Below are 121,896 nucleotides of genomic sequence, written 5' to 3'. Positions count from 1 at the left end.
ACTCCTCCCCTTCTTTCAGCAAATATCGTCTGAGCGGCCTCCTCCATGCCAGGCTCTTCTAGGCAGTGGGGATTCCGGGATAAACAGAACTGGCCAAACCCCTGCCCTTACGGGGCTGACACTCCAGTGCAGCCAAGCTGTTTGAAGGAGCAGGGAACGCCCCCCGCCTTCCACCGGCTCACAGAAAAGCAGCACGTCTTGGTGAAAAGTGATCATATTTGTTTTATTGAGTATACAAAGGCAATTCTATTGTCCTCTAATAATATAATTTGGGAACAATAATCTCTGACTTGGTTAAAGTCTCCATAGGGACCTGCTTCCCAGATTCCTAGACTTCATGACTCACGACATCATACTTTTCAAAACGAGTGTTTCTGGAGATGGATCTGACAAGAGGATGGATTCCACCCTGAACACGGGCCCGTGGCCCCCGGAAGACTACGGGATTGGAGAAGAACTAGTTTCTTTGGCCACGTTTGATTCCTTCCATCTCAACACCATGGTAATGGCTTTCATTGTAAGAGCCGGTGTTGCCAGGAGCCACACAATGGCTGACCCAGCATGGCTGAGGGACAGCTGCCCGGCATGCCTTGGGGTTGGTGATGGGTCAACCTGGAAAGAGACAGCCTGGCTTTAAGAACTGCACAGAAGCCCTTACGACAGTCTCATCAGGGCCTGCCTTCCACACCGGACTTGTCCTAGTTCTGGATTCATAGCCCAGGAGGGAAGCTCCACGCAGACCTGATTCACAGGCTCCTCCTCTCGAGTTACTGCCCCGCAGTAGAGGGCGGAAAGTCCTTTAGCTCCTCCTTTTCTGGGTGCACCTCTGACATTTTGTTCATCTTGGTGAAGATCTCATTGATTTCTATGAAGGTCTTGGACTTGGTCTCGGGGACAACCAGGAAGGTGTAGATGGTGGTGAGAACACATATCATGGCAAAAATGATAAAGCTGTAAGCTCCGAGGCCCACCTGTGGGAGGGGAGAGGGTTCGCGCTCTTGAAAAGGTTCTCGATTTACTGCTTGAGCATTTTGGGCCTCTGGGGCCCCTGGGTGGCACTTACTTGAATGAATGGGAAGATCAAGCCCACAGTGAAGTTGGAGAGCCAGTGGACACTGCCCCCCACTATGTAGGCGGCCGGCCGGGAGGACTGCAGGAAGATCTCGGTGATGAGCAGTGCGGGGATAGGACCTGGGGAAGAAGAGGAAGAGCTGTCTTCCCTGCCGGCCGAGCAAGCCCACAGAGGGTCCTGGAGCCCCTGCCCGTGCAAGGTTCCAGAGGCATCCGGCCCAAGGCGGAGCAGTGTGTCCCCGGGACTCCTGGTCTTGTGGAGAAGCAGTGTGAGAAGGCACCTAGCAAGAGTCGGGCACAACAGGCGACATCCTGTGATGTCCCTAAAGGGGGCCCATGACCACCTGTAAGGCTCTCTGTGCCGGCCACACGGGCACCGTGCTCCAGCCTACACGGGCTGCTTTCCTGTCCTCGCTCAAAGCCCTCTGCCACAAGAACACAGGCAGAGAAGCCATTTGGGCCGAATTCGCCCCTCCCTGGAGCCTCTCTAAGGAGCTCAGGCCAGCAGTTTCTAGGGCTGGTGGTACAGGAGGGGGCAGTGAAACCACAGAACCAGCTCTGGGGTACATACTGGGCCCAAGGGCATGTCCTATGACATAGGAGATGACGCAGGCGATGCTGACGTAGGGCATCCAGGATATTGTGTCCTGTGGGGAGAAAACAGAGTTGGATCACACCTGGCAAAGCGGAGACAACCTGGGACGGGAGCGTCAGGACTCTCGGTTCCCGGAGGGCCAGTAGCTCTGCCTGGGTTGGGAAGGCGGGCGCCAGGCACCTCCTTCTACAAGCAGCGCCACCTGGATGCCCCTGGAATACCGGCTGGAAGTGGGAAGTGCGCTGCTGGGGCGGGGATCAGGGCTGCACGGGATCCCCAAGCAGCGGACTCGCGCATGCGCACGAGGGCGCAAGCCCCCACGCCCCAAGGCGCCCCCTTCCTCACCTGCAGAGCCAGGGCGGCCGTCAGCACGCAGCAGGCGGTGAAGCAGATGGAGAAGCCTAGGAGGAGCAGGAATCTCCTCCCCAGGAGCTCCACCACGAAAACCTGGAGGGAAAGGGCGAGGAAACGTGGGAGGCTCAGCAGGCCCACTTCCCCTGTGCGCCCACCCGCCCGTGTGTGTGTGTGTGTGTGTGTGTGTGTGTGTGTGTGTGTGTGTGTGTGTGTGTCCTTGAATGGCCAGCGGGCCTCCGCACTGCGCAGTCCAGGGGCCCCATTTGTCACGCGGTGGCCCTGGCACAGGTAGTGGTCCCCAGTGTGAGACGTTGGAGAAGAGCCACCTCTCACGGCGGTAGCTTCCGGAGTGGACGGTGGGGACGGGCCTCCATCTTTGGGGCCACAGGCTACCGCCCCCCCCCAAGAGACAGGCTGGCATCTGAGGACAGCCCAGAGGCTAGAGAGGAGGGACCGAGGGGCACGTCGCCACTGAGCTCCGGGCTCCTTCCTGGGCCAAGACTCCCCACTCTCAAGGTGCCCTCCATCCTTGGTGGCAGACAGGGACTCGGCTCCCGGGGGCACTCACGGCGCAGATGGTCATCAGCACGTTGACCGCACCTGTGCCCGCCGTCACGTACTGGACATCCTGTGCCCTCACCCCGGCGCTCAGGTAGATCTGGTCTGCGTAGTAGTATATCTGGAAGGCCACCCCCGAGGCTGGTGAGGCTGGCCGGGCAGCCTGGACCCCTCGGCGGATCCCTCCCCGACCCCGACCCCGTGCCTGCCCGCTGCCCCGGCCCCGGCTGCCCTGGTACCGCGTTCACTCCCGACAGCTGCTGGCCGCCCATGAGGACGACGATGGAGATGACCTGCCACCGCAGGGACCTCATTCTCAGCAGCTTCAGCACGGAGATGAAGCCCGCGGCCTTCTCGGCCCTGTCCTCCTCCCAGATCTCCTGTGTCTCGGCGTCCACGTCGTCCCAGCCTCGCAGTTCCCTCAGCGCTGGGGGAGGGTGTAGGGAGGGCGCTGGGGGCTGAATCACGCAACCCCCTGCCCCCCAGCAAAGATGCCACAACCTGCGTCGTTTGTTCCGGTCTCCTGGGTCTCCTGGGAAAGCCTTACCGTTTTTGGCAGCCACGTCATCTTTCTTCTGAATGAGCAGGTACCTGGGGCTCTCGGGGAAGAAGGGCAACAGAAGGAGCTGCAGTGCCGCGGGGATCCCGGTCACGCCGAGGAGGATGGGCCAGCCTGCAAGGAAACCAGTCCTACGTGAGAACTGGCGCCCAGCCTCCTCTCCTGCTTCTCTCCGCCTCCAGCCCCACGGAGCCGCTCTGGCCCATTATCCTGATTGGTTTTCTTTGGAGCTGGAGTTTCTTTCTTCTCTTCCGTCCCCAGCACCTAGGATGGTGCCTAACCAAGAGCGGACACTCTAAATACTTAGAGCATGGATGCTGACGAATAGCCGCTACCCGCCTATCAGATGGACAAAGTGAAAACTTCTGACAACACCAAGCACTGATGAGAATGTGGGCAGGTGGGAAGTGTCCACACTGCTGTGTGGACACGTGGCATCTTTAGGGGACAGTCTGGCAGGAGCTAGTGATGCTGGACACCCACGTGCTCTAACCCAGCAGTCCCGCTCAGGAACGCATGCCTGGGCCACCAGGACACCGGAAGGACAAGGGCAGAGCAGCACTGATTATAGAAACAAAACCCAGAAACAAGGCGAATGTCCACACAGTAGAATGGACGCATACATCTTGGTTCATTCGTAAGATGGAATTTTATACTGTGGTGAAAATGAAGCAAGTCAGGACAGGAGCCAATCCCACCAATGTGATGTTGGGTGCAATGTGGTTCCACACGATGTGGTTCCACAGTATTAAGTCCGGAAACAGGGAAAATTAACTCTGTCTTCTAGAAAAGTGGTGAAACTCTTCTAGGGAAGAGTAAGGATGCGATGATCATAAATGTTGGCACAGTGGCTCCCTTTGGGGGCGGGAAGGCTGTGATTGAGGGGCGCACAGGAGGCCGGCGTGGTTCTAGTTCTGGGCCCTTATGTATGTTACATCACTCAATAAAAACGGTTAAATAAATGAATGAGTGGTTCAGGCTCCTTCTAGGAGCTGTGAATGCCCGACTCACCCCCTTTTCTCCTATGCAGGAGGTGATAACTACAGACATCTGTATGCCAGGCACTAGAGTCTAACGGCTTTTCACATGTAGCCCACTTCCCCATCATAGCAATGTCTGGAGGCAGGTACCAGGACCAACCCCATGTTACACCTGCAAACACTGAGGCATGGAGGGCACGTAGCTCCCTTGCCCGAGATCAGTTATTTAGGAGCAAAGCCGAGATTCGAACTCAGGCACATTGAACCCTGAATCCCCATCCTCCCAACCTTCTCCCACCTCTTGGCTCTGAATCCAGCGCCTAGCTGATCCGGGTCCCGCTTCTATCACCCTTGCACAGACTACAGCGAGTATGGACGTGCCAGCCATTCGGGCCGTTGCCATCTGCCCTCTGGCCCCCACCCCGCCCCCGACACTGAAACTCTTCTCATGAGATCTCAGTGACCGCTCACTGCCAAACCCAGACACCCTGTTCCAATCTTGACCCCCGTGACTTCTATGCAGCCTTTGTGCTGTGACTGCCCACTCGCTTCCAAGAACTCTGACTATTCTCTCTGGCCTTCCTTCCTTCTTCACTGAGTACCTAGAATGTGCCATGAATTGCGCCGGAGATTCAAAGATGAGGAAGGCTAAGCCCTGCCCTCCACACTCTTGTCTAGAGGAGGGTACCAAGGGCTGATTAGTCACCATAAAGGATGGAGGGACAAAGTGAGAGTCCACCACCACACCTGCAGCTCCCTGCATGCACAAAGAACTTTATGCTTCCATCCCCTCTGCCCACATCTGGAATGCTGGTCCTACCCGCCCCCCCAAGCCCAGGTCCTCTCTGAGACCCCCTCCCTGGGTGGAACCATGGCTGCCTCCCACACACCACAGAGCACTTCGCAGGTGCCAGGGATCCGTGGCTGTTTCTGGGTGCAGCTGGTTGGTTACGTGCCATCAGCGGGGGACAGGAACCTAGCTCCTCCACTCCTGGGCCCAGCTCTTTACAAGGGCGATTGAAAGGTGGGAGAGCTGGTAGTTAAACTCGGACTCAGGCCTGCACTGCCTGCATTTGTGTCCTAAGGAGACATTGGACATGTGATCCAACTTCTCTATGCCTCAGGTTCTGCACCTGTAAAATGGGTACAGTAATAGTACATGCTTCATAGGTTGTTTGGAAGATTAAATGGATTATATAAAAGACTTCATGTCTGGCCCATACGTTTTGACTGGTGCTTTGTTAGTGGTGATTTCCCTTTCAGAGGTTCGAGACCCAAGAGGAAAGAAAGGGAGGTCATGCAAGAACAACGCAGTTATGAGTTGCTGTGCACCTACTGTGTGCCAGGCCCCAGGCTCTTGGGGTGCGGGGATGTGCGGCTCTGAAGTCTGGGTCTGGTGTGGATACCAGCCCTGAGGCTCACCACCTCACCCACGGAGGCTGGGTCTTGTGACCCTCTTTCCTAGTCTGTGATGGGATGATCACGGGCCCCTGGGCAGCTGCATTGCTGGGAGGCTCCAGTGCAATGGTGCCGGAGGCCTTAAGCACAGAGCCTGGCACCCTGGTGGCCGTCATTACCACGCCCCGGGTCCCTGTGTGACAGCCACCAAGCAACAAGAGAAAGATAGCAGCACCTCCTGCGCCCTCACAACTCCCTCATCCGTGTCCCAAGAGGGACTAGAGAACGTCAGTCTGTCCCCACCAACTTGTTCAGGCCCCCTCTGGGCAACCTCCAGCTCAGCACTGTGGGGTCAGGGCTGTGCAGGGGCCCCGTCGTTTAGAGAGAAAAGATCAGCTCATAGGAACGGGCTGGGGGTCTGAGGTGTCCTGAGCTCACCTTCTTCGTTTGCGAGGAGACTCCGAAGACCCAAGATCTGGGCCGCAAGGATGCCGACGGTGATGAAGAGCTGGGGCACCACCCCCAGGGCCCCCCGCAGGTTCTTAGGGGCCAGCTCCCCTAAGTACATAGGGACGACATTGGAAGACAGACCTGGGAGGGAGGGTGAAATAAAGACACCATCAGGAAACATTAATCTGGCAGGGATGAGCTCTGTCTTCAAACACATTTATTCTTCCTCAGCAATCGCATTAGTTGGGCTGAAACTGTCTCAAAACTGCAGGACTAAGCAAACCACCCCTCTTGCAATCCTTAGGCCTTCTAACTTTAAGAGAAAATAGTCTGACCAAAGAAGTTCATGGACAGTGCGTTTGCTTCCAGACTGGTGTCACCTGGGGACACAGGCCACCCGGACCTCAGGTCTTCCCTCCTGATTGGCTTGGTCTCGGAGAGGAAGAGCCCCGGTGTGGTTAGACTCTCTCTCCTCTCTTGCTCCTTCGGGGGAAAACCTGTTACTAAAAGGCCAAGGACCCCTGCCCACCAGCTTTACCTTCTGAGACTGTATATTACATAATAAGCTGATGCACAGACATCGAAGCACAAGCTTTATTTGTCAGTAAGCACTGAAAACTTAAATATATATTGTAGACTAACTGCATTCTGGGATTTGTGTAATGACTGAACTACTTCTGACTCCTCAGTGTTTGAACTTGTTGGTTTTCCCATCTTACTGATACCTGACCCCCTTATGAATAGGTGAAACAATTTAATAGGCTCTAAAGTATTTTCACAGATATTATCCCATTTAGTTCTCCTCAAAGTCCAATGAAAGGTTGGGGGTCTGGGAGGAAGGTCAGATGGGTTGTTACTGGTCCAAGTGTCGCACGTGGAGCCAGAGGCTAGCTGGTGCTCAGAGAGACGTGGGGTCTGAGAGGGAGGCTGTGGCCAAGGGCAGACCAAGGGAGACAGTGTGGGGTGAGGGGAGGCTGGAGCCGCTGGTGATGGGAGGGTATTTTATAGCACTGAGATAAGAGGAAACTGACGGCCAAGTTTTCAGCTCTGCAATTCTGCTCAAGGGCATCTCTGCTTAGTATTTTATTATTATTATTTTTGGCTTTTTTTTTTTAACATCTTTATTGGAGTCTGATTGCTTTACAATGTTGTGTTAGTTTCTGCTGTATAACAAAGTGAATCAGCTATACATATACATATATCCCTATATCTCCTCCCTCTTGCGTCTCCCTCCCACCCTCCCTATCCCACCCCACTAGGTGGTTGAAAAGCACTGAGCTGATCTCCCTGTGCTATGTGACTGCTTCCCACTAGCTATTTTACATTTGGTAGTGTATATATGTCCATGCCACTTTCTCACTTCGTCCCAGCTTACCCTTCCCCCTCCCCGTGTCCTCAAGTCCATTCTCTACATCTGTGTCTTTATTCCTGTTCTGCCCCTAGGTTCTTCAGAACCTTTTTTTTTTTTTTTAAGATTCCATATATATGTGTTAGCATACGGTATTTGTCTTTCTCTTTCTGACTTATTTGACTCTGTATGACAGACTCTATCTAGGTCAATCCACCTCACTACAAATAACTCAATTTCGTTTCTTTTTATGGCTGAGTAATATTCCATTGTATACATGTGCCACATCTTCTTTATCCATTCATCTGTCGATGGACACTTAGGTTGCTTCCGTGTCCTGGCTATTGTAAATAGAGCTGCAATGAACATTGTGGTACCTGACTCTTTCTGAATTATGGTTTTCTCAGGATATATGCTCAGTAGTGGGATTCTGCTTAATATTTTAAAAGGGGCATCACAGTTCATTAATTAATACCAATTCTTTCTGATTTTCAGACAAAGACAGACAGTCTTTAGAGCAGCTCTTAGGTGTCTTGTGTGGTGGACGGGGGGGCACTGCAGGCCCAGTGCCCAAAGGGCTATGGAGAAAGCGAGGCCCTCATGTTACCCGGTCACCATTCAGGCCCTGGTGGCCGTTTCTCAAGTCCAAGTGCTTCTGAACTTAGTTAATAGCAACACTGGAGAGACAAACACCAGGAGGTTTGTGAAGAGATGGGATTCCCTTCATGTCGGTGGAGAACAGTCTCATTCTGTCTTAAAAACAACTCCACGGGGCAACCCCCGGCCAGCCTGTTCTGACACCAAAGCCAGAGAAGCAGCTTTTAAAGTTTAAATTCCGTTAGTGAAAGTCTGAAGCGTTCTTACCAAAGATGTTGACTAACAGCAAACCAGCAAACTGAGCATCTGGGGGTCCAAGCTGCATTGACCCTGAGCCCCCTTGGTCAGAGTGGCCGTTTACTTCGTTTTTAGGGTGTCTAAGTACCACGGGGCTTGATGACATCCTTTCCTCACTTTTCAGGAAATACGTGAAGGAATGAACAGCAAATAGATTAGGCTTCTGCTGGAGTTCTTCAAGTATGACCTGAAGACACAGGGGGTTCCTGACACCTTTCAGGGGGTCTGTGAGATCAAAACTGTTTTCAGAACCGTCCTGAGATGTTACTTGTCCTTTTCATTCTCGTTCCCTGACCAGTTTTCCAGAGATCACACGCCCTCTGACGTCACACCAACAGAACACAGGAGCAGGTTTGAGAATCTGGCTGTCTTCTGTTAAGTCAGACACTCAAGAGATTTGCAAAAACGTAAAGCAATACCACTAAATTTTTTTGTTTTAGAAACTAGAATTATTTTCATAAAGACATGTAATGGGCTTCTTATTGCTATCTTAAAATGAATTAATACCTTTCTTGGTTGCAATTTCTAACATGGTAAATATTGATCAGTATAACACATACGAGCTCCTTAGAACCCTCAATAATTTTAAGAGTGTAAAGGGGTCCTGAGGCCAAGAAGTTTGAGAACTGTTGACCAGAAGTCATGCTTATTTAAAAGCAAAGGTTGGTTGGGAATTCCCTGGCGGTCCAGTGGTTAGGACTCCGTGCTTTCACTGCCAAGGGCCTGGGTTCAATCCCTGGCTGGGGAATTAAGATCCGGAAAGCTGTGTGGCATGGCCAAAAAAAAAAAAAAAAAAGCAAAGGTTGGGATGTTAAACTGTGATTTTTCTATTGGAGCCTAACATTTCTTTTTTGGAACCAGCTCTGAATTGTTGGCTGTCAATAGAAACGTCACAGCACCTATCCGCTGCTGACAACTTCCAGGAATCGTCCATTTTTCATAACGCTGAGCCCGGCTGCAGGGAAAAAGTGCAGGAGCAGGGCCAGGCACCTCGGGACTCCTGGCCAGATGGTAGATGAATGTCCAGGTGCTCTCAGGGAAAGCTAGAATGAATGAAGTTTGCCAGGGGGCCCATCAGTCCCTCCTTGAGGTGACCTCTTCTGTCTTCGGGAATCTTGTTTTCCTCTTCATCTCCCCAGCCCTGCAATCCCTCGCCACTTCCCCCAATACCAGGCTCCTTGCTGTCTCCTCTATTGTCAGTAAACTCCAGGGAAGGGGTTTGCTGACATCCAGCCAAATTATCCCTTCTTCATCCCCATCCCTGTGTTTGGAAGGAGAACGAGTCACTTGAAAATGCCACAGCCTGGTGGGGGGCGAGTGAAGTGCCCAGGGTGCAGCATTTCCAGGGGCGCTTACCCTTGGGGGCCCACCCTGCAGTGCATGGCCCCAAGAGTGGGCACCTCGCTTGCCTCGACGGCCCTGGCCCTTCTGCCTACAGAGGAAGCCAACCTGAAGGAAGGCCACGGCATGGCTGAACCATGTCTCTTCAGTCTGAAGCCATCATGGGGGAATTTTCTGTAACCAGGGAAACCCGGCCTGGGCAGAATGGCTTTGGAGAGGTTACTACCATTAACTCTTTTCTGGTAGAGGGATTCATGCATCTGATAATTTCTCAAGCTTTTTGGACCACAACTCACGGTGCAAAATACAGAAATACATTTACATCCAACTTGGTTCTCACATATGTATAAAGATAAAGAACTGAAACAACGTTTCAAAAGACAATCCTTGGGCTTCCCTGGTGGCGCAGTGGTTGGGAGTCCGCCTGCCAATGCAGGGGGCGCGGGTTCATGCCCCGGTCCGGGAAGATCCCACATGCTGTGGAGCGGCTGGGCCGAGAGGCCCACGTACCACACACAAAAAAAGACAATCCTTATCTTTACTACATGTGACACAGTCTACCCTAGTTAAAAGCAAAAAAAAAGAAAATACTGTTTGCTGATCCACGAACTGATCCTGAGACAGGCTGGGATCTGGGACCCTTTGCTGCAGTGTTTGCACCTGGACAAACATCTCCTTGAGCAACAAGCTGCAGAGAAACTATAAGGGACTAAAAATAACAGTGTGCATGTGTAGTTGGGGCAAATTATGGACAAAAAGACCAAAGAAAACCCAACTGTAACCTCTGAAGAGCCAGGAGAAAACACTGGATGTCTTGAGCAAAAGCAGTGTACTGCGCATGCCCCCTGCACTCAACAGCACAAAGGGGTGGGCAAAACACCCAAGCCACCCCTCTGGCCTGATGCCTGGACACACCTCTTCCCTCACCCCATATAAGGAACGAGCTCGCCCCCCACCTCGGGAGTGAGCAAGGGAACCTGTTACTTGTTTTTGCTCCCTCCTGCGGCTGCAGGGGCCCCAACAAAGCCTTGCCTGTATTTCTTGTCTGGCCTCTAGCCAATTTCTGTCGATTGGGGAAGGCCAAGAACCCTGGTCAGTATCAGTCCCAGCCTGCAGTTTAGAAAACATTGAGATAAAGGACTGGTTGGAAGGACCAGTCCTGTCCTAAGATTCTGTATCTCAGTCTTTCAAAGAACAGCTTTCTTCACAGGAAACTCCACAGTGAAGATCTGCCCGCGGTCCACACACATCCCTATAACGCAGGGGCTTAAGCGTCTACCCACAGCAGAGGTGTAGGAACAGCGTGACCCTATATGCTTCAGAGATCCCAGACTGGTTCAGACACCAGGTGCCTGTTCTCCCTCCCTCTGACCATCCCGAATCACAGAATGGTTTACCTGCACATATTCCCACCAAAAGTCTGGCCACAATTATCATCTCAAATGACTTGGCAACTTCACTGCATCCCATTAAGATCGCAGGCACGATGGAAAAGATGTTGTTGAACAGCAAGGTTCCTTTTCTGCAGAGGACAAAATACCAGTCGGTTTGGTTTAAGGATCTGCCACTCCTTTAACAAATGTTTGCCGAGCACCTACTCGGTTACAGCAGTTGCTGTTGTGTTGTTCGATTTGCTGTTGACCTAAGATGGATACAGGTCCAGTGCATGGCCTGGTGTGGGAATATTCTCTGTGGGAGCAGATGTAAATGACCCAATGCAGAGGGCATCAGCAGTGAGGAACAGAGGGAAAGGCTCGCATATTACAATACAGTAAAGGGTTCTGCAACCATAAACTAACATGATTTTAGTGTAATCTTGAAACCCAGACTGGATGAGGGCATTAAAGGAAAGGTTTAGGCCAATCTCACCTATCAACATAGATGGGAAAATCCTAAATGAAATATTAACCAATTGAATTCAACAGCATATATAAGACTCTTTCAAGGTTAAAAACACCATATTAAAGATTGTACTGGGGAAAAATATAGGATTATCAATTGAAGTAGCAAAACAAGTCAATAAAATTTGATATCTATCATGATTTAAAAGAAAACCTTAACAAACTATAAAAATGAGGGAACTTATGTAAGCTGATAAAGGGTATCTCCTGAAAACCTGTAAAAAAATCAAACTTAATAAAACTTACAAAACAGTCCAATTTAAGTCAAGACTGGAGTAGGACTTGGGCCCTGGAGAGCCAGACAAAGGCAAAGGGAAAGCTTCTCTGGAGAAGCCCCTCCCATTGGGCTCCCCAGGAGTCCCCCAGCCAGGGACCCCCACCCCCTGAGATGAAGCGTCACCATTACAGGACACACAAGACAATCCACCCCCTGCAAGAGGCCGCACATACAAACAGCACAGCTTCAGACAACAGGATTAGATAGAAGCCATCAAATATGTTTTAAATGAGTAGTGTCATAAAATAAGGAATCAAAAGCGTACTACAGAAAGAACAAGAACATGCATAAAACAGAACTACCCAAAACAATAGCAAAAAAGATAGATTTTAAAAGCAAATGAATAAAACTTAAAAATGAAAAATATAGTCATTGAAATAAAAACGTAGTAGGTGAATTGCAGCTGAGGAAAGAATTAATGAATAGGAAGGCAGATCTGAGGAAGTTACATAGAAAGCAACAGAGAGAGAGAGAGAGAAGATGGGAAGTATGACCTATTAAGATAGGGAGGATTATAATATCACTAGTCACAGTAGCCAGAAGGTGGAAGCAACCCAGATGTCCACCGACAGATGAATGGATAAACTAAATGTAGTATATTCATACAACAGAGTATTATTCAGCCCTAAAAAGGAAAGAGATTCTGACACGTGCTACAATATGAATGCACCTTGAGGGCATTAGGCTAAGTGAGATAACCCAGTCACAAAAGGACAAATCTTGTAGGATTCATTCATATAAGGTCCTTAGAGTAGTCAAATGCACAGAGACAGAAAGTTGATTGGTGACTTATGGGAAGATAAGAAAGGGGAGTTATTGTTTAATGGGTACATGGTGTCCGTTTTTGTAAGATGAAAAGTTATAGAGATGGGTGGTGGTGATGGTTGCAGAACAGTGTGAATGTACTTAACGCCAAAAACCTGTACACTGGACTTCCCTGGTGGCGCAGTGGTTAAGAAGCCACCTGCCAATGCAGGGGACACGGGTTCGAGCCCTGGTCCGGGAAGATCCCACATGCTGCGGAGCAACTAAGCCCCTGCATCACAACTTCTGAGCCTGCACTCTAGAGCCCGCGAGCCACAACTACTGAGCCCGTATGCCACAACTACTGAAGCACATGTGCCTAGAGCCTGCGCTCCGCAGCAAGAGAAGCCACTGCAATGAGAAGCCCGCGCACCACAGCCAAGAATAGCCCCCGCTCACCACAACTAGAGAAAAGCCTGCACGCAGCAATGAAGACCCAATACAGCCAAATTAATTAATTAAAATTAGGGGAAAAAACCAACCTGTACACTTAAAAGTTGGTTAAAATGGTAAATTTTATGTTATGTATATTTACCACACTTTTTTTTTTTTTGCCGCACCGTGCCACTTGTGGGATCTTAGTTCCCTGACTAGGGATCAAACCCGGGCCCTGGCAGTGAAAGCGTGGAGTCCTAACCACTGGACTGCCATGGAATTCCCACCACAATTTTTGAAAAATAGTTTTTTAAAGAAGTCTCTTTACAGACAACAACAACAACGACAAAGGCACGGAGGAACTTCCAGAAGAATATGGAAAATGGAGGAGAGAAAAGATCTGTAGAAATGATGGCTGAAAACTTTCCAGAACTGATGACAAAGACATGAAACCTCAGACAAGGAACTGCCATGAGTTCTGGGATAAATAAATCAGCCATAGCTTACTCATGAAAGGGAAGATTCAACAGTGTAAGGATGTTTAGTTTTCCTCCAATTAAATGATAAATCCAAATCGATTCCAAGCAGAATTCTTTTTCAGGGATTTCGATAAGCTGATTTTTTTTTTTTTTTTTTTTTTTTTTGCGGTACGCGGGCCTCTCACTGTTGTGGCCTCTCCTGTTGCGGAGCGCAGGCTCCGGACGCGCAGGCTCAGCGGCCATGGCTCACGGGCCCAGCCGCTCCGCAGTATGTGGGATCCTCCCGGACCGGGGCATGAACCCGTGTCCTTTGCATCGGCAGGTGGACTCTCAACCACTGCGCCACCAGGGAAGCCCTCGATAAGCTGATTTTAAAATTAACACAGAAGACTAAAGGAACATGAATAACTAAGATAAATTTGAGAGTGATTTTTTACCTGGAAAAAAATTAAAATAAAATTGGCCTTCCCTCTCCATTCACCTACTACATACAAAATAAAATTATCCCAGATCTATCTGGGAAAGACAAAATTGTAAAATCATTTTTTTAATTATAGAAGATTATCCTTATGACGCCTGGTAGGGAAGACTGTCTTAAGACACAAAAAGCAAAAATCATAGATGAGTTAAATGTGACCACCTGAACATTTAAAGATTTTGTATCAAAAAGATACTACATGTACAATTAAAAATAAAGCAACAGGGCTTCCCTGGTGGCGCAGTGGTTAAGAATCCGCCTGCCAATGCAGGGGACACGGGTTCGATCCCTAGTCCGGGAAGATCCCACATGCCGCGGAGCAACTAAGCCCATGCGCCACAACTACTGAGCCTGCATTCTAGAGCCTGCAGGCCACAACTACCGAGCCCACGTGCCACAACTACTGAGCTCATGTGCCTAGAGCCCATGCTCCACAACAAGAGAAGTCACAGCAATGAGAAGCCCGCGCACCGCAACAAGAGTAGCCCCCACTCGCCGCAACTAGAGAAAGCCCGCGTGCAGCAATGAAGACCCAAAAAGCCAAGGAAATAAATAAAATAAATAATAATAAATAAATAAGGCAACGGATTGAGAAGACATGTGCCGGATACAACAGAGTACAGTGTGGACGTTACTTGTACAATGTGCTCAGAAGTGAAATTTCCTCCCAGCACCCTCTGTGCCTCCTTTTCCCATGTGTGAAGAGGTGATGGGGCTTTTGTAAGGATTAGTGCAATTAGTATCCCCTAAAAGCACTTAGGATAGAGGCTGGCAAGTAGGAACCCATCAATTAATTGTTAGCTGCTACTGATATTTAAAGAACACTGATAAATCTTTAAGAAAACCACAAACAACTGAATAGCATTTATCACATTTTCAATTGGACTAGCAACTGTCAGCTCCATCTTCAGACCAGACGGCTAGTCCTTCACTCAGGAGAAGCATCCTGCAGATCTGTGACTTGACTGACGCTCTGCCCACCGGTGGTCCACAGGGAGAACCGTGCGTTCAACACCAACTTCCCAGCAAGACTTCAGGACCTTAGATCCTGAATCACAGCTTGTATGTTTCTATTCTCAGATTCTTTTTGAAAAAGACTGGAGGAGGAACCAAGGTCTGGGGTCTGGCCTTGAGCTCACTAGATCTGTGGCTGAGAACGGGCACTTTACCTCAACCCGCCTCCGCGTGCCCATCCTCGAAGGGAGGGGCCTGGAGGGGAAGAACTCTTAAATACTGTTCATAACAAGGCTGCTTGCTCTCTCACGCCCATGGAATTTACCAGGGGGGTGGGAGGGCTTAAGGACCTTTCTTGGAATCAAATACAGAATCTCTGATGCTTCTAGAATTAGGGGCAAAGATTTAAGCTCTGCTCTTGCCACTGATGACACTCACAGTGAGGGTCGCCCCGGGACCACACGGTCTCACACTGAAGGGCTTGACATTAATCTCAGCCATTTCAGAGTTTCACAGGAATTTAATTTGGGCTACATTTTGCATGTAACTGGATTCCAAGGTAAAAGAACAGAGCAGTTAGCTTGTGTTCATTTAGGAAGCAGAGCTCAGGAGCACCAGTCTATGGTCTGCATTGGGCCTGATGTCTTGGCCATGCCGTCTGGCATTTGACTCTTCTAAAGGCCAAAAGGAAGTTTTGGAAAGGACGATTTCAAGGCAAGAGAGGGTAAGAGCGGGAGTGAGTCCTGATCTCTGAAGCACTCTCTGCTCTTTCCATGCCCACCCCAGACCCTGAGACCCATCACCCCCACCCAACTCCAGCCCTGAGACCTTCATTGCCTAAGTCCCCAAACACTTGGTCAATGTCTGGTCTTCTTAACCACATTAGGAAACAACCACCAGGGAAGCCCAGGAAACAAAAAGCATCGCAGCAATCATTACCTGGTTTTATGATAATGATTTCTGCTTTAGGCCCAGGTTTTAAACTCTGATGGGGTCTATGAGTTTCAGGGAGTTGAACATTCACCTTGCCTTACCTGCCTAATGTATTCACCAAGGGGCCGACCATGAGGGAGCCGAGGAAGCCTCCAAAGGGAAACATGGACACAGAAATCGACCACAGCAAGGTCAAGGAGAATTCGTTTATGTATTCACCGATTCTGTCATAGTAGGTCTCGTTATAAAATGCTTTCATGAGCTGGAGAGCAAAGCAAAAGAGAACACCAAAATAATTTGAGCTGGTTTTGCAGAAAGAACAGTGTAAGTTGTTGGGCCACCCGATGGGATGAGCTGGGCAAGTTGGAACATCAACACGATTAAGTGGAGGAGAGGAATGAAGATTAACAGCAATTAGCAGGGGGCACCCACGCCGGGGCGGGCGGCTGGGAGGCCTCTGATGGGCATGCTGCCGGGGATGTTTCTTTTTTTTTTCTTTAAAGAATTTGGTTGGTTCTCTTTATTATTTATTTATTTATTTGGCCACGCCCCGCAGCGTGTGGGATCTTAGTTTCCTGACAAGGGATCAAACCCGCACCCCCTGCAATGGACGCTTGGAGTCTTAACCACTGGACCGCCAGGGAAGTCCCTGCCCAGGATGTTTCTAACCCCAGAAAGGAATGACTCCAGGCTTCCAATCACGGAATCAATGCTGGATGAGCCTGGCCCCTCCAGACTCTGCTGTGGATTACGAGGCTGCGGAAGATCAGAGTGCCCCCAAACCTACCCCCGACCCCTGGAGGCCAGCCCACCATGTGTCCAGCCAGGCCTGGCTCTCCACGAGAACCTGGTGTGTCCCCATGACCCTGTGCCTGTGCAAGTCCCTTGGGCTTGCGCTGTTTATTTCATGGGTTTCCCCCACCCTTCACTTGAGGTCCCACTGTGTGCCCTCAGCGTCTGTACAGTCCCACCCTAGTGGCCCCCCGGGGAACTGGCTGCTCCAAACGCACCTCCCCGTTCCCGGGGGGCTGCGTCTCGCCCACCATAGCGACCTACCTCGGCAGGGGAGTTAATAGCGGCCACGTTGTACCCATACTGGAAGGATGACCCAAAGGCAGCTATCAGCGTCGCCAGGGCAAGCACTGGCGTCAGCCTCTGCAGGAGGAGAGATCACGGCTTTAGGTAAGGAAGCAACCCGGGCTTCCAGGGAGCTCCTGATTTACTCAGAGTCTTGCAGAAAGATGGATGTAATGGGATCTGAAGACCCGTGGTCTTTCAACCACTCCGTGTCTGGAAACCTACCCTCCACGCACCTTGGGTGGAGCAGGTTTCTTTGACTGTAGCACTTAAGCCTGGATAATCCTTTGTTGTGGGAGGCTGTCCTGTGTGCACTGTAGAGACACACCTCACCCCATCTGGGACAACCTAAATGTCTCCAGACATGGCTAAATGTCCCTGGGGGCAGGTGGGGAATCACCCCTGGTTGAGAATCACTGGGTCTCAACAAAACCAAAGGGTCACCCCCTCCAACACACCACCTAATGACTGAGCTGCTCCTGCGACATTCCTGCGCGGGACTGCCTCTGCTGATTGTAGCAATGCACTCAGGCACTGCTGCAAACACAAACCCCCCAAAAAGTCAGAGAGAAAATGTGAAAATTTTAATTTTTTAGGGCCACTGATTAACTTCCTTTAGCCTCTGGACTGTTGCTCTAAGAGGCAGAAGGCACGGTGAAAGAAATATTTAAATATAGACTTCTGGGGACTCTTAAACACACACATCCTGTGACGATACCCCCTTTGACACCTGGGTAACTGAACACTCATTTAAGACAATCTTTAATGACACATGGCAATTCATTAGTAAAAGAATGAAAATTGGGAGAAAAATAAAAGTGGAAAGAGCTTTGCTCTTAGAATCTATGGATCTCAGTTTGAATTTGCTCACTGCCACTTTCTGGCTTAATTTCTGTGATCTTCAGTTTCCTCATCTTTAGCGTTAGGATAGTAACACCTTTCGGAGTTATTGCAAGGATTCATTATGGAAGCGTCTAGCTGTGGAGGTGAATCCACTGACTGGGGTGGGCCTGGGCTCTCTGAACACACCATTGACGCCCTTCGTCCTGTACTACAACCGAGGTCCCCATCACATGAGACTCAGCCCCTCTGGTGGCGAGCTGAGGTCCTCATGTCTCCCCTGGGCAGCATCCCCCCGAATCTAAGGGGGAACCTCTTGAGAGAGGCAAGTAGGAGCAGGACAGGCAGAGAAACAGTGGGCACCTGGGCCTCGCCTCATGCCCGGGGGGGACTGCTGAGCTAGTGACCCCCTCCCCGACCCCACAGAGCAGGTGCAGGACCCGCAGGAGCCCTGGTCAAGAGCAGAACCGCAAGTGAAACTTTGCCCGTCTCCCCTCTTCCACCAAATAATTAACAAGTGCTTAATTCACAGGAAGTTTCTGGTAAAGATGATAAGAGCCACAGACAAGGCAGCCTATCAAAGAGCAGCGGGCTCTGGTTTCCAGTCTCTCCTCAGGCCCCACCACCCCCTCGGGCCAGGGGGGCAGCAGGTGACAGAAGTGGGGGGAGCAGGGGATGGTGCCCAGGAGGGGAGGCGGGTTCCAGGGCTGTTGCTACACCGTGTTTCCTAAAGGCAGGGGGTACACAAGTAGGCATACCCACCCCACCCCCAAAACCCCACCCCCAAAACCCCACCCAGGAGGTAGCATAGGGCCAACCATGTTACACTTCACCTCCTGAAGTGCTCTAGGTATTCATTCATTCATTCATTCACACATTGAGCACCCACTGTGAGCCAGCCATGGTTCTAGGTTCTAGCTACTAGGGATATAGTGGAGAAGAAAACAAAGATCCCTGCCCTATAGCTGTCCTATTGCTTGATTTGGTGGAAGGGAGGAAGGAAGGAGGGGAGGGAAGGAGGCGAGGAAGGAAAAAAAATGTTGATTAAAATTTCTCCTCTTCTAATTCCCTTCCCAGTAAATGATAAACTATAAATGCACCAGGCTTCATTCATACTGCAGGTGCAACTCCAACATTCTGCTTTGATGGGTCCTAAGGTTTGAAGTCCTTAGCAAAGCTCAGTGGGGGAGCTGGCTGGTGTCCCAGGCCTCATGCCCCAGACTGGGGGGATCCTGCCAGGTACGTGGATAGCCAGCTCTCTGACTGCTTTTATGGAATTCTAGCAAAAATTATCAGAGACCTCACGCTGTAGAGTGTCTAAGCCTAGAGCACATAATTCAACTTCTATTCCTTGGCTTCCTCCTTGAATTCAAGCCATAGGCACATTCTAAGGACCCGTAGGAATCAGGGCTCACCCTTTGTGGAAATAGCAAAGACATTCTGGGTAAGTTCTCAAGTTCTTACCGACCTTGCTGGTCCAAATGCCTTCATTCTTATGAAACAAAATTATTTTTAAGGCAGGAAAAGAAAAATTTAACATAAAATTTTCTCTGCCATTAGAGCTACTATCCCCTCCCCTTTAGTGTGCATTAAGCATATGCATTACACATTAACTAGATCCCCTTAGAAGACACAGGAATGCCTACTCACACAAAAAAAGAAAAGAAAAACAACAACAACAAACAATACCCTTCTGGCACCAGCAAGCTAAATCCTTAGGAGATAACATTCCTTTCCCAATCCTGTAAGGGGTCACAATAACTCACTACTCACCTTGTTAGACTATGTAAACTGTCATATGTTACTTTGATGTATAACACTTCGTCTCAAAAATTATATAACTGTGCTCTGACTTCTAACAGGAAGAACAGTCCTCAGAGCTTTCTTTTTTTTTGTTTTTTTTTGCGGTACATGGGCCTCTCACTGCTGTGGCCTCTCCCGTTGCGGAGCACAGGCTCCGGAAGCGCAGGCTCAGCGGCCATGGCTCACGGGCCCAGCCGCTCCGCGGCATGTGGGATCCTCCCGGACCGGGGCACGAACCCACGTCCCCTGCATCGGCAGGCGGACTCTCAACCACTGCGCCACCAGGGAAGCCCCTTCAGAGCTTTCTGAAAGACTGGCTGCCAGGTTATAATCCTCAGGTTGGGTCGAATAAAAATTTCCTTTCTTTCTTAGGTTGACCGTTGATTAATTTTTTTTCATGGACGATGCAATAAACATTGCATTGCATATTTATTGACAGCTGTCCATGATCTGTGTACCATGCTGTAGTCCAGTGAGCAAAACAACTGCCCTCAAGAAGACTGTGGTCCAATGGGAAAGACAGACATGTTTTTAAAACTTCATAATAATTTAATAATGAAACTAGAACTGGAGTAAGTTTTATGAAGAAAATCCACAGAAGTGGTTAAAGAGGGGAGTCAGGAAAGTGACTGAGAGAGGATGGGGGCCCGGGTAGGGGAGTGGCTGAGGCAGGGGAGCAAGAGGTACCAGCTTTGAGGACTATTTAGGAAGTAAAATCAAGGGATTCGGTACCCCTTGAGAAAAATGGAAATCAAAACCGCAACGTGATACCACTTCTCACTCATTAGGATGGTTAAAACCAACAAGACAGGTAAATGTGTTTACGAGGATGTTGAGAAAATTGGGACCCTCTCACGTGGCTTATGGGATTGTAGAATGGTGCAGCCACTTCGGAAAAGAGGCCGGCAGTTCCTCAAAAAGTTAAACACAGCGTAAACATATGACCCAGCAATTCCACTCCTAGGTATATACCCAAGAGAATGAAAACACATATTCATGCAAACTTGATCACAAATGTTCATAGCAGCATTTTCATCATAACCAAAAAGTGGAAACAACCCAAATGTCTATGAGCTGATGAACTGATAAGCAAAATGTGGGCTATTCATGCAATGGAGTATTATTTGGCCATGAAAAGGAATGAAGCACTGATACTCGCTACAAAGTGGATGAACCTTGAACACAAGCTACGTGAAAGAAGCCAGTCACAGAAGACCACCTGGTTCCATCGATGTGAAATGTCCACAATAGGCAGATCCACAGAGACAGAGATAAATCAGTGATTGCCCAGGGCTGGGGGAGAAGAGGAGGAGATGGGGGGAAATGCGGAGTGACTGTCAGTGGGTAGGGGGTTTCTTTTAGGGGTGATGAAAATGTTCTAAAATCGATTGTGGTGATGGATACACAACTCTGTGAATAGATATTGAATTATATACTTTAAATGGGTGAATTGTATGGTCTGGGAGTTATAGTCTCAATAAAGTTACTATATAAAAAAGGCATGTAAGAAATTCAGGGCTTAAGCTTTCTTATTCTTTCTCCTCTTTTCCTTTTCTTTCCTTTCCAAGAGGGGAAAAAAAAGAATTTGGTACCGGGCAGGATTAGGGCATGAGGGAGGATGTCCAGGTCTCCGACCATCTTATTGAAAATGACAAATGGCTCAGTGGCCTCAAGACATGAGAGGGGACCCTCCTCAGAGGCCAAGGGAAGCCGGGACTATGAACTGTGCTTTTGAGAAAAACTAGGAACCAAATCCCTCATGCCCAAGGTAAACTGGCTTCCTGTTTTTCAAAATGCTGAGAACATTCTGAGACTTCAGTGAAGCAGCCACCTTCAGGGCTAGCCCTCTGACAGGGTGTGATTCAAGCTCTCTGGGAAGAAACCCCACCCAAACCATTTCTCTCTTAGGAATTTGTCTCCAATTTCTCTTTCTACCACCAGAGAGACACTCTCAGTCTCAGACTTTTCTTTGTCAGGCGTCTCCAGTCAGAATGCAAATATGCCTGGAAAAGTGAGTCCCTATGAATTATTAACACTGTAATTCACTCTATCACACTATGGAATGGACCCAAAGTTTCACAAACATTCCTTGAGGTCCGAGGGACGAGGGGAGAGAGGAGAGACAAACGTCATAACATTTTAGAGCTGGAGGGGTCAGGTGTTGTCGCTGCAGGGGGTTTACAGCGTGGCCACTGCAGCCCAAGAGCAAGGGGTTGCATCCTGCCTCTCCTGCTGCTGGCTGTGTGGCCTAGGGCCGGCTACTAAACCTCTCTGTGTCTTGGCTCCTTCATCTGTACAATGGGGACAATGATACTGCCTTCCTCACAGGACTGATATGGGGAATAAGTGAGTTCATATATGTGAAACAGGCCCGCAGCTGGCTTGCGGTGGTACACACTCCAAGCATTACACACTATATCACGGTTTGCTATCAGTATTAATGATTAACAATGAGGACCCAGAGGGGAAGTTAGTAGCTCAACGACACTCAACTAGTTGGTGGTGGAGACACTCCACGAAAAATTCTGTTTTCACTTTCCAAAGCATTTTGGCATGTTTTTCTAATCATCTTATTTGTTTCTTTCAGGCCAAGAGTCCTTTTTCCCGGCGGAAAGTCCCTGATGCCCACCAGATTCATGTCTTTTCTCTTTACATATGAGGAACCCAAAGTCCAGTGAGGCCGTGGTCACACAGCCACCAGGGGACAGCCAGCCAGGCCCTCCCCACCAGCCCTGCGCGGCCCCCGGCAGCCCAGCCTCTGTGGCCTGAGCTGCGCCCCCGCTTCCACTCAGCTCCCAAATCCCTCCTTGGCTTCCCTTTGTGGTTTGAAGGTTCTTCTACAGTCACCACTGGAATAGTTCTGTTTTCACGTCTCCTGGGACACCCGGCGTATATTCACCCAAAGGGCCAGGTCTGCCCTCAGGCACCTGGGAAGGGGCAGCCGCAGCCTGCATCCCCCTGGATGGATCCCTGGAGGAGGCCCCCTTCCTTGGGGGACTGCAGGAGCAGGTGGCTGTGATCAGCCCATATCTTTTGCATGTGTCCGTTGAATCATCTCCTTTCAAAATGTATCGTGCGTTTTCAGGGGCCGCCACGCAGGGTGTTTCTGTTCTTTCGCAGCCCCACCTGGGGGCACAGCTGGGCGGTGCGCTTCTTTTGAAGAGACGGCACAGACCAGACCAGGGTCCCCCTGACCCCCAAATCCCTGAGTTCTTATTACCTCACAGCTCGTTTTCTATAACATAGAGGCGATAACATTTGACCTAACACGTTCTTGTTGTCATGAAGTCCACAAGACAATCCCTGTGGAGTGACGCAGTAATCTCTAAAGCAGGCAATCTCGTGGGCGAGAGTGCTACTGGCATCTAGTGAGTAGACACCAGGGGTGCTGTTCAACATCCTACAACACCCAGGCCAGCCCCCCATGGCCAAGAACTATCCGGCCCCCAGAGTCAGTAGTGCTCTGCTCTAAAGGATGGTCACAAAATAATAACACTTACGGGGGATCCACTCTGTGCCAGGTAATTTACACACATGATCTCATTTACTTGTTCCAGCATCCCTCTGAGGTGGTATGGTTATTACTCCCATTTTATAGGTGAGAAAACCAAGGCACAGAGCAGTTAAATAACTTGCCCAAGTTCCCACAGCTAGAATAGGATGGAGCAGGAATGAATCCCAGGTACTTCTACCTCTCAGACCTGTCCTTAATCTGTGAGCTACAGAGCATGGACCCAACCTGCCTATGGCAAGGCTCTCCTGTCCACGACTGAATAAATAATAATTTGCACAAATAAGTACCTCCCCCATCAATATAAGCAGATGCTGTTGTGATGAATAAAATGCAAATTCCTTAAAAGTGTTAATAAATTTATGTTACCTTTCTGTCCTTATGCATTTTCCTCAATCAAAAGACTCTAGGACTTCCCTGGTGGCGCAGTGGTTAAGAATCCGCCTGCCAATGCAGGGGACACGGGTTCGAGCCCTGGTCCGGGAAGATCCCACATACCGCGGAGCAACTAAGCCCGTGTGCCACAACTACTGAGCCTGCATGCTGCAACTACTGAAGCCCGTGCGCCTAGAGCCCGTGCTCTGCAACAAGAGAAGCCACCGCAATGAGAAGCCCACGCAGCGCAACGAAGAGTAGCCCCCGCTTGCCGCAACTAGAGAAAGCCCGTGCGCAGCAACGCAGACCCAACGCAGCAAAAAAATAAATAAATAAAAAATTTAAAATTTTATTTAAAAAAAGACTCTAAAAGTACAACAGCAATTATATGGAGGGCAAGGGTGGGTGGGAAGAGGTGCAGAAAAATCTTTCGTCTCTAAAAGAAAAGGATTCTGATTATCTAAAAGGGAGGGAACCTCTGCTACAGGTCTGAGTTCAATTCAAATCCTGCAACATCTTTTCTATCTTCTTTTCGTACTGGCTTAGTTCTTCACCTGCTGAAAAGGTTAGTGAAAATGCCCTGAAGCGAAAATCAAAACAAATCAAAAAACTCTCACAGGCCCTATTGTAAGGATTTTGTTGCTGGTTTCCGAAGCCCTTCACCTCAAGTTCTTACGGTGAGGGAAGTTGTGACAAACTCTTCCTTTGAGTCTCATCATTTCGGTTCCAGCCCCAAGAACCTCTAAATCTCAATGTGTCTAAATGTCTCCTCTCTCTAGCCCCTGTAAAAGTCCAGCTGCTGGGTGAGCTCTGAGGGGCAGGTGCCCCAGTGGTCCTCACCGTGCACAGGGCTCCAAAGAGCATCCCCAGCAACGCCGAACAGGCCCTGCCGTGGGGCTGCTGCTTGCTGTCTGGACAGCAAACTTACCCCTTCCCTTCTGACTGCGTCCTCTTGCTCCATCTTTGCTCTGGAAGCGCAGGGTCCTGCTTATTTCCTTTCAGCCCAAATAACAAATGCACTGAATGGCGAGAGAAGACATTCTGACTGTACTTTGGCCAAGCCAGGTAACAGCCAATAGCATTTTTATAGGCGGGCTAAGGCAGAATAACCCTTTCGGGAACCCAGAGGTTTGTCTCGTTTTCGCTTCTTCTTTTAAGGGAGATGTCTGGGGTCTAACTCAGCAAGTGGGCACCCCCCAGGGACTGCAGGCGCAGTGCCTTCCCGATTGGGACAGTCTGCGGTATTTCCTTACTGCGAAAGTCAGGCTCGTGGTGAGTGACTGGAAGGGTTATTTCCGTCACAAACACATGGAAAGCAGCAGGTTCCAGTGACCCTACAACACAGCAGGTAACATGGGGGCAGGAGATGGGGTCATTAGAGGCTTCTCAGGAGTGGTCCCTGGCAGGAAGCCTGCAGCCAAATCTCTCCACTAGGAAGTCGGCTTTTGCCCAAACTACCACGCAACACTTTTCTCAGAAAGTTTATTTTCCTTTTTAAGGAACTCAGAGTCGCCTAGAGATGAGATTTTCCGTGTAATCATCACTATTGCAAAAGCAGTAAATATTTCAAATCCCTTTATCTGCAGGGCAGGGAAAGTGAGTCACAGCTGCTCGTCTGGGTCCTCCATGCGTGGCCAGGCCCCTGTCGGCCCCCTGTGCTCAGCACGTGTGCGGCTCCCATGCGGCCACCACACCAGGTCAAGTGGCCAAAATCCAGGGCAGGCTCGCAAAGCCGATGGGCTTTCATCTTTCCGGGGCACGTTCCCTGTTTTATTTGCTGTGGCGCAAATCCAGTTAATGTAGTCACATCTTCCCCTGTTCACCTTCAATTGACAGTTAACTGGGGGTCCACTGTGTGTCGGGCACTGGTCTTGGCATCAGTGGCAAACTCGGGAATTGTCATCAGGTGTCTCTGTGTGGGAGGCTGAAAGGAAGGTGACAGCGTGTGTGTGTGTGTGTGTGTGTGTGTGTGTGTGTGTGTGTGTGTGTTGGTCCCTGCTTCCCCATTCACGTGGGGGGGGTTTGGGGGGATAGGGAGGTGTTGGGAGCAGTGGGGGGCGGGACTGACCATTTCCTTTCTCTAACTTCATTTCCTGTCCTTTTTCTCCTGGGTCACAGCCCTAATACCATGATTTCCCACTGAGGTTTGGCAAGACCAGAGGTTCCCAATTATTTCAAAGAGTTTTGAAAAATTATCCAAAGAAAATGCACTTTAGTTGCGGGGCGGCGGGTGGGAGAGGGGTGGGGGGGTGAAGGGAAGGGGACAGGTTGGGAAAGCAAAAAGAGCTGTCAGAAGTTTGCCACCATGGGTCATTGCCAGGTCCAGAGGAAATCAAGAGAACCACTTCTAGGCCCAGAGCTGCCACTTCGCTCCCTGGGGAGCTGAAAGCTGAGAGATGGGGTTGGTGTCGGCCGATGCAGACCTCCCCTCCCCCGGCCTCGACCTCCCACCTGGAGTGGAGGTGGTGGGAGGAGCCGGTGGCCCGGCCTGGGCCGGAGGGGGCTCTCCTGTCCCGGGGAGGGGAAGGGAGGGGAGGGGAGGGGAGGGGAGGGGGAGGGAGAGGGGAGGGGGAGCCGCAATACCTGGCTCGGCGGCCCCGGGGCAGCGCAGGTACAGCCTCGGCGTCACCAACGCCTCAGCGGCGGGAGCGCAGCGCGAGCGGAGAGAACGCGGCGGGGAGGCCGCCGGGATGCTGGGCCGTGGGGCGCTGTCCCCTCGCCCCTGCCCCGGGTTCCCCTCAGCCCTGCCCGCGGCCTCCTCAGCCCGGGACCCTCGAGCCCCGCGGCGGCCAGTAGACACCGAAGGAGGGCACCTGGGGGCCAGGGAGGGCACCTGGGGGCCCCGGAGGGCCGGGAACGGTCGGGAGTGGGCCCAGAGCTCGGGGACTGTCCCCACCCAAGTCCTCTGTGTCCCCTGCCCGGTCCTTCCAGGCCCCGGGACCCGGGCACAGCAGCCTCGGGGTCTCAGGCCGCCTTTAGGCCCTTGGGGGAAGGGGGTCCTTTGGGCGCCCAGGGATCTGGGGGCTCAGAATAGGGAGTGGCCCACTGGTCCGAGGCAGGGACTGTCCCTGCTGGGGTCTTGCAGGACCCTAGCGTCAGGCCGACCTGAGGTGTGTGGGCCGGGCTCGCCCACCGCAAGTGTCTTTTTGGTTTTGTGAACTTTCCACGTTTACTTCTTACCCGCGGGAGCTGAAAACGGCGGCGGGGAGGAAGAGAGTGTCCCATCTCTGGCCCTCGCCCTCCCCACCCTGCCCTTGTCTCTGTCCTGCCTGCACTAGGAAGGGGACCTGCCAGTTGAAACCTATTTTTGCCTTGGGGTTTAAAATGACAATAATAAACAACACTGATTAACCCAAGGATATTTTGGTTAATTGCACATAGCAGGCCAAGGTGTGTCACAGGAACACGTACTAATGTTTCCAAGAAACGGACCTGTGCTTGAAACTACCTCTGTTGAGAGCCAAAGAATCACTTTTAAAGTCAAAGGAAAGTGACCAGACCCGCGTTCTGCCAGGGCCTTCCTCACTTTCTCTTTCCCATCTTCCATACAGTTTGATTCATTACAGGGAAATTATATTAGGATTTTATCGTTGAGGGAGAAAAGGACCCAAAGCTAGTTTTCCTCTTTCTTCGAGGGCTGTGTGTTAGGTCCACCCTAACCTGTCACAGTGGGGAAAGTGCTTGCTAAGATCCTTGCTTGTCAAGGATTCTGACGTGAAGATTTGGGTCCCAGATCTCAATTCCCAAATCATTATTATTAACATATATTATTACTATTAAACGTTATTATGAACATAAAATGTAAATATGTTAGCACAGGATTTTAGAAGACTTATCAGAATCTGAAAACAGTGGTTATTCTGGGATGTGAGATTAGGAATGGTTTCAATCCTAGCATATGTTTACATTTATATGTACTGAGTCTACTACTGTCCTAGAGGGGGGATACAACAGGGTGCAAAAAAGAAAACAAAGCCTTGTCCTCAAGCAGCTTAGACTCCAGTTAAGAAAGCAGAATTCAGTCAGATAAATACACTGATGAATTTATAACTATAAAAGAACTCTAAAGAAGGGGGTTGAGGGGCTGGTCAGGGAAGGCTTTACAAAAAAAGTGAGCTTGGGGCTTCCCTGGTGGCGCAGTAGTTGAGAGTCCGCCTGCCGATGCAGGGGACACGGGTTCGTGCCCCGGTCCGGGAAGATCCCACATGCCGCGGAGCGGCTGGGCCCATGAGCCATGGCCACTGAGCCTGCGCATCCGGAGCCTGTGCTCTGCAACGGGAGAGGCCACAACAGTGAGAGGCCCGCGTACCGCAAAAAAAACAAAACAAAAAACAAAACAAAAAAAAAGTGAGCTTGAGCTGAGATGGGAAGGAAGGATGAATAGAGCTTACCTAAGCAAAGGGGGGTGGGGGTGGGGACAGCCTTCCAGATAGGGAATAGTATGTGCCAAGGTCCTGTGGTACAAGAGAAATTGCAATCAGTGTAGCTGAAGAGCACAAAGCAGAAAGGAAGGCTGGATGGAGAAGGAGGCTGGGGAGGTAGGCAGGGCCAGACTGTATTTAGCACTTGTAGACCATGTGAAGGAGCTTCATTTTTGTTCTAGGAGCAGAAAGAAGGCCTTAGAGGGTGGAGGGTGACCAGATTTGTGTTTTGAAAAGTTTACTGTGGCTGCCTAGAGGAGAACTGATGAGGGGACAAGAGACCAGTGGATTTGGGGAAGAGGAGAGGGAGGTGTTCTTTGCTGCAGAGCAAGTGAAATATGCCAGTGACTTGGACCTGCGTGGTGGCAGAGATTAGAGAAGCAAATGCATCTGAGAGACATTTAGGTTGTAAAACTGACAAAACTAGGTGACTGACACCAAGGGCAATTAAGAGGATTTTTGTATTACTTTTAAAATAAAACAAACAATAAAAATGGTCTATCTGAAAATGAAGCTTTTCAGAATTAAAAAAAAAAAGTTTGTATAGGAAAATTTAACCAGGATGTAAGCTGTTGAATTAGCATCACAAAGCAGGTCGGCAAATCCCTGGGCTCTTCTTGAAACCGAGCAGGACCCTGTGGTGCTCTTGGGCACAGAAGCCTTTCTGTCCCCCCCCTTTCTTGTTTGTAGGGAACAGACTCCAGCCTCCATGACCGTCCCTCAGTTCCAAAGGGCAGATTTGAACAGTTGCCAATCAGGGAAGGGAGGGGATGCAGAGACAAGGGAGGAACACCCAAGAAACAATAGTGCAGCCTTGGGGCAGGTCCTGGTTCTGCCTCCAGGGATGCACATGACAATATCTTTAAGCTCTTTATGGAACTAAAACCCCCAACAAATGGAAGATGTCAGCATTCTTCATTCCAGAGAAGCTTTTCAAGAAGACCACATGAGGCCAGATTAAAGGAACCACAGAAGCTCATCAGATTACCTGAGACCAGATTAAAGGAGTACAGGCTCTGCACACACCCTAATCTTATCAGCAACCCCATCCTTGAACTATAGCTATAAAACTCCTCACCAAATCCTCCCGGGTTGGGACATATAGTTTGTGAGGGGCACGAGCCTACTGTGTCCCCCTTTGCCTGGCAAAGCAATAAAGCCATTCTTTTCTACTTCATCCAAAACTCTCCGAGATTTGGCACTAGCACACAGATACCGAGTTTCCGGCATCATTCTGAGACCAGATGATACCAGGACTTTAAGTCACTCTTGGTCTCATCTCTCCTAGGAATGTTCTGGAATTTTAAAGTTTTGTCGTGGGCCTCTATTGTACAGACTGCTGCGGCTCCCCCAACCCATCCTCAAATCCATTTGCCCAGTCCTTCTAGTAATAGAATTTGGGGCAGGACCTGAGGCTGCCCAAAGGAAAGACTAGGTTTCCCATCACCCTTGCGGTTGGCAGGGACATACGACAAGTTCTATCTAAAGCGACGTATGTGAAGGTGTTGCGTACTGGCTTGTAAGAACCTTTCTCTCTTCTTTGTTCCTTTTGCCATCCTGCTGCCTGGAATACGGGTGCCACCAGCTTGGGCCACAAGGTTGAGGCCACACAGGACAGAGCAAGGAGATGGAAGGAGCTTGGGTCCCTTCCCCTTCGAAGTGCTGCTCCTACCCAGACCACTGCTTGGACTTTCCATGAAAGAAAAACACCCCTCTTTTTCATTTTCTGTCACTTGCGGCCAAACCCATTTCTTACTGATATAACCATCAAACATTTGCCTGAAAGTCTGTTAGGACAGAAAATGGGAAAGGACTCTTACCCTTGAAGAAGCTGTGAAGACATCTCTCTCTCTCTCTCTCTCTCTCTCTCTCTCCCTCCTCTCTCTCTCTCTCTCTCTCTCTCTCTCTCTCTCTCTATATATATATATATATATGTATGTATGTATTTGTTTGTTTTGACTACAGCCTAAATCGGGTTTTAAAATGTGATGACATGGCTCTCAACTGGAAGCGAATGGCCTAAGAACACTCAAAGAAGAAAGTGAGAACCCCCTAGCTGCTGGGTGCAAATGTCAGTGGAGATTTACCCAGGCTGCTGTTTTCATTAGGACTGTATTTGTTTTTGTTTGTGTTCAGATTTTAAAATTGCGTGGGGGTCTGCCCCAACCCTATTTTCCCCTTAAATTCTGTTATTTACTTCTGTGGCATATGATAGAAAGTGGAGTTCTTTGGGAACATGTGCATCGCATTATAGCAGAAGCGCCTGCACGTGCCTCGGAGGGCACAAAACGAGGCTGCTACCAAGGTGCAGAGTGTGTGTGGATTGCTTGATTGGAGGGAGGGCTGGGAAGGCAGGAAACAGCTCTGGGTCATCCCCATTCCAGGTGTAGATAAGGAAGAAGTAATTAGCAGGTCCCGGCATGCATCCAGCTATCTACACAGGCAGCGCTCCTGCTGCAGGGGACCTGGTAGGATGACACAAGACTTCCCAAGCCCAGTGCCCAGTGGGGCCAGCTACACCTCACCCAGGCCTGCCTGGATTCTGGCCATCGGAACCCTACTCTGCAACGTGGGTGGAAGGAAGAGGGAGAAAACAAGCCTGGTCCAAACCTTCTTGCTCTACAGGCCAAGATTTTATCAGATGCCCCCAAGGCAGAAAGGCTGTGGCTCATGCTGACACACCCAGTGAGTAAACTTCAGAGATGATACAAGGTTCCTAAGTTTTCTTTCCAAGAATAGAATTTGACCTCACCTATCAGAGTGCCCATGCACTAAAGAGTGACCTTTGGGAATCATGGAGAGAATGCATGAAAGCCAGGGGCTCAGGAAGCTTCTCAGGGACCCAAGTGGCTTCGTTGGTTACACATTACCTTGGGTAGACAACTCTTTTTTTTCAAACTGTGGTAAAAAACTTATAACAAAAATTGGCTTTTTTAGGTGTACATTTCAGTAGTGCTAAGCATACTCACTGTTGTACAACCAGTCTCCAGAACTTTCTCATCGTGCTAAACTAAGGCTCTATATCCGTGAAACAATAATTCCCCCCAGCTCTGGCAACCTCTGTTTTACTTTTCGTTTCTATGAACCTGACTACTTTACTTGTTTCCTATAAGTGGGATCGTAGAGTATTTGTCCTTTTGACTGTCTTATTTCACTTAGCATAATGTCATCAAGCTTCATCCATGTCGTGAGCAAGGATGTGGAGAAGCTGGAACCATTGTATGTTGCCAGTGGGAACGTAAAATGGTGCAACTGCTGTGGAAAGCAGTTTGGTGATTCCTTAAGAAGTTAAACAGAATTACCATGTGACTCAGCAATTCTACTCCTAGATATATTTTAATTCCAAAAAAGTAAAAACAGAAACTGGCACTCAAGCAAATATATGTATATGCATATTCACAACAACGCTATTCACAATAGCCAAAAAGGGGAAACAGCCCACACGGCCACCAATGGATGACTGGATAAACAAATTGTGACATATACACACAACAGATTATGCAGCTATAAAAAGAAATGAAGTCCTGACACAAGCTACATGAACCTCGAAAATATTATGCTAGGTGAAAGAAGCCAGGCACAAAAAGGTCACATATTGTATGATTCTATTTATATGAGAAATCCAGAAAAGGTAAATCCAAAGAGACAGAAAGCAAATTGGTGGTTGCCAGGGGCTGCGGGGAGAGGGGAATGGGGAGTGACTACTTAATGGGTGTGGGGTTTCCTTTGCAGGTGATGCAGATATTTTGGAACTAGATAGAGTGGTGGTTATATAACACTGTGAAGGTACTAAATGCCACCGAACTGTACACTTCAAAAAGGTTAATTTTCTGTGAATTTCTCCTCAGTAAAAGCGAGGGAACAAATGCTGGAATACTCTAGAATAGAGTGGCTACTTTGCCCGTGTCTTTCTGACTCTGGGGTTAGTGACCTTACATTAATAGTGTTAGAGGATAATTTTCAGGAAAAAAGGTAAAAATTATGACATTTTTCCTTCCAGTTTTATTGAGATGTGATTGACAGCACGGTTTGAATGTAAGGTGTACAGCATAATGGTTTGACTCTCGTGCATCACGAAATGATTTAGTGAGCATTCGTCATCTCCTATAGATACAAAATACAAGAAAAAGAAAAAAAATATTTTCCTTGTGATAAGAATGCTTAGGATTTACTCTCTTAACTTTCATCTATAACAGGGTTCCCCGACCCCCAGTACCGGTACCTGCCCAGGCCTGTTAGGAACCGGGCCGCACAGCAGGAGGTGAGCGGCGGGCGAGAGAGTGAACCTTCGCCTGCTGCTCCCCGTCGCTGGCATTACCACCTGAACCATCCCCACCTGCCCCCCGCCCCGTCCGTGGAAAAACTGTCTTCCACCAGACCGGTCCCTCGTGCCACAAAGGTTGGGGACCACTGATATATAACATACAGCGATATTAATTATATTTATCATGTGGTACTTTACATCCCTAACATTTATCTTATAACTGGAAGTTTGTACCTTTGGACCACCTTCCTCCAATTCCCTTCCCCCTGCCTCTGGCAGCCACTAATCTGACCTCTTTTTCTATGAGTCTGTTTGTTGTTTTTGGAATATAATTGACCTACAGCGCTATGTTAGTTCCTGGTGCACAACACAGTTATTCTATATTTCTATCCTTTTCAAAGTGATCACCACGATAAGTCCAGTTACATGAAATAGGTCACCATACAAAGATACTACATAGTTATTGACTATATTCCCCACACTGTACATTTCATGCCTGTGACTCATTTATTTTGTAACTAGAAGTTTGTACTCTTACTCTCCCTCATCTATTTCTCTCCTCCTCCCACCTCCCTCCCCTCTGGCAACTGCCTGTTTGTTCTCTGTAAGTATGACTCTGAATCTCTTTTGTTATGTTTGTTCATTTGTTTTGTCTTTTAGATTCCACATATAAGTGAAATCCTAGAGTATTTGTTTTTCTCTGTCTGACCTGTTTCACTTAGCATAATACCCTCTAGTTCCACTGGCAAGATTTCATTCTTTTTTATGGCTGAGTAGTATTCCACTGTGTGTGTGTGTGTGTGTGTGTGTGTGTGTGTGTGTGTACCACCTCTTCTTCTTGGCTGTGTCTCCCAGCTTGTAGAATCATAGTTCTCTGACCAGGAATTGAACTCCTGCCCTTGGCAGTGAAAGTGCAGAATCTTAACCACTGGACCGCCAGGGAATTCCCACCATCTCTTCTTTATTCATATTTCAATGGACACGGGTTGCTTCCATATCTTGGCTATTGTAAATAATGCTGCAGTGAACATAGGGGTTCATATATCTTTTCAAATTAGTATTTTCTTTGGATAAATACCCAGGAGTGGAATTGCTGGGTCATATGGTAGTGCTATTTTTAATTTTTTAAGGAACCTCCATACCGTTTTCCATAGTGGCTGGGCCAGTTTACAGCTGGGCCAGTTTACATTTCCACCAGCAGTGCGAGGGTCCCCTTTTCCCCACATCCTCATCAATACTTACTTTTTGTCTTTTTGATAACAGCTGCTCTGAAAGATGTGAGGTGATATCTCATCGCATTTCCCTGATGATTAGTAATACTGAGTATCTTTTCATGTGCCTGTTGGCCATCTGTATGTCTTTGGAAAAATGTCTATTCGGATCCTCTGCCCATTTTAAAATTGGGTTGTTTGGGGCTTTTTGATGTTGAGTTGTGTGAGTTCCAGCATCAGTTACCTACAACTTGCAGAATTGTAAGCTCAAAGGTAGTACAAGGGCAGAGGGCTGTACCAGCGGGAAGGATGCTGTAAACCATGCCCGACTTTCCCCTGAAGCTCACACTCTTCCCTACAGTCCGTTGAAAAGAACTTCGGTGGGAGCATCGCAGATATCAGCACAGGCTGTAAATCAACGCCACCCCCGCCTCCAGCTGGTCCGTTGTTGAACAGTTACAGCGTCCCACAGAATCCAGTGCTACGTGACGCCCCAGGACCAGAGAATACATTTTACGTGTCCAGCCTGAGGCCTTAAGGAGCATATTACGGAATCTAGAAGCCCAGTGGGTACTGCCGGGCCACCCAAGTTCTCCTTGAAGCCAAGCCCTGCAAGCATCCGCCCACGCTTTTGAAGCCCCCGGAACCAGAGTTCCTCTAGGTCTCCTGGGTCTGCAGCCGCCGCCTTACCTGGGAGCTTGTGAAAAATACAGACTCACAGACTCCACCCCAGACCCACTCAATCAGAACCTGCATTTTAACCAGAACCCCGGGTGGTCCCGGCTCTCAAGAAAGTCAGAACCACTGCTCCACGCTTTTCCTGAACGTGGCATCGGCGACTCTCCGTGGACACCCAGCCCCGAGGTCTCCTGGATCTGTGCCCAGCCAGGGCGGACTCACCCCCAGGGCTGACACAGCGTCCCCAATGCTCTCCTCGTCACTCATGTCATTCATCATGGCGCTGGTTGGGTAACTTCAGACGGCACCTGCCCTCCGACGCCCAACGCTCCCCGTCTGCTTTTCCTCCTGGGGTGGTGGTGCCGAGACAGGGAAGAGACAAACGCTGTCTGCTGGTATTTGAGAGAAGCTCTCCCGGATGCAACAGGTCCAGGCAAATCCAGTGATTCGCTGGGTGCCAGGGAGAAGAGAAGCTACAGAAAATGTTAGCGAAAGGGAGAGTCTGCTCCCATCTCTGACATAATGGTCATGGGAAATTCCCCAGATGCTTGTTAAATAGGTACTGCTCAACAAGAGCAGGTGTGAGATTGTTCCGTCTGGAACTGGGCCTGGGGCACTGGAAACAGAGGGGAGGATTCAGCTGTGGGGAAGGGGCAGGAAGTAGTAGACCCTTCAGGGGCTCTTAGGTAACACAAGAAAAGCTAACGGAGAACAATGACAGCTGCGTCTTGTAGAGCTTTCCTCTGGCTCAGTCCTTGTACTAAGCACTGGGTCTCATGTTAGTTTCATTATTATCTCCTTTTTAGATGAAATCAAGACTAAGAGAGGTCACAGTTCTTTGCCCAGAGTGACACCATTAGGAACGGCAGAGGCCTGGTTGACCCGGTTTCTCTCCTTCCAGAGCCTCGTTGTTCACACACCTGTCTCTCCTGACCTCCTTTCTTGGACCATGGTTTGTCTGCCAAGACATGGCTGGGTAAAGACGTGGCTGCCCTCATCAGCATCACTTTACTACCCCCAGGAGACTGGCCCAGAAAGATATAAGTTGCAAGTGTCATCTGGAAAAAAATAAAAGCTCGACGTAAGGGCTGTGAGTTGAGTTTTATTCAGTATCTTACTGATGACTATGGCCCAGGATACAGCCTCTCAGAGAGCTCTGAGAAAGTGCTCCGAAAAAGGTATTGGAGGAGCATATATATGAAATTTTTTGACTGGGGAATACATGTAGCCAAGCCTACATCTTGTGAAAAGATTAATGCTAATCACAGAAAACAGATATCTCCAGTTAATGATTTTAGTGCTTTGCTATGCATGGGAAGGTGCGTAGAATCTGGGGTCATCAAAATTCTTTCTCAGACATGTATCTTAACTATCTTGGGCCCCATGTGCCCAAAACACAGAGTACTTCATCCTGAATTCCTTTCAGGGTTTGCTATAGGTCAGGGGCTAATTACTTCATCCTTGTAGAACTGGAATTGTGGGCAACATTTTTTTGTTTCCACAAGTAACTTCTACTTCCCTCCAAGAACTTTTAAGAAACCATGCATTCTTTAACAGAAAGCATCGTGACAGTTTCCACCCAAAACTCTTTAAATTCTTCACCTCCAGATGCTTACCCCACTATGCCCACTGATGCAAAACTGGGATATCGTGACCCTCGCCCAGTCCCCAGCACATTAAAAGGCCCACCTTAAACCACACTTCAAAAATGCTGCTAGAGGGAATTCCCTGGTGGTCCAGGGGTTAGGGGTCCATGCTTCCATCGCAGGGGCCACAGGTTTGATCCCTGGCTGGGGAACTAAGATCCTGCAAGCTGTGCTGTGCAGCAAAAAAAAAAAAAAAAAATTCACTAAATATCCCACTAAATGTCCCTCCCACTCTGAGGCCCTATTAAGGCCCTGTTGGGAGTGTTTTTCCTTATCCTGCAAGCAATGCACAGCTTTGCCTTATCAACAGGCTGGGCCGACTCTATGGGAGGCCTGCAACCTGTGTGGTCACTAGGGCCTCTGCTGAGAAGGGTGACCTCACTTGGCCCCAGATGTAATAAGAGCTCAGTAAACAGTAGCTGTCAGCTACTATCAATGTCCTGACCCCATAACACCAGGCAAACCTTTCCTTCATGGAGCCTGGATTCTGCTCCAATACGTGATTCTGAGTTTTGGGGTTTATTTTGGTGGGGGAACCCACATGCTTCATTCAGAAAGTCATTTAGGGACTTCCCTGGTGGCGCAGAGGTTAAGAATCCTCCTGCCGATGCAGGGGAGATGGGTTCAAGCCCTGATCTGGGAAGATCCCACATGCCGTGGAGCAACTGAGCCCGTGCACCACAACTACTGAGCCTGCGCTCTAGAGCCCGTGAGCCACAACTACTGAGCCTGCATGCCTAGAGCCTGTGCTCCACAACAAGAGAAGCCACCGCAATAAGAAGCCCACGCACAGCAACGAAGAGTAGCTCCCGCTCGCCACAACTGGAGAAAAGCCTGTGCGCAGCAACAAGACCCAATGAAGCCAAAAACAAACAAATAAATAAATAAATATATTTTTTTAAAAAGAAGTCATTTACCTCTTCCTCCCAAACTTCTAACTTTTTGGATGTGAAAGGCTTAAGCCCCACGTGCACGCTGGGCTGGCCCTAGCGTCTCACTCTGTGCCCAGAACCGGGCAGGCTCTGGGGGAACCGGCCAGGTAGAGTGGTCCCTGGAACTTCTGGTCTTTATGGACACCGTGGCATCTCAGAGGTCTGCTTAGAAGGCCATGGAGCAGAGGGAGGTGGTCTTCAGGGTGTCTGCTGGCTAAGGGCAGAAGCACGGAGCCAAGCAAGAAGGGAAGAGAAGGGCTTTCCAGGGAGAGGGGACAGCATGGGGCAGGAGGGAACAGCACCGTGATATTGTGATTTATCATCAGAAATACATATTTGCTCTTCATCCCATCCTGGCACATAGATCCTAAGATCTTGGAATATCCTCAGCATTGAGAGTGTCTTTGTTATGTCAGTGAGGTGACTTTTGGAAAAGCCCCTAGGTAAGCAAAGGATGGGGCTGGTTGCCAGGGGAACCAACCCTGTGATTAGGGAGTTGGACATTTCAGTCCTATGCCGCCAGCCTCCTGGGAGGAGAGAGGGGCTGGAGGTTGAATAAACCACCAGTAGCCAATGATTTAATCAATCATATAATGAAGCCTCCATAAAAACCCAAAAGGACAGGAAAACACAGAGGTTTGGGGAGAGTAGGACTTGGAGGACATGGAAGTTCTGTGTCCCTTCCCCATACCTTGTCCTGTGCATCTCTGCCATCGGGCTGTTCTTGAATTATGTCCATGGTAATAACCAGTGATCTCATAAGTAAAATGTTTCTCTGACTTTCGTGAGTTAATCTAGCAAATTAATCGAACCCAAAGAGGGGGTCTCCAGTGGGAATCTCCAGCCTACGGGTGGTCGGTCAGAAGCACAGGTGACAACCTGGACTTTCAGTTGGTATCTGAAGTGGGGAGACTGTCTTTAGGACTGAGACCTTCACCTGTGGGTATGATGCTGTCTCCAGGTAGACAGTGTCAGAACTGAACTGCAGGACACCCAGCTGGTCCTACAGCTGGTGTCAGACGATTGCTTGCTGGGGTTGGGAAAAACCACAAGCATCACCAGCATGGAAAGGTGTGCTGTTTGCTGGGGTGAGGAAGGCGGAGGTGACTCCAGAGAGGGGGACAGGTACAGGTCAGAGGAGGCCTGAGGGCTTGGGCTGTTCACTGCATCCCCTGGAGTCCCTCAGGCCGGGTCGCCTGGCCAGACTGTGCCTTGGGTGGTGCTCAGAGCCTCCCTAAGCAGGATGAGGGGGCTGGTGGGAAGGTCGGGGAAGAGGTGACGAAGGGTCACTGAGGGGAGATGGGGTGGATGGGGAGAGGTACACAGCACCTAATGAGTGGAGGGTCTCGGGAAGGTCTCTCAGCGCCGGCCGGGAAAGGCTTCTTCCATTTTCTCACAGGTAAGCACGTAGCATCCTGGTTCAAGGTATGGAGACCGAGGCAAGAGAGAGTAGCTAAAACACCCTCCCAAGTGGTTGCCCGGAAGAAACAGGACAGGACACTGCTAATTTTGTATTGTTTAAGTTTGTGTATGCTGTATCTTTTTGAGTGTAATAATTTTATTGTTTTTATTTTTTAAATTTCTTTTAAATTTTTATTTTATACTGGAGCGTAATTAACAATGTTGTGTTAGTTTCAGGTGTACAACAAAGTGATTCAGTTATACATATACATGTATCTATTCTTTTTCAAATTCTTTCCCATTCAGGTTATTAGATAGTATTGAGCAGAGTTCCCTGCTCTATAGTAGATGCTTGTTGGTTATCTATTTTAAATACAGCAGCGTGTGCATGTCAATCCCAGACTCCCAATCTATCCCTCCCCGCCAGTTGCATCTTAATAACAAAATTAATATTAAAAAGATGCAAGGCATTTCTAGGGGCTGGTCAATGTACTTTTAAATTAATTAATTATATTAAGACTTTATTTTCATAGAGCAGTTTTAGGTTTATAGCAAAATTGAAGGGAAGATACAGATTTCCCATGTGCCCCCAGCTCCTACACCTGCACAGCCCTCCCCACCATCAACACCTCCCACCCAGGTGGTACCCTTGTCACCTGGGATGAACCTGCACTGACACGTCATTATCACCCAGAGTCCAGAGTTCACATTAGGGCTCACTCTTGGTGTTGGACATGGTGTGTTTGGACAAGTGTGTATTGACAGGTATCCATCATCATAGGGTCATACAGAGTGGTTTCACTGCCCTAAAAATCCCCTGTGCTCCACCTCCCTCACCCCAACCCCTGGCAACCACTGATCTTTTTACTGTCTCCATAGTTCTGCCTTTTCCAGAATGTCCTATAGTTGGAATCGTACAGCATGCAGCGTTTTCAGATCGAATTCTGTCGCTCAGTAATGCATGTAAGTTTCCTCCATGTCTTTCCATGGCTTGAGGGCTCCTTTCTCTTTAGTGCTGAATAATATTCCATTGTCTGGAGGCAGCACAGTTTATTTATCCATTCCTCTGCTGAAGGACATCTTAACTACTTCCAAGTTTTGGGCACTTATGGATAAAGCTGCTATGAACATCTGTGTGTAGGTTTTTGTGTGGACATAAGTTTTCCACTCATTTCGGTAAATACCAAGGGGCGTGATTGCTGGGAAGAGTATGTTTAGTTTTGTAAGAAACTGCCCAACTCTCTTCCAAAGTGGCTGCACCATTTTGCATTCCCACCAGCAGTGAATGAGAGTTCCTGTTCCTCCACATCCTCGCCAGCATTTGGTGCTGTCGATGTCCTGGATCGTGGCCACTCTAAGAGGTGGGTAGTGGTATCTCGCTGTTTTAACTTGTGTTAACTGGTGGCACATGATGTGGAGCATCTTTTCACGTGCTTATTTGCTATCTCTGTATCTTATTTGGTGAGGCGGCTGTTAAGGTCTTTGGTCCATTTCTTAATCGGGTTGTTTGTTTTCTTATTGCTGAGTGTTAAATGTCCACTGTAGGGCTTCACTGGTGGCGCAGTGGTTAAGAATCCGCCTGCCGGGCTTCCCTGGTGGCACAGTGGTTGAGAGTCTGCCTGACGATGCAGGGGACATGGGTTCGTGCCCCGGTCCGGGAAGATCCCACATGCCATGGAGCGGCTGGGCCCGTGAGCCACGGCCGCTGAGCCTGCGCGTCCGGAGCCTGTGCTCCGCAACGGGAGAGGCCACAACAGTGAGAGGCCCACGTACCGCAAAAAAAAAAAAAAAAAAGAATCCGCCTGCCAATGCAGGCGACAGGGGCTCGAGCCCTGGTCCGGGAAGATCCCACATGCCGCAAAGCAGCTAAGCCCGTGCGCCACAACTACTAAGCCTGCGCTCTGGAGCCCACGAGCCACAATTACTGAAGCCTGCATGCCTAGAGCCCGTGCTCTGCAACAAGAGAGGCCACTAGAATGAGAAGCCTGTGCCCTGCAACGAAGAGTGGGCCCCACTCGCCACAACTAGAGAAAGCCCACGTGCAGCAACGAAGACCCAACACAGCCAAAAATAAATAAATAAAAATAAAAATTTGAAAAAAAAAGGGTCCGCTGTATATTTTGGTAACAGTCCTTTATCAGATGTGTATTCCCCCCAATCCCCAGTTTCACTGAAAAATAATTGACACACCTCACTGTATACGTTCAAGGTGTACAGTGTGAAGGCAATTCACATACATTGTGAAATGATGACAATAGGTTAGCATCCATCATCTTGTATAGATACACAGATGTGTCTTTTGCAAATATTTTCTTCCAGTCTGTGGCTTGTCCTCTCATCCTCTTGACAGTTGATGTATTTTTAGCTTTACAAAATCCAGAAAGTAGAACAAATAAACAAGGAACGCTTCTGGGAGCAAAGTTCCCAAGATGTAGCAGTTAAAAAAAAAAAAAAGACTTGATGGCAGGGCTGCAGGGCTGCGAAGGTCTGCACCGAGCGAGGCAGCTGGCTCCGATGGCTGGTTTTGGAAGGCTGCTTCCTTCAGGGAAGAGCCCTTGTACGCCAGCAGTTCCCGGCCGCCGGGGAGCCTTAGTTGCCACTGCAGAGGGTCACCGGGTGTCGGGATAGAATCACGCAAGAAGGGAGACATGGTTGGTGGCCCAGTATCTGGAGTGTCTCACTCGTGAGAGTTTAGCCCTAAGCTGCGGGTCCTTGGAACTTGGCTCTGTTGATCCTCATATGGGACGGGGCCTTGGAATCTGTATTCTAAACACCACCACCCCTGCTCCCCAACCCAGACGAGGGATTCTATCAGGCAAACTCAGGAGAAGCTGGCTATACCAACCAGGTGGCCACCTACCCGACAGCATTTGCCCAGAGAGAAGGACACAGACGTGGTCTCCAGGGCCCAACCGTGTGGAAAGCTCTGGACCTGCCCCACAGCACAGGCCCGTCTGAGCCGCACTGCCGACCCGCACCCACATCAACGGCAGTCGGTTTACCAAATACACAAAAGAAATATAGTTTATTTAATTTAAAATAGCAAGACTTTGGCCTTGACCCAGACGGTCAGGGTTTGCATTACAATTCTGCACATGCACAAAACCTCCCGCGATGCCATTATGCCGAGACGGGAAGCCTGCAAAAATGTTCTTTTCTTGCTATGGACACAGGCAGAGCTCTGTCTGCACCCTTAACGCTGGGCCAAATCATAATCTTTATTAAAAAACAAAAACAGACAGACACAACTCTGAAGCACAAAGAGGCAGAAAGTGTTTCGTAAACCTGAGGAAAAGACCAAGGTTCAGCAAGTGCCTGAGAAGAGAGGGGCTGGGGGCTGAGACGCAGCCCCTGTCCAGGCCGAGGCCACACAGCTGTGCCCGGGGGGTGAGGGTGGATAAACATTAACTACACTGGCCGAGAGAGAGAACCCACGGGCGCCCGGCCACGTGTAAAAGGAACGCGCTTCTGTCTGGCTCTGATCCGAGGCAGGAGACCCTCCTGGGCTTCACGATGGTGCTGTTTGCAACGCTCCGGGCACCAGCACGAGCCCCTCCCCTGCCCGCATGTGTCCGCCACTCGCAGTAACATGTTCACCCGTCTGCAGAGACAGGGTGGGGAGCAGAGGGAGGGAAATGGAAATACTCAGCAGCGGCAACTCACAGGTGGAATGAGAACGTGAGGGAGGCCCGGGCACACGGAGATGTTCTTCTATGAGCCCCGACTCCCTCTGCGGGTGTTTTCCGGCTGCAGCCGGTCTGGGGAAACCCAGGTCTCAGGCCTGTCCTTAGAGGCCATGCCCAGCGGGCATCGATGTTGCACCATCTGAGCCAAGGCCTCTGGGGCCCCCTTCAGAACAAGAGGTATTCGAGCATCATTCCCCCAGGGCCCATACTCTAGCTCAGCCGTGAGTCACCTTCTCTTTTGCAGCAAGTAACTTCCTGAATTTCTGCTCCATTCTAGAAGCTAACGTGAGGCTCTTTACCAGCTAGGCACCCATGATGAGCTGTAACGTCTTTAGGGGAACCCCGGACTCCCCTCACGTGGGCCATTTCTGTAAGGAGACCGCCTTACTGACAAGTAGCTTTCTGTAGGGCAGCCCAGAGCTTTCTTTGAATCCTAAAGGGATGTTTCACCTCTTGCTGATTTTCATAAAACCTTCTTTTAAAAAGGGAACCCAAAAGGAGCGTTTTGGACCTAGTTCTGTAGAGGACTATTACTTTCAGAGTCTCTTCCTATTACAGATTTTGCTTTTGAGAGTAAAAGAGGAATCAACAGGAGGGTGTGGCTTTGGTTTTAATCCAGAACCCTTTAACAGGTTCAGAAAAGCAGTTTTGCAGAGTTCTCATGGGCCCCAAGGGAGGGGCACCTATCAGGTTAGTTGTACTTTTCTTCCCCAAGGCCCCGCACGCACAGTGACAGTTACACCTCCCACTCTTAGCCAGTGGCTTCTGTGACTGAACAGAGAAATTGTTTTCTGACCTAAGACGAAAGGGTTGGTGGAAGAGCCATAGGTTATAGAGATACGGATGCTTCTTTTAAATCCGTTTTCTTTTGAATCACCCCATGATGCATGCGTCACTCTCCCCAACCAATCCCCCAAACCTTCACCTTCAGGGAGGAATCAGTATTTGGGTGTTCCCTAACCCTCTGGTCGCCTTTCCTATAAAAAATTAACCTAGGAAGTGAACAAGCCAGATCCTTCCCCGACTCACCCGTTTCAGTCTTTACAAGAACAGACCCAAGTGACAGTGGGGCGTCTGCGGGGACTTCTGCAGTGGCCTCTTCCTGTCCTGTTCCAGCCCTTGCATTGGAGGAGGGGCCTGCATTTTAATTTTAAGTGCCTGGGGGAGACAGGAGTCTGGATCCTGGCCTCTGCTTGAAACTCAAACACAATCCATACATCAAGGGCTGGCAGCCCGTGGAGAGGATTCAGGAGGCCCCAGGAGACCAGCTGCCCTGCAGCTGTGTGCGGCTGTGCTCATGCTGGTCACCAGGGGGGAACCTCCTGGTGAAAGGTAACTGGCCCTTTCGTTGACCAGCAAAGCCATCCGAGAAAAGCCAGGCTCTCAGGGGAATCTCAACGCCCTGACAAACCAGGAGTCTGCTCTGTGATACTTCAGTGGGGGCCACGTCGCTGGTACCCCCTGACATTTTCTTGAGGATGGGTGCCCAGTGTACATATATCTCTATGTGCTTTTCCCACCGGTGTGGGTCCCTCCAGCTGTAAACAGTGCTGTGTGGTCATGAGGCCGAAGACGCCCGGACCGCCAGGCAACCTGGCAGTGATCGGGTCCCACGGGTTTCCCTGAATCTCAGTGCAGCCCTCATGCTGACGAACTCCCCTGCGTGCAGAAGGATGCGGTGTGAGGGGGTCGTGCTTGAGGGTCGAGGAGGTAGACAAGCCGAGTCTGCGCTGCTCCCCACGGGGCTTGAGCTTCGGCAGCCGAAGGCGGACAGCGCAGCTGACGCCCCGCTCCCTGCAGAGGGGACTCGGCGCCGCCCGCCCCAGGTCGGCAGCACCCACGCACAGAACTAGGGGGGCAGCAGCTCAGGTGCTTGGAAGTTCATCCGCGGCCCGCCTGGGCCCCTGCGACTCGCCCGCCCGTTGTGGAGGGCGCAGGGGCCTTGGGGGGCCCAGCGGGCTCTCGGCGGCAGCGGAAGCCTGAGGGCAGCAGCAGGAGCAGAGGGAGAGGAGACGAGTCCGGACGGTGCGGGTGCAGAGGACGAACGTGATGCAGTTGGCGCCCCCCTGAAAGGTGTTCCCGATCCCCTGGCAGGGAGAAAGGGAGAGGCGTGAGTGCCGGGGCCGGGGCGGGCCTGAGAAGCACACGCAGGGAGGCCGGGAAGTGCTGGGGACCCAGGAACCGGTCCTCCACCCCTGAGGCTGGTCTGTGGGGGACCCTGTCCACGTGGGCCTTGGGCTGAGCACCGGGCAGGCCTGGACTTGCAGGCGTGTCCCCGGGTCTTCTGGGCTGGGAAGGACTCAGGGTCAGTCAACTCTCCCGGGGCTACTCCTAGGCCACTGGACAGCAACTCAACACCCCCGGGCTGCCCCCGAGCCACGCTGACCTTCCATCTTCTCTCATCAAGGCTCCCTGTGGGGCAGCGAGCAAGTCGAGGTGGGGCAGAGCCCCCGCCTGCCTGCCTGCCGGGGACAGGGATCTGACCCTGCTGACCCCCGCGGTCGGCCGGGAGCCGCGAGGGCGGGGCGGGGCGGGGGCGGGGCAGACCTACGTGCAGAACCACGAGCACTGGCGTCCGCACTGCCGGGGAGCCACAGAGGGTCAGGACGAACCGCACGGTGCTCCAGATCCGGAGGCAGACGAAGATAAGCGGGATGAGGGCCAGCTTCTTATCGGCCGCGGAGGTGCGGCGCTGGAGCTGGTGCGCCTGGGACACGAGGGGCCGGTACTCGGAGAGAGCCTCATGCTGCGCAAGGAGCACACAAAGCAGACGTGAGCGACGGGGCCCTCCCGCCCCCTCCAGCCTCACCGCAGGCTGCCCTCCCACCGGGACGCGGAGGTCGTGAGCCGCGCAGTACCTGAGGCCGGCAGCCCAGGTTCCCACCTCTGCCCGGTCTCCTCCATCCACTGTCTGCTCCACACCCCACGTGGGTGTCTAAAGCACGTCGGAAACTTCTCAGGTCCGAAACACATGCCTGCTCTCGACCCCCAGCCTGCTGCCTGCTTCCCCATCTCAGCTAACGGGAGCCCCGTCCTTCCAGCCGTCCAGGCCCCAAACTTGGGAGTGGCCTTTGGTCCCTCTCTCTGTGCGACAGCTCACGTCCGATCCATAGGTAAGCCCTGCAGGCCCTGCCTTCAAAACAGACCCAGACCTGGACGTCCACTGCCACTGCCACCAGCCCGGTGCAAGCACCACCACCCCTTCTCTGGAGAGTTGCCACTGCTTCTTCACAGGTCTCCCTCTATCTCCCTGACCACCCCACCCCGTCCCCACTGCAGTCTCACTCTCAACACAGAAGCAGCGTGGCTCGTTGAAAACCTAAGTCGGATCAAGCCAGTATTCCACTCAAAGCTCTTGGTGTCTTCCCATTTCACACGTTCCTTACGATGTCCCCAACCCTAGTCTAGCTCTGACCTCATTCCTGTTACGTACCCGCTGTTTACTCTTCTCCAGACACACGGGCGTCCGAATGCTCCAAACATGCCAGGCACACCCCACCCCAGGGCCTTTGCACAGGCTGCTCCCTCGAGCTGGAATGCTCTTTCCCAACCGTCTATGTGGCTCACGCCCTCACCCTCTTCAAGTCTTTGCTCCAGTGTTGAATTCTGGATAAGGGCTATCCTGACAACCTATTGAAACTGCAAAGGCGTTTCCCAGGTGGTCCTGTCCCCACCTCCAGCTCTTTATCCTTGTCTGCTTCTCATAGCTCTTCTCCTCCTCCTTCCTGGATGCCATTCACCCTCGTTTATCAGGCCCATCGCTCACAGTCATCCTCCTCCAGAAGGCAAGCCCCCCCTGCCCCCCGGCCCTGCTGTGTCCCCCCACCCCGCCGCCTGCCCCACAGCAAGGGCTCTGCCCGAAGCTGGGACAGGAAGAAAAGGGGAGCAGCCGCCAGCTTTGGTTTCCCTGCTCCTCGGAATGCCCTTCAGGGACAGGAAAGGCAGTTCCAGATCACAACCGAATTTCTAAAAATAGATGAAGAAAACACTGCTCCATAACAAAGGTGTGTTTTTGAGCCTGGTCCTCTGTGGGGGACACTGAAGGCGCAGGTAAGGAGAAGAGCCACACCCCTTGGCATCTCTGAGCACCCAAGCTGCTGCAGCTCACCTGCTCAGAGCACGTGCTTCCTCCCCGGGGCCTTCAGCACCCAGAGAACGGCACCACCCATCCCCTCCAGGACCACACGGGTGGGCGGGGGAGCTGGGCACTAGCCAGGGCTGCTGATCCGCTCTTCCTCAGGGCAAGGCTCGCCCAGTTCATTTATTTTTAGCTCTCCCTCCTAGCTAGAGGCAGGGAACCACCCGCACATTCTCACCTCCCTGCTCACTAGTATTCCTTTTCTCTGGAAACACCCGCAGAGCTGTAGGAGAGGACCATTCTCACATGGGGGGGCGGTCAGCCTCACAGGCAGGACCCCAGGCTTCCTGCCTCCGCTACAGGAAGGGCAGGGAGGCCGACAGACACACGAGGGACTCCCCTGGTGCTCCAGTGGTTAAGAGTCTGGGCAGGAGGGAGAGCTGGCGGTGCCAATTTAAAATCTGGTGGTCAGGGGGACTTCCCTGGCTGTCCAGTGGTTAGGACTCTGTGCTTCCACTGCAGGGGGCACGGGTTCTCAGGGAGCTAAGATCTCGCATGCCCTGCAGCATGGTCCCCCACACACACACACACACACACACACACACACACACACACATGAAAAGGCAGCTGGGGGAGGGCATGGGGAGGTCCTGGGCAGAGCCTGGTGGGGCTCCTGGGAGCTTTCATCGGGGAGCCCGGAACCTTCCCAGGGCAACGGAAAAGAGGAGGTGAGAAGGGCAGCCCCGGCCCAGGCAGGAGACCAGCTAAAAAACTCTAAGTAGACAAAGAGGATCTCAGACCCACCGGTAAGCCCTGCCAACATCTCTGTCAACGACTCCAAGCTGAGCCAGAAGAGGGCGGCAGGGAGGAGAGAGAATCAGGTGAATTCTGGAGTAAAAAGAGAACCCAAAGTGTGCATCCCACATACAGGGTGGCGATCACGTGTCAGCTGCGAGGAGCACCCTACACACTTGGAAATGACCGCTGAGCCAGCAGCACACCCGAAAGTCAAAAGTTGGGGACATTCTCGCCTACGATTACAGCCTTGAAAACTCAGAGCAAAACAGAAACACAGGCACCACACCAGCAGAATGAGCTTGGAAGTCTATCCCCAGAGCTTTCACGATGTTACTGCTCCAGCCCCGTTTCATCTTCCATCGTAATTACACTTCTCCCTCCTCCTAGGATCCATGCCTGAGCTCTCATTAGCATTCCCACCGACACACAGAGCTTTTGTGCATAGTAGATGCTCAATAAAAACACACTGAATGAATGGTTGAGCGGATCAACGGATGGGCTAACCTGAGGCTTTTTGGGGTAGCAGTTTGCTTGTGGCTAGGAGAAAGCCCATACTTTATATGTGCGGAACCAGTAGTCCAGAGCAAGGAACAATTTGGCCAGATCATCAGAGGGAAACCATTCTTTCCTAGAATTTCTGGCCAGAAGTCTAGGAGACTTCAGAGCAGCCCAGCCTATTGATTTATGAATTCCTGACAGCCTGAAAAGTCTACCACTTATAATATTTTAATCATCAAGGAGAAAAAAGTGAGTTATTTGTATCGCTGATTGTGAAAGCCTGTGGCCTCCTCTCTCCAGGGGCACGCTAGTTCAATTCTTAGTTCATCTTTCATCCAAATTCCTCTCCAGGTTAAGCGACCGTGGTGATCTGTCCAGGAGGGGGCAATAGAGAGCTGCGGCCCAGAACACAGGCTGAGCCTGCAGCCTCCTCGGCTTCACAGCAGGTCAGTCAGAGTTGGGCGAGTCTGGGGAGCCCCCTAACTTCGGTGAGCCCCCGTTTCCTCACCCACACACGGAGGATAACAGGACCCGCTCCCGACAGGGCTGCATAATTAGCAAACCAGTCAAGCCACGATGCTTATTAATTCAGTGCACGTCACGGCGCCTGAGGCACAGCAAAGCCTCCGTCACTCTGGTCGGTCACCAGTCCCGTCCCCTACGGCAGCCAAGCCTGACGCCGGGACACGGTGGCCACACAGAGCTCTGGGCCGGGGCCCCGCGGGGCACCTACCGCTCTGTTGATGTGCTTCCGGATGAGGAGGTAGATCACGGGCAGCGTGACGTAGGCGAGCATCTCCCACAGCTTCCCGGTCAGCAGCATCCAGAGCACGCGGTCCTCCGCCTCCAGGTCGATCCAGCACCAGCCCACGGACACGTCCGAGGCGTCGTAGCCGATCTTCCTTAGAGTGACAGCCGCCACGGTGATGACCAGCGGGATCCCCCAGCTGAGGAATAAGGAGCAGACGGGGGGCGGTGAGGTCGGACCCGGCTCCCGGCAAAGCCAGCGAGGGCGAAGGGACCGGGATGCCGTGTCGGCAAGAAGGACGGTGCTCTCCCAAGCGTGCAGCAGACAGTGTTCCCGGAGAAAGGAGGGGCGGGCGTCCTCAAACCCCCCCACCCAGCCCTGCTCTGCCCAAGCCCTGCCAAGCCCGGGGTGCCCTGGCCTCCCTCCCAAGCCCTTGGAGGCCGGGTTCTATTTCAGAATTGCCAGGCTCCTCGGAGACGGGCGCTGGGACGCCGTGGCATGGGGACGGCCGGCTCCTTCCCGCACCGAGGGGCCTGTGCACTGGCCTGCAGACACCAGCCCACGCGGACAAGCCTCACCCACCACCCCGCCGACAGGCCCCCCGGCCAGCCTGGGCCCAGGGGTGCACACACTGGTGGCCCGGGGTTGTCTGGGTCCCGTGCACCCACAGCAGGAACCAGAAGAGGGGCCCCGGGCTCCGGGCGGACACGTCTCCTCGGTCCTGAGCCCTCCTTGCTCTACGGGAAGGGGCGGGCACTGGCAAGGGTCCAAGGGGCCCACTAAAGCCCAGACCCTGGGGCGGGGGCCCCCTCTCAGCGCAGTGCTGGGCTGACTTTTCTAGAGTTTGCTGCAATGGCGACACAGCTGGGATTAGGGCTGAGCCCCAAGGCCCCTCCCCAGTGGTCCCCGCACGAGTCTCCTCGCCAAGCCTTTTAAATCAGTCAGGGGGACACACAGAAGCTATGTGGCGGCCCGGCAGGGTGGTTAAGAGCTTGGACTGCGATGCAGCAGGCTGGGTCCGAGTCTCGGCCCTGCCCCACGTGGCTGCAACACATCCGTGTTTTTCTCCACAGAGTGGGGATGATCACGGTGCATGGAGCAGAGCATCGTTGCTGGTTGTCACAAGAATAAACTCATCAGCGTTACATCCAGCATGCGGGACAGGGTGAGCGTGTCCGCATTTACGACCAGTGTTGTCAGTGAGGCTTGTCCCCAGGTCCCAGGATCCGGGCCTGCGGTGTAGCCACCAGGGATGATGAGGCCTGCGCGGTCTCTGCCCCCAGGAGGACACACGGGCCTACGTGGTAGGTCAGCCGCCCAGAGAACAAGCAGTAAGTAAATAGGACAGTGTCATCAGGAAAACGTTTAGTTCAGAAACTGGTTCTGTCTTGAGGGCTCTGTGTAAGGAATATCGGCTCTTTCTGAAAGAAGGTCGTAGAACAATGATGAGGCCACAGTTGCACTTAGTCTGTTACCAAAACGAGGCTACAAGGGCTGTGATTTTATAAGGGTCTCCAAATGCCGCAGGGCCGGGGACGAGGCAGGGCAGGGATGGCGAGGAAAGGGAGAAAGTCCGCTTCCTGGGCCCAGGAAAGACTTGGTACCTCCTCCCCTCACTGGCCTCTGCAGGAGGGACCAGAGCCTGGGGCGGGCCACTGGGTGCCACCCTCAGCTCTGCTGCCCCGACAGCCCAGCAGAGGCAGAAGCAGCACATCCTCCTTGAAGTCACAAGAGCACGGAAGGGGCCAAAACCCCATAGAAATTAAAGGATGGTGGGGACTTGCCTGGTGGCACAGGGGTTAAGAATCCGCCTGCCAATGCAGCGGACACGGGTTCAAGCCCTGCTCCGGGAAGATCCCACATGCCACGGAGCAACTAAGCCTGTGCGCCACAACTACTGAGCCTGCGCTCTAGAGCCCGCGAGCCAGAACTACTGAGCCCATGTGCCGCAACTACTGAAGCCCTGTGCCTAGAGTCTGTGCTCTGCAACGAGAAGCCACCACAGCGAGAAGCCCGTGCACCGCAACGAAGAGTAGCCCCTGCTCGCCGCAACTAGAGAAAGCCCACGCGCAGCAAAGAAGACCAAATGCAGCCAAAAATAAATACATAAAATAAATAAATTTATTAAAAAAACAAGGATTATGAGAAAGGTACCAAGTTACACTTCAAATGGATGGAGTGTGTCTATTTTAAATGTTTGTGCTATGCAAAGTTATTGATCTGGTGAGTTAATATGTATTAGTATCAAACCAAAGGGTTACTGTTTTAAAACTCACGCCATCCTGGGATTTTAGGACAACACATGTCAGCTATAAGCTCCACGAGGCGAGGGCCATGTGGATTCACTGCTCTATCTTGGCATCTACACCAGTGCCTGGCACACGACAGGGGCAAAACTAGGACCTGCTGAATGAATGAATGAACGAATGAATGAACTGAATGAATGAGTGAACAAATGACGTTTGAACCAAGTGACTGAGACAGCTTTTCCCAATTTACTCTTTAAATATTCACTGCAAGGACTTTACTGAAAGGAGATGAAAGGCTTTTAAAGGGCTGAACCGGAAATCCTGAAGTTAGAGATGGGAGAGCAGTGCTTAGGGACCAACACCCGGCAGGACTGGAGCGGAGGATTCCCACCCCAGCGGGATGGGAGAGCACAGGCTTGGTGGGAGGAAGCAGCTTCTTTCCCTCCTCAGCATCCCTACGGCCCCTGGGGACCAGGGCCCCTGGTGACAGCCCCACATTTCACAACTTTAGGTTTGTTGTACAAAAGCTACCCAGTGCCGTATTTCCTCTGTGTTACTGGGCTGTGCCTGGAGCTGAATCTGTGATGGAAAATGCTAGAGGGAAGCCCAAATAGACGGCTTTGAAAGGGCTGAGCGCGTGGGTTGATCAATCAGAGCTGCTGTTTGAACTCAAGCACAGACAGCAGCTCTGCTGAGGCCAGAAGCTGCCTGGGGAGGTACCTGAGTGGAGGTGGAAGAAAAGGTGACCTCAGAGAGCAGTGGGAATGGAGTGGGAGGGACGGTCTAATAACCCCGCCAGGCAGGCTCTACCAGACTCGTAATTTACAGGTACGGACAATGGTGTGCTGGTGATGTTTTAACATCAGAAAGCCATCTACGCACGCGCGTGTGTGTGCGTGCGTGTGTGTGTGTGTGTACGTACACAAACATAAACTGATTATGAATTTTACTGATCTAAAGGACGCGGGGCACACAATTTGTAAATAATAATAAAATACACAATACTCCTTATCGTACATTCCACATAGCCAACTGATTCTCACAGGAGGCTTCTGTTGAGTTTTGCAGAACTCTGGTATCTGCAGCCAACCTGCGGTCGCAGTCAGCCAATGAGAGTAGTTCCGTGTTGAGAAGGTGGCTGACCTTTTCATTTTCCTTAATGACTAAGATGGAAGTGAAATGAGGAAGACCTGGGGGACCAGACGAGAGCTGGGACTTCACTGGGTCGACTTGACGTGAGCAACCTCTCTGTGGATCAGGTAATACTTTTCCAACACTAGAAGAATGTTTCTTCTTTTTTCCTGCTCTGGGACATGGCCCCTTCTCATCACCTCCCCCTGAAATATGCGGCTTCCCACCTGCCCCGACGTGGCTGCCGCCAGGGCTTAAGTACAGAGACAAGAAACACTTTTGCATTTCATCTTTACTACTAACACTTTCTCTATCACTTTCTTAAATCTAGAACAGGGGTCCAGCAAACTAGGGCCCTCAGACCAAATCCGGCCCCATCTGTTCTTTATTTATTTATTTTATTTTTTAAATTGGAGTATAGTTGATTTAAAACGTTGTGTTAGTTTCAGGTGTACAGCAAAGTGAATCAGTTATACGTATACATATATCCATTCTTTTTTAGGTTCTTTTCCCATATAGGTCATTACAGAGTACTGAGTAGAGTTCCCTGTGCTCTACAGTGGGTTCTTATTAGTTATCGGTCTTATATACAGCCATGCGTATGTGTCCATCCCAAGCTCCTGATTCAGTCTGTTTTTTAAAATAAAGTTTTACTGCATACAGCCACACTCACTGGTTGTACATCATCCATGGCTTCTTCCAAGCTGCCAGAGCTGAGCTGAGCAGTGGCATCGGAGGTCGCATGGCCCACAGATCTGAAAATACTATCTGGTCCTGTACAGGACAAGTCTGCTGACGTCTGCTCTACAAATCAACAGAAGTATAATTAGGGGACTTCCCTGGTGGCACAGTGGTTAAGAATCCGCCTGTCAATGCGGGGGACACGGGTTTGAGCCCTGGTCCGGGAAGATCCCACATGCCACGGAGCAACCAAGCCCGTGCACCAAAGCTACTGAGCCTGCGCTCTAGAGCTCACGAGCCACAACTACTGCCCGCGCACCTAGAGCCCATGCTCCCCAACAAGAGAAGCCACCGCAGTGAGAAGCCTGCGCACCACAACGAAGAATAGCACCCGCTCACCGCAACTAGAGAAAGCCCAAGCGCAGGAACGAAGACCCAGCACAGCCATAAATAAATAAATAAATAAAATAATTTTTTTAAAAAGTATAATTAGGACCTAAGGAGTTTTGAGTATGTTACTTTTGTTTTTAATGCAATTTATTTAATTGTAAGTTTATATAATTTAATTTTTAACGATGTTCTATCTAACAATCAGCCCACAAAATGCCCTGAAATTTAACAATCGGGTCCCACAAGCCAGCTCCAGGCCACCACCGGACAGAGGATGAAAAGGATAGGGGGCTGAAGCTGCCCCGCCCCAAGCTCTCACCTATAGAGCCAGGAGAAAATCTCTTTGGCAACCTCAATACGCCAAGCTGTTCTCTGGCCAAGTGGCCACCCTGAGTTTTAGGTGGTGTCCAACTCTGGGAGGAACTCTACAGAGACATGTGTGACCTAATTCTCACTTTCCAGAAACGTCTACTGCTAATTTCTGACATGCACCACCTAACAGTTTTTTATCCCTCCAAAAAAATAAAAAGCAGCCCTCAATCAACAAACAAACAAAATCAGAACAAGTAAGATACAGCTTAACAACAGCACATGAGAAACAGACCAAGGGCTGTAGCTGACTGGGACCCAGAAGGTGTTTGGTCGGAGGGGTTGCCCTGATGCCCAGACGTGGGTGATGGAGAATGGCCAGCAAACTGTCCTGCCTCCGTGTGGACACCTGGGACCCACATTCTAAACCTGAGACTGTGAAGCTGTCACCAGAGCGGGCATGTGAGGGCGTGCTGGGCCTGGAGCTGGGCCTCGAGTACTGGAAGACTCTTGGGGACGTCCTGCTAGCAGAGCAGACTCAGGCGGCTGAAGGAAAGGACAGGCATCCTGCTCAGTCCCAAAGCCAAGGGCTAAACCGGCAGCGTCCCCCATCAGGGGAAGGAAGCCATGTGACCGCGTGCAGGGGATGCTACGAAAGGCACTGAGGAGGGACATGGTTAAAGCAGGTGACCAATGAGGCTCCTTCTCTCCAAACCTGTGATGCAGGCAGAGAAGAAGCATGGCTGGGGTCACCTAGATGGAGGGGGCCTGCAGACCACTCTCTGAGCAGAATCCCCCACTTGGAGGGGCACCAAGAGCTGCTCCCAGAGGTGCCCAGGCCCCAGCTCTCACGTGTGTTTGCGTGGAAACCGAGGCCAGACTCCAAGTTGGCTTCCTCCCCCTTCGGAGGCAGTTATAGGCTGAGTATGTCCCCTCCTGCCCCCAAATTCCTGTGTTGAAGTCCTAACCCCCAGTACGTCGGGACGCGACGTATCTGGAGACAGGGTCTTTAAAGAGGTGATTAGGTTAAAATGAGGTCACTGGGTGGGTCCTAATCCAATAGGACAGGTGTCCTTGTAAGAAGAGGAGATTAGGATGCAGGCACTCACTGAGGGACGACCGTGTGAGGACACAGGGTGCAGACGGCCGTCTGCAAGCCAAGGAGAGAGGCCTCAGCGGAAGCCAACCCTGCCTACACTTGGATCTCCGACTTCCAGCCTCCAGGACCGGGAGAGAAGGGATGTCTGTTGTTTAAGCACCCCACCCAGTCTGCAGGCTTCGTCAGGGCTGCCACAGCAGATGAGGGCAGGTGCTCTCTACCAACTCTGGGGGAGAGACATGCCAGGGCAGGGGATGGCAGCCCAGCCCTGGGACACCCCCTGACACCCAGACCGGCAGAGCTGGGGGCCCTCAGCAGGCTTAGGGGAGGGGTAAACTGACAAACGCCCTGCAGACTGCTCATGAGCTTGGCTTTTGGAACTCGACATTCACTTTGTTCTTCAGTCGCCCCATGAGAAGTTGAAGCACCGTGGGATCAGGCGGTCCGTGAGCAGGCCGTGTCCCACACCTGGATTCCGTGGCATTTGTCAGACGACCACAAGAGGCGGCCGGTGCCCCCGAGAGCAAGGCTCTGGCTTTCCTTCAGAGTTCCTGGTCTGCCCAGCTGGGGATCTTCTGAAACAACCTGTCCCACCAGTCAGGGAGGGGGACACCTGTGGTGACAGAGCCGCTTTCACAGTCAGGGCTGGGAACACCCTTCCCCCTCCGCACCAAGGGCTCAAGGTCTGCTCAATCCACCGCTGGATTCCTGCACGCCCCCCTCCCCCCAAACCTCACCCTTCCTACAGATCTCTGGTGCGGGGTGGCACCTGATGGGAGGCCACAAGAGGGTCTTCTCCCCCAAGCAGCAGAGCCTGGCCCATGTGCCTGGGGCCTATGGAAGGCCTTGAATGTGACCATGACCCCAAGATGCTCTGAGAAGGAAACTATCCGGCAACCATGTACCAGTGTTGAAAGCTCCTGGGAGCAGGACGGAGCCGGGCCCGGGCCGGAGGGATGCGGCTGCAGGGGGCGCAGCCTGGTGCAAGGAGTCCAGGCCCGAGGAGGCCGCCTGGAGGTTTCTGCCCCAGCAATGGGCTCTTATTGTTATGGGTGGGGCAGGGGGCAGGACGTGGGAGTTCAGGGTGTCAGGCACCGGCCAGGCCACTGCGAGGTCGGTCGCTCGGTAGCCCTGGCCGCAGAGGTGGGGAAAGGCGTCCAAGGGAACTTCTAAACACTCAGCCCCTGGCACGGGCCTCTGCAGCCCTGGCTCTGTGGGTGCCAAGGAGCACTGTGCAGCACTCAGGGACGCTCTCCTGCCCACCTGGGCCCGGGGTAGACTCTGACTCTGCCCCGGCAGGGTCAAGGGGCAGCCTCTGGTGCCGCAGCGGGTGTCCCACGGACACGCAAATGCAGCGCAGAGACCTCACTGCAGCAGGGCCCTCAGCAAGCAAAGCCGGTTTAGCTCTTGTCATTTTGGGGAGCACTGTCTGACGTGGGGTGCTGTTCACACAACCACTGGGTTCCCCCCCATTCAGACACTGCCCACTTGGGGCCTTGTCACTGGGCCCCGCTGTGAGTGAGCCAGTGTCTGATTAGAGAGCTTGCAGGCTCTCCCCTTCGGGGCCCACGGGTCCCCTTTTCTCTGCGCTGGAACGTCCCAATCCCCACAGCAGGGGTTTTCATGGTGAACTTGGGATGCCATAGACTTCTCTCTTCCTCCAGAGCCTCCAGCAAATGCCAGAGGGTGGGTGGGCACGTGGGCCGGGGGTCATGCCCACACCTATCCCCGCTTCAGTGGGGCCAGAAGAAACCCAAAGGCTGCTCGAGGCTGCCAGCTCGGCCTGGGCTCCCCTTCTGACGCGGCGAGACGAGGCGCCCCAGTCTGACCTCCCCCCGCAATCACAGGACACACCTGGCCCAGCGGTGAGGGGACAGTCCATGACCCTGCCGTACTGGTTCAGAAGGAGCCCACCACCTTGCAGGGGAAGAGGGGCTGAAGACTGCTTTTGATAGGCAGGTCACCTTCTGCAGGGAGACAGAGACGGTTTCGTGCTTATCTTATCTGAAAGGAAATGACCCCGCCCATAGCTGCTGCAGGCTAAGCTGTCCAGCCCTTTCTTAGGTGAGAACTGCAAACACACGGTCACAGATGCTTATCCACACACATGTAAGATATGGGTACAGACTTAGAAAACAAACTTGTGGTTACCGAAGGGGAAAGGGGGGTGGACAAATTAGGAGTCTGGGATTAACATAAACACACACACTATATAAAAGAGAGAAACAACAAGGACCTACTGTATAGCACAGGGAACTATACTCAATATTTTGTAATAATCTATAAGGGAAAAGAATCTGAAAAACAATATAAATATATAACGGAATCACTGTGCTGTTCACCTGGAACTAACACGACATTGTAAATCAACTATACTGCAGTCCATCACTAAAATACGTGGTGTCGGGACCGCGCCGCCTCCACAGCTAAGACACAGTAGAAAGGGGCTTATCGCAGGGCTTTCCTTGAACACAGAATATTCTCACACTTTAAAAATGCGGCAACATCCGGAAGAGTCACCACAGAATGCTGTCGGAATCAGGGGATGGGAAACCCTTGGGTGAGACTTCGAGGAGTTCCAGGAGGTGAACGGGCAGATAACACCTTGACCAAGCAATCAAAGTGAACATCACCGGGAAACGGAACAAATCCAAGTCGCCAGCCACCACCAGGTAGCAAGCGAGAACAGGTTTCTGTGAGATTCCAGCCCAAGGTGCAGATACTGAATCCACTCCCGAGGAAGCATCAGGCAACCCAGGTGAGGGAGGACATCCTGCACAATAACGGGCCTGTACTCTTCAAAAAGACCAGTCGTGAAACACCAAGGAAGACGGAAACACTGCTCCCGACTGAAGGAGGATAAAGAGACATGAAAACCAAGTCCCTTTGCTATCGGCGACCTTATTAGACAACTGGCAAAACCTCAACAGATCCACAATCAGATTTTGTTTCTTACCAGACACACACACATATTTCTTTTTTAGTTGCTTTGCCTTTTTCCTTCTTCACATAACACAGTCAGATATTGGCACTGCTCCACGTTACTCTCTGCTTTGGGGAGGTGTACGTGGTCACGCAAGAGACTGTCCTTGTCTTTTGGAAATAAATGCACACTGAAGGATTTAGGAGTTGGGGGCATCAGGTCTGTAACTTACTTTTTTTTTTTTAATTTTGTTTTTGGCTGTGTTGGGTCTTCGTTGCTGCACACGGGCTTTCTCTAGTTGTGGCAAGCAGGGGCTACTCTTTGTTGCGGTGCGCGGGCTTCTCATTGCGGTGGCTTCTCTTGTTGCGGAGCACAGGCTCTAGGCGTGCGGGCTTCAGGAGTTGCAGCACATGGGCTCAGTAGTTGTGGCTCACGGACTCTATAGAGTGCAGGCTCAGTAGTTGTGGCGCACGGGCTTAGTTGCCTCCCGGACCAGGGATCGAACCGTGTCTCCTGCATTGGCAGATGGTTTCTTAACCACTGCACCACCAGGGAAGTCCCTGTAACTTATTCTTACATGGTTCCAGGAAAAAAATAATTGGAGAGGATAAGTAAAGCTAACATGGTAAAGTGTTAATGATGGGGGGAATCTGGAAAGTTAAAAATAAACGATTGTTGAATTATCTCTCAGTTTAAAAAATTATTATCAAGGCCAAGAGACAAGATGGAATCCTAAAAGGGGCACTGACCTTGAAGTTCTAACCCTGAGCCTCCTGCTAACAGCTCTGTGGGCTTGGGAAGGTCTCATCAGCTGTGGCTGGAGGGTGATCATCTCTGGGTGAGTCCCCTGGGTTATGGAGGATCAAAGCCTGATCCCTGCAAGACCTCAGGAGCCTGATGCAGCTTGTGATGCCAGGCAATTTCTCTGAGGATAAAGTCTAAGCTGCCCTCCTTCCCCAACGAGATAAAAGTCTTTCTGTAAAGGAAACTATGTCAGGCATTATGATGGGGTCCCAGGGGCCAGGCAGGCGCTTTGTGGGAACTTGCCTGCGACTCTCTCCAGCCTCCTGCGGTGCATGGCTGCATTTCGTTTTATAGATGGCTTTTCCCACTTAACGTTGTATCATACCGTTTAAAAAATATATGACTTATAGAGTTCATGGCCAGTATCTACTGGCAGCATAACACTTCTGGGTGGGGTGTAGTCTATAACTTACTGAGCCCCGACTTTTTGAACATTTAGGTTGCTTTCAAATTCTCATCACTGTGCTGGCTAACAATGCCACGCAAACTCCTTTGTACGTCCAACTTTGCATGTAATTTGGTTTATCTCCTTAGACTAGATGCCTACAAATAGGATTGCTGGGACCAAGGGGTATGAACCAAATATTTTCTACGTGGATTATTCCCACTTACATGGCCAATAATAATGTAGTAAAACGCCAGTTTCCTCTGCATTTATCACATTAGTATCCTGACTTACTATTTTTTTCCCTCTAATTTAATGAGAAAATGGTACCTCACTGTTGTATTGTTTTGAGTATTCATACTTTTACTATTTCGTCAGAATGTCCTTTGTCCGTTTCTCAAGATATTTGTCAGTTTTTTTTTTAAAAATCAACTCATAAGAACAGAGAGAGCAACCCTTTGTGTTGTCATATTTTAAAATATTTTCCGGGGGACTTCCCTGGTGGTCCAGTGGTTAAGAATCCGCCTTCCAATGCAGGGGATGCGGGTTTGATCCCTGGTCAGGGAACTAAGATCCCACATGCCGCGGGGCAACTAAGCCCATGTGCTGCAACTACTGAGCCCACGAGCCACAACTACTGAGCCCGCGCGCCACTAGAAAACCTGCGTACCACAGCTAAGACCCGACACAGCCAAAAATAAATAAATATTAAAAAATAAATAAATAAAAATAAAATATTTCCCAAGACTGGAAGGTTTGAAGAAGAGGACTGATTTGCAGTCATTTGAAATGGTTAGCGAGTGGGTGCCTGGGCTGCCAGAGACTGAAGATGAGATTTCCCATGCCAAGAGGTCCTTCAGCAGCAACAAACTCATCCCCCAAAGAAAGACACCGAAGAGTCCTTAGCAATACAGTCTGGGAGGACCTAGGTCAATACATGAACCTGTTGGACAGGTCTTACCAAGTCTCACACCAGCAACATGAGTGCTGACTTCTGACTGGGAATAAACTGTCAAAGTCCCTTTCTAGCTTGGATACAAGTAATTTTCTTTCTTTCTTCTTTTTTTTTCTTTTAAGAAGCAGGTGGATCACATTCAACAGACAAGACAAACAATTCGCTTCCCTTTTATGGCCAGAGAAGGACACATGGGCTTTCTTAGGAGGCCTTCCCTAAGCATCACAGAAAACATCCCTAGAAGTGAAAAGAAAGGTTTCTTAGGAAATGTCTTTTCTATAGGAGCTGCACCAGGTTCTCTTTATCACTTGAAAAATACGTTGTATTCAGTATTTTTCAAAAGAGGAGGAAAAAGACAAGAGAATCTTGCAAAGAAAGTCTTGGGCTCCTTTTCAAGTACACGTGAGCTCCACGCTGCCCACAGCCAACCAGCCTGCCAAGGACGGGGTCTCCGAAATGGTTGGTGGGATCAGGTTGTATGCGGGAGGGGGGGAGGCAGCCCTGCTCTCTGTGGGTCTCTGCAGCACCTGAGGCACATCTGAATGGCTTGCTACAAACATTTTGACTTGAACAGCCGAGAAGCAGGCCGTTTAGTTTCCCAGGGACCAGCTGGCCTCCATCCAACAGCTCTGAGACCTGGAGGTCAAGTGACTATTGCAGGCTTGTGACCTCACTGCTGTGACACCCAGGTGACCTGTCTCTACCAAAGTGCTGACTATCTTCAGTCCCTTGGAAAGAACTCAAGTATTTAACAGAGAGGACCTATAATTAGGGCAGCATTTGGTACTCTTATCTGGAGGAAGGAGAAGAGGAAAGAAGCTCTATAAAATTCCTGCCTTGGGTTCACCAGAGGACACCACCAGATGTTTGAATCTTGAAATTACACCAGGAAGGGGCCAACCTTCTTCCATAGATGAGAGTTACTTGGATGAGACCCTTCAATGCCAGGGCAGGACAAGGCCTCGGTTTTCTCTACCCTCAGAGACTCCAGGCCGCTGGCTGCCCTCTTCCAGACCAGCCTCTGCCTCTGACCTCAATTTCAGAGTTGCTGAACTCTGGAAAGAAAGTAAGATCATCTAGAACAGAGATAACAAGAGATTGGGGCCTGAGGTTTAGAGATGAGCAAAGATAAACAAGACTGTCCTTCCTAAATATTACAGCTGAAGCACTGCATCTGGCAGAGGGCTGGGTGGACGGCAGCCTGAGAGTGGCTGAATGCACCACACCTAACTCATCTCCCAGCCTGACCAGCTGCTTCCCCCGATCCCCATGGTCAGCAGAGATGGCAGGAACGCACTGAAGCAGGAGGCCAAGGGCCCAGAGTGGCCTCGCCAGCTCTCCAGGTGCTTCCAAGTTACCAGGGCCACGCTCTGAGGGCGAACTCTGGCCCCTCGCACCTTCCAGGGGCTGCGCTGAGGCGCCCACCTCACTGGGAGGCTATGGCGGGGGCCGCCTCAAAGGGGCGCCCCCTGCGGCGATGTTCAGGACAAGTTCATCTCCCAGGCAAGACTAGCATCATTCTGCTGGCCCAGGGCTGTCCCGGGACAGGAGCAGACACTGCCCGATGGGCGCCTGGCCAGGGGTCCAATCAAGACGCAGGGCCCAGAGGGTGGCCAGGGCCACAGGGTCAGCAGACAGGATCCAGGCAGGGGTCACTGGACCCGAGGGAAAGCAGCGTCGCCGCCACCCACCTGACGACGTGGAAAGCCCAAAGCAGGCGGCCGTCTCCGGGGCCGCGCGGGGTGCGGACGATGCTAAGATACAGGTAGAGGGCGATGGCCACCGTCCAGAAGAAGGAGCTGGTGTTGGCGAAGGTGGAGAGCGCGCCCTGCAGCACGCAGTCCCACGAGGGGCCCTCGAAGTCCTGCAGCACCCCGTAGAAGTAGGAGGCGGCCGAGAGCAGGTCGGCCAGCGACAGGAAGAGCAGCAGGCGCCGCGCCCGGCTGCGCAGGTCGGGCCACAGGGCGTGCGTGGCCACCAGCAGGCCCGAGCCTAGCGCGGAGAGCGCGCAGGATAGCAGCACCACGGCGCGCTCCGACGGCACCAGCTCTGTGGGAGGCGCGGGAGGTGGCATGGCCAGGAGCGGAGCGGGCCGGGGCCGGGTCGCCGCCGCCTCCGCCGTCTGGGCACAAACCAACGAGCCGCTCACATCTCGGTGCCCGCCCCGCCCGCGTCTCGGCCCCTCCCGGGCCCTCCAGGTCCGCCGCCCAGCGGCCCAGCGGCCCCGCCCCGCCCCTGTTCCTAGGCCCCGCCCACGCCTCCCGCCACGCCCCCGCGCCCTCCACGCTCCACCCCGCGGCGCCCACGTCCGGACCCCGGCCACGCCCCGCCCCCGCGCCCCACCCTCGCCCTCACACCACGCCCCTGCGTTCTCCACGCTCCACCCCGTGGCCCTCGCGTCCCGACTTCGGACCCGCGGCTGGCCCCGGAGCCTTTCCCGCGAGCCCCACCCACGCCCCGTTGCCGCGTCCCTGTGCCCGCGTCCCTAGGCGCTCCCCGCAACCTCCGGCCCCATCCCCAAGTCCCCGCCCCTGACCTCCCACCACACCCCTGGCGCCCACGCTCCTCCCTGCAGTCCCCACGTCTAGTCTGCAGCGCCGCATTCCTCCCCCCCACCCCCCACCCCCTGCGCATCCTCCAGAGGCCCCTGCTCTTGCCAGCCGACTAGGACGTTCAGTCCTGGGGAAGGATGCACTGACAGTTTGGGCTAATATTACCTTCTTTCTTTACGGCCAGCATGTGTGCGCGGGGTGGGGGTGGGGTATCTTGTGGGGGTGGAGGCAGCCTTTCCAATGGTAGCAACAGCAGCTGTCAAAGTGATCCTCGTTCCTTAAGCAGCCACACCGGAGGTGTTCGCTGGTTAGGGTGGCGGTGGTTACTTCCTGAATGGGGTGTTTCCAACTTTTCTTACAATGAGCACGCTATTTTATAAAGCTTATTGTGTGAAATTGTTTTAAAGAAATTGAAACATTAATTCCCAATTTTACTGGGTTTTCTTTTTTGAAAATTTCATTTTTAAAAATTTGGATTACCATTCACGTGCCGTAAAATTGGCCCTTTTAAATGTACAATCAGTTATTTATAGCATATACACAAGTTTGTGCAACCATCCTCATTATCTAATTCCATAACATTTTTATTGCCTCAAAAAGAAACACAGTCGTGTCAAAAGAGAGGTAACAGGTCCCAAGTGGTGTCGCTTGTGCTACGCGTCACCAAACCAAGACTTTAACCTAACTGCTGTTTCAAGCTCTCCTACGAATGTAATCTTAACCAGTCAGTCTGGAATTTCCCGGTCAGCACTAGTGAAGTAATCCTTCTGGTAGATGATCCCTGTCATCCCCCAAAGGAAGGCGACCTTGCCTGAAATGCTCAGCTCTTTGCTAGACTCATTTCCTTGTCCCATCTCTTCCTGCCTGTAAAAGTCTTCCCTTTTGTACGGCGCTTCAGAGCTCCTTTCTATTTGCTAGATGGGACGCTGAGTGATTCATGATCGGTGAATAAAGCCAATAAGATCTTTACAATTTACTAAGTTGATTTTGTTTTTTAACAGTAGTCACTCCCCCCCCCGCCCCCCGAAACTACTAATCCACCTTCTGTGTCTATGGATTTGCCTCTTCTGGGCATTTCACAGAGATGGAATCCAATAGGTGGTCTTCTGTGACTGGCTTCTTTCACTTAGCTTGTTTTCAAGGTTCATTCACGTTGTGGCATACATAAGTGCTTCATTCCTGTCTACGGCTGAATAATGTTCCATTGTATGGATATCCCACATTTGTTTTTCCATTTATCAATTGATAGCCATATTTTGGCTATTATAAATAATGCTGCTATGAGCATTCATATACAAGTTTTTGTGTGGACATATATTTTCAGTTCTCTTGGGTATATATACCTAGGAGTGGAATTGCTGGGTCATATGGTTACTCCATTTTTAACTTTTTGAGAAACTGCCAGACTTTTTTCCAAAGTGGCTGCACCATTTTGTATTCCTACAGCAATGTATGAAGGCTCTAATTTCTCCACATTCTCCTAACACTATTTATCATCTGCTTTTTGATTCTAGCCATCCTAGTGGTGTGGTGTTTCATTGCGGTTTTGATTTACATTTCTCTAATTAATAGTGATGTGGAGCATCTTTTCCTGTGCTTACTGTCCACCTGCATATCCTCTCTGGAGAAATGCCTGTTCAAATCCCTTGCCTATTTTTAAAATAAGTTGTATTTTTGTTATTGAGCGATAAGAGTTCTTTGTATATTATGGATACTAGACTTATCAGATATGTGATTTACAAAAATTGTCTCCCCTTCTGTGGGTTGTCTTTTCTTTTTTTTTTTTCTGTGGTACATGGGGCTCTCACTGTTGTGGCCTCTCCCGTTGCGGAGCACAGGCTCTGGACGCGCAGGCTCAGCGGTCATGGCTCACGGGCCCAGCTGCTCCGCGGCATGTGGGATCCTCCCGGACCGGGGCACGAACCCGCGTCCCCTGCATTGGCAGGCGGACTCCCAACCACTGCGCCACCAGGGAAGCCCTGTCTTTTCATTTTGATAGTATACTAGGAAGCACAAAATTTTTATTTTGACGATGTCCAAGTTACCTATTTTCCCCTCTGGTTGTTGTGCTTTTGGTGTATTATCTTTGCTGTCATATCTAAGGAGCCAGTGCCTAATCCAAGCTCATGAACATTTACACCTATGTTTTCTCTCTTCCCAGGATGGCACAACTTTGGTCACTGTAGCTTTCTGTAGTAAGTTTCGAAATGGGGAAGTGTGAGTCGTCCCACGTTCTTTTTCTTTTTCAATATTACTTTAGCTGTTTGGTGCTCCTTGCAATTCAGTATCAATTTGAGAATCAGCTTTTCCATTTCTGAAAAAAAAAATCCAGCTGGGATTTTGGTAGGGATTGCATTGAATCTGTATATAAACTTGGGGGAATAATGCTATCTTAATAATATTAAATGTTCTTATCTATGTCCGGGGGATGTCTTTCCATTTATTTAGGTCATCTTTAATTTCATTCAATGATGTTTTGTAGTTTTCAGTTTGCATTAGATTTGATTTTGCATGTGATTCATAAAAGGCAAAGTTTATCATCTGCATAGATTATCTTTTTGCACCTAACTTTTAAAAACATTGTGTTATGAACTATGCATACTGACAAGTACCTAAAACACAAATGTACAATCTGATAAATAATTATAAAGCAAATACCCACCCAGAGCAAGAAATACATTACCAGCCCACCAGAAACCTCCCCCCAAGCCTCTTTCTTCCCCCTTAGTCATTTTTTTTTTTTGCTTTTCAAAAACCATTCATGTATGCATCCCTAAACAAAATAGTATAGCTTGACTGTCATTGAACTTTTTTTTTTTGGCCACGCCATGTGGCTTGTGGGATCTTAGTTCCCCATCCAGGGATTGAACATGGGCCCTCAGCAGCAAAAGCGTGGACTGCCAGGGAACTCCCTGAGCTTTATATAAGTGAAATAGCACCCTATGTTCTCTTTTGTGTCTTCTATTTTTTTTTACATGTATTTTTAAAAATTTTAATTGAAATAGTGTTGATATACAATGTTGTGTCAGTTTCAGGTGTACAGCAAAGTGATATATATATATATATATATATATTCTTTTTCTTACATTCCCTTCCATTATAGGTTATTACAAGATATTGAGTATAGTTCCTGTGCTATATAGTAGGTCCTTGTTGGTTATCTATTTTATATGTAGTATTGCGTATATTGTAATTCAAAACTCCTAATTTATCTCTCCCCCCACTTTCCCTTTGGTAACCATAAGTTTGTTTTCTATGTCTGTGAGTCTATTTCTGTTCTGTAAATAAGTTCATTTGTGTCATTGTGTCTCTTCTTTTTTTTGCTCAACTTATTTTTGTGAGATTCATCTATGTTCTCACACGAAGCTGCAATTCTTTCATTTTCATTGCCATCTAGTATTCCATCATATAAATAAAATATTTATTCATTCTACTGTTTTTGGACATGTTGGGTTGTTGGACAAGCAACGCTGGAATGAGCATATATTCTCTTTTAATCAGGAAAAAAGTTACTAGGGACAATTCTCAGCAGCTGAAGCAAGCGTATTCATGGACGTTGCTCTGCAGAGGTCGAAGAGCAGCTGCTTTCCTTCCGAGTCACTTAGGAAGCCCCTGACCTCCTCCTGAGAGGACCCCAGACCGTGAACAGACCCGGGCTGTCAACGAAGCCTCTCAGCTTTTTACTGGCCTGAATAGTTCTAAGCTCGGATTGTGCAACCAGCCTCAGCTTTGGCACATGGCCATGCAAGAGACTGGAATGGACTCTTCCTGGATCAGAGTCATTTAATCCTTAGGGTATTGTGGGGACAACAGGGCACAGGAGAGGACTTTTCTCAAGCATCTCGGTCACAGATCAAGCCAGACTATATCCTTCCTGCTTTACTGAGATGAAACCCCTTTGCCCACCTCCCCAGGTGAGCCCTTGGTTATTTTACAAACTAGTTTGATCAAGAGAATGCTTGGTTTTCTCTGCACTGGAAAACAACATTCAAATAATGGTCACACTTCCCACTATAGGGAAAGAATGGGAAAGACATTCAATGATACAGCTTCAGATCGCTTAGATTTAAGCTTGATGCTAATTTTCCGTAGTCCGATTGCACCGATATTGCCCAGATGGGTGCAGGGACTAAGCAGGAGGTGAGAATCACGACTCCCAAGTTGCTGGGTGCCCTTAAGCCACATAGTGTGGTCTCCACCAAAGGGAGCCAGGGGCTCCGGATGCCCTGGCTCTCAACAGAGTTCCCGGGCTCTGCTTTTCCCATCCCAGGGGGGTTGGTCCTCCAGGGAGGCATGACCCAAACAGCAGACCCAGAAAAACCCCAGGCTCCAAGCTTCCACTGATGGTTCCTGCCCATATGGAACGCGATGTCCTATGAGCCATATTTTAAATTTCTGGTATCTCAGTCCTCCCTCTCCCTCTCCTTCCTTGCAGGAATTGGTAAGAAACCCAGAGGGATTCTTCTTGTGACCCTGAGTCATCTCCCTAGTGTCTGCGCCAAGCCAGCCGGTCCTTGCCTGCTGCTGCATGTCCAATGTCCCAGAGGCCATGTCTAAAGGTCCTGGCACATCATGACAGGCCCCCTTGCCCTGCAGTAGCCCTGGCTGCAGAACTAAGGGGCCCAGCCCCAGAGAGGCCCCATGGCCGTGGCCAGCGGTTCGGGAGCAGATTGGCTTCTCCCCTGCCTTCCCACCCCAGTAATTGGCACAAGATGCTTCTCCTCTGACAACGGCAAAAGGGGTGGCAATTTGGAGTCTCTAAATTGGAGGGGCTGTAAATGATTTTCTGAGCTCAACTCCAACCTAAGTAACAAGCCATGTATGTGATTTTTAACACGAGAACAGAAGAGGGACTTTTCCTCATGTCACTGGTAGAAATGTGGGCTGGGCACCTTTCTCATTTCCCTCTTTGAAGGTAAATATGGCTCATCTTGCCCTTTTCTATGTAGGTACCACAGAAAGCAATGGCCACGGAAAAGGAACCTGGTTCACGTGGGCCCCTCTCCATACTCCCCGCTCCAGTATCCCCAAAGGAGGTAGTGCAGCCCCTGGCACGCTCATGTGACCATTGGGCCACACAGATGGAAGACCAGGACAACCTGACCAGCCACGTTTGTGCAGTTGTTACCCATCAGGGTTCTTGGCCTCCTTGATGAATAGAAATTGATCAGAGGCCAGACAAGAAATTCAGGCAAAGCTTTACTGGGGCCCCTGCTGCGGCAGGGAGGTTGCAAGAATAAGCAACAGGTTCCCTTGCTTGCTTGCTTCCTGGGGGCGGGGGGCGAGATGGCTCCTTATATGGGGTGAGGGGAGGGGCGCGTCCAGGGTTCTGGCCAGAAGGTGGCTTAGGTGGTCTGCCCACCCCTTTGGTGGTGGTGTGTGCAGGGGGCATGCGCAGTACCCTCTTTTTGCTCCCAGCTCTTCAGAAGTGGCAGTTGGATTTTTGGTCTTTTGTATCTTATTGTCCGTAACAGCATGCACACAGCTATTTTTAGTCCCTTATAGTTTCTCTGTATTTTGTAGCTCGAGGAGACATTTGTCCAGGTGCAAACACTATAGCAAAGGGTCCCAGGACCCAGCCTGTTGCACAGTCAGGGGCCTCTTCTTCAAGGGGCACAGCTGGTGGGTGTATTTTCCTACAGATGAGACACTTAGGTCTCAGTGAGATGTGTTTAAACCCTCCCCCCTCCCTCCCCATCACCTTAAGCCTTTCCTCTCCCTATCCCAAAGTCCCCAGCTTGCTGTGTACCCCGCCCTCCTGCCTGCAGAAACCCTGAAGACCCTGCTTCTGCCAGGCTCTTACATTGCACCAGCTCTCGGAGTAGCCGCCACTGCAGTTCCAGCTACCTGGGCCAGATTAAAGAATAGCCGAGCCACTGAAGGGAACATCTACTTTCCTTTGTACCTCTCTACTTGGGGACTCACTTTGCAGGTGGGACTGGCTGCAAGTACATTACTGGTACCAAGAGAGTGTGGAAGACCCAGGTTCTAGCCCTGCACCTCTGTCCTGGCCTCGTTGATGGGCAGGATTCTAAAGATCTCCCCACTCAAGATTCCTGTGCCCTGGTCATGTCATCAAACACTAATCTAGGTACTGCTGTGAGGGGATATTGAAGATGGAATTAAAGGTTTGTTATGGTCTGAATGCTCTCACTCCCTGCCACCTCCACCCCTCACCAAACTCATATATTGAAACCCTAAACCTCCATGTGATGGTATTAGCAGGTAGAGTCTTTGGGAGGTAGTTAGGCATAGATGTGGTGTGAGGATGGAGCCCCCATGATGGGACTGGTGTCTCTGTAAGAAGAGGAAGAAACACCAGAGCTTCCTATCTCTGTCATGTCAGGATACAGCAAGAAGACAGCCATCTACAAGCCAAGAAGTAGGCTCTCTCCAGGAACTGAATCTGCCAGCACCCTGATCTTGGACCTCCAGCCTCCAGAACCATGAGAAATAACTGTCTTCTGTTTAAGCCACTCAGTCTGCGGTATTTTGTTACAGCAGCCTGAGCTAAGTCAGGTCCCATGTCAGTGGCCCCTTAAGATACGAAGATGATCCAGGTTAGCGTGAACCCTCTAACAGGCGGAAAGTTTTCTTTGGCCAGTAGCAGAAGAGGAAGTCAAAGAGGGTTGAAGCGTGAGGGAGATTCCATACGAGGGAGATTCCGCGTGAGGACCCAGCTGTCAGCCGTGATGTTGTTAGAGGGCCTGTGAAATGCTGCTGGGGATGAGAGAGACCCGAACACCGCCAGCCACATGAACGAGCTAACACAGCCGCCAACGCTGGAGTGTGGGACCCTGAGCAGAAGACCCGTTGAGCCATGACGGACTTCTGACCTGCAGGATCTGTGAGATAATAACTTGGTGCTGTTCTATAAGCAGCCAAGTTGGCGTAATTTGTTACAAAGAAATAGAAAACTAATACACCACATGACCCGAAGGGGCTCCTTAACCTTTCTAAGCCCCCATTGCCTCATCCAGAAAACAAGGACAGAAAATCCACAGGGTTGGGCTTCCCTGGTGGCGCAAGGGTTGAGAGTCCACCTGCCGATGCAGGGGACACGGGTTTGTGCCCCGGTCCGGGAAGATCCCACATGCCGCGGAGCGGCTGGGCCCATGAGCCACGGCCGCTGAGCCTGTGCGTCCGGAGCCTGTGCTCCGCAACGGGAGAGGCCACGACAGTGAGAGGCCCGCGTACCGCAAAAAAAAAAAAAAAAAAGAAAAAGAAAATCCACAGGGTTGTGCTGAATAAGGGACTTTGGGGCTTGTAGACAGAACCCTGGAGATGGGGCTAAAAGGCCCAAAGTTGCTAGTTGTGTCACCTTGAGTGAGTTACTTAACTTCTCCTAGTCTCAGTTTCCGCACCTCTAAAATGGAGCCAACAGCAGCTATTTCCTTAGTAACTGAGGGGTAGCTGGGCTCATGGCCATCCAGCCAGAGACTACATTTCCCAGAACCCCTTGCAAGGAGGTGTGGTCACCTGACCAAGGCCTCACCAATGAAAGGAGAGTGAGGCATGTGGGCTTCTTTGAGGGTGGACCTTAAAACATGGCATATGCCCTCCGGGTCCTGCTACCTCCTGTGACTGGAACAGTGAGGTGCCAGCCACACAGCTTCAACAAGCAGACGGGGAACATGACCTCCAGGATGGTGGAGAAAGAAGACGGAAAGAACCCAGGTCCCTGAGCGAGGGGGTTGCTGAGTCACCCACTGACCTCGTATGTGAGAGAGAAATAAACATGTGTTTCCTTGTAGCCTTGGGGGCCTCTTTGTTACCGCAGCCTGATCTCTGCCTTAACCAATTCAAGCAACTAATACAGTTAGTCCCCCACATACGAACCTTCAAGTTGCAAGCTTTCAAAGATGCGAATGTGCATTCAGGCGTGAGTGACATTGCAGCTCGCCCTCCGTCTCCTATTGCTGACGGCCCTTCAGCTCTACCATCTCCCACCTCCAGTCAGTAACTCTTCTTGCCTGTTCACTCGATGCCAGCCCCTGGATGCCAGCTGTTGTACTGGACTACTGTACTTTTTAAGGTACTGTATTGTAAGATTGAAAACGTTTTATTTTTTGTGTTTGTTTTTTATGTATTATTTGTGTGAAAACTATTATAAACCTGTTAAGAGTACAGTACTATATAGCCGACTGTGTTAGTTGGGTACCTAGGCTAACTTGCTGGACTTACGAACAAGTTGGACTTACAAATGCGCTCTCGGAACGGAACTCATTCGTATGTAGGGGACTTACTGTACAGGGAAAACAGGTCCAAGGGTGGCAGTGAAAACTTGGGGATGCCATGTAAGCGTTGATTAGCCCAGAGCCCCCTTTTCACCCAGGATTTTGTTTTGTAAAATGGAGCTATTATACAAATCCCAAGTGATTTGTCAGTGCTTCTAAATAAATATTATTTAAAGAATATTCTAGCAGTTCAGTGAATCAAGGGATTCTAGTAATTTATTCATTCCACAAATATCTGTTGAGCCCCTACTAACTGCCTGAAGATATAACATTGAACAAAACAAAACACCCGCCTTCAAGGAGTTTTCCTGCTGGTCAGGAGAGAGATGATAAACAACCAACAAATATATAGTGTGTCAATTAGCAACAAGTGTGGGAGAGAAGAGTAAATAATGGGGCGCTGGCATGCTGGTGGGGGTGATGAGAGTGCTCTGTACAGGCGTGCAGAGAAGATCTCCCTGATGGTGTGGCATTTGAACAAGATCCTGAAGTGAGGAACTGAGTCCTGGGAGACCCAGGGGAAGAACATTCTAGGCAGAGGGAACAGCATGTGCAAAGGCCCTAGGGAGGACCATAGTCTATGCTGAGGGAACAGCAAGGAGCCTGCGGACGGGGAGCAGAGGGCAGAGAGGCAGGGCGATCGTGAGGGCCCCGTAGTCAATGTGAGGACTTCAGCGTTTCACACTGAGCGACACGGGAGCTGAGCAGGGGCGTGCCGTGAGCTCCCTGTAAGGAACAAAGCCCGGCTTAGGGGCTACTGCGTCATCGAGGTGAGGGATGATGGAGGCAGAGGTCATGGCTATGTTCTAGATGCAGAGATGACAGGGTTTACAGTGGGGTCAGATGTGAGTGTGAGCAGATGAGGAGTCAAGGAAGATTCTAGACTTCCAAGTGGAAAGTCGGAGTTGCTCTTCCCTGGAGGGAGCAGACGTATGGGGAGCCATGACAGGAGCTCGGTTCTGGATGTGTTCCATTCCCTCTGGATGAGCCAAGTGGTGGGGGGAGGTCGGAGTTCGGGGAAGGTCCTACCTGGAGATAGAAATCTGGAAGCAGTCGGCATAAAGATCGTGTTTAAGCCATGAGACCTGAGAGCTCCCAGGGACCAAGTGCAGAAGAGACATCTGTGGAGGGAACCCCGGGCACTGCAAACTAGGGTGAGCCAGTGTGACCAGAAAGACGTCGTTAAGCAGGGCCTCTTTTTATTGTGGCAAAATATATGTCATAAAGATTGCCATTTTAACAATGTTGCAGTAGACAATCCAGTGGCACTGATAAGCTTCACAAGACTGTGTCACCATCACCAGTATTTCCGAAACTTTTTCATCACCCCAAACAGAAACTTTGTACCCCTTAAGCAATAACTCCCCATTGCCTCTTCTCCCCAGCCCTGGCAACATCTACTTTCTGTCTCTATGGATTTCCCTTTTCTGGACATTTCACATCAGTGGACTCAGACAATAGGTGTCCTTTTCTACATGGCTTCTTTCACTTACTAGAACGTCTTCAAGGTTTATCCACGTTGTAGCATGTAATGGCACTTCATGTCCTTTTATGGTCAAATAACATCCCATTGGATGGATATTTTGCTTATCCATTCATCTGTTGATGTACACTTGGGTTGTTTCCACCTTTTGGCTATTGCTGCTATGAATAAGCAGTGACTCTTTTTTTTTTTTTTGCGGTACGCGGGCCTCTCACTGTTGTGGCCTTTCCTGTTGCGGAGCACAGGCTCCGGACGCGCAGGCTCAGTGGCCATGGCTCACGGGCCCAGCGGCTCCGCAGCATGCGGGATCCTCCCGGACCGGGGCACGAACCCGTGTCCCCTGCATCGGCAGGTGGACTCTCAACCACTGTGCCACCAGGGAAGCCCCAGAGGATTTCTTTTGCTCTATAAAAAAGGAGTATAGGCTAACCTAGGTTGAGAACTTGGCTTTAAAGTGAACAGAATTAAAAGAAAACTTTCAGTAATAAACATTATATCTCAGTTAGGCAGGAAATGTTGTTCTGTATTACATATATATTCAACAGGAACATGTGACCTAAATGTTGAGCACGTACAAGCTGTGCTATGCCTTGTTCATCACCTGTCTCTCTGTAGAAAGCACACTTGATAAAGGCAGAGACCTGTTCTGCATAGAGCATGGTGTCTGTCACACATCAGGTCCTTGGTCAGTGTTTGTGGGACAATTGATGGGTGTATGGAACAGTCAGATGACAGTAGCTGGAGTCCTAGTGAGGGAAGCACAGTGGCCCTGGCTGCCTTTCTAAGGCAGGGTTCTTACCTGCGGGCAGTAACCTAGAGGGTGACCAGGTGTGTCTGTTTTCACCAACTTCCCACAGGAGTTAAGCAGTTCCTTTACTTACCAACCTGGAAAACAAGTCCCAGAAGTCTGTGTTTTTCTTGTTTTTTTGTTTTCTGTTTTAGCAGTGCCTGTGATTCTGTGAACAATAGAAATCACAAATATTTTCATATCACGTTGCAGGTTTCTCAAAATACCACTCATGCTCATCACTGCTTTTAAATTACAATCTTCATTAGACCAGCTGCTGCTGGATCTTATTTAATGTGCTACTAGGGGCACATGTACCACTGTAACAAATTTGCTTTTATCAACTATTTTGATAATTATATTACACTATATTTATTCTGCTTTGTAATCCATGTATTTTTTTCGCCTTTATCTTTCGGGTCTATAGGCGTTGGTAGATGCGCAGAGGGGTCACGGTATAACCAAGGTCAAAAGCCTGCTCCGAGGGCTTGCCCCGCTTCCCCCTGTACGGTCATCCCTGGTCATCACGTTCCTGGTTTCAGATTCACACCCAGACTCCAGGTCCTGACCCGGCTATTACTGCCGCCTCTCGCCACCAGGAGGCGCTGCTTCCCCCGTGTCAGATGAAGCCCAGGGGCAGATACAGGGTTTCTTCCTTCCATCTTTGTCCTTACCGGGGCTGGTAACGGAACCTCCTGCAAGTTTTTTTCCTATTCTCATTCTCTCCTCCCCCAGGTCCCTCTCTTTCCCTCCCCCATCCAGTCTCTCTTTAAAAACAAACAAACAACAACGAAAAACTTTGTTATGGAAAATTTCAAAATGTTTAAAAGTATACGAACCCCCAGGGAGCTATGAGCCGACTTCAACAGTCTTGTTTCACTTACATCCTACCTGGGGAACTTTCTAAGTGTGCAGATGCTCAGGCCCCACCCAAGATGGGGGAAACAGAGTCTCAGGGCTTACAAAGCTCCCAGGCCGTTTGGGAACCGCTGTTACAAACCTGGCCCCGCCTCTGGGATGCTCTCCTACCTCCAGCCCTGTGTGGGTCTCACAACCTCCTCAGCCTCCGACCCCTCCCCCGCCAACCCTAGGTCTTTTCCCATCTCTGACCCAAATCATCTAGCTCACATCATTCCTCTTCCTCAAGCCCTGCAGGACTCGGGCACAGCTGGCCCCTGTCCTCTGTGTCTATCTGGAAGCGAGGATTCAGTAACCAAGCCTCACGCCCTTGAGCAACCTCCCAGAGCCCCATTCTTCTGGCTCCCAGGTCTTTCGATGCCTCTTCCTGTGGACAGAGAACAGACCGCAGGGTCGATCATTTCTCGGCTGGAAAGACATTAAGCTATTAAAACGATTTTGAAGTGTCCAGAAAAATCCCAGTGACAGGCTGAACAGTGTCACCCCCTCCTCCCCCCACAAATCCATACTTGAAGTCCTAACCCCCAGGACCTCAGAATGTGACTGAATTTGGAGATAGGGTCTTTAAAGAGGTAATTAGGTTGAAATGAGGTCATTAGGGTGGGTTCTAATCCAATATGACTGGTGTCCTTATAAAAAGGGGAAACGTGGACACAGACAGGCATAGAAGGCAGAGCATGTGAGGACACAGGGAAAGGACGGCCATCCACGAGCCAAGGAGAGAGGCCTCAGGAGGAATCAGCTCTGCTGACATCCTGATCTCAGACTTCCAGCCTCCAGAACTGTGAGAAAACAGATTTTCTGCAGTACTTTGTTAGGGCAGCCCTAGCAGACTTATACAATCCCCAAATGGATACAATTCACAAAACCAGCAAAACCCCTCCCTGACTTCTGATGAACCAGTTTCTGGCCAGCCCCAAGCACTGGATGCGGGTTCTCTATTTGTAGGTGTCCCCTGGGGTCCCTGGGTTCAGCGGGAGGGAGGATTCTGGTCCCACCCAGCCCCACTTGCCCCGACCCTCTGGGTGGGTCGGTCCCCATCTTTTGCTGCAGCACCTGCTCTGTGCCAGGCCCTCTGGGGAAAGGGGCACCAAGTCCTGATTCCGCACTGGGTTAGGAGTTCGAAGTGGGATGACCAGATCCTCATGACCTGCAGCCTGAAGGCCTGTGGAAGCTGTTAGGCAGAAGCGGCTCCACAATTCATAGGCCTGGCGCAAAATGAAAATGCGGGCCCTTGTTCAAAAGTTGTTACTAATTTCAATTTGGCGACAGCCCAGAGGCAGGCTCTGCTAAGCGCAGGGTCCTGTGTGGCTGTACATACAGGCTGCACTCCCACGAAACTGGCTCTGCTGTTAGGGAACAGCAAAGGGAAGAGCGAGGCCAGTGCCCAGGGCACAGTGATGTCACCGGGAGCCACTGACTTATCACAAGGGCTGCAAACCAGCTCCCTGCCCCTTGGATCTGAGGCTTGCGGAAGCTTCCAGACAATAACCTGAGGGAGCCGGCTTCTACGCTGCTTCTGCATTAATAGTTACTAGTTTCATCTCTTCTCTCCTATCTGGGTTCCATCGTTTAGGAGTGACTTCAAATAGAAAGAGACAGTCTTCAAAGTGTGTCATTTAGAGATAGGATAATCTGTGATTGCCATGGCCTGATGCTTTGTTGTAGAATGGCGCCTCGAGGATCCTGGGGATGGGGAGAGGTGGGACCAGCCTGAACAATCACTACGGAAATACTTCCGGGGCACAGAGCACCTCTTGGCTAGAGTACAAGGGCCTTCGTGTTTGGTAGTTAACGTTTCCAGTCTCACTGAAGAAGGATGGAGGCATTTGTACAAAGTGGTCTCAGGTCATGTCCAGTGAGAGGCGCACAGAATGAAGAGCGAGGGTCCCCCGTTTCCTTCCTCCGTGTAGGCATATCGGTTAGAGTTTGTGAGTTTCAAACAATAATTGGGACTCTGGTGCACTCATATCTATTGGAAAATAAGGCAGCTCCTAGGATGGCAGGAATACTAAGGCCCAGGATGGGGCCAGGGAGCTTGGGGGACCCAGGGGGCCAGAGTGATGCCCCTTTGAAGGTGTGCAGTGGGACCAGTGAACTGCAAGCACGCCTCATCTGCACCCCAAGCCCACAAAGACTCACACTGGCCAGGGGCGCCCCCGGACTGCATCTAGTGGGATGAGCGGTTTTCCCAAGGACCGGGCAGGTGCTGCTAGAAGAGGATGCTGGGCAGCAAAAACCCCCAATGCTTACTAGTCCTTGGGCATCCCTGGTAGTACCCTGCCAAGTGGAGGGCATGGACTAGGCGCTGAATTAATACTTTCATTTTGACTGGATTCCCCATCATACCCACCAATTTGAACCGTGGATCCTTCGGAGAGCCCCAGAAAAGAGTGACAAAGGTCATTTCGGGTTTTTCCCCCCTTAAATGTATAACAGCTACAGTTTATAGATTATTTTGTGCGTGTGCGAGCACAAGCTTGGAAAGCAGAAAAGAATTTGGTTTTAAATCTTCCAGGAAATCTCAATCTAAATTACATCAGTTCTCGTCCGTGCCTCAGTTTCTGATCCAGAAAGTGGGACTGTATTACAATGAACTCTCCCTAATGTGTGACTCAGACACGGGAGAATTCAGGATTCCTACTGGGTTTTAAGAGCTCTGTAGGGTCCCTCTGGCCATACAGACAAATTAGGGAACAAAATGATCCTGCAGTTCGTTTGTTGAAAGGGCCCTTAATTATCAACTCATCTCAGAGGCACCATCTGATGCCTCGTCTAAAGAAAGTGTATTTTTAAAGGCACTGGTTGCGTAGATGTGTTTAAATATAAATGTAATACATATGTGTATATACATATATATATACACACATTTTTGTTTTTAATAAACTTTTTATTTTGGAATAATTTTAGATTTACAGAAAAGTTACAAAGGATAGCACAGAAAATTCCCTCATATCCTTTATCCAGTTTCTTTTAAATGTTAACGTTTTACACAACCATGGTACAGCTGTTAAAACTAAGAAATTAACATTGGCAAATGTTAAAGATCTTTCTTGGGTTTTCTAGTTTTTCTACTCATGTCCTTCTTCTGTTCCAGGATCCAATCCAGGGTACCACACAGCATTCTGTCAAATATATATGTTGTAACTTTTTATTTTGACATAATCATGGATTTACAGAAAACTGAAAAAAAAAAAAAGGGTACAGAGAGATCCTGTGTACCTTTCAGGCAGTTTCTCCCAGAAGTAACACCTTGTGTAACTATAGGACTATACTGAAACCAGGAAATTGATATTAGTATGATCCACAGAGCTTATTAAATATATATGCATATATATTTTTAATCAAATATATATTTTTAACCCTCACTTTGCCTCACAGTCAAGAAGATCAAATACTTTCCCCAAAAACATAAAATTTGCATCTAACTCCACCTGCCTCCAAACGCCAAGTCCAACCATGAAATTCTTGATCCCTCTCTCCGACCCACCAACTACAAACTAGAATCTGCCCATTCGTTCTCAAAAGCAGAAGTGCACTCTGCCCCGGGTCTGGATATCCTCAACTTACTGGACTTTGAACTCCCCAAATTCGGGGCCAGGGTGCATGCGTGCACACGAATGTGTGTGTGTGTGTGTGTGAGAGAGAGAGAGAGAGAGAGAGAGAAAGAGACAGAGACAGAGAGAGAGAGAGAGAGAGAGAGAAGTAGCTCTCTTTGTCCCAATATATTCTAAACTCACAACATCATCCCTCCTGTCTCTGCAGGAGTGGAGATAAAGAGCTAGATGTATATCCCACTACATTTCTTCTATTACTATCAAATAGAAAGACGACAGAAATATTCTATCCATCTGCTCTAAAGACTGCATAAGTGAATTCAATTGCCACAAAGACATCAGTTTTATCCAAGACCCGCAGGGAAGCAGAGACTGTCTGCTGTTTCTGTTTCCTGACTGATTATCCAGGAATGTCTACAGGTGACCTCTGCCTGTCAGAGAAGGATGATTTTTCTTGTTTCTAGCTAGGTAGGAAAAGAGGTTACTTTGCAAATAATTTTACCTGAACTCAAATTCATAGCCTAGTTAGATCATAATCCAAGGGTGTGGTCCCTTTGTCTTAGAAGTTCAAGGGTTGGTGGTTGGAAAAGGCAGGCATTCTTTACTTCAGCCTAAAACTGGGGACAAAATGTAAAGATTTCAGCTCATAAGCGATCCCAAATGCTGCCTCGGTCAAAACTCCCGTGAGGGATCGGGGCCGCTCTGTCACTGCAGCCGGCATCCCAGGCATTCGGTGGCCCCGGGGCAGCCCACGCGCTGCTGGGTGGGGGTGGGGCGTGGCGCAGCAGAGGGGGGGCTGTGGCCACATGGGCGTGGGCGTGGCCGGTGCAATATGCATGACAAAGGGACCGTCTCTGAAGCCAGCCCCTGGAGCAGAGGAGGAACAGAACAGTCCCCACAGGAATCCGCTTTGGCTGCTTGCTTTGCTCTCCAGCAGTAAGAGAAAGAGGACTGGCTTAGGCTGGAGGAGGGGCCTATCCGCCAGAGTGTGTCAAGACCAAGGGTCAATTCCAAATCCCAGAAAACCTCTCTAAGAGCCCTCTGGTTCTTATAAAGTGGTCAGAATGGAAATAGGCTCCTCTCTCCTCCAGCGTTTGGAAGCACTGAGAAAGGCAAGACAGAGCTAAGGGATGGGGTCCAGGTGTGTGGGCACGAGCAGGGGAGGTGCCCTGGGAGGGTAGCAGCAGGGGACATGCAGAGGCTGGGGGGGTCACAGCAAGCGCTGTCCTTGGTCTGCATGAAAGTTACCCATCGCTTCCTGGACCTTGGAGGCTTTGTCTTAGTCATTGGGGTCAGAGGCGTCAGCCACTGGCACGTGGTTTCGCCTCAGGGACATGGGTGAATTCCTATAAGCACCAGATTGGAGAACAATGGAGAAAATCAGTGGGACAGAGAACCGGGGAACTCACAGCTCAGTGTCAATGAGCACGGACACCAAGGGCAGAAAGGCAAGGACCCAAGGCTGGTTTAGCAGACTCGATGGGTTATCCCGGGTTCGTGGTCCAAGACCTGGAAGAGCCACCACTGTGTCTTGGTTCTCCATCTTCTGGTGGCTTGGGTCGAGTTCCTGTGGCCTCACAGCTCACTGGACCCAAAGCTGGCATCGGTAGGTGGAGCTGGTGGGACCCAGAGAACCGAACTGTTGTCTCAGCTGAGCTCCCTTAGAGGAACCTTTCTCATCAGCCACCAGAGCAGAAAACACCACCAGCTTCTCATCCTTATCAGCTTCCTGGGCCCGGTTTCAGCTGAAAAGAAAAACTCTCCCCAAGGCAGACACGTCTCCTAATACCCACACAGGAACATTCTCCAAAGCGTATGACTGCATTTGAAATTTGCCTCATGCAGAGAGAGAGTGGAGGGTATTCACGTTCAAATCATTCGGCAAAGCGGGTCCGCAGGACAGTGACACCACCCTAGGCCCATCTCTAAGGACACGAGCCCGCGGTTAAGAGTAGAGTCTGGGGACTTCTCCGACAGTCCAGTGGTTAAGATTCCGCCTTCCAATGCAGGGGGTGCAGGTTCGATCCCTGGTCAGGGAACTAAGGTCCCACATGCCACAGAGTGCAGCCAAAAATTAAAAAAAAAAAAAAAAAAAAAAAAAGAATACAGAGTCTGGAGCCAGACTTGGCTCTTGGGCCCTCTTTCTATCAACTGCATCCTTTGTTACTTTAAAAAAAAAAAATCTATTATTATCATTTGGCCACGCTGTGCGCCTTGTGGGATCTTAGTTCCCCAAACCAGGGATCGAACCTGTGCTCCCTGTAGTGGAAGCGCGGAGTCCTAACCACTGGACCACCAGGGAATTCCCGTCCTTTGTTACTTCTGCTCTTTGTACTTCTGTTTCTTCTCTGCAAGACAGGGATAACAACAGACTCTTACTCCTGAGATAATACATTTAGGATGCCTAGGACAGGGCTGCACACACAGAAAGTGCTCATAAACACTGGTGATTATCATTCCTACGTGCAAGCTTCTCCCAGCCAGAAACCACCCATGGCCCAGGCTGTGCGCCTTTTTCCTTTAACACCCGTGAGCAGGCCAGCTCCGGGGGCCGGAGAGCTTGCTTCCCCGGCAGCCCTTACCAGCCGACGTCCTGTCCCGGCGTCTCACGTGGCTCGAGTGTCTTGCCTGTTTCTTCCCTCTTGGGCACAACAACGTGCAGCACTTCTAGGGCAGTATACTTGCTGATTGCTTCCTTCATTATTACTCACAACAACCAGCTAAGACACTGCCAAAGAAACACTCACAGCTGGCCCCGCTGATGACGGCGTGCAGGCCTGTCCTGCCTCTCCCTAAGACCTGCAGATAAAGAAATGTGGGGAGGAAAGAGAGACTGGAGGAGAAAGCTGAGACCGGCAACACATCCCAGCAGGGCAGGCCCTTGGCCCACTGTCCAGGAGAAAAAAACAAGTCAGCACTTCACTGGAAGAGAAGAAGTTTGAAAATGACGGTAGTTTAAAATCCGCATGTCTGGGCTTCCCTGGTGGCGCAGTGGTTAAGAATCCGCCTGCCAATGCAGGGGACACGGGTTCGTGCCCTGGTCCGGGAAGAGCCCACATGCCGCGGAGCAACCAAGCTCATGCACCACAACTACTGAGCCTGCGCTCTAGAGCCCGCGAGCCACAAGTACTGAAGCCCGCGCATCTAGAGCCCGTGCTCCGCAACAAGAGAAGCCACCACAATAAGAAGCCCGCACACCGCAACAAAGAGTAGCCCCCGCTCGCTGCAACTAGAGAAAGCCCGTGTGCAGCAACAGAGACCCAATGCAGCCAAAATAAACAAATTAATTAATTAAAAATAAAATAAAATCCACATGCCTACATGAAAAGGAACAGAATAAAGCGGCACTGGCTGCTCCCCGATCCCCGGCACTGGGTAGACTGGATCCGTCAGAGTTCTGGAAGAGGAGGCATGGATTAAGAGATTTATGTCAAGAAATGGGCGCATGTGATGGCAGGGGCTGGTAGGCCAGGCTGAAATCCACAGGCTGGAGACTCCTGGGCCGGAGCCGGCGCTGCTGTCCACACACGGAATTTCTTCTTTCTCGGGAGCCCCAGCTGTGCTCTTAGGGCTTTCAACTGATTGGATGAGGCCCACCCAGTTCTCTGGGATGACCTTCTCTCAGAGTCAACTGATGGTGGATGACAACCTTCACAGCAGCACCTAGATTAGTGTTTGGTTGGGTTCCCGGGTCCTACAGCCTGGCCACCTGGATGCCTCGAACTGACCATCACAGAGAGGCAGCCTAAAGATCTCATGACTCACAGCTTTGGATGCAGACCACCCATGGGACATTTCCTCTCCTGTGTAGGTGGGGGGACATGTAGAGGGTGTTCTCAGTGTGACCCCTACCCCAGCACAGGAGGTCCCAGAAACCTGCGTTCCAGGCAAGGGCGTGCAGGTGACGGCAGCTCCCGAGCCAGCGCCATCTCCCTGCCTGAGAGGAGGAAGCCCCTGGGAGGGCCTCCCACACACGCCGCAGGGGGAGGGTGCAGGCTTGTCCTTTCTTGGCTATGAAATGTCCAGTGGGGGCTGATGGGAGCGCCCTCTTACCGCAGTCCTCTGCCCCCAGACAGGTGAACGCATAATGCTATGTCCAAAAAGCAACCCAGGGAGGACCTTCCTGGCAGTCCAGTGGTTAAGACTCTGCGCTTCCATTGCAGGGGGGGTGCGGGTTCAAGCCCTGACTGGGGAGCTAAGATCCCACGTGGCGCGCAGCGCAGCTTTTTAAAGATAAATTTATTTATTTATTTATTTGTGGCTGTGTTGGGTCTTCACTGCTATGCACGGGCTTTCTCTAGTTGCAGCGAGCGGGGACTACTCTTCCTTGCAGTGCGCGGGCTTCTCATTGCGGTGGCTTCTCGTTGCAGAGCATGGGCTCTAGGCGCACGGGCTTCAGTAGTTGTGGCTCACGGGCTTAGTTGCTCCGCGGCATTTTGGGGCAGGGAAGCCCCCCAATTTTTTTTTTAATAAAAAAATAAATAAAAAGCCAGGCGAGACCTTAATTGTTATCTCTCAGTGTGGAAAAAAATGTCCCAATATGTCCAATTTTACCCCAAAGGTAAGTTCAGGCAGAGGACATTTATCGGGTTAAAGCACCGGTTCTCAGCTTTCCTATGCATGAGAGTCGCCTGGGGGCTTCCCTGCTGGCGCGGTGGTGAAGAATCTGCCTGCCAATTCAGGGGACACGGGTTCGAGCCCTGCTCCGGGAAGATCCCACATGCCGCGGAGCAACTAAGCCCGTGCACCACAACTACTAAGCCTGCGCTCTAGAGCCCGCGAGCCACAAGTAATGAAGCCCGCGCGCCTGGAGCCCGTGCTCCGCAGCAAGAGAAGCCACCGCAATGAGAAGCCCGCGCACCGCAACGAAGAGTAGCCCCACGCTCGCCACAACTAAAGAGAAGCCCGCGCGTAGCAGCGAAGACCCAACGCAGCCATAAATAAATAAATGAATAAATTAAAAAAAAAAAAAAAAAGAGTCGCCTGGGAGCTTGGGAAAGGGGCAGATTCCCAGCCCCACAGCGGAGCTTCCGATCCAGCAGGTCTGGGAAGAGGCCAAAGGCACTTTCTGCAGTGACCGCGTCCTCCGGTAAATACAGGGACAAGAGGAGTCCAAGTAAAGGCTCCCCCCACCCTGGACTCCCAGCCTAGGCCGGCCCAGGTGGAGGACCCTGGAAACTGGAAACAGAGGCAGGCTTCCCAAGGTAAAGACAGCTACGTGGAAGCAAAGGGGCTGTGGCGTGCCTGGCTGGTGTGAGCTCTCCGGCTGCAGACCTGCACGTGGCACTGCTGCTCAGGTGGAAGGGCCAGTGAGTTTCCCTGGGGCGGGGCACGTCCTGAACCCAGCAGCGAGCGGTCTGGAGCCGGCGTCACAGAGTGTGGCAAGATGGAGACAAGGGACCTGCCACGTCCTGGTCCAGCCCACCCTCAGGCTCAGAAACAGTCTTGAAAGGAAAGACGGCTCAGGGACTTCCCTGGCGGTCCAGCAGTTAGGACTCGGTGCTTTCACTGCCGGGACCCGGGTTCAATCCCTGGTCGGGGAACAAAGATCCTGCAGACTTTGTGGAGTGGACAAAAAGCAAACAAAAAAACAGAACAGAACACAATAACAGCAACAAAAAACACCATGGCTCAGAAAAGCATGATGGGGAGCTGGAGGCCTCCAAGCCAAACCAGATGGACCTCCTACGGCTAAGCAGACCCTGCCCCTGACTTCCATGCAGAACCCCACTTTCTGAATCTAGGCAGTTACCTGGATGAAGGGGTCTGCCTAGGGAGGCTGCCTCCCCCCACCCCCCAGCCCAGGCACCAAGGGCTGATCAGCCAGGGCCCTCAGATGGAAAGGACAATCTTCCAGCCAGAGAGAGGAGGCCGGGACCCCAGGAACAATCTTTTCAGTCAGAGAGAGGAGGCTAGCGTGAATAATCAGTCAATGTCCCCAATTTCCTGTGTTCCGTGAAATACAAAACACACCAAGTCAGCAGTCTTTCACCAAATCAGACTTTCCTGGAAAGTCACAACCCAAGCGAACATACTTTTTCAATGTACTTTCCTTTCTACTGAAAGGCCTTTGGTCCAGTTACCAGGCGAGCTTCTGCTGCATTAACACAAGATGTTTAAAAGGCCCGGAGTTCAGTTCAGAGCTGTGATGTTAAAAAGACTTTTCTCTTCTTACAGGGGCCCTTTGGAGCCCCAAGCCTAACGCATCTTGCTGCAAAGCACTGCTGCTGGGCCAGGGAACCAGGAGGCAGACAAGAAAACCAGAAGTCATCTTTACCAGGGGCGTTTTAAGTTCCTAGCACTTAAGTTCTAAGCATTAAAGAAAAAGTGGATTCTGGTAACAAGGCTCTTGGATGTTACGATTCCTGGGAAAGCAGGACCCCCTCTCCGTCCACGGAGATGTGGAAATTCACTCAGGAAGCCTTCCTAATTCCACAGCGCGTCTTTTGGAAAGCACGAATGTCCCCTTCATGCACCCACCCATCACGTACGGGCTTGTGAGCCTGTGATGTACCGGGTACTGAGGACTCCATGAGGAGGATGTCCTGGGCCTTGGGGGATCCATGGAGAGAGAGAGACAGGCAGGAAATCACGACACGCAAGATCACAACCGTGAGCAGTTCTGAACCACAAGAACAAGTGCTTTGGAAGTGCCTGTCCCGGTGGAAGAAGCACAGTACTCAGAAAGACTCACAGTTTTGCATCGCACACACCTCCGCAAAGGCTTTGAAAGGAATCCGTGATGTTTAATACCAGCCCTAACGTCCTCTTGCGTTTCACAGTGATGTCAAAAGCTGGAAGAAATTTTTCTGTCCTTGCATTGATTTCATTCAGAAAACCTGACCCCGTGGCAGGAAGGTGATGGCAGGTCAGAGATCCTTCCAGATCTTCAGGTGATTTCTGTCCAGGTCAAAGTGGGGGCAGAGACAAACCTGCCTTAAGAGTGGGGTCTCAGGGTTGGGGCAAAAAAAAAAAAAAAGACCTCAAAAATTACTGTCAGGTCCGTGTCCATCGGAACCAGCTTTCCCAGCGTTGCAGCCACCACCTCCATTTTCCCTGAGGTTTGGGAGCTACCTGTGCCTGCCCTGGAGAAAAGAGAAAACTCCAGCGAGTTCCTGGGAGGTGATGCTGGTGCAGGCCCATCCCTGGCAGACCCCACAGTGTTGTGGGAAAATGGCAGATGGCTCTGGGGAGCTGCCAGCCAGAACCCTGTTGCTGCTGCCCTTTGCAGAGCTGGAGACGTGTTCACCTAACACCTCTGAATATTTAGAACTCCTACTGTTTCCTATTTCGGTTCTTAGGGACGGAGCCTCGAGCAGCAGGTTCATCGAGAAGGAGAACTCAAACTCTTAAAAACCACCAGCCCAGATGCTTAAGGAAGAGGGCCTCCTGGGAGGTGAAAGGCTAAGAGTGGACCCCACAATGATCTGAAACTGCCCTTGCATTAAGGATCGAATATAAAAAAATACACATATTTTAGGAGCAAGAGTTGTTGTACTGCCCCCAAGTCAGTTACAAATCTGAATAAATGTAAATTTCCAGATAGCAGATAGCGCCCCAAATCCACACCCTCTCTTCTGCTCACAGACCCTGATTTGGTTCAGGTAACCCACTCTCCTCTCCCTGATGGGCCTCACAAATTCCATCACAATAACCCCCTCCCTTGCCACTAATTGGCTGGGGCTGGACACGAGGCATAATTCTGGCCAATGAGATATGTGGGCAAGTCAGCGGGGAAGGGCCTTGGGAAGGGCTTCCTCACTTATAATGAGAGACCCCAGGAAGAGCCAGGCGGGAGGGGAGCTGGTGGGAGACAAGTCAGTATGTGGAGGACGGCAGAGCAGAAACAGGGACAGAACCTAATTCCCCGACCTTGCTAAGTGCTGGATATAACCCATCACAAAGCTGCCCGGCCTCTGCACTTATGATTTGTAAAAATTTTAATGTTCTGATTATTTGTCATTTTGAGTAGAGTTTTCTCCTACTTGCAGAGGAAAGAATCCTAATCAATCTATTGCATAATCTAAGCAATTCAGGCACCACAAATTACCGTGGAATAAAAATTTTAAAAAAGCAAACCACTTAACAAAAAAGTCTCTGTCACAAAAGTTTCAACAGCAGAAACAGCTTTCCTGTCCTCTCCCTGTAAAGTGCAAGGGCAATTTGAGACCATCACAGCATCTGCTCTGAGCGTCCGGGTGATGTTCCGGGATGCTGGCAGATAGGGGAGGGGAAGAGAGGAAGAGAGGAAGCGGTACCTCCGATTTAATGATGCCCAACAGGACAAAACCAGTCCCTGTTTGGGGTGGGTAGTCCTGGGTTTGTTCTTCAGACCTGTGCTCTTTCCCTTCCTGCCCTCAGGCCAGAAATCCCCCCAAAGACTAAGGGAACAGCTCCCTGGCTAAATAAAATCTGGGTGAGAGTGCTGGAGACCGGCTTTCACAAGTCTAGTCTTCTGAACAGGAGAGGTGATTTGAAACTTCAAACAATTTCAAAATAAAACCCAGCCCAAGGGCTGTAATATAAATTTTGAGTTTTGGGAGAAGCCCAGCACTCCCCGTGCTTCTCTGAGTAGGGACTGAGGGCAAGGCAGCCCCCAGCCCGAATCCTTCTTATGGAAAAGGAAAACAGCCCACCTAACCACGACAAAGTCTTCCACGGGCTCTCCATTTGCAGTTACAAAAAAATCTCATCGTTTCTGGACCCTGCCTTCCTGATTTGCCATTCAGCATCCAGGCTCCGTAAGAAATTTGCTTTTCAGAACCAAGGACCGGACAATTAGACCTGTTTTTCTAACGTCAAGGTCAAGTTTCCCACACACAGACAGAGCAAATCCTCTCCAAACATGCTCACGATTTCCCCTGAAAATCCCAAAGGCCTTTTTCTCAAGTCATAAGTGTTGCCTGAAGTTGACAGCAAACTGAACCAGCAGAAAAGATAAGACGGTGGGTTACCTGGTTTGTGGGCTGGGGGAGGACCCGGGATGAGACCCTCAGCTGTGGCCCTACAGCCGCAGGGCTGGCTCCACCTGTCCGACCTGCCAAGCTCTCCGCCACACCTCCAGGCCTGGGCTCACTGCCAGTGCCCGGGCCCGCCATAGGTGTGCGTTCACCTTCGGAGAACTGCCAGCACACGGGTCTCCCCCACTCTGCTCCCACCCTGTGACCTGCCCCCCCAGCCAATCAGGCACTGGAACATCTCTCCTGAGTCATCTGAATTCTGAATCTAAAGCTGGTAGAGAAAAGAACAAAAGGGAAGAGGAAGGAGGGAGGGGAAGAGGGAAAAACCCAGGCCCACGTCCGCCCAGCGTCTCAGTGATGGTCAAAGGTGAAAGCAGGTGGGACCAATGAACCTGGGCAGGGCCTTCACGGTGACGGTCAAGGTCAAATTCCAGGGCTGCTCTTTCCCTCTGGGTGGCTATTTTGGGAAAGCAGCTTTGCTCCAGCAGTCGACAGACTGGCTACTGCGGACGCTGGAATCCGGAAGACTCAGAGCTCTGCCAGCACCGGCACAGGTGAAGGCAGGGAGAACAGCCCCACAGAACAAAAGGCAAGTTCCGGGCGCCCTGGAAACTCCACTCTGAGCACCCACAGGCCCACCCATGCCTCATGGCTCCAACCCTTCAGTGAAGATCTCTGGGCACCTGGAGCAGGAACTGTCTGGTTTGTGAGAGGAGGTCCTGACTTGCTGTGTTAACCTGGGGCTGATGGGCATGGCCGGTGGGGCTGGTGGCATCTGGTCCAGCAGCATCGCTGGCTATCACCGTCCTGCCAATCCAGGATAAAGTGCACTTGGCGGCCAGATCTAGCTTCTGTTTGTTCCCTTCTGTTCCCTTGCACTGTTCTCTGGCCCGTCCAGCGTAAGTTGACAGCGAGCACGGAACTCTCGGCACTGGCCGAGTGTGAGGCCACAGGTGGTGCCGGGCGGGAGGGGGGCCGGGGGTGGGGTGTGGGCAGTGGGGATCGCGTGCTTCTGAGGCAGCCAATTAAGTCGAGCCTCTGGGCACACTGAGATCTTCCGATAACTAGAGTTTTCGAGTGCAAGGCAGGTTCTAAGATCTAAAGCCCCCACTAGGAAACCGGAACCCATTTCCCTAAGGAGTCGGTGAGGGACAGAGCTTAACTCCTTGACCTTGCTGAGCCCTGGATATAACCCACCACAAAGCTGTCCGACCTCTGCACTTACGCTTTATAAAAATTTATAAAACTTGAGGCAGGAAAAGGAGTCCAAGAGAGGACCAGTGGTGGAATTCAGACAGAACCCAGCCTCCTTCTTCCGGGTTACAGCCTCGATCACCAAACGTGGGTAGGAGAAGGCGTGGCCTCCGACCCCAGGGTTACTTCTACGCTGTGCTTTGTGAAGCCCCGTCTCAAAGTCAGCGGCTTTCTCTGGGGCCCCAAGAGAGGCCACAAACAGGCCAGGCGCCGCTCAAGGGTCCTGACTCACGGCAGCGAGGCGTGACTCTGGGTGGGTCCCCCGGGGACCCGACTGCCTCCCCATCCTCCCTCTCCAACAGCCAGTCCTCTGCCTCCTTCTCCCTCCAGTCCCGGGTCAGAGGTCTCAAGAAAATCCCCCAAGCACTGGCCAGCTTCAGACCGCCCTGACCCTTACATCATCTGCTAGTCACTGGGCTAAGACCTAAACGAATGGGAGAGGAATGCTTGGCGATTTCAGAAAACTGAACTGCAAGGGTGCTCACAATAAAATTGTCAGCAGGAGCCCTGCTTGCCCTTGAATGCTCTGCCTCCAATCTGGTAGACAGGAATCTTTCACATTTACGTACAAAGTCCCATGATAAGTCACTTGGGATCCCCCAAAGTAGGAAGGCTGCTTGTGGTTAGAGCTGGATGAGTCAACGAAACAAACAAATGAGCTCGATGAGGTCAGCTTCTTGGAAAAGGAACAAAGAAAACTGCACCCAAGCGAGAAGCAGCTTACGATGCCAAGGCAGTGGTCACTGAAAGCCCATTCTGAATCTTCGAGGCCGGTGGCTCTCAATGGGGGCGATTTTGCCCCCCGGGGGGAGATCTGGCAATGTCTGGAGACCTTATCGGTGGTCACGAGTGGAGGCGGGGATGCTCCTGGCAACTCGTGGGTACAGGCGTGCTGATAACATCTCACCGTGCACAGCACCGACCCACAGCAGAGAATGACCCGCCCCAAATGGCAACGGTACTGCGATCGGGAAACGCCTCTAATACCACGAAAAAGATTTTTCTCTCTTCTTTAAAAGTCCTGGACAAATGGTCACCTTTAATCACTGGCCATATCCCTCAGCCCAGAGGGCCACCTGCTACCTGCCGAGCCAGGCGATCACAGGTCAGTATCTTTGCAGGGGCCTCTAGGAACAGACCCCAGCTTGGGCAAGCTGCCAGCTGCCCCCAGCCAAGGGTCCCAATGCTCAGAACTGACACCCCCCGCCCCCCGCCACTGTTCAGCTGCGGAGACCTCCCAGTAAAGCCACGGAGAGTCCTCACCACCACAGCAGACGACCTTACCTGTGGCAGGTGCTTCCCGGGCGTCAACGACCTTTCACTTACTTTGTCTCGCCCCAATAAATAAGAGCCTTGCCCATTAAAGCCGTCCTTCTGCGTTCCTGACCTGCCAGGCCAGTGGGACACGCCGGAGCCACACGTCCAAGTGCACAGGGGGATGGGGCAGGGAGAGCCTGTGCCCACCTTCTCATCACATGAAGGCAGGGCACTGAGGGAAGCTGGGAGCTGACCGAGACCCCCGAGCTGAGTCCAGCCAGACTCCATCCCCGGCCTCCCCTGAGCGTGGGGGGCATCCGAGGAACAGGATTCGCAGAGTCGCTCCTGCCGGGTGAGCCGCCAGGGACCGGAGCTGGGCCGATGGCACAGCATCTGGGGGTCACCTGGCTCTTAACTGCAGACTCTGCAATTGAGGGTCTGGATGTGAGTCCCGCAGGGACGGGGGCTCTGGAAGGACACAGAGCCCATCACGCTCCCGGAGGGTTTTCTGCCATTAGGCTCAGCCAACAGTCAACAGAAACCACCCCAAGAGCTGGGCGGATGGGAAGGCCCCACGCCCAGGCTGACAGTGGCCGCCTCTGCGGAGCTGGGACTAAGGGGAGAGGCAGGTCGGAAGGGGCCCCACCCATTAACTTCATCTACCTCTGAACTGTGTGACTTTTTATGAGCACTGCTACTAATTTTATAACTTGAAAGGAACATTAACAAAGCTGAAGAATGAGGGCAGAATATCTCGCGTCCACGCCTCCTTTCCTGGGAGCACGCTTTACCTGCCCGGGAGTCTCTGCACTGCTATCTTGATCGGGCTGCTGACCCCGGGCACCAGACCCCAGAAAGCTGCCCCAAGGACACTCTGCAAAGGCCAACGTTCCCGCTAACCTCAGGAAACAAGAAGAGTCCAGGCCGGGAGGGAGGCTGCCGGCCCGACACCCCTGCATCTCCTGCCAACACTCCCTGAGCAGCTGGCTGTCACCATGATGGTGGAGGAAGGTCATGTACGGCTAAAACGTGTCTCCCCCTCACCCCTCCACCACACCTTTAGGCTCAGCGCCTTCTCACCACCCAGTCTGCTCATGATTGGAACAAGGCCCAGCCTCCTTGAACTGCCACGCTGACCTTCGTGTACCTCGCTTCGGACCCGCGGAACCCGAGATCTGGTTTTCCACGTACAATCAGCTTCTGGCCTGGGACCCAGCATTGTCACCATGGCTCAACCACTCACTTCTCTCCACCCCTGGAGTTCTGGGCTCTCCTCTGCTGACTCTGTTACCCACAGCCTGGTTGAATAACTCACACACAGGTGTCCCCAAGACCATTTGCCTTCCCAGGTTCCCCTGTCCTGCATGGGGGGACCCAGACACCGAGAGACAGGGCTGGAGCTGGGGGGACAGGGGTGACCCAGTAGGACAACTCACATGCTCTCACATTCTTCTGGGCGTCTACTTCACCACTAACATCAAAGGAAGATTAGAAATGCAATGTTTGGCCATAACAACACCACATTTTAACAGTATAGTACACATTGCAAAATGTTGTAAAGAAAAATGGATACGTTGATAAAAGAATATTCAAAATAAATGGTCTAAAGCTTGTGTGTGTGTGTGTGTGTGTGTGCGTGTGTGTGTGTCTTTAGCTTAAGGATATACAGGTACAGAGAAGAAAACACAGGCAGAACAGTCTTTGACCATAAATCAAAGCAATATTTTTTTGATCTGTCTCCTAAGACAAAGGAAACAAAAGCAGAAATAAACAAATGGGACCTAATTAAACTTGAAAACTTTTGCACAGCAAACCATTGACAAAATGAAAAGACAACCTACTGAATGAGAGAAAATATTTGCAACTGATATGACCAATAAAGGATTAATATCCAAACTATATAAACAGCTCATACAACTCAATATCAAAAAAACAACAACACCCCCCCCCGAAAACCAAAAAGCCCAATTAAAAAATGGGCAGAAGACATGAACAGACATTTTTCTAAAGAAGACATACAGATGGCCAACAGGCACATGAAAAGATGCTCAACATCACTAATCATCAGGGAAATGCAAATCAAAATCACAATGAGATGTCATCTCACACCTGTCAGAATGGCTATTATCAAAAAGACCACAAATAAATGTTGGCAAGGATGTGGAGAAAAAGGAACTCTTGCACACTACACTGTCGGTGGGAATGTAAACTGGTGCAGCCACTATGGAACACAGTATGGAGTTTCCTCAAAAAAATAAAATAAAAATAGAATTACCATAGATCAAGCAATTCCATTCCTGGGTATATATCCCCCCTCCCCCCAAAAAAACCCCCAAAACTCTAATTCGAAAAGATACATGCACCTCAGTGCTCACAGCAGCATTGTTTACGATTGCCAAGATATGGAAGCAACCTAAGTGTCCATCAACAGGTGAATGGATAAAGAAAACATGGTGTATATATATACACAATGGAATACTACTCAGCCATAAAAAAGAATGAAATTTTTGCCATTTGCGACAACATGGATGGACCTGGAAGGTATTATGCTAAGTGAAATAAGTCAGACTGAGAAAGACAAATACCATAAGTTATCACTTATATGTGGAATCTAAAAAATAAAACAAGTGAATATAACAAAAAAGAAGCAGACTCACAGATTTAGAGAACAAACTAGCGGTTACCAGTGGGGAGAGAGAAGGGGGAAGGGGCAAGATAGGGGGAGGGGAATAAAGGTACAAGGTACTATGTAAAGAAAAAAAGCTACAAAGATATATTGTACAGCACAGGGAATATAGCCAATATTTTAAAGTAACTTTAGGTGGAGTATAAGGTGTAAACATTTTGAATCACCACATAGTCCACCAGAAACTAATATTATAAATCAACTATACCTCAATAAAACAATAGTTTAAAAAAAGTAAAAAAAAAAAAGAATATGCAGGTACAAAGGCAAACAAAACCAGTATTCCCAGTGGGCTAAACGGAAAATGCTGCCCCTTGGATGCTATGGAGATGCTGCCCCTCTGGTTCCCGCAAGAAGGGAGCAGCTCCCTAAAGCCCCAGTCTGGGAACTGGACTCTGGAAGTTAACTGGGGGTCTGGAATGCAGGGGTGGGATAATGGAAGAGATACAGAAGCCAAGCAGACATGAACTCACTGCACTGAGCAGTAAATTAATGGGGGAACCTACCCACTGCCCCACATAGGGAGGCCCGAGCATCTAGTCTAGTTTATGAGGCAGGGCAGGGCAGGAGGACCCGACGTCCCCATGTGATCAGACAGCTCAAGGCTGGCCTGACAGGAATTATAAAGGAGGGAGGTTTGTGGACCCCAAGTGCCGTCCGCTCTGCTCCTGTCCCTACATACTGATGGCTCACTTTCCACCTACGCCCACAAGTATTCAGTGTCCTCAAACCCTGCCTGACCGCTGATCCACTGAGCAAAACCTGTCCTCAGAAGAACCGGACACCACAACCTGCAAACTGGCTGGCTTAGCAACAGCCTCGCCGGTTCAAGGGATTTTGCACCTGACTGTGGAGTGAATTTGCCTTCTGGCTTAAGCCAGAAGAATGAAGCTCTAATCTGTAAATTTGAGCCACAAGCCAGCTCACTGAAGGAGACTGGGCGGGGCTGGCAGCGGAACGGAGATTTCCCCGAGACCACAGCCCAGAACCTTCGGCTCACTCGGATGCCGGCTCTGCGGCCTCTGCGCCTTGCGGGGCCGGCCTCTGTCTTGAGCACCCACTTTCCAGCTTCAACCAACAACTGTTACTCGTCCCTCAAGTCTTGGTCAGCCCTCCTCTCCTGGGGGAGGCACGGTACATGCCCTGGCCGTGGGCTCCCATGCCCACCTCAAGCATCACCCATCCGTGCCCCAGGCTGCTGTCAGAGTCAGGAAGCCCTGGTTCACATCCTCTGCTTGCTAATGATGAGGCTGAGCTGCAGGCGTATCGTCTGTACAAGAGGACGCACAACACTGGTTGAGACAGCAGATGGGAACGTATTTCAGAAACTGTAAATGTAAGGAATTATGTCTACATGGTAGACCCTCTTGAGCACACCTAATTCCTAAGGTAACAGTGATTTGGACTCTTCAGAAGTTTGTTCGTTGGGTACCTGGAACCAGGAATGCCGCAGCCCAAAGGGACAACGGTGTCAGTGTGCAGGTGTGCTGACCCAGCTGGGGGGAGTCCACTTGACTGAGTGCCTGTGCTCGGAGCCGACCTCAGGCACCTGGAAACGCCTCTGCGACACTGAGAGAGGACATTTCTGTTGTTTTAAGCCACCCAGTTTGTGGTCATTTGTTACGGTCGCCACAAGACCCTCAAATACCCCTGGGGTCATCAGGGAACTCACTGCAACAGGAAGAGGGAGGGGACAGGGGCTTGTGCGGGAGGAGCGAGAAGAGACCTCTGAGCAGCCTGAAACTCCTGCCCTTCCTCAGAATGTACTGTTACCCCCGATACTGTGCTCTGTTAATATTCTCACTTTCTGTTAATCAGTACTCTCCTTGGATAAACCTAGTCACCCCAACTTTACAGTTAGATGAAAGTCAAAATCAAGTAAACGACGCGACTAACATTAAAAGCAACGCATCAAAGCTTTGTTTTCAAATGACACCCACTCCCTTACTCTGATGTTGGGGTGGGGCACGATTGCCCTTGAGATCCACTTAGTAACTCGTACCTTACACACAGTGCTAACCTGCTGTAGGGATGGGGGTTTCTAGTCCCGCAGTAATTTAGAAGCAGCCACTCAGAAGGGAGGAACAGGTTTGCTGCAATCGGATTCACTGACAAGACCGAGGAGAGACAGGTGAGGGTTGCAGAGCCAGAGAAGAAATGCGAATGCTATAGAACACACTTACTAATGCGTACAACAGCCCAGTGCCCTGAGACCGTCGTCCCACACTGCACAGCACAGCCATGCACCTTCAGTGGTGGTCTGGCTCAGCAGGAGAAGGTAAAACAGTGTTTATTCTGCTTTAAGAAGCATACTGTTCCCTTTGTCCGCCTGTCCCCCCTGCCCACGGTCCTAGGCAGAGGGTGTCCCACCCTCTCCTCTTGTGAACTCTGCCCTGGATGCAGTGAGGGGACTGGCGCAGAGCTGGGACCACAGCCCAGAAGGGGCTCACCAAGCGTGCCATCCGCGGGAACACATAAATGAATGGATAAAGGAACAATAAGAGATGGGTGAATTTAAAGTTTTGATTAAATGTCTGAATTCCTCACTGGGCTTGGCCTCTCTCTCTGCTGACTCTGCCTCAAGCTCTCGTGGCTCTGTTTCTCTTTCATAAAATTCCTGGGACCATTTAACCATGGAAACAGCCGTGACGATATTAACGAGGGCAGTCCTCAAAATCCAGGGGGATCAGGAAAAATTGTAAGAAATGCCGCCAGTGTCTCAACTTTTTTAAAAATTGTAAATTGCTGGCAGGACAAGAAACTACAAGGAACAAAAGGTCCACAATAGAGTTAGAAATGGTGGTGGACAGACCCTTCAGGCCCCGTGACTGTGGCCACCTAGTGCTCAGGCCCTTGTGCCATCCCCTCCCCTTGGGTGTGGATGGGACCCGGGACTTACTTCTGAACAAGAGAAGAGGGCTAAGGTGGCAGGATCGCGGATCTCAAAGTGCCTTCACACCATTCGGGTTCTAGGTGGCCCTGCAGTCTCCCGCACATCGTGCGTGAAGCAGCAGAATGACCATGACTGCAGACTCTGAGCCATGTTACCTGCATTCAAGCCCGGCCTCAGCCATAACCACACTTGTGCCCAGCAATGTAAACCCCCTACACCTCAGTTTCCCCATATGTAAAATGGGTACAATAGTAGCTTCCTCACAGCCTCGTTACGAGGATTAAATAAGGGAATATTTGAAAAGTGCTTAGCACAGCGTGCGGCACACAGTAAGCACTCAATAAGTGTTTGCTATTTATGCATTACTTATTCACCTTCTGTTGTCCTGACTGGACGGTAAAGTCCGTCTGGGCAGCGATGGTCTGTCCTGCCCACGGTTGCACAGAGCCTTGGACACGGGGTGGATCACAGAATACTTGTGAATGATGCGATCCTCTGTGAGGCAGGCAGGACGGGAATTTTTTATTCCAAGAAGATGGATTGAGAGATGTTAAATTCTTACCCAACAGCACAGAGGAAATGAGGGGTAAAACAAGGACCATTGCACTACCAAACAGTGTTCTTTCTATTTCTCCACTGCCTTTAACACGACTTCTAACAAAGTTAATCTGACACGTATTTAAGGATAACTGTTAGCCTTCAGTACGGTAATTAGACTTAAATGGAAACAATTCACATAACTGAACATAATTAGCACTATGTGTACACACTCAAGCTTGCATTTCTGGAAGCGTTCTAGAGAAGGTGTGATTCTCTGGTGAAGAGGAGGGAATGAGAGGCTGGGAAGGGTTTGCTTTTAAAAAAAAATTCAGGGCTTCCCTGGTGGCGCAGTGGTTAAGAATCGCCTGCTAACGCAGGGGACACGGGTTTGGGCCCTGGTCCGGGGAGATCCCACATGCCGCGGAGCAACTAAGCTCGTGCACCACAACTACTGAGCCTGTGCTCTGGAGCCCGTGAGCCACAACTGCTGAGCCCACGTGCCACAACTACTGAAGCCCGTGCGCCTAGAGCCCGTGCTCCGCAACAAGAGACCACACACCGCAACGAAGAGTAGCCCTCACTCACCGCAACTAGAGAAAGCCCGCGTGCAGCAACGAAGACCCAACACAGCCAAAAATAAATAAGAAAATAAAATAAATAAATTTATTTAAAAAAATTCGGTGTAGAATGATGTGGCTTAGGAGTGGCTCGCAGGGAAGGGAAGTTTTGAAGTACGTTGGGGTTAAACGGCTTTTGAGGGGATGGGACAGTCCTCAGTGGGTGCTGAGGTGGAAAGCTCTCGGGCCCCACGGTGCAGGCTTGGTCTGAAATATTACTCTGGGCCCGTCCTCCCTTCTCTCCTGCTAAAAGGCCACCACAGCTGCCTGCTCACCCCCGCAGGGTCTCTCTACATCCCAGCCAACATCCCTCCCCTGGCTCTGCCCCATCAGGGAGGTGGGCTTTCAGGGCAGGGAGATGGCTGGGTGGTACCCAGGGTAAGTAAATTCAACACAGGCCCCCAAGTAGCTGTTTCTCAGCAGATTATCCAGAACTGTTTCTCTGTAGCTCCAGGTTGGAGGCAAGGGATTTGAATTTGCTTTGGGTTTTGGGTAGATAATTCTGAGAACCACCACCTACCTTGCGGTGATCCTGGAGGAGGAACTGTATCCATCAGTGGCCGATGACATGGTCCAGGAATTTAAACTTGCTTTACCCCATCACTGGTGGTGAGTTTCATAATCAAAGGGGGTTATAACGGCAGTAGTCACCCACTTTCAAGTCTAGCTTAATTAATTTTGTTGTGAGATGATGTGACAGCTTCAGAATAAGTTTAACGCCAAGTTTAGTAATCAATTCAGCTCAAGTCACCTAACACCCCTCCCCCAGTATGGACACCCCTCCCCCACTACTGTCAGGCCGGCTCTTTCTCCTCTGGATGGAACCTCCCTTTCCTCCACCCACTTTCCTCATAGGGAGCCGTGATGCACCCAGCCCGTGGCTGATCTGCCAGGAGGAGGATGGGCCCGTTCAGAGGAGGCGATGAGAATCAGGCAGGAGCTGCCCAGCCCGATGCTAAGTGAGGTGGGGAGGCTGGGAGCAGTGAGTCAGCACCCTTCTCAGGAAGGGACAAGACAAGCGTCAGATGACAGTGCAGTAAGAGGTCACTGTCAGATGACAGTGCAGTAAGAGGTCACTTGGTACCATGGAGGTCAGGGTGGGGCCTCAGGACTAGACTGGTCAACCACGGGTGCCATGCATGAGAGCTGCCCGGGGTCGGTTACCACCTGCCCACAGCCAGGGACATGGGAGCAAAGTGTATTCTTTTTGCATCCACCCAAGGCATTTTGCTCCACTTCAACATCTGCAACACTAGTTAACAACAAAAATGAAAGCATCAATCTTTTTTTTGCGGTTCGTGGGCCTCTCACTGCTACAGCCTCTCCCGTTGTGGAGCACAGGCTCCGGAGGCGCAGGCTCAGCGGCCATGGCTCACGGGCCCAGCAGCTCCGCGGCACGTGGGATCCTCCCAGACCGGGGCACGAACCCGTATCCCCTGCATCGGCAGGCGGACTCTCAACCACTGCACCACCAGGGAAGCCCGAAAGCATCAATCTTTAGGAAGGGGAAGAAAGGGATATTTGCAATGCAAAAATCCAACACACACAAAAAATTCCCAAACCTCGCTACATTATATCAGTGTAAAGAAAGGTTCTTCTGATTTAGTGAAAGTATTAAATATCTGTGAAAGCAAAGCTCGCTATCACTGATGATACCTAATGGCCACCACAACGCCCTGCTGCATGGCTGACGTACATTATCTCATTTATTTTACACTGTGACTCTACGAAGTAGGCCCTAACATAAGCCCAATTTTACAGATGAGAAACTAAAATCCAGGAAGGTTAAGTCATATTTCCAGATTCAAGCAGCCAGTGACAGAGATGGGCCTGGAAGGCAAGCCCTTGACTTGAAGCCATGTGCTTCATGGACGTTGGGGAACTGAGATGCCTTTGAATGGAGAGAAAAGACCCATACCTGCTAATGGACCCCAGCATCCGGCAGCGTCTGCATGGCATCTACAGCCAGACCCAGAATGGGAGGGGACGCCCAAGGTTGGCCACCAAATGCTTTCATTCCTAAGGACTCTTTCATTGAAATTGGGATTTAAAGTAGCCCCTGCCAGCCCCCCCAGCTGACTAACACACACACAACAGCTCTTGTTGTCAGACAGATTAAAACAAAATGATGCCGATTCTTTGGGTGCTAGAGCCAGGACTCTCTTTCTCAAGGTGGGGTACAAACATGAGACACAGGCAATCCCTTCAGCAATGGCCACCGGGGCAAACTCAGCAGGAACTGCTGGATGGAGAGTTTTGGGGGGAGCCTGCATCCACATCACTCCCTAGGGAGGTGAGTTCCAAGGTCTTCCTCACTTTTCAGCAATCAAAAATGAAGATCAAAATAGATAACCAACAAGGACCTACTGCATAACACAGGGAACTAGACTTAATATTCTATAATAGGGCTTCCCTGGTGGCGCAGTGGTTGAGAGTCCGCCTGCCGATGCAGGGGATACGGGTTCGTGCTCCGGTCCGGGAAGATCCCACATGCTGCATAAGCCATGGCCACTGGGCCTGCGCGTCCGGAGCCTGTGCTCCGCAACGGGAGAGGCCACAGCAGTGAGAGGCCCGCATACTGCAAAAAAATAAAAATAAATAAATAAATTCTATAATAAACTATAAGGGAAAAGAATCTGAAAAAATACATATATATGTATGTATAACTGAATCACTTTGCTGTACACCTGAAACTAACACAACATTGTAAATCACCTGTACTTCAGTGAAAACAAAACCAAAAAAATATTGCTAAGACCGATATCAAAACAAAACAAAACAAAACAAAACAAAACGAAGATCATACCCCCCACGCTCTCCCTGGCAAACAGAGACCAGAAGATGTCAGGTGCTCTGCCTAGGCCGGGCGGCAGAAGCGGGCCTGTTCACCCAATATTTGACAGGGTGTAGGCCTGGGAATGAAGACGGGGCCTGGGGATGGGCTGTCTGTCCTCCAGCCACCCCTGTGGGGGAGGGAACCTCAGCCATTCCACTCTACCAACTCCCCCTTTGTAAGAACCCTCCACCCAGTCTAACTCCACTACCTGTATCAGACTCCTAAATATGCCTCACGCATCCCTAATTTTGCTAATGCCATTCCCTTCCATTTACCTTTCCCTTTTCTCCAACTGTCTCAGAATCCTGGCTGCTCTCCCAGGCTCAGATCAAATCCTTTCTACTTCCACAAACTACCATGACCTCTCCCCAGCCCTGCTGAGTCCCTGAAATCCCAGCCCATTTACTAACCCATTACATTCCCCACTGGGCCTATAGATACTCAGCACTGCACAGCAGTCCTCTGACATTTCACGTGTCCACCCATCCACCCGACAAATATTTATTAAGCACGTACCATATGCACTGTTCTGTCACTTCCCTTGTCCATTCTCTCCTCATTTCCCAAGGTGGCTCCTTCCCACCTTCTGTTCTGCCGCAAACCTCCCCCCCGCCCTCCCTCAGCAATCTCACCCGGTCTCACGGCATCGGTACCATCTTAGTCACTGAGACTCCCTGCCCTGACCTCTCTCCAACACTCCAATGGCTAACAGGTGACCTACTGTAGCCAGATCAGAACTCCAGATCCCCCATAAACCCTGCAGCCTGCGCCTCCCAGTTTTCCCCACCTCGATAAATGATTCACCCATCTGTGCGAGCCACAGACTTCAGAGTCATCGTCGTCTCCTCTTTTTTTTCCTGCCCATCCCCCCATGTCCATCCAGCAGCAGACTCCTTCGGCTCTGCCTTCAAAACCTACTGCCTCTATCCTCTCCAGGATACAGCCCTAGCCCAGCCACTGTGGTTTCTAGCCAGACCAAGGAACAGCCTCCAGCAGGTCTCCCAGCTGCCACTCTTGTGTATTTTCCTTACACAGCAGCCAGAGTGATTGTTTTAAAACATAAGATCATGATGTTTGCAGCTCAAAACCCTCCAAAGGCTGCTGAACGTCACCCTTTGGATTTCATTCTAAGTCCTCAAGGCATACAAAGCCCCTGCCTGACTTAACCTGTTGCCACGCACCTCCAGCCTCACTGGCTTCCTCGCAAATTTCTCAAATGCACCTTTGCACCTGCTGACCCTGAAAAGCCCTCCCCTCACCTCAGTGACTTAACACCTCCCCCAGCACTCTTCGTCCTCCAATCCCTTCACAGCATTTATCACGACCTAACATTATTTGAAATATTTATTTTGTTCAGGTATCACCTCTTTTCTCCATCAGAAGATCAGCTGCTCCACAAAAGCAAGGATTTGCCTGCCTAGTTCACGGCTGTGTTCTCGGTGCTGAGTGATGCAGGCATACAGCAGGGACTCAGTAAGTATTTGCTGAGTGAATGCATGAACGGGTGCTGCCTAGGCATTTTCTCGTTGCATACGTCCGACCTCCTCTAACCCGAGGCTGAGCAGCCTCTAACCAGAGGCAGCATCTTGTGCATCTTTTCATCTTCCTGTACCTCCTAGCCCAGCGGCCAGTTACAAGGGCAAGTTCAGGGCTGGGAAGACAATCAGGTTGCATGATCAGCGGAAGGTGCTGCCTGACGTGCTGTGACAAAAAGGACCCGGAGGCCGGTCTAGGTTTAGCATCATCGGTTTGTGTGCCAGGGGTCCGGGGTGGGGTGTAAAAGTGTGGTCCTTGGGACTGCCCAGCCTGTTAACCAGGGGATTCTTGAGGCGGGGGAGAAAGCTGGATTGACAGGCAGAGCAGGATGGTCCTGGCCAGTCCTAGGGTTTGGGAAGCTCAGGAAACAGGCCACTAACCCACAGGGCAGCTGATGCCAGTGGGCCCCAGGGTACCAGCTGATGCTGCCCCATCAGCCCTCTGCTCCTGGAAAGACCCTCAAGGGAAATGTCAGGGAGTACAGGAGCCCCGCCTCCTGCTCAGCCCACCCACCCCAGCCATGGCTACACAGAGGCTCAGGGGAGCGGCCATTTGTCCCAAAGCTCTCTTGGGCCTCGGGGCAGAGGCAGAAATGGGCCCACATAACTTACAGGGCACCACTTTGCCTTCCCGACAAGATTCCTGGCTACAGAGCTCCACAGGCACTTATCCAGGACGCCCAGCCACTTCCTGCTGCAGGAGACCAGCACGGATGTAACAGGAGGGCACGGGCCCTGGGTCTTTCTGCCCAGCCATGCTGTCCCTTTGCTCCCTGTGCCCCACCAGGCACAGAAACGGTGAAGGCACTGGAGCAGGTGCCCATCGGCGCTACCAGCCTCATTCACTTAAGCTGGGAGAGGGGGCGTCCATGCACTGCCGCCTGCTGCTCCCTGCCCGGAGGGTGGATTACCAGAAGCGCCCTCCCTCGAAGTCTTCGTCCTGACCTGCCGCTCCCAGGCTGGACGCTGTTCCCACCACTGGAGAGTGGGTAGAAGGCCGGCGTGGGCAGGAGAGGGAATGGGGGGAGGGTGGAAGACGGTCGGCGGGACTGCAAGTCTGAAACCCCTTTCTCCTTTTCCTCTCTTTGAAACGCGAGTTGGCGGACTCGACTTCTTATATAACACTACTTTCGCGACCAAAGCACTCTTCACATCTGAGACTTTTCACGACCACCTTGGGGGCAGTTTCAATGCCCCCACTTGCAGGAGGTCAAGGTATTTGCTCCGATAGCACGTGGCTGAGCAGCGGCAGGAAGACCAGAGTTCCCATTTCCATCCCCAGACCAGGGAGCCCTCCTGCACCCACGACGGAGAGTGAGGAAGAAAGAAATAACCAGCCATGCAAAACCCGAAAAAGGAATCCTTTCTCTCCAAAGATTATGAAATCGAAGAGCATTTTGTTGTTTCTTGGACATTCTTCTTTCGACTCGGAGGCCACACAATTCAACAGGCTTCCCATTATTATTATTGTTAAAGTACTTAGTTTAGCTCCTGCCTCCTTTACCAACTTTCACACTGACAGAGAACTCAAGCGTTTACCTGGGCTCAGCCTTGGACGGGGCGAGCAGGTCGCGCGGGCTTCCAGCCTCCTCCTCCCCGGGGCTTGGCTCCAAGGCTCCCGCAAAATCTCGAAATCGCCCCGGATCTGCGCGGCCACTGAGGGAAGCAGCCCGGCTCTGAACAAGCCCAGGCAAGTCCAGGCAGAGTCCGCTTCTTGGTCCTCCCTCCTGCGCGCACCACACGGCCCCGGGGCGAGAGACGCGTCTCTCCTGCCCCAGGTCCGTGGAGTCGACTCGCTACAGACAGGCCGGGCGCCTGCAGCTCCTCCGACCGAAAAGGAAAAGGGCCCAGGTAGGGCAAGGAGGGGCGGTTGGGGGCGGCGCCAGCCCAGCGGCGCAGGGCGGGAGCGCCGCAGGCGCCCGGGTCACGTCGGGGCAGGGTGGGGGGTGTACGCTTCGACAGAGGCCCGGGGCGCGGCGGCGGGGAGCGCTGCTGGGGGACCGGGCGCGCTCGGCCGTGGAGCGGGTCCCCCCGGGCACCGGGTCCCGGGCCCTCCACCGCAGCCGCCCGGCTGGGCTGGTGCTGCCCTGGTGACAGCGCGGACAGCGCAGCGCCCCTCGCCTCCGCCCGCCGCGGGATTCAGGGGCGGGATCCCGGGGCCGGACTCCACGGCCATCGCGACGCATCCGGGAGCTCCTCGCCCCTCCGCGGCGGGACCGAAGCCCGGGCGGGCCGAAGTGGGCCTGTAAGAAAGCAAACAGAAACCACGCGGCCGCCCGCCGCGATGCCCAGCCCGCGGGCCTCTCCCCGGGAAGAGGGAAAGAGAAACCCGCGTCCCGGGCGCGGGCGAGGGAGGTGCCCTGGGTCTGGATTTGCCGTGTCCGCGACATTGCCAGCCTGGAGAGCTAGGAAGCCCTACGCAGCCCCGATTCCAGGAGACGGGAAAGGACTTATAGGGCCAGAAACTGGCACCCCGCTGGGGCCACCGCCCGCCGGCCCGGCGCCCCACCCCCACTCACCTCGCCTCCAAGTTCCGGCGCTGCGGGCCGCTGGGTGTCTGGGCTCGCGCGTCCCGGGGCGCAGAGGCCGGCGGCGGGCATCGCCCAGGCGCGGCGCTCGAGAGTCGGGTGCTACGGGCGGGGACCGCGTGAGGCAGGGCTCGGCTGAGCCGAGGGGCTGGGCGCAGCCCCCAGCATCGGCCTTAAAGGTTCCCGGAGGCACCAACGCAGACTCTGGGAGGCGCCGCACAGCCCACGAAGTGCGCGCCTCCCTTTTCTCCCGTTTCCACGCTGCCCTGCGCGTGGCGCGGGACGCCCCCGGGGTAGATGGGGACGCACGTGCAGCAGTGGCCCTGAAGACCCCTCTCTGCTGTGCGGAGGGGGCTCCCCAGCCACTCTCCCTTCCCCAACCACCGTAGATCCCACCCAGTCCGACCAGGTTTGGACCTGGGAGACGAACTGCCCCACGGCCCGCGCGCCCAGGTATGAAGGAAAGAGGAGTTCCCGGGGCCTCCCCATGCGAGCGTTTCTGCCCTCAGGGTTGTTGCAGGACTGAAATCGCTTCCTCCGAAGCAAACCCTCCTCGCAGCCTCAGCGCTTGCGACCCGGCAGGCACCTGTCTCCTCCACAGACGCAAAGCTGACGGCGGTCTTCTCGGCCCCGTGAGACTCATGAGGCTCGCACTGGGAGAAAATGGTCCTTGGGGGGGAAGCAGCCGCTGTCCAGACGGGTAATCCCATTTGGGCACACGGGGGGGGGGCAGGAGGAGGCCAGGTGTGAGCTGTCCCCATTGGACAGATGACCGTCCCGAGGCTCACAGGGATGAGTCTGCGTGGAGTCCATGTTCCCAGACTTCCCGGGGTTTCTAGGATAGTCCTAGAGAAGGAAAGAGCCAGTCAGCAGGTGAGAACGCCCAGGTGCATTGGATAGCTGCAGGTCAGGTCTACCTTTCCCCACACCAGCACTCCAGGGGAGAGGACAATTCCCCGCCCACCCTCGCCCCAGGGTGGCCATTGCCGCGGAGTAGATGGGGTGAGGAAGGCTTTGAGGATCCTGAGCACAAGCTGATGGAAGGGAAAAGGGGGTTCTAATCCTGATTCAGTGTGTGACCTCTGGCAATAATAATAATAATTATAGGGACTTCCCTGTTGGTCCAGTGGGTAAGTCTCCGTGCTCCCAATGCAGGGGGGCCCAGGTTCGATCCCTGGTCAGGGAACTAGATCCCATGTGCATGCCGCAACTAAGACCTGGCACAGCCTAAAGAAATAAACAAATAAATATTGTTTAAAAAATAGTAAAGCTAAGTCACATTGAGTGTTCAGTGTGCCAGGCATCACCCTAAACCCACCCCAGATAATCTCTTTCAATCCTCAAAACAGTCCTATGAGATAGGTACTAGTACTGCCCCATTTTCAGGTGAGAAAATCGAGGACCAGAAAGGTAAAACTCGGCCAGCATCGCAAGGAGGAGAGTGCGGGGGTGGAACCAGGACCCAAATCCATGCCTTCCTGACCCCCAAGCCTCACTCCTTAAGCACCTGCCATCCGGCCTCAATTTGGCGAATTGCTTAGCCTCTCCAAGCCTTGGTGTCCTCATATGTACGGACAGCGTGAGGCCCATGGTATGGATTCAATATATAATGGTGGAATGAATGAATGACCCCCCCCAGCCCTCAGAGTAACTGTAAGGACTGCAGTAGTGGAGTTCCTGCACGTAGCAGGCACTCCCATGCATTCATCAGCTCATCAAAGGAACCTCTATGGAGCCACAGGCCCGAGGAAGCAATAGTTTCCTGCTCCAGGTGTATAGACACTTGGGAGCATTTCCGGCTGAGACCTCCGCCCTCATTGGTTCTTTCTTCTTATTTTCTTTTCAAAGCCGCCAAAATGCCTTGCCCTGGGCCACTAACAGATGAATAAGTACACTTGGGAGACACCAGACCCTGGTAACTAGAGGACTGAAATAACCAGATTTGTATCCACTTTTCCATCCAGAGAAGCCAAACCGTATCTAGGCCTCATTTTTTTTGTCTTGAATCATTTTTGTGGAAGTGAGGACCGGCTTACAAAGGCCTCTCCACATGCCAAAGTCTGTCTCACCACTTCCTACCCCAGGATGTGGAGCCCATTTGCATTTCCCCTAGAATCCATCCAGCACCCGGATGTACACACACCCCTGACTAACAAGCAAAGGGGCTACGGAGAAAGGGGGCTACAGAAGGAACAAGGACAAGCTTCCATTTATGCCCCCCGCCCCAGACACAGCTTCGAGATAGTGCACCCGGGAGGCATTCCTGTCTTAAATCTAACCACCGAGGCCCCAGGTGTACTGTTTCCCAGTCGGCCTAATGGGATTGATCTTGTCCAAAAATGTGAATTAGAAAATAGGATAACGATGTCCTGGGATTAGATCATACTGATGGTTGCACAATTCTGTGAATCTGTCATCCCTCCGTATCCAAGGGGGATTGGTTCCAGGACCCGCCTCAGATCCCAAAATTTGAGAATGCTCACCTTCCTTATATAAAATGAGGTAGTATTTGGATATAACCTAGGTACATCTTCCCGTATACATTATATCATCTCTAGATTACTTATAATACCTAGTACAATATAAACACAATATAAATAATTGTAAACTTAATGTAAATGATATGTAAATAGTTGCACCAGCAAATTAAAGTTTTACTTTTTTGGAACATCCTGGAAATGTTTCTTTTAATTTTTTTCAACCCACCGTTGGTTGAATTCACAGATACAGAACCTACGGATACAGAGGGCTGACTGTATACTAAAACGCACCAAACTGTATACTTTTAAATGGTGAAATTTATGGTATGTAAGTTATATCTCAGTAGAAAAAAAAAAAAAAGGAGTCACTATTCTTCCTTACTGCCTGGAAATACATGGCATGAACCCAGCATGAAAGCCCCGGCACTCTTGATAAACAGTAACTCCCCTGACACAGAAGATCTAATCCCAGTGTGGGTAACACGAGGGGGTCAGTCATCCTATGGCTGCAGCCATTCTGCTGGGGCCCTGGTTGTGGCCATCTCAGGAACAAGCGGCCACAGGTCCAAGGCAGCCTGTCTTTTATGCCCTCGAATACAGAACTACGGGGAGACAGGGTCCTCCTAGACTGGACCCTGCAGAAGAAAGGGGGTTTGGGGGAGGACTTTCTTCATTGCAACCCTGCATCTGTGAATGAAAAATGTTGCCTGCCATACAAGTAAACAAAGGGTGTTGCGGCCACCAAGCCACCATATTACAGTTGTCCTGATGGTGAGCCCTGAGGGAACTCGGGATGGAAGCAGGGTCCCCCCCCCCCGCTTCTAGCAGTCAACTACTGCAGTCACCCTGCAACCGTGCACCCTGAAGAACCTCAGGATGAGAAAGCACAGGACACCGGCCCCAGAGAGCTGAGGTGCATATCAAAGGAATGATTTCAGTGAGCCCAGACTCTTGCCTCTTCCCATACATAGAGAAGTGCTAAAGTCCTGAACTTGAGATGTCTGGTTTTCTTTAACAGTCATCTTTTGATGTTCTGACTACCTGGTCTTTGTTGCAAAAACTCCTAGATCTCTTGGCTTCCCTCTTGCCTCTTCGGAGCAGCCCCTCAGAGCTGAGAGGCTGTGTCCTGGGCTTAAGTCCTCAGAATGTCTGCCGAATAAACTATAACTCTCATCTTTTAGGTTGTGCATGTTTTTTTCAGTCAGCACATCAGAGAGTCATTTGGTGGGGTGATGGTGGACAGGCCAGGGTGGGTACCTGTGTGTATCATGCGGGGGTGTTCCAGGGAGCCTACCTAGCACTTGCGAAGCCCTTGTGTCAGCAAGCACTCTTCAAAGCCCCACCTCTGAATAAGGAAGGGCAACTTGACTTGTTGGGTTGGTGAAGAAATCGCCACCGGATTAAAAAGAGCAAATAAATGTAAGAAGTCAAAATGCTGTACAAAGGGGAGAGTTACTTTTAAGCGTTTACTCATTGCTATGCTGACTGGGCATTTAAACTAAACATAGCTTTACGTTTCTTTTATTTTCTAGCTCCTAAAGTTGCCCTGTGGCTTATGCATCAAATTCACCTTTTTCCTAATTGAGGACAGAGAGAGGTCAACTTATTCTTAGGAGACATCCATCTTTGGAGCAATTGATTGATCGATAGATATTTGATACATACATTATTTAGCTACCATTGATCAAGTCCTTATTATATACGTTACGCACTGTTATGTGTGTTACAGACTTGATCTCATTTGATCCCCCAGCAGGTCTATGAAATCCCTACTATTATGCCCATTTAGCAGGTGATAAACTGAGCCTCAGAGAAGCCTCGGTCCCACGGCCTTATCTAAGATCATACAGCCTCTGAGCAACAGACCTGGGGTTTGGACCTCTGCTGAATCCCAAAGGCAGTTAACCTCCAAACACAAGGGCACGATTTGACAAAGGCGGCAGGCACGAGGGCACCCCAGCCATTTTTGTTGCGATGAGTGAAAACTCCCCTACCTTGAGTCCAGAGAAGGGAGACTTTGCCCAGGTCTGTTTGCTGCCTGCAGCTTTCATTAAATACACATACCTGCTACCTCCCATGTCTCCCAGTTCAAAGAGGAAAATAGGGCCAGTTTCCTTTCAATGTCTAAACTGACAAGGGCCCCAAGCTCCCCTCCAGAGACCTGTGAGAAGCACGAGGACCCATCCCCCCAAAGAACCCTGGAGCCGCAGCTCACGCCAAGGCTGCCAGTCTCGACGGTTCTTCACTTTTTTTTGGGTCACGTAATCCTGTGAGAATCTGATGAAAGCTATTAACCTTTTCCAAGAAAAAACCCAACAACTCCCATCACACAAAATTTTACTTACAATTTCAGAAGACTCCTTGCCTGCATCCTCCCTATCTCCTCCTCGCATCAAATTTAAAAGGTTAAAAACGGCGTGATGCTGTCCGATAGAACTGTCTGTGATGGTGGAAAAGTTCTACGTCTTTGCGGTCCTATTCGGTAGCCACTAGCCACGTGTGACTGTTGTAATTAAGTAAAATGTAACATTCAGTTCCTCAGTGCATTAGAACACGTGGCTAGTGGCTACCGTATGGAACAACGCAGCTCTAAGTGTATCCGGAGTTAAGCCAGAGCATCAGAGAATTGCCAACCTGGGCCACATCACACGCTGGCTTGTGTTTTAGGGTCTTATGGGAAAGAGACCTAAGACAGGGTTCCCTACCCACTGTGCTTTACTCTAAGACACTGTTCATTACATGAAGCATAATGGGTATTGATAGGGGTCTCCATGACCATCCACTTTGGGGGGCTGGGATCCCCAGATGCACCCTGGTAAGGAGACTTTTCTTTGATCACCAAATTGTCCTCTAACTTAGTTCAAGGCAGAAGGCTTTTCAGTATCAAGCCAACCGATGTGCTCTGACGATACTGCAGCCGTCTGGATATGAACACGAGGGTGTTTGACAGGTAGTAGCATGATCGAGTTTGGGCACAATATTTGGAAAGGTCTGATGGGTCACTTGTGCCGGCAGCTCCCAATCGGACCAGAACTAGATCTGGATGGCTCTGTAGACTAATGGCCCGGAGGCTGTCTCTCTGCAGCCACTGGAGACAAGAGGACAGGCCCCTTGGCCCTGCAGCTGCACCTGCTGAGACCTATGGCAGAAGGGAGGGGACTTGTATGAGCCCATGAGGCTTTCAGGACCTGAAGGCTGCCGGGTCAGTGCCCGCCCGCTCTGCTGCCATGGGCCCGGGTCTGGCAGATGCTCCTTCTTGCCCACTGGGTCTAGGAAGGCAGCACTGAAGCTGGCTTTTGTTCTGCTCATCCCTCATCAAGGTCACCAATGACCTCCACGTTGCTAAACCCAATGATCAATTCCAAGCCCCCATTCTGCTGGACGCATCAGCATCGTTTAACAGAGCTGGTCCCTCCTGATCGTTGAAACTCTTTTTTCCTTTCTATTTGGATTGTGGGGTGCCACCGTCTCTTGGTTCTCACCTACTTTACCCACCACTCCTTCCTTCTCAGTCTCCTCTGCTGGTTCCTCCCCAGTGCCACCCTTTTTGTGTTCGAGGACCCCAGGGCTCGGGTCACCTACCCTCCCTCCCTGGGTGATCCCGTCCAGCCTCAAAGCTTATCAATCACATCTATACACTGACAACTCCCCAATTAACATCCGTAGCCACGACCTCCAGCCTCCAAAAGCCAAATGCTAATCCAAAACCTTGCAGGCGTGTAATAGGAATCCGAAAACACGTCACATTCCACACTACAGTTCTGATTCCACCCTGACTCCGCAGACTGCCCCTCTGAAGCCTCCCCCATCTCCACACATGGCAACTCCTTCCTCCCAGAACTCTGCAGCTCATCCCTGACCTCTGTCTCTCTTCTCCTTCATCCAGTCCCTCAGCAGAGCCTGCTGGCTCCACCTTCAAAATACAGCAGAAATCCAGACCATTCTCTGCTTTTTCTCGTGACTTTCATTGTTTCCACTCTAAACCACCATCACTTTCTTGCCTGGACGACTGTCATAGCTTCCTAACTGGTTTCACTCAGCCCTTGCTCCCGAAGTCTGTCCTCGACCCAGCAACCAGGACGGATCTGTTTAGAATGAAATCCGATCGCGTCACTCTGCTGCTCCAAACCCTCCAGTGGTACCGCACCTCGCTCAGAGTCAAAGCCAAAAAAGTTCAACTGAATCAGCCCCCAACCGACTCTTGACCTCACTTCTTTTTACTGTCTCTCTTGCTGACTCTGTTCCACACTGGCCTCCTTGCTGGTCCTGGAACACACCAAGAAGTCCTCTTCCCCTCCCTGAGGCCAAAGGAACCAGACAGGGACACTGGGGGCCCAAATCCACCATCCTTGCTCACCACCGTCATCGTTATCAATGGGCAGTGAGGACCGGAGGCTGAAACCATTAAGCCGGTTTCCATCCTGGCCTCCGGGAGGACATCAGAGGAAATAGCACTAGGGAGGCCCTTAGGCCCATGGTTACAATAGTCATTTCTTACAGTCAAAGGGCCATGGAGGGAAAAAGTGATAGTTCTCTTCTAATTCAGAAAATATTAACATAAGCACTTTCTTTTTTTTACTTTTTTTTTTTACTTTTTTTCCCACTTTTTTTCCCCTTTGGCCACACCATGCAGCTTGAGGGATCTTAGTTCCCCAACCAGGGATCGAACCTGGGCCCCCTGCAGTGGAGGCACGGAGTCCTAACCACTGGCTGCCAGGGAATTCCCCAAAGCACTTTATTTCTGACATAGATAACTACGTTATTCTATTGATTAACTAGAAAGGAAAAAGAAAAAAAAAGAAAAAGAAAGGAAAAGTCAACCCACGCCAGTAGGAAATGTGGATTGTTTTACAGAAGAGAGGGTTATCCTTGGGGGTTGAGTTGAACAGAATTCCACACTTGGGCTTTGAGGTTGTTGAGTGGCTCATACTGTAGAAATGCCGAGGACAGGTGGGGCCACTGTGAAATGGGACAGATGCTAAAAAGACGCAGTAATGGGTGGAAGGGGCTGCTCACCTAAAGTAAGTCTACCCTAAAGGATAGCTGAGATCAACGAGAAAGCCAGAAAGGCTCCCAGATCCTAGAATATGTAAACATCTCGAACACGAGGACCACAGGAATGATTCTCACCCATGATGCACCGGACCGTTGTCCTGAGTGGAACCCCTTCTCTGAGCGGCCACAGCAACACCCATCCTCAATCCCTTGGATGGATGCTGCCAAGTTACGTATTTGCCGCCGTCGCTCCTTTCACTGTAGTTTGCTGCAGGTTAGCATCGCCCTGTCTTTCTATAAATAGGAAGAATGCTTAGCACAGCCCTCAGAAAACCATGTGTTGCAAGCATCTGGAAGAGACGAGAGGCACTCACGGGGCTTCTCTGCTGGAGCTGTGTCTCTCCCGCTTGCCTGGTAGGAACGCCCCAGGAGAGCAGTCACTTTGGACCTTTGGGGACCTAGAGAAGCCAAGAAGCAAAGCAGTTGTGAAAAACAACCCAATGCCAGCACCAGGTACGCAAGGAGGCGGCCTGCAGGTGCTGGCAGGTCTGTTCAAGTCTCCCTCACCAACCTTCTCTCCAGAGGGGGATTTTGCCAGGAGGAACCTCTGAAAATTTCTAGGGTGGAAGAGAGAGATGGGTCAGATGCCACAGAAACGTGGCGCTCAGGCAGCCAGGCTGAACAGAGGCGCTGAGTGGAGGCTCCTTGGTGACCCGGGGTCCCTTTGAGCCTCCGGGGTAGCCTGGGAGGCCAGTGGGGTGAAGGCAGTAGGGGAACATCAAAGACAAGCTGGGCGCATTTCACATTTTTATCGTGAGCCAGCCCTATCTCACTCCTTCTGTTTTGAAGAGAAACCTAATTTGTACTTTTCTTTAAAAACCATTTATGTCCGGTCTAGCCCTTGTTGTCAAATAAGCACGTTTATTACCCAGACGGAAGCCTGGTATCTCTGAGACCTTGAATGGACTATTTACAATATTGGGGCTGCAGGGCAAGGTGACCTTCAGACCACAAAGGGGCAGTGCCTTGCATGTGGCAGGGCCTTTCAGAGGACGTGAGACATCCAGGCCATTGCCGTGTCTTAGGGGACCTGGGAGGTCACAGACTGAAGAAATGTCAAAACAGGATTAGAAAAATGCATTTTAAACATTTAAAATTTAATGCTTTTAGAAGTAAGACAGAGAAAGGCAAACATCATATGATAGCCCTCATATGTGGAATCTAATAAAAAATGATATAAATGAACTTATTTACAAAACAGAAACAGACTCACAGATTTCAAAAACAAACTTGTGGTTACCTAAGGAGAAACATGGGTGGGAGGGATAAATTGGGAGCTTGGGATTGACAATATACACGCTACTATATATAAAATAGATAACCAACAAGGACCCACTGTATAGCACAGGGAACTCCACTCAATATTCTATAATAAGCTAGGTGGGAAACGAATCTGAAAAAGAATGAATATATGTACATGTATAGCTGAATCACTATGCTGTATACCTGAAACTAACATAACATTGTAAATCAACTGTACTCCAATAAAAATTTTAAAAAATAAAATAAAATTGAATGCTTTTAACACACGACTCAATTATGAGAGAATTGGGCTGTTTGCTAGAAATGATATAAAAAATCTAAAAACCTTTTTGAACATGAAGCCCAGGCCAGAGGCCTCAGTCCCAGCAGATAGATCCTGAAGCAAGTTGCCCCCAGAAATCAAGTGACAGGTATTGACCTGGTCACTGCAGTAGGAATGTGAGCCCCAGCACGGGACAGGTCAACTTCTAGCTGCGTTCCTAAATTCAAGAATGGCCAGCTCTCCCTGGGAATTCTGTGAAATTTCCTTGGACAACAGAGGCGCAAACGACCCATCAAGCCCATTCTGAGAACAGCAAACAAGGAAAGCGACAGCGCACCCCTTTGTATTGTGTTCCACAACCTTTCTACGAGGCCAAAATGAAGTGTGGGCAGACCTAGGAGATGACACAGATCCTGAATGGCAGGGAAATTTCTAGGTGAACTTTCTGTTTCATGCGTCAAAACAAAATCCAGAAAAACTCTTCTGCCTGAATGCATGGGACCGAGTAAAACTCACATCCCCAATTCCGCAAACGCCCAGCCCCGCAGTGAGAGGCTCGTTTCCTTCCTGCGTCCTCGGGCGCCCTCTGCTGGAGGGATCCTGAGTTACAGCACTAATAACCGGACTGGCAACCGCCGGACTCCAGGGGCCCCGATTTCCCGGAATTGCAAAGAGGAACAACTATAAACGAAGCCCCATGTTTTCTCCCCTGGACACTTTGCCCAGTGAGAGTCGCAAGCCAGAGGTGCTGCAAACCTGCTCAAAGGTAGGGTTCAGTTCCCGGAGCAGCACTTCCTGACGTCCAGTAAGTTTTGCCCGTGGTCTTTAGGACCTCAGGTCTGTGTCACCTCCAGGTCCCCCATCTCCTTACCTTGTCCTGTTTCACTGGAGTCGGGGCACTCGAGGGGTCCAGCGCCGACGACTTCATCCTCATCTCACATGCTGGCTGAGACAGCCCAGGGACGCGCAGGCCTGCCCTGAGCTTTACGTCTCCTTGGGCAAGTCGGTTAATCTCTAGACCTCCCGGTCCTTGCCTCTGAGCTCGGGGCTGGCATCAGATGATTTCAAAGTATCTTTCATTTGTGGGGCTAAAGTTTGCACTCATAAGAGGAAAGACAGGTTCTGAACCTTAAGCAGATCTGCAGAGGATGGGCACAGCAGAGAAACCGCTGACTCTGCATTGGGTGAAAAGCAAAAACAGTCAGTGGGGGAGTGCCATGGGTCAGGACCTGGCCCTGGGGCCCTAGGGTCCCAGCAGCACCTTGGAGCCTTTTCCCGCCACCCCAGCCTGCCTCCTGGCCCTCCCTGCCTGTGGGATTTGGGGTACTACTCCTTAACCAGGTGGGGGCACCTCCAGTGTCCCATTTCCTGCTGAAATCCAGGCCCGCCATTTGCGCTCACGGCCCTTACCTTTGCCTTATACCTTAGTCCTTGCAGGAGCCCCAGGGACTCGGCTGGCCAGTTGGCTCTGCCTGGAGGGCACAGGCAGTCCCCCGAGAGCTGCCTGTCCCCATGTCCTTGGCAGGAAGACTGGCAGCCTCAGCACTGCGCCTGTCCCAGGCTGAGCAGGGAGGCTCCTCGTGTCAGATCTGTGCAGGCCCCCAAACTGATGACATCAGCGGGGAGCAGGGTCTGCAGGCCCCATGACCCCTGACCCCTGCCATCTCCCCCTCCTCCTCCCCCTCTGCCATCTCCCTCCCCCTCCCAGCGCAATGCAGGCTCCAAGGGCAGCCTCCAAGGTGGACACTCTCAAGCCAGCGATGGGAGGAAGCAGCCACCAGCACCCAGGCTCTCCCCGCAGAAGTCCAGGGTCCCGGACAGTGAGAGGCACCGGTCTCCGAACTGTCTCACAGCTGCAAACAGCCCCGGAAGAGCAGGCTCGTGTGTGCAGTGTGACATCACTTCCCATCTTGCCAGGAGACAGGGCTTTTGCCAGGAACAGGCCCCAGGGGACGAGTCGGGCAGCATTTTCATGCCACTGGCATAAATGAAGACCTGCACCAGAGGCTGCTGTTCTGGGCAGAAGGTGCTGTCTGGGCTCCCTGGGGCTGCCTTCTCTGTCCCCAGCCCCTGCCTGCTGCCACCTCAGCCCCTCACATCACCCAGGAGGGTCAGCAGCTACCAGACCCCACCCACATCTGCTGGCCCTGCTTCCCTCTGTAGGGGAAGCTGGACTTCTTCCACATCCAACTTTAACCTTCTGCAACTAACTCGACACTGGGAAAAACCCTTCCTGCCAGCGCCTTTGTGCCTCAATCTGTCTCCGGAGGCTTTCCCAGACATCCTGAGTGATGCATTCAAGAATACGTTCCGAGAAGGTCCCTCTGCCCTCACCCAAGAGGATGCCTGGGCTGGGAATCCCTTCTTACCTCCCCCCCACCCCAATTGGGAAGACAGTCTCACTTTCCAGACCGGTGTTCACGATTCAGAGCTGGAGGTCCAAAGCCAGGGCCCAGTCACAGCATCCCTGGGCTCATCCCAAAGGCTTCATTAACCTCCCATCCCTTCCGAGGTGCCACACATCTTGTTCTTCTATGGAGGTTTCGGCAAATCACGCCTCACTCTTGCTGGGTGCTCCATACAGAAGCGCCTGTGAAAATGGCCCATCCAAGGATGCGCGAAGCCGGTCTGTACAAGAGCCTCCGTTTGTCATCCTTCCCAACCGGGGAGGCTGCCTCCGGCCCCAGCCCTCAACTCCGATGAAGTAGAGTCGTGCAGAAAATGTTGTATAAATAAAGCCCGAGACTCACTCACTGCACCAATCAGGGACCGAGTCCTGTCTCGGCGCTGGCTGCGCGCAGCCGCCGGGAGGTGGCCGTCGGGACGCGAGCGTGGCAGTGGCGCGCCGCCCGCCAGCCCGGAGCAGTGGTGCAGGGCCTCTGCACCGCCCGCTGCTGCAGCCCCGCGGCAGCCAGCACTGCTGACTTGGCCCGGGCGGCGGGGAGGGCGGGGGAGGGCCTGCAGCAGCTTGGGTTCCAACCGCCCCTGCGCAAGGAGACCCGGAGAACCAGCAGCACGGGCTCCGCGGGCCAAGGCCGGGGCAGGTGACGGGCTGGGAGAGGAGAGCGCGCGGGAAGCACTGAGTCAGCACTGGTGCATTGCGAGCCGCCGCCGGGGAGCCTGGGACCGAGACGCACACCCGCTCCTGCCCCTCCAGGCACACCTCCCACCGAACTTAGGGACCAGCTCTAGCCTCACTGTTTCCCTGCCACAATCGCAGGGCTAGGATGCGCCTGCTCTAAGTGATCTGGGGGATGGAAAGAGAGAATTCTTTTTAAAGATCAACCCAGGCCCATGGCAGCCCCTAGGTCTGACCCGTGGGCCGGGTGGGGGAGAGTTTCTTCCTGCTCCCACCCTCCGGCAGCCCCTGGACTAGTGGGTCGGGCCTGGCGGAAATGGGGGCAGGGTAGTGGTCGTCATCAATTGCACTGGATTTTCTGCCTGAGGAAAACCTTGGGAAATGCTGGTCCCTTGCTGTCCAGCATGGGGCCAGCTCTCGCCATACCAGCTCCTCAGCAGCTGGCTTCCCCATTCTACTCCCTGAGAGATGAGGGCGTCCAGGGGCCTGCAGGGGCTAAGACCCACCTGTCCATCCCTGAGGCTCTTGCGCCACTTTGCGCCACTTCTTCCCCGACTGCCTTGATGGGGTCCCTTTGGCCCCGACGGCACCTGCTGAGGGAAGGAGAGCTCTCACAATGAGAAGCTTGTAGAAACCCCTTTTTTCATCTCATATTGGTAGTGCATGTCATTCATCTCACAAGCTCCAGTGATGTCTGAGGGCTGGGCTCTGGGGTCACCTGCTCCCCTTGGGGCACATTTGTGAAGTTCCTGTCTCACCTGACCTCCCCTTAGGGGACCAGAGACTAGTGGATGTGGGTGGGATGCTGGGGCCAACAGTGGCATTTGCTTTGCAGCCACAGACAAGAGTCCTTTCTCTTGGCTAATTCCAGATATAAAGGAAATCATTCCAGATGTAAAGGAGGCTCGTTTGTCATCCAGGCAGGGGAGGGAGGCACTGAATGGGAGAGGAGTTTGCCTGGGCATGCCAGCTCTAGCCTCTCGGAGCCCGCTGACACCTCCATCCCACTGATAAGGGAAAATTCGTCAAGGTTTGTCCAAACAGCACATCCTAACAGCTTTCTGGGGGGAGGGGCACGTTCTGCCTGTTGCACCAATGAGGCTCCATCATCAGCACCACACGATACTGACCACCAAAGACCCTAGTGTGCGGGACCCCGGTGATTCATCTGGGTACACCAGGCTCAAAGTGTTCCACATCCAAGGAGGTCAGTCTGGAAGAATTAAGTTGCTCTATGTCTCAGGAGGCTCTGCAAGCCCATGCCACAGAGCTGTGAGCCGAGGTCAAAGATGGTGTTAAAGACACAGGGAATATATAAAAAGCGGGTGGAGTGAGTCAGAGATTTTGAAAGCAGAGAAGTATCAAGGTACTCCTAATTTGGGGGAGGTTTGTTTTCACCTGCAGAGGGCTTTTCCAAGCTAGGCAATTATGTGGTCTAAGACCCTATAAAATATCTGTCTATGAGCCCGAATTTTCCCAAATGCCTGCAGAGGTTTCAATGGGACCACCTCCCATGCCCCAAGGAGCTTCAGCTGTTGCAGCCCCTGCCAGCGGGCAGGCAGGGTTTTCTAAAGGTGAGCCTCCAAGTCTGGCTCCAGCCACAGCAAGACCCAGAGCGCAGCGCAGAGCCCACAGAGGCCATGGCGCGCCGCCAGCCTTGGCCCAGTTGCTGTTTCAGGGACTCGCCTGGATAACTTACATCTGAGAGGTTTGCTGCACATCCTTAGAGCAGATTTAGTGAGAGACCTAAAGTTTTTTTTTTTTTTTTTTTTTGGTAAAAAGATACCGTTTTGCTTTGGGGAAAACTGCACAGGAGCTCAGCCCATCCAGTGCCCGGGACCACCTGGGCACATGCCACATGGCCCTGCGTGGCATCACCCCCAATGCAGACCTGGATCCAGGCACTGCACGTCCCGGAATGCCACGCCAGTGGTGCCAGCCTTGGCGCTCCTCCAGCCGGCACCTACTGAGGCAGCAACTGCCTCTGGGGCGGCCCTTTGGCCAGATGGGGAGGAGTCTGGTGCCGGAGACCAGAGTTCAGACGCCTTGGGCTCCTCGTGCATTTCCCCCGGAAAGAGCCACTGCCCCAAGTGTGCTTTCTGCCGCTTCTGTGCGAACCCCATCCCCATCTAGATGGGCGTCTTCTGGAGCCCCCCCCACAATGGCCTGGCACCCCGTGCATCATAATTCAACACCCACTACTAACACATCAGTGAATTCATCCGTTCTTAAATGCTACAGCCTCTGCCCCTGCGGTCGCAAATCATTGTTTCAAGTTTCCCTCCAAAGCACATCTCAATAAACCCACAAGAAGAAAACCTCCACCACCACCCCGCCCCGTGAATAAGGCAGTGAAGGCTGCCTCTGTGTTCCCAGGGTTCAAGCCAGGCTAGAAAGATCACAACAGAGATCAGACCAGAAATCTCCAGCCCGATTCCACACGGCTTAAAGAGCCAGTTAACCAGACACAAACGAACGCACGCACGCACGCGCCGAGGCAAGGACTACGCTTAAACTCATCAGTGAGTCTGTGGGGTCTCCCCGTGCCCAAGCATGTGAACCAACCCGAAGTCAGGTCCTGAACGCACTTTGGATTTCGCCCAGGGCTCGGCGCTCCCCAGTCTGAGTTACCCAACGGGCTGACCCGAGAGTGGGTATCCCTTTCTCTCTCCTCCTCCCCCCCGCTACTGAGGTTCTGCAGTCACTTGAAGGAGAAAGATTTCGCAGTACGGCATTCTTAAAGCTGCAGTGTCCAAATTCTCCTTCAAACCCCAAGTGTCACAGACATCAGCGCACTTACCGGGGTCCTTTGCAGAGGGTGGGTGGGCAAGGAGGTTGGGCATGGGAGGCTTGCTTGGAGAAGCCAGGCGGGTGGGAATCAGAGACTCAGACTCTAGCGAGGGTAAAGAGGAGAGGCAGACTGCACCGTGATAGCCTCTGCAGTTAAACCAGGTTGCTGGGACTGCAGCACGACTGCAATGGAGTAGTTTTTTTTAAATCACAAAACCACCACCAGAATTGCCTCCACAAATTTATATTCATCGTAGCTGAATTAAAACACAAGGTGCAAACATAAAACCAACATGAGAAAGAAACCGAATTAAAAAAAATAATTCGAACAGCATTTAAAAATTATTTGGAAAATTTTACTCCTGTGAGCAACTGACTCAGCTTTCCTTGCACGGAAAGCCATGCGGGGAGGGACCTGGATGAACTTCATGGAGCCCGGAGTTGCTGTAAAGTGCAGGGAGAGGGCTTCAGCTTCTTAGAAAAGAAAGCTTTTTTAAAAACTCAAAGAAAAGGGAATCGTTCTGCCGGCTACCTAAGGAGCGGGTAAAATGAGCTGATGATCTAGCATCAAGAAACCCACACACCCCTCCCGGAAAGTTACCTCTCTCCTTTGCTCAGCGGCTGCCGGCTGCCGTCCTGCCCCGATGCCGGCAAGTTGCAGACTTCTGCTGGGAAGGCAGGACCCAAAATAAGAAGTGTCAGCTGGGTCCTTGCACCGAAATGATGCCAGGAGTCAACGCTGCAGGCGCGGGGATGGTCTCTCCCCTTCTCCCTCCCCCATCCTGGTTTAATTTAAACCCCTGACACTGCAAGATGCCCGCTCCTACAGAGGCGCATCTCCAAAAACCCTCCTCACCACCAGGTCCAAGGCTTTGCTCCACCTCCCACATTTGTTCACCTGAAGGTGCTTTTCCGGCAAAAGAAAAAAAACAACGAAAAGAAGACAGGGACTGCAGAATCCTTAATTCCTTCCTTCCTGGGACCACATTTTAGAGAAGGTGTGACTTGTTCAGAAGTTCGAGAACTGCAGCCTGATGCCCAGGAAGGAGCAGAAGCAACGAGTGACAAGTCTGCTTTGCTTCAGACAAACGTCTACACCATCACTTTACCAAAAGAAGGACAGAGGTAGACACAGGGTAAGAAGAATAGGAAAATTCCTCTCTGTCTGCTGGCAAATTTTCAACAGTTTGGGAAAATCTCTATTTTTGCTCTCCTTTGAAGAAAATCCCGTTTTAAAAATTGGCAGGCACATGAAATGTACAAGATGGCCACAAAGTGTAAATTTTCGTCCTGATGTGTCTGTGATTCTTAAAGTTTCTGCTCCTACCTCTGTGAAAGTTAATATCTTTTAAGATTGAGATAGGGATTTAATTGGGAAAATTCTAGGAAAGAGCAGCACTTTAAATGCAGATACGGTTAAAATAGCACATCCCAATATAATCTACGAGAGATAAAGCAGACTAGATAAATTGAGATGGAGAGCAGGGTGAGGGGAGAAGAACGGATTCCCAGATTTTGAATTTAATGCAGACTGAGAGTCTGAGAAAAGTCAATGAAGGAGAAAGGCGGGGAGAGAAACTAAGACTCCTAAACCAATTGCTCAGAAGGACCAACTGCATCAAGTTCATGTACATTTCATTACTGAAGTAAAACCTGGTGTGTGACTGGTTTCTAAACAGACCCAGGGGGAAGGCTGTGCTGCCGGCATCCTGCCTGGGGCACACAGGGCCACCCTGCTGCAGTGCACCAGCGCCGAAGTGGGCACCGCATCCGCCGGCCACTCACCCACTTTCCTGGCTCTCAGGCTTTGGCAGACAGGTGAGGCTGTGCGGCACGGGCTATGCTGGCAGGCAGACCCAAGGACCAGCCACGGTCAGGCTGTTGGCACCCTCCGTGCTGCACCCCTTGCTGTGGCAGGGGTGGCCGCAGACTCACGGAGGGTCCCAGCGGAAGGGACCCCAGAGAGCACACAGCCCCATCCCCCCATTTCACAGACAGGTAGTCCTGACGCCCAAGAAACGGCAGGGCCTCACGCAAGGTCACCTGGCCAATGAGAGGCAGAACCTGGATTAGAATTTGGATCTCCAGATCCTTGGTCCTGTGAACTTCGCCCTGTATTTGCCATCCCCCTGCCCCTTAGGTGAGCCCACTTCCTCTGCCCCTTCTTCATATGACCTTGAGGTTCACCTCTCTGTTCTGTGAGTCAATTTCCCCTCCCTAGATGGTATGCAGACTTAGGCCAAGGAGTTTCAGCTCTTTGAAAATGGGAAAACTACCAAGTCATTTTCTCGCCTTCAGAGGCAAGACCATACTTAAGGCTTAGGAACCAAAGCAAGTGTTTTTCAGTCTCCTCCGATTTTGAGACCTACGGGGTCATCTGCACTGGGGCTACTGGAGCAAACTGCCTCAAACGTGGTGGCTTAAAACAACAGAAGTTTATTGTCTCACCGTCTGGAGGCCAAAGGTCTGATATTAAGATGTCAGCAGGCTGGTTCCTTCTGGAGAATTCGGTCCATGCCTTTCTCCCGGCTTCTGCCGATTGATGGGAATTCTGGGCATTCCTTGCCTTGTAGATGCATTGCTCCAATCTCTGCCTCTCACTGGCCAGGTGACCTTGCGTGAGGCATGGTCTTCATGTGCGTGGCCTTCTCCTCTGTGTGACGTCTTCCCTTCTCATTTGTCTCTTCTCGTATAAGGACACTTGTCATTGGGTTTAGGGCCCATCCTAATCCAGCATGATCTTGTCTTGAGTCCCTTAATTATATCTTCAGAGACCCTTTTTCCACATAAGGTCATCACAGGTTCCACATCTGGTTTCTGTGGTGGGGGGCGTCCTTCAACCCACTGCGTTGTGCATTGAAAGTTTTCACATGAGCGGCACCAGCAATGGAATATCACGGTCTGATCCCATCCCAGTCTCTGGAGCTGCCATAACACAGAGCCCTTTAATGCCATTTGCAGCAACATAGTTGGACCTAGAGATTATCATACTAAGTGAAGTAAGTCTGACAGAGAAAGACAACTATCATGTGATATCCCTTATATGCGGAATCTTAAAAAAATGATACAAGTGAACTTATTTACAAAACAGAAGCAGACTCACAGACGTTGAAAACAAACTTATGGTTACCAAAAGGGAAAGGTGCAGGGAGGGGGGGAATAAATTAGGAGTTTGGGATTAACATATACATACTACTATATATAAAATAGATAACCAACAAGGACCTACTGTATAGCACAGGGAACTCTACTCAATATTCTGTAATAACCTATATGGGAAAAGAATCTGAAAAAGAATGGATATATGTATATGTATAACTGAATCACTTTGCTGTACACCTGAAACTGACACAACATTGAAAATCAACTATACTCCAATATAAAATAAAAATTAAATTAAAAAAAAGAGAAGTTTGGAAGTCCAGTGGTTAGGACTCTGCACTTTCACTGCCAAGGGCCCAGATTCGATCCCTGGTTGGGGAACTAAGATCCCACAAGCCTTGCGGTGAGGCCAAAAAAAAAAAAAAAAGGAGTTAAGAGCTACGTGTGCGGAACGCTTGGCCTCTAAGTGCTCTATTTGTGTCGACTTAGTTAATTCTGTCAACAACCCTCTGTGGTAAGTACTGTCATCATCAACCCCATTTTACAGTCAAGGAAACTGAGGCACAAAGAGGTTTAGGTCACACAGCTACTGAGGAGCAGGATGAGGCCATCTGGCTCCAGAACCCGTGCTCTCAACCACACTTCTGCTCAGTCGTGCTGGGGTTGCAGATCCTTCTCTCTCTCTCAACATGACACCATTGATTTTCTATCCAACCCACATCTCTGCTTTGTGTCTTTTACGGGTATTTACTGGGCATGTTTGAATGTGTGCTCTGTGCTGATCTAAATTCTGGGCATTGTCCTTTGCCGTCCCTACCAGGGATGCCTCTTCAGCCTTTAGACACACGGGAGGGACTCAGGAAAGTAAACCATGCAGATAAGCCCACGAGGTTACCCTAAGAACGGAGGGGACATGTCACTGCACATCTTTGTCCCTCATGATCAGCAAGACACCCGTCAGGTCAGTAATTAACATGAAACAAAAACAAGCATCCGGGCTTCCCTGGTGGCGCAGTGGTTGAGAGTCCGCCTGCCGATGCAGGGGACACGGGTTCGTGCCCCGGTCCAGGAAGATCCCACATGCTGCGGAGCGGCTGGGCCCGTGAGCCATGGCCGCTGAGCCTGCGCGTCCGGAGCCTGTGCTCCGCAACGGGAGAGGCCACAGCAGTGAGAGGCCCGCATACCGAAAAAAACAAAAACAAAAACAAGCATCCATTTTCAAAACAACAAGAAAGAAGAAGCTTGGGAACAACGGTGGTCTTTGGGAGATGCCAACATCGTGGTTCTTGCATCGGATCCTCTTTCCCAGGCTGGTTTAGCAAACCTGGTGAGTCTTTCACTTTCTTCAAGAACAAGTTCTAGGGGACTTCCCTGGTGACTCAATGGTTAAGAATCCACCTGCGAAGGCAGGGGACACGTGTTCGAGCCCTGGTCCGGGAAAATCCCACATGCGGCAGAGCAACTAAGCCCATGCGCCACAACTACTGAGCCCCCGTGCCACAACTACTGAGCACGTGTGCCACAACTACTGAGCCCGCATGCCGCAACTACTGAAGCCCATGCGCCTAGAGCCCGTGCTCCGCAACAAGAGAAGCCACGGCAATGAGAAGTCCGCACCACAACCAAGCGTAGCCCCCGCTCTCTGCAACTAGAGAAAGCCACACGCAGCAACGAAGACCCAATGCAGCCAAATAAATAAAGTAAATAAATTTTAAAAAAGAAAGAACAAGTTCTAATCCATGTTAGATTTCTTCTTAGGCCTTGAGAAATAACTTGAGCACTTTGCACACAAACTGCTGGGTGGAAGGCAGGTACAGCCCCAGTTTTTCTCATTGGCTGCCGTATGCAGGGTTAATATGCAACAATACCACTGTCTCTTATATTATATGTTCAGTAGCAGTAGTAGAAAACTAGGTTCAACCCAGGGAAAGTGTCCTATCTGGAAGTTGTTCTAAAATATTACTCTAGATCAGGGTCTTTCCCTTTTAAGGACAAGGCAGAACCCTTGAAGGCCCAGGAGAAGTGCTGCCTGGAGATAAGCTCGAGATGGCCATCTGACTCAGGAGATTCCCTGCCTCTTACATCATAGAAAGTCCCTCGACCTTTACATAGCAAAGCATCTGGGTTGGGCCTGGAGAACATCAGTTGAATGCATCACGGTGGCTTTTCTTTACGGATGAGTAAAGCTTTCTGTGATGACTTCCATGTGCTTGGCCTCTTCTCTATCAACACAAAATCACCATCACTAGGGAGGGGTCCAAGAGGGTGGCTTTCATCGTCTTCAACAGAAGATAAAGGCTTTGCCCGCCTTGAATCTCCTACGTTGTTTGACAGCTGCGCTGAGCAGAGTGCTTTCTGCTCCGAGAAATGCCATGTGAGGGCACAAGGATGGCAGAGTCAAATGCATTTTATCATTAGTGAGAACTCTTCCACCCCAAACAATCACACTGCTTCTTCCTCCTACTTCTTCATGGTCAGCTGGGGGACAGCAATCTCCTACCCTCCTGATCTGTCTCGTAGTCTGTTTAAACACAAAAACCATAAATGCTCAAATATTAGATCTGCCAGCTTACATATGTACTT

The 121,896-nt window shown here is 51.1% G+C and overlaps 1 protein-coding gene and 2 long non-coding RNA genes across 9 annotated transcripts; 1 reads left to right on the top strand and 2 right to left on the bottom strand.

Moving 5' to 3' along the window:
- Positions 1 to 217: 217 nt before the first annotated feature.
- SLC2A5 (solute carrier family 2 member 5) lies at positions 218 to 60,754 on the bottom strand. 6 transcript variants are annotated; one of them, XM_060141527.1, is made up of 14 exons: positions 36,493 to 37,916; positions 34,850 to 34,987; positions 34,152 to 34,277; positions 16,806 to 16,904; positions 15,851 to 16,011; positions 10,946 to 11,070; positions 5,954 to 6,106; positions 3,126 to 3,251; positions 2,818 to 3,005; positions 2,589 to 2,699; positions 2,012 to 2,113; positions 1,643 to 1,718; positions 1,064 to 1,191; positions 218 to 971 (listed from the first exon to the last, which is right to left on the bottom strand). In XM_060141527.1, exons 3-14 carry the CDS (start codon positions 34,206 to 34,208, stop codon positions 768 to 770), a joined length of 1,530 nt encoding a protein of 509 aa, XP_059997510.1. In that variant the 5' UTR covers positions 34,209 to 34,277; positions 34,850 to 34,987; positions 36,493 to 37,916; the 3' UTR covers positions 218 to 767. The 6 variants fall into 6 exon arrangements, with proteins under 6 accessions (XP_059997510.1, XP_059997509.1, XP_059997511.1 ...); XM_060141526.1 differs by lacking the exons at positions 34,152 to 34,277; positions 34,850 to 34,987; positions 36,493 to 37,916 and adding exons at positions 47,702 to 47,915; positions 60,334 to 60,754; XM_060141528.1 differs by lacking the exon at positions 34,850 to 34,987.
- Positions 60,755 to 75,581: 14,827 nt separating this feature from the next.
- Positions 75,582 to 77,648, bottom strand: LOC132515261 (uncharacterized). Of its 2 annotated transcripts, XR_009539104.1 has the most exons (4): positions 77,425 to 77,648; positions 76,679 to 76,793; positions 75,842 to 75,893; positions 75,582 to 75,744 (listed from the first exon to the last, which is right to left on the bottom strand). It is a non-coding gene; the product is annotated as an uncharacterized LOC132515261 (long non-coding RNA). The 2 variants fall into 2 exon arrangements; XR_009539103.1 differs by having other exon boundaries at positions 76,679 to 77,648.
- A 22,799-nt stretch (positions 77,649 to 100,447) lies between these two features.
- On the top strand, positions 100,448 to 104,014 carry LOC132515262 (uncharacterized). Its single transcript, XR_009539105.1, has 3 exons — positions 100,448 to 100,605; positions 101,792 to 101,982; positions 103,131 to 104,014. It is a non-coding gene; the product is annotated as an uncharacterized LOC132515262 (long non-coding RNA).
- Positions 104,015 to 121,896: the final 17,882 nt, after the last annotated feature.

Source organism: Lagenorhynchus albirostris, chromosome 2 (genome assembly GCF_949774975.1).
Source record: "Lagenorhynchus albirostris chromosome 2, mLagAlb1.1, whole genome shotgun sequence".
Taxonomy (NCBI): Eukaryota; Metazoa; Chordata; class Mammalia; order Artiodactyla; family Delphinidae; genus Lagenorhynchus; species Lagenorhynchus albirostris.
This window is presented reverse-complemented; position numbering and strand designations above follow the sequence as displayed.

Excerpts from the sequence above, each read along its gene's own strand:
- SLC2A5 (XM_060141526.1), bottom strand. The coding sequence starts at position 60,716 with ATGCCACCTCCCGCGCCTCCCACAGAGCTGGTGCCGTCGGAGCGCGCC. Across the intron at positions 47,916-60,333 it reads TGGGCTTTCCACGTCGTCAG|CTGGGGGATCCCGCTGGTCA; the intron begins GTGGGTGGCGGC and ends CTTATTCCTCAG. Across the intron at positions 1,719-2,011 it reads CGGCCGCCCTGGCTCTGCAG|GACACAATATCCTGGATGCC; the intron begins GTGAGGAAGGGG and ends TTCTCCCCACAG.